Below are 121896 nucleotides of genomic sequence, written 5' to 3'. Positions count from 1 at the left end.
TCCTACCGAAGGATCTTCTCCCGCCGCTTTCTCTCTACAACGGGCCCGTACATACCTACGTATACACCTCTGAGGGATATCACCTGCGCGTTTTCTGATGTTTCGTACTTCGAGATCGTCGTGCCTGTGTGTATATATACGTGTGTGATTTTAACGCCGCTTCGTCGGCAATAAAATTAATCATTCGATTAGGACTAGCCTCTCTTTCACGGCCGTTTAACCGTGTAATGCGTGGCGCTGCGCGGGATAGGAAAAATCGGTAAGAAATAGCGATTTAACGACGCGCTCGTAGGACGCGAGAGCACGAACCACCGTATATATACAGCGAGCGGCGCAGTTAAACACGACGAAAAGAAGAAACAAACGACGATCGCTCGGCTCGCCGATCTTTCAATCATTACCTCATCGCGTATATAACCGTGTTTTTCTCGCACGCCCGTCATATACGTGTATGTATACACGGAATAATAAAAAATACGAGTAACGCACTCGTACGAGCACGGATCGAAAAGACACGGTCTTAGGGGCTGATGCAAGCCGCTATCGATCACCACTCGATCGGCTCTGCGGAATCGCACCAACACCTCCTTGAAAGGAAGAAACAAAAAAGAAAAAAAAAAAATATATGATGAAGAGAAAAAAAAAAAAAAACACATTTTCCTCGCTACGTGTATCCTCCCACTCCGCCACGCTCCTCGCAGCGAAATCTCGGGGCCGTGTATATATATTCTTCTTCGCACCCGAGGCGATCGATGGTACATATACATATAAGCGCAATGCAGGGAGAGCCAACGAGAAGAGAAGCGAACAAGCCAGGAGTCCTTGTACCACTGACATCGGACTGTGGCTGCTAAGCACCGAAACCGCCCGCAGCTATACGAGAGACGTAAGGCCTTTCACTTTCAGGCTCGTAGGCACCACTGCCTCCCAAGTACATACTTACACATACGCTGGTATACGCATCGGGATGCGAAATTACCGTCACCTGTGCGCGCTCCGTGTATACCCGTACTTGTAGGTATCGGGCGCGCGGCTTATAATTATATGCGTGTACCTGAATACTCTCTGGGATGAAGTAAGCTATAGGATGCTGCAGAGGGAGAGAGGAGTAAGCCGATGGCCATAGGCTTGTTAGTGAGTCTAATGAATAGTATAGGTACACTTTCGAGTTTGGCTCGTGTAATCCTTTTTTTTTTTTTTTTTTTTTTTTTTTTTTTTTTTTTTTTTTTTTTTTTTTTTTTTTTTTTTTTTTATGAAAGGTCAAAGATGTTTCAATCCGCAGTTTCCAGCCAAATTCTTTACTCCCCCGCAGTACCGAGTTCACGCGCAAAAAGGTACAAGTTGTTAATTTTACTCGTACACGCGACTCATTCGTGCGTTACACGCGCGCTTGAAATTCCGAAAATATGATTTATGGAATCAAAATGTAATACACACGTCGACTTGTAACGATAACAATATGACTACAATTACCGTACACATCAGGTTAATTCCTTTGGATTAATCAATTCATCAAAAACACACACATATTACCGAGCTCGCGTTTAATTAAAATTTATCGCGTTTATGGCACAAACACACACATAGCAGTTTTATCCCAATATCGCGGCTCAATTAAAATATCTCGTTGCGCAACATTAAAATCACTCGGCCCTAATGAACTTTTGTGCAACGAGGCCCATTATATTCCCCCCTCCCCACCCTTGCGCGTACATATATACATATATATACACATTATATAATTGACTGTTATTATTGCGCCCGCTTCTGCTGTCGTTGTCCGCGTGGTGAAACTTCTTACCACCACCCAACGAGGCACACATATCTCGCCGTAGGCATGTGTCTACGCGAGCCACCTCGAAAAATCAAAGCCCCCACCCCCAAGCTCTCGCACTTATGTATCGGCGTACAGAGCAAACAGAGCTTCGGGAAAAACTTTATACGTGAAAATACCAACGGGCTCAAAGTGGCTTTTTTTTTCAACTCGCGAAAAACCACGTGAGCATGGGAGCACACCGTACTTTCATCGAATTGAGCATCAGTGTCGGACGGGGCTACGAGCGTGACTCAAAACCCTTTTTTTTTTTTTTTTCTCGGAGAGACAAGATCTCGAGAAAAGCCTTCGATGCCTCCTCGATTGGACAAACGAAAAAAATTACCCGGCAGTGCACGCGATACCTAATTCCACCCGGACGGCATAATCGCAGGGCTTATCCGATAAGAGCTAAGACGCACGCATACCTGTCCATACCCCCCCCCCCTCCCCCCGGACGATTCCGCGGTATGTGGAGCGCCTCGCGTAGAATCGCCTATCAATCAATATCGGAAAAACGCGCGTGTACGTTAAAACCGAGGCCCATTACACGCACGAGCGTGTATAGAAGCTCGCGAGAGATCGCCCCCCATCCTCGGGGCTCGCGGAAATTGCGGATAATAGATCACAATTTCGATACATGAAAGCGCGACAGCAGCCACACGTGGGTATATTGTACTAGTGGAAAGCTCGAGGGGGTAGTCGATCGCGATATACTCGTCGTTCTTTTTACCGAAAGGATAATTGCACTGCGCAACCATACACATATATAAACATGGATGTTGTTCTTGGGTGCGTCCGAAGGTATTCTTGTGTATAAAATAACATTCTCGGCGACGGGACAACTTTAGGGTTCTATTCCTGGACAATGGAGAGAGAGAGAGAGAGAGAAAAGTACCCGGAGTGGACAAAAGACACCCCATCAGTGAATGAACCTGTCCGTCAATCGCTCGATTGGGATATAGCTCGTAACGAGTGTCTCCTCCTCCCCCCCATCGGTGTAGCATCGTACCGCCGACACCATCTGCAGTAGACGGATCATCGTTTGTCCACCAGCCAGCGGGTTAATTTTAGCTGGTCCGAGCTTACAGGGTGCTGGTCTACATTTATCCCTTTTCGTCCTTCCGGGTCGTTTGAATCGACGGTGGTGGTTACGGAGGCCTCCTCGCCGTCGCTAAGCGGTCTCATTAACGTGTACGTATATATATATAGTGCAAGCACCTGCGCAACCAAGCGTACCTATATACAATGTAACGCGTGAGAGAGAGAGAGAGAGGCAGAGGTGAGATTGAGCTCATATAAGCGCTGCCTATCTACATCTGATGATGCTGAAATCGATGGGCGTCACGTTGAGTGCGGGGAGGTGAGCTTCTTCGACTCGCAATCGATCGCTGCCGAGATTGCGGGAGAGTGTGAAATTGTAATTCTTTTTTTTTTTTTTTTCTCTCTTTTGTAATCGACTCGCTTGCTATCGGAGGAGGGCAGGTAATTAATTTTTCCGAGCGCGATGGAGAAATAGGTGATGCAGCGGGACGAGATAAACGAGGAGCCCTTTGGGTGGTTAGTCTCACGGGTCGAAAGAAGCAGAGAAACATGGTGACGATGGTGAAATTGATTTACATTTCGCTGAGGGTCCTTAAGAATCGAGAACCTGTACAACCACGTGAAAAAACACACAAACTCTTCGTATTTGTATATAAAATTTGGGATTTTTTAGCATCTCTCCGTTGACATTCCGTGCTTTGAATGATTTTATTCAATGATTAATGCATCAGTCGAATGTAGCGAAATTTGAAACATCTAATAGATCGAGGCTTACCTACTCCCAAAATCGATTCATTATTCAACGTGTGGATATACATGTAATAATGCACTTGAATTGAATTTTTTGTTATTTCTTCCCGTTGTACTGATGCATTCCACCCAGAAACGTATACCGAGGGTACAACTGTATATATATTCCATCCGCTGAGAGCCCAATGGAGAAGAAGAAAACGGCTTACCTATGCGTCCCACAGATGTATCGGCTCCTCGGCACCAAAGTAATGTAATTCAGCTAATTTCGAATTCAGTGACGCAAACCTCGTTTCGACGTACACCTCTGCACGACTTTTCTCACACCTGCAGAGAGAGAGAGAGAGAGCCACTCGAAGAGATGAGTAGGTATATACACCCAAACGAAAAGTCAGACGCCTTGTAGGACACCTGATGTTTTGCCGGCGCGCTCTTAAAATATGCCCATAGATACACGGACTAACAAAACAGACGGACACCGCGTGCACCGACACCGCAGCCTGTATGCCGTATCGTCTTTACTGACTGACACATCGCACGTGCTTTGTATGTGCACCTTTGGCACACATCATGTTGCAGCCACTCGATCGATTTTGACGAGCTGTTGCACGTGTTTTCTCCCCCCCCTGTCCTATACCTATGTATACCCAAGAGATTTTGAATGATTATCGTCCTAAATTTTCACAGTAGACAACTCCTCTCGATCGTCCCGTCGCAGCGAGAAAGCTGCCATCCGCGTGAGTCGTGTTTGTTTGTTTTTCATTTCCTTCCCCCCGAAGGATATGCCCGTGTCCTGCATACGTCACAATTTTCTTTTCCCATCGACGCGGCCGATACAAGCATTGGATTGTACGGGTGGTGGCGAGGAGCGTTGCTCCACCGTCCAATATACCATACATGTATATATACACTCGCTACGTATACAATAATTAAAAGTTAATTAACGCTGCCGAGCGAGCCTGTGTTTTAATTGAATACTTGCGAATTTTTACGCTTTGCGAGTATAATCGTAGGTATAACGTACACAATAATACACATACGCTATTAGGATTGTGTGGCCAATTAATGGAAAAAAAAAAACAAAAAAAAAAAAAAAGATCGTTACACGCGAGTGTCTATTATGTTCGCAGCCCATCGTTGCTTTGAAAAATTGATACGTGTTGTTTAACAATCGAATTTATAATCGAGAGAGAGAGAGTTACGACACACACGTATATGTATACATGCACATGGGATCGCACAATTAATAACCTTTTATACATCCAAATCCCGTTCATCGGCGAATAGAGGAGGGAGGGGGGATATATAAAAAAGAAAAAAAAAAAAAAAACAAGACGCGATGGAATATAATGAAATACACTATCCGTGTAATAAAACTGCTCATTTTCGATATTTACGAGCGACAAATAAGCCGCGCGCTCGCGCGTACACACACGGATACACATCCATACGGACGGACGGACGATCGGTTTCGTTTAAAATCTCCTGGGCATTAATGCGCATTGACTCTCTTAATTTATTACACCTCACGTGACTTGGACTCCTCTCTGGCCGCTGTTTATATGTATATATATATACACCCGTGCGCTAATGAAACCTGGAATATTCAACAACAACCATAATGTATGTGCCGTGGTGTGTGTGTATGTATGGGTATACACATCAGGATGACGAGAGGCTTTGCACTCCGCACCACCGCGAGGCCGGCAATTTTCGAATCATCGATAAATCCTCCGGGACTCCCTCGCAGCTACTAAATCAACGGGGGACAGATATACCTTGGAAAAGGAAAAAGAGAGACTCCGTTCGGTGATGTGTATACAGGCTTTACTTGGGAGAATATGCTGAGGTGTATGTACATCGAAAGAATATAATGTATAGGTTCGATTGACAAAAATAATTCACGTATCTCCCCTTGTAAGTATATATTTTAATCACTTTTTTTTTTTTATAAAAAAAAATGTTTTTAGATTTAGGGAGTACAGTTCCGTGATTGATCTCGCAACGCGGTGGTGGCAGCGGTGCTCGTACTTAGATAAAATCAGAACGCGTGTACGTACGTAAACACATATTATAAATATATATATATATTACATAATACATACGCACTCGTGTATACCTAAACGCCAGCGTAATAAAATTGTACCGCAAATTAATTTAAATATCAAAATATAAATCAAGTCGCTTTACCAACAACGTATGCGTGTGTATACCTATACACATAAACATATATATACAAACGTGTGTGACTACGCCGACCAAATTAAATCAAACTGTCGGTATGCATATCGATTTCGGACTTCACGGAGATTGCATACACAGATATAAGTATACATACGCGATTCGATGCGAGTACATATCTATTTTCATTCATTTCGATTTTTAATTACATTTGCTCACCCCCACCAACTATATTATTCTGATCTCGATATCTTTCGCTTGTACCCAATAGTGCAGGTATACGGTACTTTGATGATAACTCGCTGTCGATCGGATGAAACGATTACAATGTATAAACTCTCGTTGACACGAAAGAGCATATAAATTTCCTCGTTCCGTCTGTCATCCGGCATTCCCCCCTCTCTCTCGCCCTTTCGAGTCATTTTCCCCGGGTACATCGTCAGAAGCCCCGCAGCGGTGGAATGTAAATTTCACGGCTCTACCGTCGCGATGGCTGCTCCTTCAAATTCGCCACCTTCTACTTTGTTTTTTTTCGTGCTGTCGGTGCCATTATGTGACCAATTGTATCCACAGTTGAAACTCCAACGAAAAACGTAGCTAATAAAATACAGAGCGATTCTATGGGTACACCTTGAAGATTTCCAGGTGCATTGAAATATTTTCTTGTACACAGCACGCCATGACGCATCGAGAGGGCGCGATTCTTCATGTTACCTTGCCACTTTACTTTTTACCCGACTCCTTCGACTTTTATTCGCTCCTTCCCCCCCTCTCGGAGGAAAGATTACCGCCGTGTCCTCTTGTTACATTCCTCCCCTGCAATCGTTTGTTTTGGCCTATCCGCCCTGTAATTGGCAATTGCTCGTGTAAGACACGATAACGCGGCGGCGTCCCAGTAGATACGGAAGCGTCCGGTCGGACCTGTATATCCTCGCGCCGGCTACTGGTATACAAAACGGGACTAATTGGTGAGCGCCCCCCCCCCCCCCCGATAGCAAAACTCTCGTGTATACATTATTGTTATCCTCGGCGCTTGTTCGAGCCGTAAAAATTCTAAATATAAGAGCGTGAACCAACCCTTGGCGTCGCGAGCCGGTGATGAGCTTTGGCGATACACGCGTGGATATGATTGTATACCTACACACTTGTACGAAATATCTCCCTTGGATCTTCGATGCGCGCACTTCCCTGTATATTGCGTGCGCGTCTATAATTATTCTGTATACCGATGCATGTAATCGTCGTTGTACTTACCGCGCTCATTATTTTATAGATGGAAGAAGATGAAAAAAAAAAAAAAGGAAAGGGACACCGCGTGGTCGTCGTCGGGGGCACACCGTCCTTGTAAGGCCACTCGCGGGTCTCTCTCGGTATGCGCGGTACAGGTCATATATGTGTATATGTTATACCCTGCACAACGCAATAGCTGACTGCAGAGTGAGAGGAGCGGCACTCGATGCCAGCGAGGAATATATATATATATATAAAAGGTGGCATGGACAACGCCGCCCCGACCCTGCCTCCCCCTGTCGCTCGTAAATAAGTACAAGTATTGTGTATACGTAAGAGAGTGCGTGTATACACGCGTATTACGTACACGATGAAAGTATTGTATCTTTGTATAGGTATATACGAGAAAGCTTTTACTGTATATTATAACTGCCTTTTACATACATACATAATATATACATATATATATACATAGTAGTACAAGAATGTATGACATGTTAATATGCGGATGGAACAATTCTTTCCTGTATGGCGGGGGCTGATGGTGTAAGAATCGAACCGAAGACCTGCGCTTCCTGTTGAGCCGCCCAGTGATGGTCATACCGTCATACCGTGGCTTTTTATTCCTCGCGTCGGTGCACGCACTTTTGTGTCACTTTGACTATGGTGTATAAATATGTCATAGATTTCGTCGAGCCCCGGTGCGTGGAATAAAATACTTACACCGGGCATTAAAATGTAAATAAATTATACTGCACTGTTGTGTATACGTATATATACACGTGCGAGCGTAGCGCCGAGCGCTCGATTATAAAACAATAGGAGTCGTATAGGTAATTTTCGGCCTGGGCCAAAAATCCGGCGATCGACAACCGGAGCCGTGTCAACGGCCTCTCGCATCCGCAGAACAATAGCCGCCTACACCGACGCGCTATTATCATCCTCGTCTTTGCTGCAAATTTATTATTACTCGCTCCCTTTCCCCTCAAAGACACTTTCGCCCTCGCAAGTGTTCTGTTTTTTTTTTTTTTTTTCCTCTCTTTGTCACCTTAAGAGCTCGTTTAATCGTAGATCGAACGAATTCTTTCAATCACACGTACATCGAGATGGGAATAAGAGGGAAAAAGGTGTATCCGATAATGTGTGGGCGGATTTTTACCAACAATTTTTATCGCTGGTGCAGACGGTGACGACGACACTCCTACACCTCGGGGGGATATCGCATGGGATCGAAGAACCGAGGGGCATTGTGTCGCGCGCGCGCCCGTACAATGTACAATGCGGCGAGGGCGTTTCTTCTTTTGTCGGGCGGATGTATCACTGCGGCTCATATATGGGCGACGGCGACGATTTTCCTTTAGTTGTCTGTGTGTGTGTGTGTGTGTGTGTATACAAATCAAGCAAATTAGACGTGGCGAAACAATGCTGAGGCTAATTTTCGCTTTGCCCCGGGGGTGAGGGGGAAAACTTATAGCGATGCGTCTGCAATTGAATGGTAATCGGGTAATTGATGGTTCGTGCCTTTTTTTGTTCCCCCCCCCCACTCTGCAGATTTTCAATTCTGCGCTGCTGTAAAAATACACCTCGCAAAGAAAACAGTGATTTCATCAGTGCATAAAACCATTTCCGATTTGCAGTCGCGGTCCAAAGTGGCCAAATGATTTATCGTAACATTATCGACCGGCTGGGGTGATTTTTCGCCAATCCAACGAAGTAGTGAAATTAGAAACGCCAAAGGTGAAAGTGATATAATAATGTATACGTATTATGTAGGAAGGTATAATATTGTATCTTCCCCCTCTCGGAGGCTGCATGCCCCGAGCCAATGCGTCAAATGCTTGATTAATCAATGTTTATACCTAACGCCACTGCCACGCAGCCACAGTACGTGCGTGATGGGCTGGGGAAGAGAGAGTTCGAGCTCTCCTCTACAAGCTTTTTTCTTTATTTTTCTCCAGCCTCCTTTTTGTTACTTACGTGTCGTAAGCGCTTGCAATTTTATTAATACCAAAGAGCTTGATGGAATCTTGGTAACTTATCATTAGTATAACTATTGATACTGAATTCCGTCCAACGATTTGGAAACAAATTTCGTTCGTGTTTCGTTCAAACGAGTACACCCTACTCCCCGACGATCCAACTGAATCATTAAAAGCCGCAGTGACGCGAAAAAAAAGAGCAAACAAGCGAAATGTTAATCGGGGCACAGTTACGCACGCGACGCGTGGGCAAACAAAACCAAGCCGCAATAAGCCGAGAAATCAGTCAATTAAGCCGATCGCAATCGAGAATCGGTCGAACCGAGCAGCGCAAAGGCTACGTATATATACGCATGCGTATCCGAACCCTATAGGCGTTTCATTAATCCGTCCGTGTAGCACAGGCCTCCCGTATATATACACACACTCGCAACAACTAACAGCCGCGGCAAGTCCCCGATTAGTGCTACATACGCTGCGACACACACACGCGCGCTCTTCTTCTTCTTCCCAGCTCCCTTTAGCTGCTCCTCGCGGGAGAGAGGTGTATATCTACCGATTTTTTGCTCCTCCGGCATTATCATTCGCATCTCGCGCCCACTAAACGTGTAATTAGCCGGGGGAAATTCTAGGTGACGGCGAGAGTAGGCGCGCGAGTGAAAAAGAATAAGCGATCCATCCGTCTCTTTCTGTGCCTCCGCGGCCCGTTTTTACCTCCCTATGGGGAAGCCGGAGTTTCTTCTTTATCGTTAACGCGTAATGATCGGTTGCGCATCGGCACGAGGCCAGGGTGATGATACACGGCTCTCCGTTGGCTGCATTTATAAATGACCTATACGTCGCGTACGATTTGTTTTGGAATCGTATTGGGAAACACGGGGCTAAAAGATCGGTATGGGTATTATTAATTTATTCGGATGCCCTGTTCAAAAAAGCCGAGAAGCACTACACGATGAAAATTGTGTCCTACAGTGTATATAAAAGCTCGGATGCAACAGTGATACCATCCCAACCACCATCAGCTGCGTTTCCTCGCAGAGTCTGCTCTCTCTTGGCAGGGATCGTTTCTCAGAAGAACGGAACTGGAAAAGCCTTGGCATACGAGCAAGGCGCGGCTCATCAACAGCTCTATACATCAGTACCTATATATTGCATACCCGCTCACTGGCTACGTCCTTCCTTCCTATGCCCTTTTGTAAGCTGCACACACAGGTATATCTGTACTGGTATAGAGTAACCGCGATTCCACAGAAAAGCCGCGAGTTTTATCGTTCCAGTTCGGTATGTGTCTCTGTACGCCTGCAGGGCTCCTCGGCCGATCGATCGGTCCATTTTAGGTGACTCGATCCGCGGGCGATTAATTGAATCTTTCGCGTCACCGCCGCTCCAACCGAGCGCTTTTCCATTATACGATTATATACATCGCGTATATCCGACTCTAGGTTTCGGAGCTCGAGATTTTCATTATTCAGGGTATCGCCGATGAAGCTTTTCGGGGAAACGGGCCACAATTAATTAAGAGTGAACGTCGCGCTCGCGGTGCTATACGTTGTCACCGTACAACCGTGGGTGTATATTTTCGTCGGTCGGTGGGTCACTCGAGCGCCCACCGCAAATCAACTCTGACTACCCATATACGTATATATATTATACACGCACGAGAAATCGAGAACTTTGGGCTTTCGACGGAAAACGTGAATAGAATAGAATAGAATATTCAATTTATTAAAACCGTGTGGTAGAACCACGTACAGCTCTCACAAATTAATGTACAATTAAACAAATACTAGATTAGAATATAAATACAATATACATAAACAATTTCTCATGAGCTAAGTTTCAGCTTAATTACTACAATGTTCAAAAGATTACCAACAAATAAGTATTCAATATCACGTGATTAAAGAGCATAGGTATGATAAAATAAAATTTACAACAGGTACAAATTTATGTTAGATGAAATAAAATTAATGAGTTTATAATAACTACACGCTTAATTTGTACACTGTTATTAACGTTGAACGTCTTTGAGCGTCTTTCGTGAGAGAGGGACTTCCGAATAAACATGACTTTTTCGGCCGGCTCGCGTATACGTATCCCATTGTTCACGTGTACCCGCGATTATTCATCGGTCGAGTTTTTCCGGTGTTCCGCGCGTAAATGCAAATATATACCTACAGGGGGGGGTGAACAAAAAGAAAATAATACGGAGAACGACCAAGTCGAGCTGTATACCTAAAGGGAGATAAAGGACGGGACTACCTATATGAGGTGTATATATACGAGGCAGTGTGGCACGCGCCAACAGTGCCCGTGTGTAAGTGTATATATACACAGGTCGGATGCGGATGGATCAGGTTCTCGCGGTTTTTCCGCAGCCCCCTCGACTCTGCCGGGGAGGTTTGGTTTTTTTGCGCCCAGGGGGGCGGCGTGCGTTCGGGGGGCATTCTAAGTGGTTAATTAATTGGCGTACGGGGGAGACGCGGAGGTTGTTGAGCCCAGCGTGTATATTACAACCGGGGATTCGAGGAAGGATTTCCCGCAGCTTATATTGTAATGAGCTTTTTGCCCGCGTGTAAGTACAACCAATAGGGGGGGAGGGAGGACGAACAATGGATAGCTACGAAGATAATATACATTAGATCAGTGTCGATCTCGTCGATGATTGTTTAATCAATACGTGATATCCATGTGCTTCGGACTCATTGGTATACACGGTGCGCTATCGTATCGGTAGCTCTCGCGATCGCGAAATACAGTCCGGAGACTCTCGCGGTTTTCCGCATTGTTTTTTTTTTTTTTTGTCTCTTCAAATCCACACGTCGTCGTAGGCGGTCCGCGTGCGATGCAGCGAGAAACACACACATGCAAGTGCGTGTGCGAGGTCCGGTTTGTCGAGTCATTGTGTGCGTACGAGGTACACGTCGTATCGCGGCTGCACTTTAAAGTGGTTAATTAGATATTTTTTTAGTCGCGTGCTCTCGCGCTGGGCCCCTTACAAGGAGTTCTTGCGCGGACGCGAGCGCGATATTGGGATGTCGAGCGTGATAGGGCCAAGTGTACAGTTGAGGGACGTGTGTTTTGTTCGTTTGATCGGTATACTCCCGCAGCTGGTCAGCAAGATTTGGCGCAGCTTCATACTCATGAGGCAAAAATCAATTGCGCTTTGAGCGGCGGATCGCACGAGGTATATTCATGAAGCTGGAATCGATGGTATATGCAAAGGTATCCGATCGGATTACAAATCGCGGTATTTTCGCCGTTTCGTCAATCATGTGATTTGGACAGAGATCCAGCGAGGAAAAATCCCATACCCACTCGGATAGCGCCAACAATAGCTAGGGGCTAACGAACCCCCGATAATCCGCTACCACCACATCGCCTTAAATAATAAAAGCCATCGGAGTCGCAGACGCGTATATAGACTCCATGACGACCCAGATTTGCTCGCGATGTGACAAATTAATGAGCGACGTCCGGTGTCACGCGTATATAAATGTGTGTGTGTGTACACGTTACAACCGATCGTATGCATGGAATTACAGTTTCACGAGTGTCGTTTACACCGCACGTCTATTTATCCCCGGGTCGGTTGAGGTGACGTCTCCATCTCGTGGAAATATTGGATTTTGACGCTCGATGAGAATTTAATCACACACCCTCGGAGGAGATCCTTCGCTTTTTTCCCCCCCCGTTCCGAGATTCAACGTCATCTAAACAAGCGCGTGTGTACACAGTGCCAGCGGAAACAGTACCGTTGCGCGGTTTTAAAATAGCACACGTCACGGATATCGGGCCGCGCGAGAAGCACCTCTGAATATAATTCATTTAGCTCATCCCGATGCGACGCGAGCTCTATTATTCATATACGCCGGTGCAGGTTCGTTGGCAAGTGGGCGGAGACGCTTGACGACACGTAGCTCTTTGATTATCGAGTTAGCCGGCGTGTATTTCTGAACTCTATAGGTCGATGGACCGATTTCCTACTCGCTTGCGCTTTAATCGAGTCGGGAAACACCGAGCAAGCTGGAAAGGAAAAAAAAAAAAAAAAAAAAAAGAAAAAATCGAGCCACTTGCGCCGGACGCCCGCGCACTTGGATAAGAAGGACCGATGCAACGAGCGATTTTGCACCGAGCGTCAGCGCGACGTTATTATCAACATGTAGCGTATACCTACCGAGCCAAGGGCGAAGGAGTCGAGTTGTGTATTTATACACTCCCGGTGGCGTGGGCGAGCAGGACCAATTCGCGTCTCCCACACGTGCCTCGCTCGCTCGTGAGCGGCGTCCTTTGCTCTCCCGCCGAGACTCGACGACTCGTGTATCGCGGTCTGCTTTTTTTCCCTCGTGGGACGCGATAAGTGCGTCGAGGAATACTTTACGCCGGGAGATATACACACCGGATGGATGATCGGTCTTTGGTGCCGATTTTATTGCCCCGCGCCTCAATGTGTATACTTGTCATTGAACGTAGTGACGAATAGTACAGAGTTTTGGAGGTAGATAGCTGTACGCGGTAAAATTAAACACAAGAAAATATATCGAGCAAAGCCAAAAGGGAAGGGGGAATATAATAAGGTATACGTGTATGCGAACGACGCTCTCGGCTGATGTTAATTTTTACGGGAGGAGGAGAAAGGCCGCGAAACGAGCGTCTTCCTTTTTTTTTTTTTAAGGGGAGCGCGCTCGCATTTTCCGCATATTATACGGGGCCTGTAAAGCCGAAAAAAAAAAGAGTGAGCCCAATGGCGAGCTACCGCTTTTATTGTCCCTTTCATTTGACGCCGCGCACAGCCTCCGGTGCAGCTGTGTACGGCTCTCTCGTTATCGAGATCTCTCGCGTATGCGAAGCGCAGTCGTCGCACCGTGTGATTTCTTTTCTCTGTGGTGTTGTATTTTACACTTTCTGGGGGAACCGGAGGGATGGGTCTGGTGAATGTTTTAACTGAGGTGGGAAAAAAAAAAAAAAAGGTTTTTTTTTGTCGAATCAATAAGCTCGCCAATGACGTACACGAGAACTTAACGGGAACACAATACACGTCTTTTACTTTTCTAATAATGGCTTTTATGTAATGCACTTTTACGCTTGTACTTTGGGAGGTTTTTTTTCTTTCTATACGATCCCGGCAATTACAAGCGATTTTCAATTAATCTCTAATTGGATGTAACGAACAGCAGCAGCAGCAGAGATGCAAGATAGCGTTATATTGGATTTCCTCGTCTTTCGGAAGAAAATTTTACGCTCCCGATTTATCGACGCTTTTCTTCGTAATTGTTCCCATACGCTTGAGGTAATAATTAGAGTGCCCGGAGATCCGACGATAACTTTTGAGCTGTAAATAACAGCATAGCTATACACACACACATATATATATATATATATGCACATGTAATTCCCGTATACTGTGAATGGAAATTGAATTCGTAGGTGATTTTGCCGATTTGCAACTTTTATATCTGTACAAGGTATATTGTATATAAATGAAATGTAATCGTTAATGTGGAAGCCACGCCATGCATCTTCGTTGAAAATAATGATAATAAAACTCGAGGAGAAATGTTTTGGCGTCGACAACGAAACAACAACAGCCACGACTCCCGATGAAAAATAACAACCTGTTCGGCTTGTAAAAGTTCATACCCGCGTACATAATATACAACAACGACGACGACGACGACGGGCGTACGTGTATACGTATATATGCATGTTATATAGCCGGGAGCAACGTAACGAGCAACTTATTGCTACCACTTGGCTCGGCCGGCGCGTGTATATAGGTATATTGACCGCATGTTATAATATTGTATGCACCCACGCTTTGTATATACGACACTGGCCCGTGGTGGCGTACATTTAATCGCGCTATTACGGCCATTAGCCCTCGAGGCGACGATGATTATATTAATTGCCCCGCTCCCATACCCACGTATGTTATACGTGTATAATATGCGCGGCAATCGGTAGAGGCGATCGGCCTCTCCGTCGAGAGGGTGTGGGCGTATAAATATGCGCTCTCGGCCACAGCTATGCATATACACGAGCTCCCGCTTTTCTGAGAGCTTCTGTTCCGATAGTGCCATTTTTCCGGTCAAACGAGTAAGTCTCGTATGGGACTCTGACGCCTGATCGGTAATGGCTTTTCCTTGCCTGTTTGTTTGTTTGTTTGTTCGCTGACAGCGAGGGCGAGGTTTGACGCATTGCTTATTGTTTCGGATTTTTTCATCCAATTGCCAACCTATGTAAATTGACCATATACAAACGCAGATAATCGATCGGACGGAAACGCTTTTCAAAACTATATGTTTCACTGTAGCTCATCGTATATCTGCCGTGCACCAAAACAATTTTAAAGTGTAACTCTTTCCGTGTGTGTATATGTATACATCAGCCTCGGCGCGCGTGTACCTCAATAACCCATTCCCATGCGAAACATGTATATCTCGGCTCGTGAAAAGTTCATCCTCGACGGCTTCCAGAAATATATGTACACGCATCGAACCTAATTGCCGTCCAATGGGAGCAAAAACTAAATAGTATTTTGAAAATGAAAAAAAGATTCCTCATCGCGAAGGAACGCGGGGTATCAGGGATCGCGCGAAAAGTGCCCGAGATATGTATACACACGCGAGAGGCTCCCGATAAGTGCGGCGAATCATCTCGCGCGTCTCGTGCGTTATCTTGCATACCCATGCACTCTCCCTCGGAAGGGGCTCTCCAACTTTTTTTTTTTTTTTTTTTCCTCGAGAAAACGATGCGCTCGGGGAGTCCTTATCGACTGTTCGGGCAGTGAAGGTACGGGATATGTATACCCACTCGCGTAATGAGGCGCGCGTGTGTCACACGAGTATTGACTCGCCGGATTTTGCTGATTTATCGGAACGCGCCGATAGGGACACGGTGTTTTCGGGCCCGAGAGTGAATTTACGGCCTTTCGCGGTGTCGCGCGCCAAAACTTTCTCCTAAAACTGACCGTACGCGTGTATACACTTAGGAGGGGGGGAGAAAAAAAAATTGAAAAGTCACTGTGCCATTGATACAAGCGAAACCTGATCCCCCCTCCCCTCGCTGTTATTATAAACGTATACGTAATAATTAAGACGGTACGGTATGATATATATGTTTCCACCCATCGCGCGCTCGATCATCAGCAAAAAGGAACACAAACACGTCAGAAGAGAGCTCATCTCTTATATATATTTTCTCTCTACGTCTATACACGAGGTGCCTTCATAGCGGTATTATCTATGTACTCAACAGGTCGGTATATAATATTTGGTTTCCAGCTCGTGTGTACCATTGAAAAATGACAGTGGGGCCCATAGATTGCCCCCAATCGCGGGTATACACGGGTTGTAGGTACCTGCTCCTCCGGCTTTCTTGTTTTCTTCTCTCAACGCTCTCCAATAACCACACGTCTCGTATACAGTTACACACCTCGACTCGGGACTTATTATTTCCCGCGAAACAAGACAACAGAGGAAACAATCGTCGTATACGTTATTTTTGCTTTTCGCGTCACCTTAAATCACGTACATATACACATTTTTCTTTTTCTTTTTTTTTTTTTTTCAACCGCGTCATTGTAAAATATATACACGTATGGCAGGTACCCCGACGCGAGTTCATTCATCAGCCGAAACGTAATGAATTTTTCAACGAGCCTCCTTTGGTTGAAAAAAAAGGGGGTAGGGGAGGAAAAAGCGACTTCCTCGTCATTTTCAATCAATTATGAAAGGTATAGCGGCTACCTGGTGGGGAAAGGGGGAGGGGCGATGAAAAATGCATCCACAGTCGAGCAGGAATCTCGAGCAGAGTCGATGCATCCGCGGCCGGCGATGGAAAAGAAGGAGCCGCGCAGAAGAGAGGGAGGAGATGGACGAGGAAGGAAAAGGGCCGAGAGCTGGCTGCTCGTTAATGATTTGTTGCCTCCCGTACAGAAACATTTAAGAGCCCCCCCCCCCTCTTCTATGCGCACCGGCAAGAAAACCGTATATCTACGATCCCATCTCCGCCTACGATAAATATACCTCTTCCGCCGCGATGCTACCGGACCTTGTCAATGGAAATCGGCGTGCCTCGCCGGTCTCCTCTCGAATTTCAAATGACCGCCAGTGCTCGCCGTAATTAGCCCTTCCTTTTTATGAGCCATTCGCGGGGGCTTCCTCTCTCTCCGCAACTCCGTGGGACTCACTTGCACCGGCTCTGATGCGCGAAACTTGACGTATTACCGATATGAACTACGGTCCCACTGTACTTTTCAATTTAGAGCTACGGCTAACTTTTCTCGGAAACCAAAGCTCTTTCGCTCACTGGTGTACATCCCATTGTTTCCTTTTTTTTTTTTAACTTTTCAAAATGGAAAAAAAAAAACAATGGGATATCCAATAGCCCGAGGCATCCCTCAATCCTCTCGAGGATGAGGCACACGCCACCGTTGTCAGGTACATTATCTACGCTTCTCCCCCTACGTATACGAGTATATACTGTATAGTTTCCCGATACATATCGCCAAGTGCAAAACAGACAGTCCGCTGTAAGGACAACGCTGTGTAAATTTTCCCGGTCTCATTTCTCCGTTTGTATACGTTCACCCAGAACTGCCGGATGCGATGTGAAATTCGTCGCTGGAAAAGTGACTGTTCGAACTCTCTCTGATTGGGATCGGTGTAAGGTCTGCCCTTCCGGCAACTCATTTTGGATCATGGGTTTTCCAACGGAGGGATCCGAAAAATCTTGGAAAGTTCAGCTCTCCCATCCTCGTGCTAAAAAAGAGAGAAGAAGAAGAAAAAAATACACACAACTGGAAGAGGAAAACTTGGCGCTACTTCCTATAGCCATTGAATACACCAGCGTCCCTCTATTCTGCCATTCATTATATGTATATCACGCGAGTGGCCGGTATTACCTGCGAGGAGTAGTGCGTATATATAATGTACCTTCTGCTCGCCTCCGCTTGATTTATAATGGTCACGTGTATAGGTAGTAGCCGTCGAGTGTGCATATATACACACATGCACGTACGGTATACATACAGATCGCAGCCTCTCTCTTTCTCTCTTTACACACTTGCCGAGGAATGCTAATTTCTCATCGTGCCGATCGCTACTATATATAAATATATGCGCGTACATGCCCCGATCGATCCTCTTTACCCGCGCACGTGTGTACCTATATGGCTGATGCCTCGAAATGAAACACAGGATGCGGGATCGCCGCTGCCGATTATTATATGCGCCCGAGGTATTTCCGCGATTTAAAATTTCGCCCTTTTTTTCCTTCCGCAGGAGCTTGTCCCGATGGCAATGCCGATCCCCGACCTTTTTTTTCGTTTGCACCACGTGATTGCAAATCGAGTCGGAAGCTGCTGCAGGTACGTGGTACAGAAGAGGATATCGGTTTCGCGGATAAACCTGTTCGCGTTATTTCCACCATCTAAAATTACTCCCGATCGAATTAACGATACCTCGATCCGTGATTGATTGAAAAATCAAGGCTCTCGCGCCAAACTCTGAAATCGGTAGCTGTACTCTCTGCGGCAAGGGAGAAAAAAGGGCTCGGGATTCCGATCAGTCATAAATCTCATCCGAGGGGATCGTCCCCCGCACGCGCTCGTAAATCGATCGTTCTCGTACAACGAAGAATTTTGTTTTTCCTCCTCGCGGATCTAAGCGCACGCGCCACTCGATCTCCATTAGATCGGTAAGAAAAAAAGTGCACGGGGCGAGGCGCAAACAAAGAAAAATCCACACGGCACACGTACAAGTACACACAAGCAGATAGTGGTCGTCTTGCGATGGTAAATTTACACCGGAGCGCGATTCCGAATGAACCGGATCGCGCAAAAAACCGACAGCGCGGATATCGTAAAAACTAGCCCTCGAGGCTGACGCCGAGTCGGCGCGTGGGCGGTGCATGCCCTTCTCTTGGACGGATATTATACGCGGGGCCCGGCGAGGAGGAAGCTCGACGGGGGCTGGAGGGCCTTTTTTTTGTGAATTTCCGATGAGAAATTTTAATTGGATTGATAGAGAGATGATAAAGTTAATTAAAACCCCTCGTACCCTCTTCTATGGGCTCGTACTTGTTTCTATTTTCTCGTTTCTTCCTTCATTTGCTCCTTGGTGGTATTTACTTTCTGCCGTGTGGCACAGCGGAAGCGTACCTTAGTGAGTTCATCTAAAATACTTATCATTGAAAAAAAAAAAAGTTTTGCAACCTTTAGCTCCTACTGAATTACATGACGCATATATTTCTAGTTTTTACGCAATATTTTAGCCTCTGCACGACAAGTTACCAAAGACCCATCAACTCTATACGCACAACGAAGCCTATAAGTGTTGTGCGTATAGGTAAGCGTCACCCTAAAGCGAAGCTCGTAAATAAAGCTTGTTGCGCTTGTAAAAAAGCAGAAATAAGAGCAACGAGAGAAATCAGCGAGCCGGCACGCGGTGCGCATACTCATAGGCACCTACTGCACTCTTCGAGTCGAGCGAAAGAGGAGATCGAATGAAAAAAAAAAGGGGGGGGGGAATTTAAGAGAGCAAAAAAAAAAAAAAAAAGAAAGAAGGAGGCGGGGGAAACAAGGCTGGAGTCTCGTGTGTGCGACGACTTCTTTTCTTGTAAAACATAATAAAATGTAAAGAGCCGGCCTGGAAAAATTCACGCTGCGCGCGATTTGTCGCCCCAGGATTGAGTCGGCCGATACATAATAGGTATTAGCGAACGCCGAGGAATGCCATGTTTTCTCTCTCTCTCTCGTCCGCCGCGGTGCTCGCAAAAAGACAGAGAAAGGTTTAGTGCACAGCCGCCAACAACTGCGGTGGTACAGGTATCCGTGTATATACCGATACGGACGCTCATGTATTTTAGAAATGAATATTACATAAGCAGATTGATTTTGCTCCGATTTAAACCCGGCGGGCATCAGGATTTGTCTCTCTCTCTCTCTCTCTCTTTTTCTATACGTATGTCCCACTCTTGAGCTGATCTTCCCGATTCGGAGAGCAAGCATAAATTATGCTTTTTTTTTTGTCGCTCGGATGATTGTATTCCACCCGCGTGTCCGTATAGTGACTAATTACATTTTTAGCTTATTTACCTGACGATCTTTGACGTTAAGTGGGATCAACGAGGAGTTTTGTGAGTCATGATTTTTCTTTTTTTTTTCCCAACAAGCGCTAACTGATTGTTTCAACTTGTGTAAAAAAAAGTAAACTGATGGTAAACTGACTCGTTGCTTTTTCTTAGCGCCACATGGCTTACCGCAAATTGGAGATTTTAACTTCAAATTAATGAGATGGTCACACGTATCGTGAGGACCCAAACTGTAGTCAAACAAGATGTTACGTCTCTGGTTCAGATTTACCTCATCTATGAAGAATTTCGCTCTGTTGGTTAAAACTTAGCCCCTCCACTGGTTTATTCGTCACTGAAGGTATAATATTTATTAGGAAAGTTTCAATATTTTTCATCGATGAAAATTTCTTTTTCGCGACAGGTTTGTCGATATCGTGAAACTGTAATGTTTCAGAGTCCATTGTCGAGAGTCTGGTACATCGGAAATCCATGCATTTGGGACTAATTCGATACGTCAAAATGGTCGATTGACAATGGAAATCGCCAATTAATAAATATGATTCGTCTCATCCGAGTAAAAGAAAAGAAACTCGATCCTTACCATTTTCGAAAAATCAAGAATACAACCAAGTGCCATTATAATTCGTATGTATATACAGCGGCAGCGGAAACTGCATCGATCCCCCCTACTCTGAACTACGGGGACGGAGAAATCGAGCGAAAAGTGTGCTAATTCTGTAAGCGCTCGTTTCAAGGGGCTCCCTTTTCCCGAACGAAAATGTCCGTGTCTGATGCATCGGCTTTAAATCGAATTAAGGAAAAGAGCGGATGAATGAGCCGGGAACAAAGTTCATTCATTGGGTTACCTACTCAATGGAACACCTTGAGTCTCGTTTTTTTTTTGTATCCGTTTATTCAACATTTTTTTTCTTTTTTTAAATTATAGGTATTTGCTTCCGTTTCGGAATTACAGTGTAATATATTTATGCTTTTCTTTCTCTTTTTTGTTGGTTGTGTGGCGTATAGGACAGAACAGGTTGGACAATCGTCGGGGCCATTTACAGGGCTGGACGAGTTTTTTTAAAAATACACATCGTCATTGTTCGTTAATTCTTTTTTTATACATCTTTAGCGCGTTTCACGCGTTTACGCATAATTTACGTATATTAGAGTATGTTCTTTTCAAAAGTCTCAGTGAAGTGACTGCGGTAAAGTATATACGGTCAAAACCATCCATTTTGGCAATTTCGGTCAATATTGCAAGTTAAATGTGATCCATTTGGTTTTTTTTTCTTTGTAATTGAAGGAAAAATATTTAGAAAAAAAGCATACAATTTAGATGATACTACATTCGCTCTTTCGAAACAATAATTATGCGTCTTACGTTCGTTTGCAAACACAGAAAATCGGTAAGTTTATGCACTTGTAATTACCAGCATCGACGAAAAACGTCGTACACAGAATGTAAAAAAGAGAAAACTCGACAATATTGGTATATCCTTCGTTTCTCCTCTCTCGTGTTTTTGTTACAATACATTCCACTTATATGGCCATGCAGATACACAACGCCTGCAAACACCGTATACGTGCATGTATCTACGTATACTTGAATGTATGTAATGCATATAGATCTAGAAAATCTTGAGTGCCGACTTCTCTTTTAACTGTAATTTTTTTACTCCTGTTTTTTTTTTTCTTGCAAAAAACACCCTTGCCAGAGCCTTTTCGGTACGTTTAGCGCGGTGTACGTTATATAATTTAGTAAGCCGGCTACACATATAATTTCAAAGTGATTTGACGAGCATTTATGTTGTATACATACGTAAGCGCGATTTCTTTCCTTTTTTTCTTCTACTTACTTATTGTCGATGATCGGTGGCGTCGGAGTAAGTAGACTTTTTTTACGTGTTTGTCCGTATACAATACATAGACATAAATGCACGAGTATTTCACATGTACTTTTAGTTTATGCTTTCTTAACTCTTATAGTGCAGTGCAATGTGTTTAGGAGGGACTGCGTTGCAATTTTTTTTAAGGTAAACTTTTGGACTTTACAAAATATAGAAATCTATCTTTTTTTTTTCCTCAACAAACTTGCTCCATAGAAAAATTATTCACAGTCATCGAATATCCGCTGTATAATCACTCGAGCTGTCAAGTATTTGTTAAACTTTTTTTTCCATGCCCTCAGTGCGTTTTTTTTTTTTTTTTTTTTTACAGCGTAGTATGCTTATGTTGAACATTTTGAATTTAATTCAAGTACGTATACATAGTTACAACAAGCTCGAGTAGGTAGTAGTATATATATTTTACGTATTTTTTCAAGTTAGATATTATATATGTTTTCATAGACACGACATTCAAATATTGACTAGATTTTCATTGTTCTCCTTTACTTTTTTTTTAGTTTCCATTTCCAACTCTCATTGATATTTTTTTACACAGTTTAAAGTTACATGGTTTTTTTTCTCATCAACAAGTTGATATGTCCCACGCGACTTTTCAAATGCACCATTTATCGATATCATAATTCGTCAGTATTCAAGGCACGATGTTTCCATTCTTTCAGCTTTTCCTTTGTTTAAAAAGAAAAAAAAAATGAATAATGAAATTAAATATGAAAAAAAGCATCCTAGTGAATATAATATAAGCAGGGTGAATGGTTTCATGCAGGATTATATGATGACAAAATGAAAAATAAATCAAAATTTTCGTTTAAAAAAATTATATTTCTCAATTCTGGCACATGTTGCTGAACACAACATAATTTCTTCTGTTTCTGTTCGCTTTTTTCTTTTATAAATAAACTTAAAAATTATAGACAATATTGATCATTTACAAACGCTCGTCTCGCCGTTCTCGTGTCGAGATTCTCGCATATACATAGTTTTTTTTGTTGTTTTTTTTTGTTTTTTTTTTTTATTTTTTATTACTAGTCTCCTTTACCCAACAACCAAATCTACTTCTTCGATCATTATCTTTTCATTTTACATAGGCTCGCCCATGCAACAAAACATTATTTCTTGTACTTTTTTTACAAAGACTGAAGGGAGGAACTTAATATCATGACGAAAATTTACACAGGGTACATTTTTTTTTTTTTAAACTCTTTTATTGTTACCAAAAAAATCATTTCTGCTGCTGGCGAGTGTTGCTACGTCAAAGGAAAATAAACGACATGATTAAACAGTATACTTTTCTTTCAAGTTATCTCTGGATCAAGCATGGTTGGCGGTAAAGGATATACTATGTTTTTTTTTGAGGATCGATTTGCGATTTTCAAACGGGATAACAAAATAAATAATAGAAGCATTAAACATTGATTAATAACGTAACTAGATAATAATAATAATAATAATAATAATAATAAAAATGATGATGATAATGTTCGTAATGATAATAATTAATAATTAATGATAAAAATAGTAATAATGATAATATTACGTCACTAACGAGAGCGCAATGGCTAAATTACAAAAAAATAATAATATTATTAATAATAAGAATAATAATAATAATGAGAGAGCAGAAAAACAAGAAACAGATTGCCGTCTGGCACGCTAACCATCGCAAACTGTTGATATATAGTATTTTTCGCTCGCCCGTCGATTCACTTGCGTTTGCGAGTGATCACCAAAAACACACAACAGATGAGGAAAACATACTTTGCCCGTCTTAAATAAACGATATACACTCAAACATGACAAAAAAAAAAAAAAAAAAAAAAAAAAAGAAAATTAATAAATAAAAATAAAAAAAGTTCAAACAAGTATCGGTTCAAAGTATCCTCTCCGGCACTCGGCGCATTAATATACTTTTTACTCGCCAACAAAATCAAACTCAACGCAATTTATACACACAGCGCCTCGCTAACATAACTTTAATTTTTTCAACAACCCTCGTACAGCGGACTATATATCAAAGTACAAAGTATAGACACGGAGGGTGAGGTATGGGGGGGGGACAAGTAAAGTGGAAAGCTTGTTTTTTCTTACAAATAATATTTTACAAAGAAAAAGACAAAGCCGGAGGGAGAGCCAGCGTCAAGAAGTACATTACTCGGCAAGTGAAAACAAGCTCGCATCTCCCAGGCTTTTCCTTCTCGAGTTTTGTCCTTAAAAATCTATCACTCGGTAGTACACGCGCCTGTTAAGTGTATATTACGTAAATCTGTGTTTGTCCCTTAAACACTTTAAGTGATTTAAAAGAGGTACGGCAATAGAAAAACATGTCTGTACAAAAATATACAGAGAGAAATAGCGCCAAAAAAACGCGGGCGAGGGAGCTGGGAGATAACCAGTAACGCGCGTGGCCTCTCACAGTTCTCGTGCTTCTTCTCTCGCGGAGACTAAGTATATATAGTTACTTCGTTGAGCACAACTTTTTAGTTTATCCGTTTTTTTTTTTTTTTTTTTTTCCTTTTTAATTATTTCAGTTCAACTTCCGTTTAATTTTTTCTTTCCATTCGTTAACATGAAACATGCAATAGCCACGACGGGGAGGTGGGATACAGTTCGAGCTCACAGTTTTCAGACGTGTGGGCGGGAAAAAAAAAATTGAGTAATGTTTTTTTACATTTCTTTCAGAAATTTTTTCTGCTTTGCTTTTCTCGCAATGAGTATCTTTATCGTCCTATGGACGCTTTTTTTGAGTGTTTTTTTTTTTTTTTTTACTCTATTAGCTTTCTTCATCTGTTAACGCTCACATAATTATGGTCATGGCCCGCCTGACCATAAAAAACCTAACGAATGCATTATAATTTTTTTTTTTTTGTGAAATTTTTTTTGCAAATTATTTCTAATCATTTCGTCGTTTAATAAATAGGTAACCTTTGACGGCAAAAAATTTCACGCGTCCTCCGCGGCTCTTTAATATGTCAATAACAGAGCAACGATAGCCTAATTTACAACCATGCCATTACGAAAAAAAGTAACACTCGTTTATTTTTAACAAACGCTCGATCGATCGAAGACAATAATTTATTTTTTTTTTGTTTTTCCATCTAACTGCGCCGCATCGAAAATAACTTTACAATCAACACAAACATTTTGTTCTTTATACGCAGGTACATGTATATATTTTCTTTTTCATCTCGCAATAAATGTAGTTTCGTACAAAAATCAACTTTTTTTTTATATAAAGATTTTTGTTTGTTTTTTTGTGGTTTTTTTTTTTTTGTTTTTCACAATGAGAAAAAAAATATCACTTATACATTAATAATAAATATAGTTAACGAATCAACGATATTATCAAAGCTACCGTTCGATTTTTTTTTTTTTTTCAGTATTGGCATCATTTGTTTGCTCGACCAAATACTTGGGCAAACAAATAAATTTTTAATCTCTGATAGAGAGCAGCATTTACAAATCAGACCAATGGTTAGAGTAATTTCTTTTTTTTTCTTCCTTCAACGCTGACCTTGAAAATTTGGCACATCATACAAGTATACGTGGATATACTTTCGCGAGACACCCGCAGGGCTATCATCAGGTGGGACGACATCGCTATACATGGAAGGCAAACGACGCGGGGAAACATGTTTGTTTTTCTTTTCATTTTAAACAAAAAAATTTTTCCTTTTTTTTCAATAAAACGATCGCTCGAATTACAATTTTGTCGAATCAATTTCAAACACAACAATCGACACAAACTTGAACGGGAATGCCTTCACGCGTATACAGTTTGCTCAAATTTTTCGTTTGTTTGACAAAGAGCCCAACCCTCGTTGAAAAGAAAAAGGCTGAAAACAACCTCCGCTTCAACGATTACGTATATTTAGTAACACTTTCGAGTCGATTTTTCACCTCCAATGCACATCGTAAGCGTCGTACAAACGGTAAAAAAATTCAAAAAGAATCGACTAAAGGTGCCAAAAGTACGTCCACCAATAACGATAATCGGTAAGTAGTAGTATTCTGAAACAGCGCGACAGAGAGACACGCAAACGAGCACAGAGACACACACACGTACGTGTAATTGAAGTCTCATCTTTGTTTTTCCCGGTAAATTGTAACGACCGGAGGGGCAAAACCACCCGGGACACCCTTCCTCCCCCGCGATCGCAAGGACCCACACAAAGGGCGATCGCGCCGATGGAGACAGCATATATACGGTAATACTGATCAGCGCTCTGCGCTCGGCGGGCGTTTGTTCGGGTGTACAAGTGATACGCGCGCGAACGAGAAAACACAACGAGCCACGGCCGGTGGTCGGTATCAGCCCGCGGGTAAGCGTCATTCGGTCTTGATGGCCGGCGACAACTGCAGCCCGTTGGCCCCGAACTTTGGACTCTCGGGCATCAGCTCCGCGGACAGGTTGCTGCTGCTGCTGCTGCTCCCGGTGCTCCCAGTCCCACCCCCTTTCGTTTGCTCGTGCTTGGCGTTGTCGGGGTACCTAGAGTGGGTGCGCATGTGCCTGGTGATCATGTCCCTCCGGCAGGCGGCGTAAACGCACTGGGGACACTTGTACGGCTTTTCCCCGGTGTGGGTGCGCTGGTGGGTGCTCAAGTGGTCCGACCGGCTGAACACTTGGCCACAGACCCGGCACGTGTACGGCTTGACGCCCGTGTGTAGGCGCATGTGCCTCGTTAACATGTCCGACCTGGCGAAGCTGCGATTGCACACGTCGCACAGGTAAGCCTTGGCCGAGGAGTCCTGGGGCCCTTGGCGCCGGTGGCGCGAGGCCATGTGCTTGGCGAGCCGGTCGTGGAGGCTGAACATCTGACCGCACACGGGACAAACGAACGCCACGTCCGTGCCGGGCGGCATCTCCTCGACTACCGGCGACACCTCGAGGTTGTATCGCGAGGCGACGCTCTCCTTGGTCGTGGGCGAGGCCACGTCGCCCCTGACTACAGGCACGCTAACCGAGCCGCGGCTCATCAGGCCCGGTGGCAGCAGTTGGAGCGCCGGGGGCTTGAGGGAGGCAAGTAGGCCCTTCATGGACAAGTCGAGCGGCGAGTCCTGCTGGGGGCTGCCGCTGCTGCTCGTCGAGTTGTTGGACTCGAGGGAGCCGCTACGCGCCGCGAGGTGGTGGGCGGTGGTGGTGCGGTGGTGGTGGTGGTGCTTCGAGGTGGGCTCATCGGGCTCCGAGTGGCTGCGGCCTCGGTGGTGGTGAGCCAGACTGGGCAGGTACTTGGTGTGCAGGTAGTGCTCGAAGCTGAACGAGGAGGGCGACGCGGGGGCGAAGCTTAGGGGCGTGAGGGGCGAGGTAGGCGACGAGAGCATCATCGGCGAGCTCGAGCAGTGGACGCAACCACAGCCCGCGTACAGGGCCGGCGGTGGTCCGTGATGATGGCTTATACTACCGGTGGTGGTGGTGGTGGTGGTGTTTTGTTTGCCGTCTGGTTTTTCCTCGGCCGGCTCGCTGGGCGATTTGGACTTTCTCCTCGCCGAGGGAGGCCCGTTTTCCTTGGCCTTTTGGACAGGACTCTCGAGAATTTCCGACCTGGACGATGATCTCGGCGACTCGAAGACGTCCTCCTCCTCGCCCTCGGAGGGCAAACTCGTGGCCCCGAGGTCGTACCTCGAGCCACTGCTGCTCGAGTTGGGCCTCGCCCCGTTGTTGTTGGGGTACTTGGCGTTGGGCCCGTCGTTGCTGGGCGAGCCTCCTCGGTGCTGCAGGATGTCGAGGACCTGGGAGAGGCACTTGCGCTTGCGGGGCTGCAGGGCCGACGACGATGACGAGATGCTCCGGTGGTGGTGGTGATTGTTGTGCTGGTGATTGTGGTGGTTGTAGTGGTGCTGGTAATGGTGGTTGCGGTTGGCCGTGGCGGCGAGGGTGTTGTTGTTGGTGCACGAGGGCGGGGGTGGCTTCGCCGGGCCGGGCGGCGCTGCGGCGGCGTCCTCCACGGCGCTCTCGGCCATCGTCATCGAGGTAGCGCGGCACCCGCCGCTTGGGCCCCCTATGGCGCCGCCTGACGCGACTCTGTCCGCCTCGGCTACCACCGTACTGCCGCCGACTGCGTCCTCCTGGAATCACGGAAAACAGACAGGACGAATCCCTCGTTAATCACCTCATCGTACATACTCATTGGATTGTTTCATTCTATATTTATATATTTTCATTTCGTTGTTTATGTGTGTAATTTTGTTGTCTAGAGTATAAATATAACCTCAATCGGACCACTGCGGTATTATCGTCAAACTAAAATATACCACAACGTGAGAAATCGATAAAAGTCTTACGAGATTGATCGCATCGAGGAGGAGGTAAAACTTTGGAAACGCTTGCCGATTTGTCATTGAATGGTCGTCGTCGTCGTCGTCGCGCGGTCGAGCAAAAACTTTGTGGATAATCGAAATAAAAGAGGCGAGGCGAGCGCAGGGGGAGTTTCTGTCACGCGAGGTTCGACCCACCCACGGCGACTCGGGAAATAAAGGAAGATCGAGCATCGCGAGTACGTGATGATGTTTGTTTATTTATTTATTTATATACATACATATATATATTTTTTTTTTCTTCATCAAGTAGCAAATATGTTGTAATTAAGCAACATAAAAAAAAATGTACTATACCGTAATATCTACTATAAAGCAAATTATCAAAGAAGGGAAAAAAAGGGAAGGTGCACTAGACATTGACCATAAAAATCGATGCGACATCCTACTCTGAACTCGTTCGGTTTAACGATGAAGTAATGAGCCTTTTCATCCGAGAGCGAGAGAGAGAGAGGAGGGGAAAAAAGGTATACGATTGTAAATCCGGGCGCGCGCGAAAAAGCGCCATAATTCAGGCGAAGGGGCGCGCTCGGCAGGAGGCACCGGTCGATGACGAGAGGCGCATTTTGATGGATACGCGAGCGCGCGCTCGAGGAATTTTTTTCGCGCCGAGTGGGCGTTCGAAGATCGGCGCGAGGGCTTTTTTCGCCGAAGGAGTCGCAACCCGTGCAATATACCTCCTTCTCGTTTTGGACTTTTATGGGCACGGAGAGCAGAGTCGCGTGCTTTTAATGAATTAAATTACCCTCGCGTCTTCGTCCACGAACAACAGACACACGCGAGTTGTGAAAAAAAAAAAAAATAAGGCTGCGCGTTCGGGGAGCCCGGCCTTTGTTTCGCGAGAAAATCAATGTATTACCAACCACCGACACGCCGGTTGCCCGATTGGTATTTCTAGTTATTAATTTCAATGGTGCCTGTAATTGGTCCCGGTAAAGTGTGCACGCGCGTCATAGGTACAACCAACCCGACGACCGCCACGATAATAACAATATTCAACGCGGCGAGCGCGTTTTATTATACACACACGAAGCGGCATTGTTATAAATCACGGTTCGGTGTAATATGATTCCTAAATAATAATTAATCGATCCCGCGGCGGGGCGACACGTTATTTATAGGTGTCGTTTCGTTCGCACGCGCGTATATACATAATTAGCCGCCAACAAAACCTTTTAATAATTCATTTATTTTACAGGCGTTAGGAAAAAAAAAAAAAAAAAAAAAGAGGGACATTACGAGTATCCGCTTGTTTCTCCGTTGCACACGTTGGGCCCGCGCGCTGCGGTACGGGGAATTTGCAAACTCGAGAATTACCATCAAGATTAGATGGCGGACCACAGTCCTTTGCGACGTTTTTTTTTTCCCCCTTGCAGCGGGACGTCGATATATTATATCCCGTTTCCAGGGTGTTGGAGGGGGAGGGAGGCACACACTATCACAGGCACCGGCGTTGGGAAAGGAAACTGGTGCGCGCTTGGAAAAATGTACCACGGCTCCGGGAAAAATGCCATGTACCTTTCGTTTCCTGCGTGCATATCGGACACCCGTGTACCTATACCATTATAATGAGGTGTTTTCGTAATCGTTATCAATCAGTCACTTTGGGTGAAACTGATTTTTGAAGGGGAAAAAAAAAAAAAAGGTTTCACAGTTATCCCCGTGGCTCCGCCTCCTTCGGTGGTAAATAAATTTGTGATTTTTCACGCGCCCGACGACAAGTCCGATGAAATATATCCTCCCTGGGATCTCGTTCCTCTCGCATTATATTGTACGACGAAAACAATGGCCGGCCGGCGGTATGAGTAACGGGAGCGCGCAAAATCACGAAACCTGTCCGAAATCTCGGGCCGCGGAAAAATCCACCCGAACAATGAAAACCAGCACGCAAACCACCGGTTCATACGTATACATACCACACACCTGCCTACTTACGCGCTGTCCGCTCCCGTGCGCCGCGCGTGTCCAATAATTTATAATCCACGTACACTACGAGATATATATATACATCTACATTGTACACATATACGTACGTGGGAGTAGGCACGTGTCGGAGAGTTTACGTGCCCCCCGCTCGAGAAGAGGGAGATACATTGCAATTTCCTATATGTACCGGCTACTGGCTCGAGTAGCCCGCGCTGCACGTACAACAGGTATAGGTGGTTGGCATTACGAGATCATTGGAGCAGTTAATGACCCGCTCTCGAGAGCGGCTTATTAGATAGAGGGAGAAAACTCTACCCCTGCGGCAGCCGTGTAACGTACAGCCGAGGAAACGATGCTTTATGGGCGGAAATTGCGGTCTCTCCCCGTCCATGCGTGTATGCATATGTATGTACGTGTGCACAGTGCAAGCGCTACGTATAGCTGGATCGGATTTAAGGCGCGAGTTGAAGAAGAAAAAAAAAAAAAAAAAAACAAATCGGCACGCATTTCGCCGCGAAAGATTGAATTTCTCCCAATGCGCGCCCGCAGCATCGATCCATTTTCAACACCGCGGATATTACGCGTCGGTGGAACTTATCACACCGCGGCGCGAAACTCCAAACCCAGATGGGATAAATAGTTTGATATACATATAGGAGGGGGGGGGCTTTGTTTGGTTTTGTTTTTTTCACGCAAAATTATGAATATCTCGGGCTGGGTTACCGAGTGGTAAATACGCTCTCGCGGAAATGGCACAGTATACACACGCGCAATACAGCGATCGTTGTAATTTTCACGACGAGCGGGACAAGAGGAAAAAATTAATTTCGACGACAGGCCTCGATTTTTTCACACAAGCTATATGGATTCTCGATTGCACGTATAAGCGATTCACCAATAAAAATTCTCGGACGAGCAACAATCGTCGAGCCCTCGGTATAGGGGACAAAAAAAAAAAAAGAGACGCGAGCGGTATATCTCTGCCGGCGCATCTCCGTGCAGCCGTGAAAATTCATGCCATCGCTAGCCGTGGACTGCAGCGGCGGCTTTTCCTTGATCGATGCTGAAAAAGCGGAAAACACACGGGCGCGCGCGCGCACGGGATTCCTCCCCATAGCGATCGGCTATGAGGATATCTCTCGGTACATAGGAAGAAGGGGGGGAAAGATCGATGGATCGGCCCCGCGATTTATCGGCGGATTGAACGCCTATGGCCGCGCATGCATTGTGCAACGGAACTGTCTCTCCCTCTTGTATTCTTCGCGCGTGTGTCTGCAGTTTGCGCGGCGACGTGTGCGGTTCTTTTCTCCCCTTTCTTCTCTCAACAGCGGCAGCTCGTCAATTAGTATATACGTAAATTTTACGCCAAGTGGATCGCTCGCTCGCCTACTCAATTGCACTCGGCGGGTCGTTGGTCTCTCCGTTGGTGATTGCGTAACGTCATGTTATATCGAGCGATGAAAGTGCTGGTGCAGTAGGAGAAAAAAAAAAAAAAGAGGAAGCGCAATACAGAGAAAATCGAGCAAAAGTCCCGCTCGCGGTAGGAGTAGAAAAATAAGCAATTTAGCCAAACGAAAAGTTGAGTATCGATATAAAAGTAACGAGCCGCGGATGGACGTGTATATATATAGCTATACATACATATACGCATACACGCAGCAGTGGGTATACTCGTTAAAAAAGACATCGGCCTAATTAGTCGAGCGCTGGCGATGATGACCAAAAAAAGGAGATCGAAATGAATGAATAAGAAAAAAAAAAAAAAAAAAAAAAAAAAAAAAAAAAAAAACTGCGGACGCCGGCGCAGGTAGGCCGCTATTATATACACACACGGCGGTGTGCGTCCGATATGACGATGCAGGTAGGTATATATATATATATACATATATATACACGCGCGTACAAACATTCGCGATTCACGATCGGATCATTAGCGAGGGAGAGACTAAGGATGTGGCGGCGGTAGTGGTGCTGCGCGCCACGCGATCGGAAAAGGCGATCGATCGGCTCGGGCGACGTAATTGGTAAATGGAGCGCGAGGGACCGCGTCGGAGAAAACGCATCGACCGGCAGCTCCAAAACTCTATACTCTTAATTCTTCTCGGACGAATAAACACTATGTAACGCGGAGAAAGATGTTTTTCAAGAGGACACGCTTCAATGGGAGATCCAACACTTTCAATCTCCCATCTGATGTATATATGCTGTCATGGATATATTGCCGACAGTCATATATATACACCGGCGTGTCTCTACTTGCTCCCACGTTGCATGTTTTCTTTGCTCAAATCGAGTACGCGAGTCGTAATCCCGACCGACTCGCGCTAATTTTTTCATCTCCCAAACGCAACCTCGTCCCCCTGCGCCCACCAAAGACATAAAAAAAAACGATACTTTGGTTCTCCGGTGTCCGAGCGCACAACATATGCTGTAAGTGGCGGGCGATTATCGAAGACTGACCCAATTATCGATACTTTTCTCCTCGCGCGTACAACATACGCGTATATAGAGTTACCATAATTTTGCGGGGATATTAGGTATCCCCGCGGGAGAGCTGCCGTTGTTTGTCGAGGTACACCGTTACTTAAGGGCAGGGGAGGGAGGGGGGCTAATAATAAAATTTTTAAATAAACACGTGTTCGTCGATGGACACGTTGGGTGAAACATTTTTCAGCGCAAAAATCGCGAGCTCCTTGTACATGTGCCGACCAAGCGTTTAAAGCATAAAACGTTAAACGACAGGACGCGGGTGCAAGAGCGGCCGCGATGATGATATGCATAATAATGTATCCCCGGTTTTCAGCGCTTTCGATCGATTTCCCCCTCCGCCCCCCTTACCAACATACATATACACTTATAACTCTTGTTCTCTCCTCCTCCCCCTCCTCTGCTTAACGCAAGACCCTCGGATTTTGAGAAACACCGTGTGTACGGCTGTTCACTCGATAAGCGTCGTAAAAGTTAACAGGGCCTTGTAAAGCGAACACGAGCCACAGAGAAAAAGAGACCCGGGCCGTCGATGACGAGAGTACGTATATATACATTGTGCACGTATACGCGAGAGCGTGGGTGTCCGTACACCTGTATGTGCATGTATATATATATTAAGTACCCGCGCGTGGAATGCATAATTTAAGGAGTGAATTTTTAATAAACTGCACTCGAGCACAGCGCCTCCGTGCCCCTCGTACACCACGACTCGTTGTCAAATGTGGGTACGTATTGTGCGGTAATTTTTTTTTTTTTTTTTTTCAGTCCCAAAGCGTGCGACCGACATAAAAATTAAAGCGGTGTACTACTGTTCATTAAAAGCCGGCCTCTCCCTCTCCCTTCATTCCTGTATTATAGTACGTTGCGAAATTATTTATTGTTCGCTCGTCGCCCGCGCGCGACGCATACACGTATACACGACGTTTAGCTGCTAAAAAACACGACCACCGGTACCCAGGAATTCGCCGTTTTCCTTGATTTATCGCCGTAACCCTGATTTTCTTTTTTTTTTTTTTCCAACCGATTGTATCATTGTTTTGCAGGTACTTACGACTTGCATTTTAATTGTTACTACGTACAGTACACACGTATATAGGATTACATTAGGTGAAAAACGGAGGGGGTGGGAGGAGGAGTATAATTTATGTAAGACACCGTGAGTCAGCGTATATATGGTTTCCTCGTCGATGTAGGTGACGTGTATTGGGGTTATTGCAAACTCCCCGAGGCAGGGTAAACGAACGTTGTTCCACCCACAGGCACCTGATGCTGCGGGTACGTACACACGCGTGTGTCAAGAAGAGTATATACCTGAGAGAGAGGATAAGGAAAAAGGAAAGGAGAAGGCCAAATGAAAAAGAGAGACAGAGACGTAAGACCCCCGTTGCGAGAAATTTCGCGTCCCTCTCGCCCATATGTGTGTACGCACACGCACGGAGAGAGAGAGAGAAAGAGAAGAGGAAGAGAGGAATGTGTATCTCGGCACCTGCAGCAGCCACTAGGTATATACGTACGGAAGAAGCGGCGCGGAGGAGCCCAACAACGGAGAGAAGAGAACAGGTTGAGCTGGAGAGGGAAGGGGGGAAAAAAAGGGCTCCTTCGAAGGACGAAGGCGTGGGTGGGGCAGCTGCTGCTGATCTTTCGCTGCGAGGAGGTTGCACTGTAGACCCTCCCGTATGTAAGTACGTGTGCGTTGTGCGGATGAGCCGAGGGGAATCGAGAGAAACGATCAATGAACCGCGCATGCACGTGCGTTGTTGTTGTTTTAATTTATTCTTTTTCGATTGTACGTGTTATGGATCGTTGATAACGTTAAGAGCAAAATGTACTATTTTGCCAGACCCTGTGTTGATCGGGTAGCCTATAATAATCCTCTACATCTCAAAACAAAAAATTATTTCATTAAATCAATTGCGCAACCACCACTACTTTTTATAGTTCGTATTTGATTGACGTCGCCCTCTCGGACACTGTATCAGAACGTTCTTTCACTCGTGACTGGATGAGTACTTAAAGTTGTTGTGGAGAATTTAGTGGTGAGACTCGAACCCACTTTTGATTTTTTTTTATCTCAATTATACATCTCCTACCAACTAAGCCAAATGTCACTTGATATTAATAAATTTTAAACCAAATCGTTATGAATTAAAAAAAAAAAAATTCTTCTGACATTGCAAAGCGTCTCACATGATAAAATGATTAAAGTTACAATCAACGCACAAGTGAGCCCCAAAACGAGATAGCATCGGTCAGTAGGTATAAGAGCATCAAGTATATATACACACACACTGGCATATAATAGCAGTCAGTCGTGTTATCCTCTTCTCTATACCTCCCTCGTAAAGAAGACGAACCTCGTCAGAGTAACTCCGCCTCGGGGCAGCTGCCGACTTTACCGGAGAAATATCCCAGACGCCAGAGCTACCGCTGACCAGTCAAAAAAAAAAAAAAAAAAAAACGTCCGAGCTTCCGAAGCTGCCCACTTATACTGTATACCATAAAGCAATGAGACGGAGGGGAAGGAAGAGGATGGGCTCCAGCCCGAACAACGTTGCCGAGGAAAACTGGTTTGCCTGTAATATTGATATTTATTTTGTTGTTTAAAATTGTTACCGACAAAAGTGCGTGGATTCATCACACCCACCCCGTTTTTTTTTTTTTGTTTTTTTTCCAAACAGAGAAAATTTTTGTCGAAAAAAAAAAAAAAAAAAAAACGAAGAAAAGTAGTCATTCGCGGGGTGTGTTTCGAAACATATCGGGGCATGTATATTTGTATTGCGCGTTTACGATCGATACGCGTGGGAATGCGCGCGAAACAACAGCGACACGCGTACTGTTGTAAAAGTGAGAGGTGTTGGGTGCACATGACGCGCGGCGGCCCACGGAAGGAAACGCACCCGACATTATAATATATAACGTCCCCCGCGTTGCTCAACTCCTGCACGCCCCTTCTAACTCGACAAATTACACGGTAGCCCGCGACTGTTTGCTCAGCGTCTCTTTACTTTTCATTTCTCCCCTCCCCCCCCCCAGCCACTCGTTTTTAATTGCCCACTTGCGAAACAAGTCCATTTCCACAACTCACACGCGCGCGAGCCCTAAAATTAAAAAATCCGTCTCTCAGCTTCCGTTGGATGTCGCCGCGATTATACACGTGTCCCCCCCCCCCCCACCCCACCTGCCAACAGCTAAAACGCACGCGACTTCCATTCACGGACTCGGGAGTCCAGGCTGCGTGTGTATATCGTGTACACGTGCACGGGTGATTTTGCTCGTCGTCGCCGATCACTCGATCTGCGACCATCAAGACGACAGAGATCTTACGGAAGACACCGCCTCTCTCTGTATTTATACCAATGGTGTACGTATATACACTTGGGCAAGGAAGAAAAAGGCACTGTCAAAGAGAGCTTTCCGCGAAGGATGAGGCATTTTTCAGCAGCGCGACGACTGATTTCCGCTACGTGACGCGATGCGCCGCACTGTCGGGGATAATTGCCCTCCTCCCCCCGTCGCCAATACGGCTAATGTCGGGTTTTTCCTTTTTTTTTTTTTTTTTTTGTTTCTGATCGTCCGAGATAGCTTTTATGGAAATTCGCGAGTGTGATCCGTATGTATATAAATGCCATTGATCATTCGACGCGAGAGAAAGAACGTCGATCATAGGTTTTGTTCCACTCCTTCTCCCACCCCCCCTACGTTCGACGCGTGAGTTACGGTCGCCCAGAACAAGTTTTTTTTTTTTTTTTTCGGTTCCGCGCACTCCTCTTCGCCGCGTCGCGCGAGGAAATTCTCGCTGATTTTTTGCCCCTTCTCTCGATGATGCGCCTTGTACGCCCGCAGTGAGAATTTGCTTGTGGCTCGATAACACTTCTCACTGGACTTTTCCCGATGCCGTACACGCGTGTGTATATTTATAATTATCGGTCTCCGCGCTTACACGTATGCACCTGTAGTGTATAGCTTACACGTGCGAGGGGCTATAATAAACACACGGGTCGTACCTATATAAAGTGTCATTTAGAAATATCATTATACCTTTGCACAAGCGGGGTATTATACGGACGCTGGTGTGTACATGTATTTATTCGGTGGGTTGCGAAAAAAAAAAAAGGGAGACAAGAAGGGAAGGGGGAGGGGAGAGAACTATTTGCAATAATTGTTTTGCGAAAAGGCACGCTAGCGCGTCTCGTGTACGGCGGGCAGCGGCTAGTCGGCGATAATTAACGCGCAACTTCAAATAAGCGTCTCCCCCTATTTATAAAGTCATTTGAGCCCTAATTAATTAGGCCAGCCGAGAGTAGGCAGCGGCGGCGCGGCCGTCACCTCGCGTATTAGGTGTGCACGCGGATATATTCTAATTTTATTTTCTTTTCGGGCCACGCGTATATACATATATATCGAGGAGCAGGAGTTAAAACGCCATTTAGCCGTACGGCGATTTCTCAGAGTTAGCCGCGTAGTTGTAGCGCAAAGTAGCTCCATGAGAGACATGGAAATAGAAAATCTTCTTTGAGCGCGTATGCGCATGTACCTATACTATTCACCCGCACGCGTCTCTCGCCCACCTCTCGCGGGAGTTTCCAAGTGGGCGTGTTTTTCGGGGGGGGGAGGGGGTAAGCAAAGCAAGCGCCCGAGTCTTTGCTCGTTTGGCGTCAGAAAGAAGAAGCCACCACCGGATCAGCGTCGCGGGCGTGATAAGTGGCGCGGCCGAAAGTTTTATTGGTTGCGCGGGTCGCGCGCGCTTCATTCCAACGGGGAGGGAGAGACGGCCCGCGATTTATCCCCGCGGGAAAAATTAATTCGCCCCCCCCCCCGGTGGACGACGCGCAATGGCTCTTGGCACGGGGCGTTAATGGCACTAGCGCGTCGCCATAAATTTCATTGTACTTAGAGCGTGCGTGCAAGTGTATACCTGTGTGCAATGCCGTATACTATATAGCAAGTACAGCAAAGCGATTTATAATTATAATTTTCCTCGGTGTCGTTTCCCGAGAGTTTGGGGCATGGGTGGAGGAGAAGGGGATGCGGTACTGTTTTGCGTGACGAAAATTCGGGCGCGCGACGGATTTATCAAAGCCGGGCCGATACGACACTGCGGCGTCGCGGCGACCGGGTGGTGGGGGCAATTGTCGCGCGGGCTCTGATTATTCGTGGAGGACGAGTGAATTAATTACCCCGGGCTGTACGTGCTGTTATCGAAATAAACCCGAGTCGATGCTCGCTCTTTGTTACGAAGCGGGGAACATTGGGCAGTGGCGGCTGTAGACGTATAGGTGAATGGTTTTTTTATTCACGGTTATTTTTGTTTGCTAATTTATTTAGTAGCTCGGGGTATCGACTCCGCGACCAAAACAACAGTCTCACGACTGCCCGGAAGTAGAAAATATTTCCCAAACGAAACTTGGCGTGTAGAGCCAATTTTTCGACGGTACGCAAAGTTTCATGGACTGAAAAAAGAAAACAAAAGTACATCAGAAACTTAACAAAACTACACGAGATCCGCAGAGAGGATGATTATTTCCGTACTCCATACAATTGCTGGGGCTATACTGTCATGTGTTGTATATACGGTATTCTTGGTCTTGGGGTATATTTTAGTATTTGTACCCGATCCCCCTACGTATACGTGTCGATTGCAATTTTATGATTGATTCACAGTACCGATGCCTTTAAAATAATCGACCAGCCGATCGTCCCGTGTATCGTCGCTAATCGATCAAGAATTGCATGAAGACCCTGATGGTGCTTGCTCTCGAATCAATCGCAAATTCATCAAAGTGGAATCGCGTGGCAGGACAACGAGATGACGCTGGCGGCGGCGCGTCGCCGCGAGCTTCTGCGAATCGGCGAACCGATCGGCACCGGCTCCCCCCTTTCCTCTCCGATACAATAACACCCGAGTCATCGGCACGGCTACGCGCGCTTTTTATCCGAGTAATTGCCCCGCGTGGGCGGCCGCTTCAAAGCCCCTTTCCTTTTTTTTTTTTTTTTTTTTTTTTCCTCCGCGGTGCTCTAGATTGTACTGCTGTTGTCCCCTTTTTCTTCGATACGCACACAAGTATTAAACGCCGACGCATCATCACTTTGGCCGAGGCCCCGCTAAATTGTCGGAATTAATGCGCTTTGAAACACAATGTGTATAAACGACAATTCGAAATCACAGAACCCAGGACTGGCCAAAAGGTACACATACATATTGGAGCACTGCACAACCACCAAAGTATACGCGTGCATATATTGTATTATCGCCGAATCAATTTCGTACGTATACATGTATACAGTTGTCTATCGAATATATAAATATGTATAACTCCGTACTCGTGTATATACATATGTATATAAGCGCGCCTAATTGCCAGGCGGGCTTTATCTGCGCATAGTCCCGCGACTTTGTTGGGTATCTCGAGCCGCCCTCTCCCGACTAAAAGCCCGCGGTTGTACGCCGCACCAACTTGCCCCGCGCGACTACCGTATATATAATGCAAATGCGCGCCGCGAAAAGGCCTCCTTTCGAGCCAAAGAAACGAGAGCTCCATATGCATATATACCCTATATACGTGTATATACCCCACCACCCTCGCAAGTCTACATACACCTACTCCGTGCGTTTATCGGGCCCGAGTCATCTGCGTATTTGGGGCCGCCACGACAAACGGGGGCATGGGGAGGGGGAGAGATGCATTATACATGCGAGTGCGCCCTAAAAGGCCCCGCTAATGAAATTCCCCGCGATTTAATAGATGCATCTAATACGAGCACATTATTTCACGTACATGTATTATACCTATATGTAATGTATGGATTATACGGTAGTTTGATCCGATTTAATGTTTTAATTATGTAATTACGGCACTGCACAGTCCGCGCGGTAATAACAATCAACCTATACGACACAACGTATATATGCGTATAGACAGAGCGACGACAGATGGTTGTCGGCGTCGTTGTAATGGCGATAGTTTCAAAATTGTTTTCGCCGCGTAAATTATTTATGACCCATCATTGAGTGTATGTATGATTACGCGCACAAATGCATAGCTGTGGCCCGAGGAGACGCGCGGGTAAGAGCCGAGGAGAAAACCTCTCAGAAAAGCGTACACATAAACAACGATGTCACCGCGCACTTGTACATAAATGTACGAATTCATCGAGGCCATCGTAAAACCCAAGTTCCACACGTGCCGCGAGTGCACTTTTCCAGCGAACGGCACGCGGGGCGAATCAACCGTACGGGGGTGGGCTTATTGGACGCGCCGAGTCGTGACTTTTACGAGCTTGGCGAATCGCGGACCATCGCTTGGAACGTGTTCTCGTCAACTGCGACAAAAAGAGGAATCGATGACGTTACTTGTGTTAAACCTTCATCATACACGTGGCCGGTTGCGTGCAGGGGTGCATTGTATACACACATCGAAGGGCCCATTTTCCATTTCTGTTTTCCGTCCGCGAGAGGATCGAACAACCGGCACTTTGTCGCAATTGTACCTGCATATATAGGAGACGTCGTTTGCGAGGGTTGTTTTTGCTAATACAACGAAAAAAAAAGGGAACCACCCATCCGAATGAGTATATGCACCAAAGAAACCTCGTACACGCTGCATCGCATGCACGTCGTGTCAGCTTTGCACTCAAAGACGAAAATCTCGTGTGTGGAGGTATATTATAATGGGTGTGCACCTTCGCGTGATATCGTGCACGCGTATACGTCATATTGTACACACACGTCGGAGGAGAAGAATATATATATACTTTTAAACGCCGTAATCGCGTGTGTGGTATATATATGTACAGTATACACACTAGATGTTGTCGGGGTGGCAATAATAATAATCACGAGTGTGTGCATGTGCTAGCGAGAGGGAAGGAGGGAGATGCACTTTTTTTTGCCGTGTGTTTGCGCAAAGTAGCCTCGCGGCGGTGCTATTCGTGCTGTGTATACCTACGCCATGCGAGCTCTCTCTTTCTCCCGAGCCTCCGAAGCTCGGTACACTCGGGACGTATCGATGATTTTTATGTTTCACTTAAAACTTTTCGACCCCCTCCTGGTTCTCGAGCGGGTCCCGAGATGTGTCCCGCGATTGAGTAATATATCGATGAGAGAGGAGATCGAGACCGGAGTGGCGACGATAACGTGTGCAGCTCGTTACGAGCAATGACTAAGTGGAATTCTTGGCCGAAGAGCAACATATATTATGTCGACTACCGTGGGGTTAACCGATGTAACAACGGGTGTAATTATTGAGATAGGTGACGCGGGTTGAGTAAAACAAAAAAATAGCGCCTTACGGATTCTTTATAGGTCCAAGTGTTTGGTTGAATAAATAAAGTATAACAAAAACGCGATATGTATATGCAGTGCTCATTCATGCAGAGCTACGGTTCATTGACGCTAAAACTGTCCTCTCTCTCTCTTTCTTTCTCGCAGACACGTGTGTATTTATACATATATATAAACGGCTCCGTCTGCGGGACGCTGGTTTGCAATTCTAATGGAAAAATAAGCAAATGCGAGCAGTGGCTACATTGGTTCTTTGTTGTTCTCGTGCGTGTGCATAATAAATATAGACACATTGTGCGTTATGTCGGTGAGATAATTTTTTTTTCTTTTTTTTTTCCATACTCGACAAGTGACGTATAGGGTTAATTCGAGATCTTAGATTGGTTGATGAAAATTATTGATGTAACTCACTGTGGGCACGAGGTATCTATACGACTCGTGAAAGTAACCGTGTCTGTTTGTGTGATGCGTGTAGTAACGCCTTCGGTGCCTTACTCACCTGAAACACAAGAAAATAAAAAAAAACAATTAGTCATGTGTTACGTCACACGATAAACATGTATATCTATATATATTTAGAAAAATGGCAAATAGAGTGTGCCCATGTGTGATTTCAATTATAAGCTTTGGGTCAAACTCAGCCCCCCCGACTTACACACATGAGGTTGAGAAAAACTTTCTAAAAGCGCAATCGAGAGCGGGTCTTTGGGCCACCCTGACACGCGCGTATGGTAAAACTTCCCTCGGAGCGACAAGCCTTCTTTGATGTATGTAAGGGGTACGAGTAATAGAGAGCAAATCTTTTGACGCATTTAGTTTTGCGCAACGGGAACTTCATACTTTTCGGGAAACGCAAAGTCAAACAAACATTGACGAGGATAAATCAATATCATTGGTTTCGCCTCGGGTTTCGCAAAAGGGATTAAAAAAAAAAAAAAAAAAAAAAACAGCGGATCAGTTGCTGGTTTATACATAGAGATACATATTCATATATATCATATTGACATTATTTAAAATACAGGCGTTTGCGGGTGTAATTAACGCATTACGCTATTGTGATCGCAATACACGAGCTCCTTGGGCGATAAAAAGCGGGTATCATTTATTTATTATTATTGTTTTTTTTTTCTATTCATGATAACATAAAACAGCCGTGTAAGCGCGCGGTGCGTTGTTCATCATACCGTTAACGAGTCCTAAGATACGAAACGAGAACAAAAAGCAGCCCGTATATGCATTGGAGAGCGATCGAAGATCGGCCAAGTTTTCATTGTGCGACGAAAATTCTTCATTATCTCCGTGTCCGGATCACGGTCTATATATATTGTACATATATATATAGTAGCGGGACGACATAACGGCACAGGCACACAGTATAATATACAACAACGACGCAAGTAATTACACGGGACAACAACAACAATCGTATTAGCGATAGCTGCACACATTTAAGGGTACTATACAGAAGGGGGCGAAAAAGGCAAACGAGACAAGCTGCGCCCACGCGCCTTGTACTTATACTATTGTAACCGGGCACGAGTCGCGAGAGTAGGTGTATACAATATAGTGGCCTATCTCTTTTTTTCTTCCCTGCAGCGCGGAACCGAGCAAAAAGGGCCTCGCGGCGATATTCATGCAACGGAGTTACAATCAGTGGCAGTGCGGCCATAGTAAACATAATGTACAATCGAGATGAGGGATAGCATTGTGATACGCGATACCCATACACACACATATACATACATGTAAACAGGAGAGGGGGTGCGGCGCATTGTAGCGGAAGGAGTGCACACTGCTACCGGCTACGGGAAACGGACCATTTGTTTGTCTTGTGCCGTTGTGTCGTTGGTACTATATAGTTACACTCTAGGGAGCCCATGTAATAATATGTATAGGTACCTGTACCGGTTCGACGATATTTTTTCGTTTGCAAATAACAAAGTTCATCAACTGTTTTTTTGGAAAACAACTCCTTAGGAGCTACTGCGGAGTTTGGATATAATCAACTCGAAACTCTACGTGCACTGAGTATATGACGTGTTATAATTGTCCCGTGCCATATATGGTAACAAGTCGCAAGCCCCCGCACACGCAGGAGACCATAAAATCATTTTAATGTTGGAATTTCGAGAAAAACCACGCACCACAGCTATACTAGTGCGCGTTGAGTGGAAGAAAAATTTTTTCCTACCAAAAAAACAGAGTCCGTGCCGCGGCACCAAAGTCAAAGCTACTCGGGTGCAGCGGCAGGTATACCTAATTAAAAGTATCGAATCGCCCGGGAGCGAGAGGAAAAAAACTATACACTGTCCTTCTTTCCGTCCGCACTAAATGTCCTTTGAAACGAAAATCCAAACGCGATTGTTTGCTGCCAGTGCATGTACTTATTTGCTTTCTAATTGGAAAAACATCTCGCACGGGGCCGTTTGTCGTACAACGCAGGGAGGGAAGCTTATTACGTAAAAGCTGCACAGCAGCAGCGCGACAAGTGCATCCAAACGAGCATGAAAACGCGCTAAAGGTACAAGAGAGAATGTTCCGGTAAAACGATCCCTCCACGCTGATGCTGTACAGCAGCTCGCATCTCACATAGAGCGTGTGTTACCTTACGTACACGTGTGCCTTTGACACCCGATATACACACTATATAGCTACTGCTACACCGGCTCTACAATAGTATAATCATATAATATGTGTAGACAAGGAGACCGCGAACGCATACGTATACAGTGGAGAAATTCGCGGTGGCACAAGAGAGAGAGAGAGACAGATATATCGATTCTTGCGTCAGACAAGTAAATGATCCATGGCCCTCTCTTCCTCCGCTCGTCCTTTCGGCGATTTTCCCTTTCCCCCGCCAACTCGATACAACTCGACACACCTGATACAACACTGGCGGCTTCGTTTTGACACAGGTGCGGCTCGCGCATATAGTGCGTTGTATAAAGCGGGAAAGCAGTGGCTGCGGTAAACGATTATATTCAGTATACAATATGGTACAGATAGACACGCGTGTATATATCTCACTCCGGGTACACAACTTGCGAGAGGAAGTGTTTGGTTTACGTCCCGAAAGAACCGAGTTGATTTATTTGCCGGCCAGAGATCACTGCTGCTGCTGCTGGTGTTGTTGTTGTTGTAACAGGAAACGAGGAGTGCAAAAAGCAATAAGTTACGCGCTGATGTTTTGCCCCGTACGGTTGCTGAAACGAAAATTATAAATGAAATCAAGTGAATAATATAAGGTGTATATACAAGGAGGCCGTTGGTTTTTTTTTCCTTTTTGCTCTCGAAACAGATCAGCGGTACGTATGGTACAACGTTGCGTGTGTTTTGGACCCCTTTGGATTCCGGCAGGGAAGTATTGATAAAGAATCGGAGATAAGCTGGCCAAGCAACGTCCGTATGGGTGCTAATTCAACGATAAGCTGACGTCAGCGAAGCCGAGCTTTCGATTTTTCATCGGAGTATATTTTTAGTGGCGAACAACACATACACCAAACCTACATCCGGTCACTGCTTCCGTGCTGTGTTTTATGCGCAACAACATCGTCCTTATACAGAGCAGAGAGCGAGGGATGGGCTTTTCTTTTCATTTTTTTTTTTTTTTTTATTTTTTTTTTTTACTTTCAATCGGACGGACGAGCCGATTCTGGTCTGCTTTTAATTTCCGAGCTTGTAATTTTAATTGAGTGACAAATCCTCCAACGCATTCGACTCACGTGTCCTCTCGACATCCTTGCGTACACACGCGCCTGTGTTTTTCTCTCAAACCGCGCACATCGATCCCGAGAATCCAACTCTTGACGAAGTGGGTACACACAGGTAATACACCTATAAATCGGCCAAAGAGATCGAGCACGTGATTATGACAAAAAAAAAAAGTCACAATCATCGTCCTCCTCGTCTGGTCGTCATCAGCATGCACATACAAGGTTACAGCTCTCAAATGTACGGCTAATAATGACGCGAAAGAGGACACAGAGGGAGACTGATTGACCGGCTCCCGGTGCCGAGGATATATGGTTTTCTGCAAAACGGGAAAAAGGGGAGAGGCGAGAGAGGACCAAAGGGAGCAAAGAGTATACGGTGCGCGCAATCTATATAGCTAATGTACAATACACCGCGTATAGAAAGTCTCCCTAATGAGATCCAGTTTTAATTAGCTGAATATGGCTGCTGCGCACACTAGATATAGAGATACACTTTTGTCGCACGTGGTACGTGTATACATATATATACACGTACGCATGATCGATAAACAAACACACACACACACACACACATATATATATTTATATATATCCATGTGTACCGAAGCGAGTGCGCGGAGCGAGAGGTTTTATATTAGCGATCAGGAAACTTGGATCTCCCGATCTCTCCCTCTCTCGATCAGTAGAAGGAAGTCGCGTAAGCTGATTTGCGCAACCTGCGCGTGTATTTGTTATACGCACGAGCCAACACATTATGCCACCACTGGTGCTCGGTGCACAGTGTATTGTTAGGCGAGGTAAAATTGGAAATTTGGATCTACTCTATAAAAGTCCGTCATAGTATTCCACCAGAGTACAACGTGTCATTTCTCACTAATAGTTTCATTTTTGCGTGCAAATATTTTGAGCCAAATGTGCGCGCGTGGTCCCGTACATTAATTTGAATAATGCAAATGCACGTGTACGCACGTATGTCGTTACGTTTTCAGATTAACTCGAGCAGCAAATCATGTTTTTATTTGACCGTTAATTTTAATAAAAACTAATTTAGGTATCATGAGTTGTTACGATGTTTCAATCTAGAGAAATACATATACATATTAGTTTCTAATGATAATACAGAGAAACTTTTTCTACGCGTAATCCCACTTTTATTTTTCATTTCGCAACTATTTTTGGATTGCCCTGTAATCAGCGCCCATTCTGATTTCACGTTTTAACGTGTACTGTTCTCGACGATACCGATATCATTACCTAATAATTGAAACAAATTGTAAATGGCAAAAGTTTTTGTTGCACGCGGTATGTGAGAGTAACAACGCGCAGGAGAGAGAGAGAAAAATATTGAAATTACATTGAGCTATCGTGAAAAATCATCTCCAACGAAGATGAAGTACTTCTCGGTCAAGCGAAGAATTTCGAAACAAAAAACAAAGAAGACGAAGAGGAGGATGGAACGCGATAGATCTTCCCAAGGTGGATAAGAAAAACGGTAGACGAGAGAGAGAGAGAGAAAAGGGGAGTAGACTGACAGAGGCGCGTACAGGTACCCTCACAATCGACTCGACGATAGCGGGAGAGAAAGAGAAGGCCGAGGCAGAGAGAAAAGACTCCGGACGGGAGTGTATATGGACCCCCTCTCTCTCCTAAGGCAAGTTTTTATCGCGACCGACATCTGCCCGGCCGATCGTCATTACCGCGCTAAGTAATCCTCTGCCACCACCGCCCACCTCCTCCTCCCTCCCTCTTCATACACAGCCTCCCTCTCTCTCTCTCTCTGGGGAAGAGCCTCTCTGAATTCATCTCGTCCGCCGCTACTTCTGTGTATATGCGAAGCGGCTCACCTTTTTGTCTTGCTCCCCGAGAGTTGTTGTATCCATCGATATAATATATATATTATACACCGTATAGGTAATAATACTCGCTGTGGATAGACGCGAGGAGGTCCATTATGGATTTCCTGATTTTTGTATTCGAGAAAACTGGAATTTTCTCTCTCCTCTCCCTCTCTGATAGGCAATTAATAGAGACCTGCAGCCGCTCGCTCGGTGATTAACAGGATAATATAATGGGTTTTGTGCCCGGCTTTTTCATTGGGAAAACTCTCGGAGAGAGATATATACATATGTGTGATACGCTAGTTTTTTTTTGTTTTTTTTTTTTTTTTCAACGCTAAACTAATAGGCCCTACCCATCTACGGTTAAGTCAGCTGCTTCCCAATGAGATTATAATTATTATACGTATACATTACAATCCACGCACAAGTAAAGTACACTTGGAGGATTGTTAATAATTACCCTCATAAGTTTATACGTCGATACTATTGATAACATCTTTTTTTTTTTTTTTCCTGCAAAAAAAGGGGAGGGGAAGGACAAACCATTGATTCGCAAAATGATTAGCTCGCCGAGATCTCAATTACGTTTGCTGTTGAATCGCATCGACCAACAAATGGCCCCAATCAAGTCCTTGCACATATAGTTATTTTTCCTGGACCGATACAACGGGAGAAATGGAAATTCCACGCAATTATTTATTCACCGGTGGAAAAATCGCGCAAACGAATGAGGAGTGCCTATATAATGTAAATTGATTAAGGGATACGTGTACAATATGTGTAACAGAAGAGAGGAAGCACCACCGCGGTTCCGTCGTTACTTCCATATGAGCTGCATCGTATACGCCACGTGTCATTCACCCGCACCACACGCGCGTAATAAGCATCATCACACGGAAAATCCGCGATTACGGACGGGGCGCACAGGAAATGGCTCATATCGGCCCGTTCGCGCTTGAACGAGAAACTGATCATTTTCCAGGACCAGTTTCACCCAACATCGCGTTACGCACCCAATGGGAATTCAATATATATATACACGCTGAGGGGCGAACACGCATACATGTATTTTTAAGGGTTAAAATATTTACAAGTCGATGAAGATTAATCAGGCGCAATGGAAGCTATTTATACGAACTTTTCTCCCCACGTTTCCTCAAATTACGTTCCCACTTGTTATTGTTTCCATCTCTCCTTTCTTTTCTTCAAAGCTACATATATATATGTATATATATAAGCAATCGAGCCTAATCGATTGAGTTGTAAAGTGATTTCGCCTCGTTATTTTTTATCCGCGGAGATCGTATCTCTCGTACACCACACGCCCATTGATAAATATACACAAGTTGGCCAACTATACGAGTTCATATTATTATTTTTCTTTTCTATACACACACATATACTCTATATATAATATTGCGTTGGGGGGTGGGGGGGCCTAATTGAAAAACTCGGAGTGATTTGAAATAAAAGTTATGTACAAGGAGCGCGTGCTCGCGAGATACAGTATATATACATCCATACGTATATACCTTTGGCTTGATTAACTTGCCACGGACGTAAAGGTAGAACGGTTAGCTGTAGCAGCTCTCATAAATGTTATACATATACACGGACAAGGAGATTCTAAACGCGAGCTGGTACCGAGATATTATTGAATCGCGAAGAAAGAACGGTGGTGGTGGGAAGAAAATCATCTGGTTTTATCTCTATGTAATATTCAACATTAATGTCTACATAAATATATACTCGAGTCGGCAACCTGTTTGCCGGGTAGTAGCGCGTACATCGGTTCGAGAGATCCTAAACAAGCTCACCTCCCACGCCTTATATTTTTTTTATTTTTTATTGCAACAAATGAGTAGTAGGGGTGAATGATACAGGCAAATAAAATGCGAACTCACGCAGAGCCCCGTTTATATATAAGAACCACCACCGGTAGGAGGAGCAAAAGACTATAATATATAATACACTACACCTTGCTCACGACGAGGCGACGTAGTTGTTGTCGTCTCCGCGTTTGTTTTTTCATCGCTCGGTGATTACTCTCGGACATCTTTTTCATTACCCCCCGCTCGTCCCCTCCCACCGTCATATCTCGAAGGTGACTCCTCGGGAGAGCCGTGTCGTTTCGCGAGCCAACGAACCGGCCATCGAGTACATGTGGACCAACTTCTTCTCCCCCCTACCCTTCTCGTTAATTATCGGCGCATTTGATCGGCTCCGAGATCAGCTGCCGCGCTGACCAAGCGAAAATACACGCCACGCTGCGCCTCTGATGATTATTGTGTCCACGTCGTGTACGTGTAATATGTATATCACATACACAGAGGAGAGATGGAGCACCACCAAGTGTGCGTGTGTAGTGCAAACACGCATGACTCGTTATTGTATCGATGGACACTGGTGCGATGGGTATATTGTTACTCCCTTTCTCTCCGATTGATATTGGATTTTTCGTTGACGATGCCCCTTTTTTAATTCCCGCCCATACGTATTATACGTACTCGTAAAAACATTAATTATAATTTAGCTGAAAATTCTCTCGCGTTACGCGCGCTTTTGTCTTTTTTCCGTACCGTTTAACCATGCGCTGTCCAATTGATCGTTCGGTTGGAAGGAAAATAATGGACAAGTACAGCGATCTGCTTGGTGATTGGCGGGACAATTAACTCTCCCGTACAGATGCTCTTTGATGTCGTATTATATATTAGGGGAGCGCAGTGCGCTGCAGCGGGTGGAAAGAAGAAAAAAAAACAAGCAGAATTTCCGATGACGAAACTCGATCATTGTTTGCCGCGCGTTGTATTGTTACACGCTTTGATTTTCGCCTCCTATCAATTAGAAGTCCAATGGGGCCCATTGTGGGGAGCCCGACCCGTTCCTCTCCGTTGGACGGGGCAAAAGCTCGAAAAATTAAAGGCCAATTAATGAATAAAAAGTACGCTCATTAGCCCGTGCTTCTGTGGATTCTAAACCCAAGAATCTCCCGAGCGCCGATCTCTTGGGGCAATACCTCGCGCTCGCGTGCGCCATAAAAAAAAAAAAAAAGGAGGGCTAGGCTCCACGCGAATATATTTATGTATACGTCTCCGTCGTGAGTGTAAAGTGGAAAGCGCCGCGGCCAACAATGAGGCCTCTCGCACTTACGTTTTTCTCTATTATATTGCCGTGGGCGCGATACTCCGATATAGTACTTTCGCGCTGTCGACGTATACCATTGTCCCGCGCTCGGAGATGTTTATTAATCCTCTCGCAGCGCTCTCGGTGTCGGGGCTACGGTGCGCACGTGATGTAGTCGCGCACGTGCGATTGCGAATCGACGGAGACTCGTGTTAATAAATAAATCGGTATGGGCGTATATACATTTTGTTGTGCCGAGCGATATTTGTATCCCCTGGAATTGTCCGAAAAAGCAAAAATCGAAAAAACTTATACTTTGGCTGCCCATCGTCGGCACAAGCGTAAAATCGGTGGATTTTATTGCCCAGGGAAGATTCGCAAAAAGGAGAGCCGCCGATCGAAAGTATGCCTCTCTGCACTATAGCGGACGCGTTATTGTTGATCCGCTAAATGAAAATCGTTGGGTATAGATTTTACGGCGGAGAACGTATGATATGGCCGTTGCTGATGATGATGAGAAAATCGGTTGTACGAGTCCAACGGGGCGGAGCGCGGAAACAGCTGAGATTTTCTTATTACATCTGCAACTGAAAACTAGTAACGAATGCATGCGAATTCGCGTATACGTACGATTAGATTGTTCGTTACATATATATATTTTATACGCGTATAATATATACAAATATACAGTTGTGCGGGTAAACGGTACTTGCGCGAGGGGCGCGTTGGGTGTAATTTATAAACGAGTGTATTTATTCGTAATGGGGGGCAGGGCATCTTTTTTGAGGATGCATATTATACGCCTTTTCGTTTTTACGCGCGAAGGGAGGGCAGAAGAAGGAATGTTCGTAAATTCCCGCTGGGTTATCCGATCCGTAGTTGGAAAAAAAAAAAAAAAATGGGGGAGATAGGCGCGTAATCTCCCCGAGTAGTAGTGGTAATTAGGTTATCATCGCCTAATAAATTAAGAAAGACTCGGGAGCACGCAACATTTGTATGTTACATGCGCGCGAGTGCGAGCTCGAGAGAGTTTTTTTCAGAGATTATTTACTACAAATCACGTTTGTTCGGTACATAATGTGTGTATCAATGCACGCGCGGTACAAATTGCGAACATTAGTCGGGCAGGATCGGGAAAAAGAAAACAAACTGTGTAATTAATTAACCAAGTAGGTGTTCCGATCGCTCGGTGGCGCTTGAAAAAAAAAGCGGGACTAATCGGCGAAAAAAAAAAAAGCGACCGTATCGCATCCCAGTTCTATTAGACGAGGGGGGGGGGAGGCGACTCTTATCTAAAAGGCCAAGGATGGCAATAGAAATCGTTTCTCAGCACACCCATCGGAAAATTTTTCAATCCCCCTCTTAAAGTACAGAAAAAGAGAGCCGATTCCAATTTGTATCTTGTTCCGCGCTGAAATCGCGCGTGTGCAAGCATATATATACGCGTGGCGTTCCGCCGGGGCTATTTTTAAAGTGGCCTTCCTTCCTCCCCATGGATTCCGCGAGCGTCTCCCGAACAAAGAGCATTAGCACTCCCCCCCCTCTCACTCGTGCCTTTTGTCATTACTGCTCGTGTCGTCGTTTTCGTTTCATCGCCCCGCAAAGACTCCATTTCGACGGTTATTTTCATTTATCCCAGGCGTGTACATGCATGTGTATATATATATAGGTTTTCACATGTACATACGATTCCGTATAATTACCCGCGCCCCAAGCCGATCGGCATTTTCAATTATTCTTGCGCAAGAGCGTACACGCACCGATTACCCGATTGCTCCTCACTTACCGATCACCGATACCGATCCTATAGCTAATGGAAATGAAAAATTATGTATGTAAAAAAACAAAAGCAGATACAGATCGATCGGCTGCCGAAAAACTTTCTCCCAACCCGGTCCGGCTTATCGGCGACTGGTAACCTGATGTACACCGCGGAGTGAAAAAAAAAAAAAAAAAGGGAGGCATCAGCCGCGGCGAAAAGCAAGTATAGTCGAAACGAGCCGCGGTTTTCTTTGAGCACTCGGGGGCTGCGGAATCCGCGATAATCCGGCGTATGGTGAGAACGACCGAGCGCGCTCGTGGGAGTTGGCTCTCGCCGCGGAAGGTCCTTCGCTCTGCGCCCGGCGACGTTGTTCCCCTTTATATTTCGGCGCGCGAGCGGAAGATCAGAAGGCGCCGCCTCTCGCCGAGCGGAGCTTTACTTATCTCGGGATCGCGCGCTCGTTCGGCTGCTCTCTCTCGCCACACGTGCGTGCGTGTGTGTTCTCGCGCGTGGTGGTGGTGGACCGCCGGACGCTTTCTAAATCACGGAGGAGCCATCTTCTCCTCCTCTCTTTGGCTTCTTTCCCATTTGACTCTCGATCGTCGTCGTCTCCTCTTATTTTCTCTCTTCGGGTGTGCGTACATATATATACTTGGTGATAGAACAAGGGGGGGTGTATACATATATATACACACACGGAAGAAGACGAGATGGGTGTTGTTATGCAACGAGGGGGGAGCACGTCATTCTCTCCTTTTGGGGAATGCCTTTAATATGTTTCCCACTTAAAATTGTATAACATCCGCTTGGGCCTTTCGATGTAATTTTTAACGAGAGTACAAACTGCAAATCAAAAAACCCCTGGAGAGAGGGGGGGGAGGGAGGGGGAGAGAAAAAAAAAGACGCTTTTATCTGCGTTTCATCAAAGAAAGGTATATAATATTATAAGGTAATATCGTGAAAACCCGACGATCGAGTATCGGGAATCTCGTTCCCATAGCATGGGCCCAAAAGTCAGAGGTGCCTCGAAATCTCGGAAGATATAAAGATCGATCCGAGATAACGAGGTCCAACAGCAGCTACAGCCAGTTGGCTGTGTGTACATTGTAAAGGAAAACAACTTTCGAAAGAAAAGAAGGAGCGCGGACAAGGTCGGATAAAAGTTTAGGACGCAGGCGCCTCTGTATATTCCATTATCGAGTTGGTTTTACGAGCTAACTGTTCCCCCATTCACCCATTCTCGCCCTTTTCTCGTGTGTTTCGGGCGCGCGGGCGGCTTCCGTGGCCTTTGAGTGCAGGCGACACCTCGTTTTAAGTTATTACGATTTCTCCCTCCTCGCTTTATTGTCCATCTCCCCCCACTCGGGTTGACTCTTTTGGCTTGGCCCTTGTGTTGTACCCACCTGTTGGGCTGCCTTTTAGAAACCCATGTAACCGGCTACTCTCAACTCAACTCCATGTATAGCGTGTGTCTAATTTATTGGCTTTTAAGCTGCGGCCAGCTATACGTGGAGGCTCGTACTGTGAGAAAAACTCGACTGTTTTGTCTCCCGTAATGCGCGTGTGTATCATGCAGTGGCAATGATTTCGTAACGACCCCTGGCCCAATAAAACAATTAGCGGCCGCGAGGATCGATCATCCAATAATAGCTCTCGAATCGACAATTAGATCTTTTTCTCTATCTCCGATGGCCGCGAATGAAACTCACGATAAACTTTCGAAAGGACGCGATACGCGCGGTTTTAAAAGCGCTAAGTGATACTCGGACGATGAGCCGAAAAAAAGGGGCTTTTATTATGACGCACGCGCCAGCTCTGCCCAACGGTTGGGTAACCAAATGTCTAAGGTCATCGATGTATAGAGCCTAGACCCCCCCCGCTACATATATATAGGGGCACAAAAGTAATACGTCATACACACGCACGTAATGATGATGTATAGGCTATATCGGAATGCACGCGAGTGTGTTGTGTGGTGCGGCGAGACTTGGACGAAAAAAGGGGTCCCGGTGAGTAAGGAACGCAAGCTATACGCCCACTCGCGTGTATGTATACATGTATCGGCGTAATTAACAGGAGCCACCGTTTCGACTCCGGCTGCAGGTGATCTGGTCGAGCTGCCCAGTGCTTCTCAAACGTAAGCTTTGCTTTTTACTCTTTGGTTCGATTGACCAAAACTTTTGTGCAAAGTTAATGTTCAAAGGCGTACAATAAACTTCCTGATCTGGTCAGCCGCATCCTTTTTTCAACGTGGATTTTTTTTTTTTTTTATTGTGGGAGGACGTCGTGGTTACCATAGAAAAACTCCACCGAAATCAGAGAAACGTACAACTGTACAGCGGGAAATATATATATCCGAATGTACTTATATTTTGCCCTTTGCGTGGTTGTATGGAGTCAAAGTCTGCCATGAAGCAAAAAGGATATATATCCTAGCTCGCGAGGAATGCACGGACCCTCTAATGGACGGTTCCGGGTTTATACCTTTGTACTCGCGTTTCGTTACAAAACCCCGCACTTATATATACCCTCTTTAGAGTCGAGGAATCTACATAATAACACGCCAACTCGAGTCACATTCTCCGAGGAAGCCGAGTATGGTAGAAAACTGAGAACCGTCGAAAAACACAAGCTGACGACGGCCGTAAACTACACAGAAAAAAAAAAAAGAAAAAAAAAAGAGAGTAGTGGGCGGCGAGAAACCTTCTTCTTCCACGTTCCTCGGGACTCACCCTCGCGAGCGGCGGTTCCCTTTCACTATAGACTTTTATTTTATTTTACTCCTCCCAGGCAGGTACCAAACACCTACGTATACACACACACCACCGCCGACTCGACGAGTGACGTAACGCGCGTACACGGGGCGCAAAAAAATGCACGCATCCCGCGGACTGCAGATATATACGTGAGGGCACGAGATATTTCTCTCCGACGTGCTATTCGACTTGAAAAACGCGGCACTCCTGAATTATATACGTACACACAGCTTCCTCGTAGACAGTTCAAGTTCAAGATGATAATGGCGTATATAGGTAAGAGAGAAGAAAAATCAATTAACGTCCCGCGTATCCCGCTGCGGTGAAAATCTCCCTCTCCCACCGCTCGTCTAATCATGAATATTTAATCCACGAGGAAAAAAGAAAAAGCCCCGCCGACAGGGCGCTCATCGTCATATACTAGCATATACGCATGTATCAAACGGGCACTTATTATCGCTCAGCGGCAGCCGACTCCACCCAAATCGTTGTACACCCGCGTGAACATGAGCACACACGCGCGCGTAGAAAGATACAAATGTATACGATACGCGAGCTCTAGCACAAGTCAGATCTATATGAGAGAAGCTTTCCCGGATTCCTGAGAGCACCGGCTACAAGAGATCGGGAAGGATCTGACGCACATATATATATATATATACCCATGTGCGCGGTCTTGCGCAACTCTCGAAGCTGCGTTCACGCGCCGAACACCTGCATGTATACGACAAGTCGGACGGATCAAATAGCGTGTATCGGCACGCGATCCCCTTTTTTCTCCTCCTCCGCGGAGGGTAGCGAAGAAAACTCGCGGAGCGAGGGAATTTCGTGAAGGCGCGCGAGGTTCAATTCGTGCGCGAATGACGAGGGGAGGGGGGGGGGAGGGTGTTTTTCTGCCGATCGCGGGGAGAAAGAAAAGTCCGTCGAAAATTGCCGCGCTTCTGTAAATGGCGAGGAATGCGGGGCATGAAAGTTTGCACGGGCGATTGTTTTGCCAAGCATGTCGTCGGGGGTTTTTTCGTTATTTATTTTTGTTCACCGGTGTATGTGTGGGATATGTGTGTGTGTGTACCTATAAAAATGTATCGACGGTGAAGATCCAACTTTTCCACGTGTATAATGCGTCGAGGTACCCGCGGAGCATTAATTTATATTACACGAGGAAGGCCATCTCTGGCGTTTTTTTTTTTCTTTTCTTTTTTTTTCAAATTTATTACACGTAAGATACTCTCTCACGAGCGCGGCCGACGCGACATTAGCAATAAATGCGGATATATCTCTCGTGTTAACACCAAAAAGTAAAGGAGGAAAAAAAAAAAAAAAAAAATCACCATTTACATTTTCCTGTCTGTTGTTATGAGCGCCGTAACCCGTCGTTCGACAACTCCGCAGCGTCTCTTCCGCTGCATAATGTCCTCCTCCTCCCACCTGTAACACCAAAGTCGTACAAGGCGGCGTACAACCAATTTTCAACGCTTGAATGGGGGAACAAAAAAAAAAAAAAAAAAAAAAAACATATGCACTCGAGAGCCGAAAGAGAGTCCCATTCGTCAATTGCATCGGCTCGGATTAAATCTCAGACGAGAGGAAAAAAATTCCGGCTCTTGGTATGTATTATTATCATCCGAGTGAATATACGTTTATCCATATACATATAAGAGGGCCAAGGCGTGGGTGAACGGCACTTGTGTACACACGAGCAAGCGGGACAGCCAAAGAGAGGGACCTTGCGGTCTCAGCGTCCGTACCTATAAAAAAAAAGGGGGGGGGGAAGAGAAAGCGACGAGGAATACATATATATACATAGGGAAAAGGGACACCCGCCAACAGGTGTACAATACCGCCGCGTGAACCTCGGAGTGTGTGCTGTCGTTTGCGCTCCTCCTCGCCTCCTTTTCTTCTTCTATTAGCCCTGTCCCTTCGCTCGCGCGTGCATCGTGTTGCGCGCACACGTATATATATGTATAGGCAAAAGGCCGCGGCCATCCGATCGGGGGATCGATAAGCCCGACGGGGAGAGGCTTACAAGCCGCGAATACGCGCTAATGGCGCCGCCGATGCCTTTTTTCTTCCCTCCTCCATCGATTCTTTCCCTCCCTTCCCCCCCCCCACTCCCACACCATTTTTTGCTCCAAGCTCTGTGTACACGAAGCCCACTTTTTTTTTTACCCAAGTTCCGTCCTTTTTTTCCTACCTACCATTGTTGTTAAGATTCTTTTTTTTCTTTTTTTTTTTTTTTACCATACAACGGCGCGATTTCGACAAATCTTTACAAATTGCCCGGGGACTATCTACGGGATCTCACTTGAGACACCTTGTACTCGTATACACATATCTTTCGTTTGGATTGATTTTCATATATGCAGTACGATGTATTCATTAGGGATTAATCGTCGTTTCAACAGAGTATAGAAGCATAATGCTTATATGTAAAAAAACTGGCATCATCTCATAGTACAGAGATTACAACATTCGAGTGATGTATTCTCCTGCTTATAATATATTATACGCATAAATACATATATACACACGAGTGTACAGTCGAGAGATAAGCGTGACATCACAGAGGGAGCACATGGACGAAAGGAAAAGGAAAGATAAGCGTCGACAAGGGACGTGACGACGAGACATAATATTTTTTGCGCAAGAAGAACAACAGTATGTATTGTACATGCACACGCGATCTTTAGCTGTAGTTTCTACTTATCCGTGCCACACAAGACCGGATAAAATAAACGAGATAGCCGACAAAAGTTCACACAACTGAGAGAGATCGATCGAAAGAGAAAAATAAAAAATCCCCCCCCCTCCCCGTTCACTCAGTCTCGTCGTTTCGCAAGTGCATTTATATAAGTGTACAATGTGTTTTATTAATGGTAAACCAGGGCTGCAACGAAGTATAAAATCCCCTACACACCTCTCGTTCATTCATGCGCCGATTCTCCCCCCCCCCCCGAAGGGCATCCGATTTATTCCCGATCTCCGATCTCCGAGCGCAAAGTCTCGGGCGCGAAAACGAGTTCCATCTCCACGGACGGTTTATCTATCACAATATAAATGATTCTCGCGTCTCTCTCTTTGGTAGCGTGTTGCATTTCTGCGCCGATGATGATAATACGATCGGCAGCAGTTGGTGTAGGGGGTACGGAGGAGAGAGAAACCGATCGATTCCCCCCCCCCCCACGTGTGTGTGTGTGTATATGCAATGCAGGTAGCAGCTCTGCTTTTCATCCTCTCCGTGCATCGATCGGCTTGTGCAGGTCGTTAAGGCGCGCATTAAAGGTAGGTGTGTACGTGTAGGTATACACGCTGCTCGTGCATATTATAACATATATACCGTGCAATCGGAGAAGAAGGAGGAGCAAGTACCTAGTAGTCTCATCTTCTCCTCCGTCTTGTCTCTCCCGTGTGTTGTTAGCTCGCTACTGGCTCTTGCAGCAATATAATATCGTGTATGTACTACTATACTCTCTCTCTTGCGTAATCAATGCGATGCTCGTGTCTTTATGAATTTTTCATTTGCCGTGTTTGGTCCAGTCTCTTTTTTTTTTTTTTTTTTTTTTTTTTGCATTTTGGTTGTGAAAAATAAATTTCCTTCCGTTTGCTTTGTATTACACTCGGATCGGTAATAAAACCCAATCTATGTGCAAACGATCCCGGGGTGCAGCACAAACACAGTTCCTCGGAGGAAAACAATTCCACAATTCATCCAAGCTCGAGCAGCAAAAAGAAAAAAGAAAAAAAAACTCGAAAAAAAACTACAGCTGAAGCGAGCGGGTATACGTATATATAGTGCAGGGACGACCTCGAACTCTGAGGGGGCGAGTGTCGCGTCTCTTTCCCTCTCGGGTGTACACACACCAGCGCGAACTTGTCCAGCCTCGAACTTGGACCCGCGCACAGGGAGCATCAGGCTCGCCGATCGATATACAGGGGGGGGAAGGAGCTCCTGCCACGCGCGCATCCCCTGCGTGTCGTGGTGAACACACACACACACACACATGAGGGTTCGCCGGGAGCGTTAAAGGGGGTCACCGGTGCCGTGAGCTTTAAAGCTCAGCTTGCGTGTAAACTCTACCGTATCCAGCTTTAAAGCTGATGCGCACGTGCCTCTCACCCCTGACTTACACCTATGCGTTGTTGCTGGGGTATTTATCTACGTTTTCCCAAAGTATATATTATACAATGGACGCTATTCGTCGTGGCAAGAAGTTTTTTATTTTTTTTTTTCCAGCACGATCCTTGCGCTGTATGAGGTACTTGGTCGAATGAGAAGTAGATCGAGAAAGACACCCGTGAATGATAAATTTTTTTTTTTTTTTTTTCTGAACGATTCAAGTAATCACAAAACGTTGTTTTTTAATGCACATGGAAAAATTTTCTGAAACCTCAATACATGAAAAATCGCGATCAAATAACATGAATGTTGTATATTTGTGTTGTTGTTGTGATTTTTCGTTCCCCAACACTGATATTGTACTTAAATAATCATTTGTTTTTGCCGAAAAACGAAAACAACGGGAACAATGAATCTTATTTTCGTGTATACAGAATCATGTCGAAAATCCGTACGGCACATAGATGGGCTTAAATTAAATAGTTCTCGATTACCGCAATCATACATCAAGCACAGCCATCGTACTAAAACGGAATCAATTAACCACGCCCGAGTACAACCAACACGAGCGCGTATACCTAAGATCAATTTCACTAACCTCCCCCAACACGTACACGCGCAACCTTCAACTCGAGAGAGGGTTCAAAGAGAGAGGGAAAGTACAAGCGACATTGAGAGTGACGTGTGGTTAAAAACTCACCCCCGGCGAACAATATACAGTAGCAGCTCGTCTATAGCCTTCACCGGAGTCGTTGACAGCCACGGGCAAACACACACCACCGGCTCGCAAGTCAAAACGCGTGCACCGGTGACCGATACAAACCAAAGGGCAAAAGTAGTATATATATATACATACAACGATATACCCCGTACTCACAGCCGATCCTCCTCCACTAAATTATATACGTGCGCGTAATTATTGCACTACTTGAACGACTGTACCATATATCTACCCATCATCCATACATAGCGTTACATTACATCACGAGGGAGTAACACACAAGAGAGGTCCAGGGGAGCGGAGCGAGCGCGAGATGCTCGCCGCTCAAGGTCGGGCCATCCTTTGCAGGAGAGAGCAGAGCCTGCATGCGGTGCAGGGAGTGAGGCGCGTGCGGCGGCGGGCTTCGGCGGCTACGGTGGGTGGTGCCGATACCACTGTATGCACATACACGTATACTGCAACAGCTCAACCGGACTAAATCAGCTGGCCGATGGTTGTGTGTATTCATCCCCCGAAGAGAGAGGGCAATCGATTCCCTTCCCGTAGGGGGAGGCAGCATAGTCAGGATTCACGGTCAAGGTCGCCACCCGGCGAGAAGAGAGGGAGGATGCTGGGCGCGCGCGCGTCGGGGGTGTCGACTGCTCTGTATATCGTATGCATATTACGTGCACCAGTGGTATACATCCGTGTACGGGGCGCCTGGAAGCTTCTCGCTATGTATATGCGATACACGTACACCAAGAGGGAGAGGAAGAAATAACGCTTTGGGTGGGAAGGGGTTTGATAATTTCGTCAGGTATTGCAGTAGCCCGTACACGTATACTGTAACGATCGCCCTTTGGCTGCGCTGCCCATGCCCATCGAGTCGTTTATACGACGATGGGAAAAGTCGTTATTTATATACACGCGCTTCGGTTGCTCGTTAGCGGGCTGTGCTCTCCCTCCCTCTCTCTTTTTTTCTTCATTTTCCCAACTACTATTATACGTTTCGTTATTTGTTTTTTCTTCTTCGTATTTTATGCTTTTTTTCTTTTTTCCCGACCGGGTTATCAATTTTTTTATTTATTTTTTTTTTTTTATATCGAATAAAAGAAAAATGTATGTATAGGTATGCTAGCCCTATATCGTCTTTTGTAAATTCAAGAAAATGATGAGTTTTTTTTTTTTATTGTTGGTAAACAAGACATTTGGATTGGTTCAAACTTACGCAACCGAGAAGTTGTTAAAACTATATGTATATATACCAATAGTGACAGCCTCGTCGACTCTGTCTCTCTCGGACTCACCTGAAACAGAGGGAAGGAAAAAAGAAACAAATTATTTATTGCATTACAACTCGTTACAGCATCAACTTTCAAATTCAAATGAAAAAAAAAAAAAAAAAAAGAAAAAAAGAACCTGCGTTCAATACGCGTATATTATCATCGGCGAGAGATCGACCGGCATATACACCATCATCGACGTCAAGGCCGCCGCGAAAGCTTCCCCGGCATTCTAGGACACGGAGAAAAAAGATAGCGCACGCAGTATGTATACACGCGCTATGTCTGATGCGGCGATGGCTCGCTCGAGAAATAAAAAAAAAAAAAATAATAATAATAAAACATCAAAAGTCACGTCGTATGCGTACGTGTATAGATGCGACCCCCCCCCTCCTTATATACACGATACATAATGTGCACACGATTGTGTTGGAGTTAGGCGTAGATGCGAGAGGCAGTCGAGCGAGTCTTTGGCTGCAGTTTAGCCTCGAGTGAGAGCGTAGGCGGCTGCACGAGGGAGGGAGGGGGCGCGCACAGGTGTAACTCTGCGTATAATTAACAACCCAGCGGGACCGGCCGGTATATTTTATCCGAATCGTCGCGAGTATAACATCCGACGCGGGCTGTGAATTTTATCGATGACACAAGGACGGGCTATTGGTGTATGCGCTCCTCTTCCTTTTGGCCGAGAGCACCCACAGCGGGATACTTTTGCATACTGTAGGCCGCAGCTGAGGACAATCATTTACGTAAGGATTACCGCGTCGCGGGACAAATTTTTTGGAATTTCGCTGTAATAGCTTGATGAAAATCAACGGTACAAGGTACTTTTTCGTTTGCTCATCGGTCCACAAAAGCGTTTTTTTTTTTTTTATGGAAAGTAAAACTATATAGACCCGCACACACGCACGCCAGAGAGGAGACATTAGAGGGAGAAAGCGTGTATAATCTTCCTATTCCGCGTTCGGCGAGAAAGTATACGGCAGCTTCATTTTTTTTTTTTTTTTTTTTTTTTTTTTTGATCGTTACTCCTCGATGTTTATACATCTTAAATTCAAGGCTCAGCCTCCCGCGCGTAAAACAGTGCGCGCTGCTTTCCGCGGTAATGACTTTGGAGATTACGCTCCTTCTCCTCCCGTTATTATTATTATTGTTATTTATCACGGGAGCGTATATGTTTACAACATTTCGTACCACAGATAGATTATGATTGATCGTCGCCATTGGTATACATGTATATATACGTACATCAAAGGAGGAGAGGACCGCGCGCGCGGGTTTGTATTTCAAAACGCTCTCTTCGAGCGCGCGCTCGATAATTCACCTCAGCTTCCTCCCCGAGGTATATTCTTAATTGCGCGCACCCGCGTGTGCGCTCGAGGAGCTCCGTAACCCGTGAAATATTATGTAAATACGATTAACAGTGATGGATTTGTGGATACGGATTACAAACGCATTCCTTGTGTATATGACATATGAATTCTCAGTGCGCACGTTGGTAATCTTTTATTTTATGCGCGACACGTGTACGCACGTGTATAGGTATGATTATTGAATCGTCAATTAATATCTCTTTTGCTATAGCTGTGGTTATATTTATTCCTGTACCTGTAGTATCTCTATTGATTGTAAAAATAATCCTCTTCGCTTTCATCCGTGACGAATAAAAGGAAATCGTTATCGATAATCCATGGAAAAAAAATATATACCTGTCTAGAGTGTATTCTATAACTGGTTGGCACAACTTTACGCTTACTTTTATGGCAAGTCGTACCATTGACTCAGTTCAGGCACACAAGTGACGCAAAGGGATGCGAACGCATACGAACAATTAAAAAAAAGTTTCGATAAACGCCGTGTGTCTTTACCATCCGATCTGTTCGGTCGGACGTTTTGATGGCTCGTTTAAAAGATCATTTGGTGATTTATACCGAAAACCAACAGAAGAGAAGGCCGTGAAAAGCTGGAAACAAGGAGACGGTGAAAAGAGAAACAATAAAACTGGAAGTGGCCCCGCGCGGCTTGAATATACCTCTGTATATGTATATACACATGTACAAGGAGGCTCCTCTCACTCTTAAATATTCATTACCGTTACAGGTGTAGTAATAGGCCGTATCTAAAATAAAGTACCCGCGCGGCTGCTGCCTTTTTTTTCTCACGCCGATGTGTGTATTATATATACGCCTCCTCCTCCTCCTCCATCGGAATAAATTCGAAAGGCCCGTGCAGCAGCGGCGGAGGAGATCGCTGTCGTCAATCTCCGAGGCTGGACGCATGAAATAAATAAAAACAGAATACCCCGGCTCGGATTTTCTTTCCTCCCATCCGAAGAAAGCTGCGTTAATTGTTGTTTCTCGTTTCTTTTTTTCTTTCTTTTCTTTCTCAGTGTATGCCATTAGGACGCACCTGTGCGCGAGATTTGAAATTTTGATAAGTCAATAAATATCGGCGGGGATCGATAGATCGGCTCGTAAAGTCGGTGAGTGATCGTCGTCGATTCTCGTACAAGCCCGAAAAGTATACATATATAATACGCGCATACCCTACACACGGGTACGCATGTGAATGTATAAAACGATGCGCTAAATCGCCCGACGTGTCGGGATAATTTAGTGGAGAGGAGTTTTGATGAAACTCATATACGTTTGAATGGGCCTCGGGAGGACGGGTGTCATTTTTCAAGATTAAATCACGCAATGTTACAACAACCGAGGGGGAAAAAAGCCACCTCGCACCTCCTTCGCACGCGAGAACGAAAAAAAAAAACTCTCCCCATGCACCACTCGAACGTACAGGATAACACTGTCCGCGCACAAATGAAATGAGCCAAAAGATCGATTTTCAAAACCGAAAATAGTGTACTTGAAAGCCCGAGCGTATATATAGCAACGATAAGCGGTGAGTCGGCGAAGGGGGCGCCATTTGATTAAGCGCGGTAGCCACCGCAAGCAGCCGTACGGGGGAGCAACACACACTGCACTCATTCGCGCAATTACGTCAAATGGATTTCCTAATTGCGCCGCCGGCGTACGGTATACGCGTGTGTACAGTCCGGCCACCGAGAGATTGCCCACGTTCGATCATCAACGCGCGTGCTACGCTTTATATATCATACATTGGACGGTCTGGTGTGCATGATGTTATGTGTGGACGGCACGCGCGAATTGTTAAAAAATCTTTTTCCTCGACTCGTGTATGGGTGGGGTGCTCGGGTGGTATACCTACGCGGAGTAGCCGATCGATCTGTATACAGATGATTTTGTGTTTCTCCACTTGTGACAATTATATGATCGTTTTGTTCGAACATGTGCGTGTCTACCGTCGTTTCCCCGTAATGACGCTCCGCGGGCAGTTGTAACGTATATCACTTTTCCAAGTTCTCGGGATGATATTACGCGATACACACTTTTACGTGGAAATGTTTATCCGGCCTCCTCCTCCTTATTTTCTGGTACGCGTCTCGTCAGATCTACACTTGGGAGAAACAAAGAAAAAAAAAAAAAAAAAAAAAAAGAAAAGAAAGAAAGAAATTCGAGCTCCCACACGCAGAATAATCACCGATTAGCCCACTTGCGCGATGTTTCTGCAAAATTATTTCCACCGGCGACAAAAACTCTTTCTCTTTCTTAGCACCATCTCCGCGCGTTGCCAGTTTTCTAGCTCGTATACCGATTTGCCGTCACTTTCGCGTCACTGGAACACTGCCAGCAACGAGCATCGCTTCGCTGCCCCCCAGCGGCGGACGAGGGGGGAGGGACACCCCGTTTAAAGCTCAACGTGTGCCACTGCCCCTTAACTGTATCTTACGCGTAATCTCTTAATGCGAGATTTTCGAGTGTAATAACGAAATTTATATATTTTATTCGCGATACAACCCGAACTCCGTTGCGAGACGTGTCTCCTGGACAGACACGTTCCTAAAGTCATCCCGACGCTTATTTTATTCGTCACCGGAATATATTATTCTGAAAATCGCTAAATTATGACGCGCTCGGCGTTTTTATATACACGTATATCGGTTGGGGGGTGGGGGAGGAGTATCGGAGAGAGTAAAGATTCGATTTAATTGTATACCATCATAAAAAAAAAAATAATAATAAAAGGCCAATAGGATTCGGGCGAAATCTGGCGAGGAGGATCGCGTCGACCGCGAGTCTGGCGGAATCGATGTGCGAAACAAAATACGCCCGGAGAAAGGAAAAAAAAAAAGGCGCGTCTCCGATTACAGACAGCGCGGCAGACTCGGAGGCGCGGCGGCGGCCTACTTTGCTCCTTTTACGTTATCATCCAAAGTAAGGGAAAGAAAAAGAGAAGCCGTTGTTTTTCCCCTTCTCTTTTCCAAATCCATCATACATTCATGTGCACCTGTGATGAGGCTCGTCTTTTTCGTTGCCACTGTTGATTGAACTCTGGGATTACCACGAAGCAAGGAAAAATCATCAACGAGCCAATGCTGCTCCAGCAGTGATCGGTATAGCGAAACGAAAAAGACCGAGTCGCAAAAAGTGAGCACACAAGGCAGGAGGGGACAAAAGAAAAGGCGACCTTATCACGCGTCAATAAACTTGGCAAGCTCCTCTGCGTCTTGTCAAGCACAACCCGCGCTCTATGTACTTTGTATGCATATTTCAGCTCCTATAAGTATATATACACACGCGCGCATAGGAGCAATGATTGCTCAACCGAACAATGTGTGTGCGTATCGGTGGTTCATGGGAGCGATTATGACGAGGGGGAAAAAGAACGAGACAGAGCGGCCCCGTTTTTTTTTCCCTCCCTTTCTTTCTTTTAAGCTGCGCCACACCGCGTGTTTATATGGACGCACAATAATATTTTGCCGATAACTGTCGCGCGCTCTCGCTTTTATAAAATATACGTGTACAATAGAAAGGCGCCTGCCACCGCAGCCGGGAATAATAATGGTCAAGGGTAAAAATTACACACTTATTGTCGTTTCGCGGGAAATTGAGCGTCCGGTTTACTCGGATCGCGTAACGATCGCGCATTATATATTATGTATATTTTTAATCTCCGGAGAAAAAATTAGAATGTGTTGTTTACGAAACTTGAGTAATTGCTCGGATTGTACACATAAATAGCCAAAAGGGGGGGGGGGTTATATAACAATTTATAAGCTGAATTTTCTCGAGAGATACCCGGCATGAATGAAGGGGTAAGAGAGCGTCCGGCGCGATTGTGCACAAGATGCTATATTTACATCGTTTTACTTATATTATTACGCGCGCAGATGCAAGTGCAACGCTCGTGACGTGTTTTTCATTCACTCGCTAGTCAACCTGTATTTATATTATTCACAACGAGCCGATTGAGGTACGCATCGTTTCGAAATATCTTTTTCCTCTTTCTTTCACCTTTTCCGACGTTAGAGGAAGAAAAAAAAAAAAAAATACACGTAACGACGTATACATCGGAAAAATGTGCTCGGGAGGAGGGAGGGACAGTACAGTTTTTTTTCACACGGACGGGCAATAGCCGTCGGCTGACCTATCACCGCGGCACTGGTTCCCACAGGCTTAGATTCCTCGATCCCCCCTCTATACCACCTATTTAACCTCACCGACGCCCACGCGAGGTCGCGCGTTAATTACCATACATACCGGTTCTTCGTATGGCCGGTGCGAAGACGCAAGTCGATCGTGCAAAATAACTGCCTTATTATGGATGGATTTCACCGGCGTACAGCCAACACACACACACAGGAGGGGGGTCTCTCTTTTTTTTTTTTTTTTTTTTTTGCGCGTCTCTCCATATCTTTTATTTATATTTCGTCGAGGGCGAGGGGGGAGGGATACTCCTTGCGAGTGCGATACATCGTGAATAATTTCACCGGCCGTATGATTATTTATGAAACGCGCGGAATTTTTCGGCAACTTTCCAAGATTTCGCCTCTCCGTATCCTTTTTTTTTTTTTATTTCATTTTATTTTATTTTCGAAAAGGGAGCCTTGAGCGAAAATATACATAATAACCAGGGGGGAAATCTAGTTTTCGGCTCTGTGAAAAATCAATTCTCTGTCCGTCGACGCGAGCGAAAAGAAAGGGGGGGGGGCCTGCTGGCGCGTGCATCGTCTCGTGTGCGTATATAATACATATATAGGGATGAGTATACGTATATACACGCATCATAAGAAGGTATGCCTCGCACGCGTCGAGGTGCCGCGGAGCGTGAAGGAACGAGGGGGAGAGCGAGCCACCGACGCTGCAGCGCGTGCAAATAGTCAGGGGGAAGGACGTCGCAAGCCAGTTGGACGTGGGGGCGAGGAACGCGAAAGAATTAGACGATGCGCGAGAGATGCCCGGCTAATTTTGTAGCAAAGCGAGGGGGACGCGGGGCTCGTTGGACCGATCGGCCTGTCCGTAAGCCTTGACTGCGTGACGTGACGGCCGAGGCACATCGGATTTTTTTTTTTTCGTGATGTTTGATCAACCTTTTTTTTCCCTCTTCCATGGACGGGCATTTATTATTGATTTTTTTTTTTTTTTTTTTGTTCATCTTCCTTCACTCGATATCCAAACTCTTGGGAGACGGGTTTATTAATTACTCGCCCGCTGCGTCGTGTATTTATGTAACACGAAGAGAGCGACACTATCAGTGAATTTGCGTTCGAGGCGTACGTTGATATTTCATTTCCCCCTCGGTTCTTCGCAAGAGGGTAATCCATAAATCTCGAGCTCCGATAAAAGAGATATATCCCATAATCTCGTGGGCTACCAAAGTGCTGTTGTCTTAAAAAAATGCCCGTACGGATTACGGTAAAACCTCGGCAGCGAAATTCTCCCACGCACCTCTCGCTCGTAAGTACGTAGGGTAGGAGGAGTTTGCTCGACGAGGGGGTGAATAATATAATACCCAAGTACACGTAGACACTTGACGTATAAACGAAGGGGGAGCAGCTAGAGGCGCCTTTTATTAAGTCGCGCGCGCGTGTCCGCTCCACTTCCGACGCTTAGCGCCGCGACGCTCGGCTGAACACACCGGCACACGGGCTTTTGTGTACTTAATGCGTGTACACCACTTGTGTATAATATATATACCTGCATGAGTGCCCTCGTGCATACGGTAAGTGTATCCCCATTATGAAACAAACGCCCCCGCTTGCGATTTATACCTGCACGGTTAACTACACATCATATGCTACTTTTCAGCCTTGCTCCAGAAGCGCGCGCGAGCGTCATCGTTAACCCTCTACGGAGTACATTATGCATGATACCATTTTTTTTCTTTTTTTCTTTTTTTTTTTGTCATCGTTGTAAGCTGATTAGACGGAATTCGTTGCTGTTGTAGATTCTTTGTTGCCGATTGCACGTTTACGGGGCCCTTTTTTTTTATCTAAAGTGAAGATATTTAAATCATCGGTTGCACTAAAATCATACCATTTATCAATATTAAATCTTTTCCGTTCCGGAGTCTAACGTATAAAAGATTGTTCTTCATTATCCTCTTTTTTACGATTTCGTTTGAATTTTTCACTCCCCCAAACGACATGAAGCTTCCATGAATATTTTTCGAAAACTATTTTTACGTATTTTACAAATATAAAAAAAAAATTGTTGATGAAATTGCAATATAGTCAAATACTCATTCACAATCAATGAGCAAAGTTCAATGATAGTCTGTGTTTAATCCGGGGGTCAAACGATATAATAGTCTTTGAGTGCTTTTAATCTTCAACGAACCTAATATTGAAAATTTCCTGCCAAACGGTGTAATTAAAAACTAACAAGTAATTTGGCGGCGATGCTGCATCTCCTTGAAAGCAATCGGTATAAACATAAAAGCTTCGGTCGCATGATTCCTCCAATAATCACCAAGCAAAAAATTAGATCACGATTTTGACGCAAATGCAAGAGCCTACTTTGATTCGCTCGTGTGTGCGCGCATATTAAAACAGAGAGAGAAGACGCCGGTCGCCGGGGTCGCTCGGACGAGTTTTAGCGCTCGAAAAGATTTAATCGAGCTTATTGAACATAGCGAGAGAGCGAGCGCCGAGGAGATAATTTCCAATGACGTAAGTTTGCTCGTCGCAAGCTCCCCGTGCACGCTTGTTCCCCCCAATAAAAATAAACGGATTATTATTAGATGTCAAGCGAACTCGCACATTTTTACTGGCGCGCTTGTTGCATCGTGCAAACACCGTAATAACGGTTTTTTTTATACAATTTGAAAATTACTTCTTCAAGATTTGTAGACGCAATATTACACGATCGGTAATGCTACCCAAACGATCTCACGTGTACAATGCGCTACTAGTTTTGTTTTTAACTTGTATGAATTTGCTGCGTACAAAAGAGACATACGTTTAGTCACATAAAATTTTAACCGAAACGCAAATTTATAAAAAAAACGTAAAACCATCCCAAGACGCGATAGCTCAACAGGTACACACGAAAAACCTCAAAAGCCTCCAGAGTTCCAATGACCTCCGCGTATACACTTACCGCGAACTTGCCACCCGCGCCGGCGCACACCACCGTTACAGAAAAAGAGTCGCGCGCGCTTTTCCCGTCGGCCGCTGCTCTCTCATCGCAACGCGCGGCGAATTCACACTCCGGATTCCCACAAACGACGACGACGACAACAACAACAACGGCGACGAAACCGCAGTAAAGTATTATCATCGTGCAAAGGCTTACCCAATAACGCTCCTCAAGGTCTCCGGCGCAGAAGCCGCATCCAGCCGGCGCTCGAGGCTCGAATAATCCTTCCACAGCGAGACCCAGCGTAGCTTGTCTTATCGGCTGCACGTGAGCCGCCAACGCACGCAGACAGAACGTCGGTATACGCAAGAACTTTGCTTAACCTTTTCCTCCTCACGGGCGCGCGAGCTTTTTACCCTCGTCGTTAATTCGTGTATACATATATATACTTATTGTACTCGACTCATTCAAGTTTCTGGAACTAGCGTTGTCGAGATTGCGTATTGAAATAATGTGTACACAACTGCGGGTATCGAGTGACTTTTCGATTTCTTTCATAAATATGCCAAGTACAGCATCGGTTTATCACTAGCCGGCAGAGAGTCACACGCGCACGTCTTATCGATCATCGTATTCTCGGCTCCTTGGCACTTAATTTTTTTATTTTTCGCACATGCGAAAGACACTATTTTTACATCATTACTACTTATCCGTTCGAGTGGCGTGCGTTTTTTTGTTTAGATCTTCTTCGCAGCTTCTTCTTCTTCTTCTCTCCTCGGGCTTTTCGGCGTCACACTCTGATAAGTATTTAATCACAAAAAAGAGAGCCAACACTTATCGAACGTCATTAACATATACAAACAGTCCCTCGACTGACTTTGCGATAAGTACAACAGACTCGGATTTGTACGAAAAAAAAAGAAAAAAAGAAATTGGAGCACACAAACGCGCGCACTCGAGTGTAATTGTGGAAAAACGTTGAAAGCGCTGATACTAGTTGGTCAAAAACAACCAGTAGAAAATAATTTACAGAGAGAGCAAAAAAACGCACTGAAATTGTATTTGATAAACAACGAGGAAAAAAAAAAAAGTAACGTGTATACGATGTCACGTATGCAACATGAATCCCATCGAGATTGACGGTAGCGCGGTCTCGCGCCGACTGCCAGAAGAGCCAGAGCCAAAGTTGTGTGTCGTCGTCGTGCGATCCGCCTCTCTTTCTCTTTCTCTCTCGTCGTGTAGCAGTTCGCCGATCGTAGTTGGTGGCGGCGGTGGCGGCGGCGGCGGCTAGCGGGCGGGCTATGCAGCCACCGCGGGTTTGTTCCTACCTTTCTCCCTCTCGCGCTCCCCACACACGCGTGCTGCTGTTGCACGTACCTTTTACACCCCACCCCTGCCCAGTCACACACACGTACTCTCTTCACTCGATCTACTCTCGGCGATATATGAGAGCAGGAGTCTAAAAAGAGGGAGAGAAAAAAAAAAAAAACGCTTGGCTCTTCCCCCTTCCGTACTATTCGCTGGTGAGCGTGAAAATTGCAGCCAGCACTTTTTGGCAACAACACCCACCACCTTATTTTTTGTGATAAAAGACAATGTTTATTGAGATGCGAGTTATTTATGGTGACAAAAAAAAGAAAAAAGATTGTTTCATCAGATTAATCCAGTGTACCCAAGATGTGATGTTACATCCATTCTATGAATGTTTTGCCATGTGAATGTAAAAAGATGATTATGAATTAACAAATTATTTTACTCTTTGTACGTTTAAACTGGTGCTCTGGTATAAATACACAATAAACAAACTTAATAATTCCGAGAGGTTTTTTTTATATCCAGTAATGATATGTCAAAGTTCACAGAAATTTGCAACTTCGTTGCGAGACCTGGTAAAACGTTTTTTTTTTTTTTAATTGATAAAGAGCTTTTGACTTTTCAAACGTATTTCGCTACTTAAAAAAGTATGAGTTTGTTGGTTCCATGAGATGTTCATTGAAATTAGTTTGAGTATCTTTGTTCATAAATAAAATATTTTTCATGATACCATATCGTGTATTGCATGATCAAGTATCGCAAGGTGACATAAATTATAAAAATTTGTTAGTAAAAAGCAAACATTTATTTCCGATTAACTTTACTACTAATTATTTTCGGTATTTTGCGCATCAAACAAATATTCATTACAAACAACAAATTCGATCAAGAATCCATCTCAGGACTACCTCGACCGATTCGCAGTTATCGAGTCTTGACAAAAAGAGCTTGCGTCCCTGTAATAAAAGTGGACAATTCATGCTGATTTTTCAGTTACATCGTGTACAGACCATTGATTTATATGAATTTGGAAACCTGTAATGCTTACACTTATTGTTATAAATCCGACTGTCATGAAGCAGTTGAATTCGTACCAAATTTTGTTATTGTGCCCTTAGGGGTTCAATAACCCGTAAATTGTAACTTTGTGTAGGTGTATATGTTATGTGTACGTATATTTAAATTCGTTTCAACCTGTGACGAGTGTACACCTATCGCTCCAAAAGGTGTTTTCTAAATTACGAATTTTATGTTAATATATAATACTACATCTGTATTTTACACGTTAATTTTTGTTAAAATTTATTAAATCCTGGTATAAGTTACTTTTTTATTTGTTTAAAGTTTCCTATGACGTGATGAAAAAAAAAAAAAAAAAAAACAAGCCACTTATTCAACAAATGAATTGCACGTTATCTTACAGGACGCAACTCGATCCCAGTCGACCGATTATCGTAAGTTTTGGGCCTGATTGCTTTATTGTTTGATACCCAGCTTCATACTCATTAAAGCTAAAAAAATTTTTTTTTGTCAATTAGTTTTTTCTTTTTCTTTATTTCGATTTTATCAATTTCGAGAAATTAATTTTAAAAAATTAAAAAACTCAGAATCATGCCAATAAATTGAACCAATTAATTTAAATGATGCTCAAACGAGTAAAGCAGCAACAAGTGTTTTGTAGAAATTTCACATCAAAATTAAGGATATATAAGTAAAAAAAATATATCAAAATTACCGTGATGTATACAGAAGTAACCATATAATTACCTCATAGTTGCTCTTATGCCGCCCAAATTATATTTTAAGGTAAGATGATTTCATGGTTCTGAATATACTTACAACCTACTCGCTATGACAAAATATACATTGCTCGGTACGGTAGCATTTGTCGGACATTGTAATAACTAAGACGAAAAACTCGAGAAAAACTGTACGGTTAGCTGCTTCGTTACCCCCCCTCCTCCTTAGCTCATAGTAAGAGAGAGGAGGGGATCAAATTTGTTTTCTTCTTATCTAATGTATAGTTTGCTTGTTTACATTTTATGTAGTACAAATGAAAAGGATTACAAATAATCGTTTATTTTCGCAAGCTTTTATCGAGCTTTCGTTCGTGCGTGCCAAAGTATAAAGTATACACAAGTGGCGCTGTAGTTACGGTAAGCAATTATAAGCTCACATGAATTGTGTATATGCGGGTGTGCGGTGGGTCTGTTGTTTTCCCTGTTTCAGTCGGCTCAGTCATTAGCTTAGGTATATACCACTTGGGCTGTTCGAACTAGCTACAAGCGAAATGCCGTCTACCTCTACCACGCTGATGCTCTACAAGTGGCGCAAGCACATAGCTATCTCGTTGGCGATCTTAATAATGGTACTTGTTGTTGTTGCCGTGCTTCTGGGATTAAGAAAGATTTGATGTAAGTATATATTATACCAACGTCAAAGGGTGACAAGTAAAGGAGACTACGTGCATCGACGACACAGTTATTTTTTCAAGTTATTGCGTGCCACAAACAATGAAGATTTACTTGTCAGCATAGTTACTCTACGGGCAGTTACAGGGCTTTTTATGGGTAAGTGGTCATCAATCATTTACATTGAAAATGTATTTTTATCAAGTTTCTGTGCTTACATATATAGCAATCTACCATGACGCGGGAATTTTTCGTGCCATGAGAATACACGACCCTGTACTTACCCGATATGTACGTAAATCACCGAGTGTATTATTGGAAAAATCCTGCATGTAAACATGTGCCACGTTGTCTTCAACTATATCTGATGTAACTCATAACCCTATTTCGCTCTTTCGCAGATTTTTAAACAAAAAAAAACTGTCGGACTGGATGGTTTTCAAATTCCGTGCTGCCCATTTTTAACGAATAAAGCCATACACGCAGAAAATACGATGATTCGGTCATTAATGCCAATCGGTACAGTAGAACTCCTGTATACCATGGAGTCACTCAAGGAAACAAATCGATTTTAATTTTCGTTTCAGATATAAGGTTTTAGTTTTATAATTAAAATCAATCGAACAATACACACGACTCTACCTAAAGTGTATTATATAGTATTTATTTTAGTGGTGGTCCCAAATAAAAATTTTCGGGGTAAAATCACTAGTACCGTCAGATATATTACACAATCTTCGTACACTGTATTTGTACCTATATCATCAAATGCACACCATATGGGTCTGTATACCATAATTCAAAAAAAAAAATTGTTCCTAGCGAATTGTATTCACGTTAAAGTAAAAACACAAACAGATAAACTGACCGTGTACTTATTTTCCAATGCGTATAATGGTCTTCCTTTATTGAATACCTACAGGTATATATACTTATTCTCGCACCTAGATATTTTTGTCGCATGGATCGACCCATATAGATAACGAGCGGCAACATAATTATAAAGTTGCACTTATCGTGCGTACTCCTGTCCTTTTCTCTCTTGGTCAATGAATAAATAAATAAAATAAAAAAACTACTCCTATCTGTCCGTCTGTATTGATTTCCCTTGCGCGATGTAATGACTGCAACGTATGTAGTGGAAGTATAGGCATATGTGGATGCCCCCCCCTCCTCCTCCCGCCCACCTAACAGCCAACACAGATGAAAGAGATAAGAAAAAAGCGCTTATGGCTCTTCCCTTCCTCTTCAGGCCCCTCGACGCTCGTAAAACCATATTTTCTATATGTAGAGCATGTAGCTGTGTACGTTTGCATATATGTGTATAGTCACGCGCGTGAAAACATCGGCGGCGACAGCTAGCGCTCGAGTGGCGCTTTTCGGCAACGCCGTAGATACGAGCTCACCTGAGCCCTGCGTGAATATAACAAAAGCCAGTCCCGTGTTTTCGTTGTGTTCATGCGGGAGGGCATTTCCGAGTGGTTTACGCGCCTTTTCCTGTGGCCTTGACCAGCCTTGACTCGTCAATTGTTGCTCGGAACTTTCAATATCGTTAAGACCTGTGTCGACACCACTTAGATAAAAATACTGTGACATTGCAACATGTGCTCGATCAAGTGCATTCTTTCGTCTATTTTCACAATCTTGCTTCTGCTGGCTATCGCAGTACTGGTAGTCATGCTAGCCTGCAATAAACCTGAAAAATGCGTGGACCCCATCTTCGAATGGCGGAAGAAGATTTTGGATTTCTTGCACATAAGCGAATAACAGCCGCAGCTCGGTCTTTACTATACGTCATCGTCATCATACCTACTGATATCAAACAGGTGAGAGAATATAATTTTACATTCCTAAGTATTCCCATGTGCTCGCAAGCCTACTTGTACTTTTTCGAGTTCTCGTTGTAAGGCGCGTTTACATGTTTTTTTCCATTCCACGTGAATAATTGGAATCTGCAGATATTCTAGTAAATAACGTCACTTTGTTCTGGCAAGTGATACATTTTGCTTTTTGTAAAGGTACTACCGACTACATCCATGCACATTATTCGCAATACATTTTCACTTATTTTATTACTGCGATGACTTCAGAGGTGGAAATACACGTATCTCCTTCACTAGAATTTCGTCAGCTTTTGCGATAAGGTGTGCCTTGGGTGTGATAAGGATTGCTACAGCTGTAATTGTTTCGTGTACAGTTGACATTCTTTGGAAATACCACGCGCACACTCATTCATGTGCACGCACACACACACCACCTTGTTATGACGCATCTCTCGCACCTGATTTTGTTCTTCGCGTCGCAAGTGTGTTTGTGACTGCACGTCAAGTGTTGTGTATCTCTTTCTCATGGACACTCCCACGTGCACATTTGACAGTATTGTACGTACAAATGTTTACCAACTTATTTCAGTTGATTTCAAGTGCTTTGCCAATGTTTGATAGCATATCAATGTCCATTGTGTTAGTTATATAACCAACAATAAAATTGAAATTCAGGGGACGGACATTTACTCAATACTATAATCTATTACGAAAATAAAATTTCAATTAAATATAACTTAAATCTAATCTTTACATCAATGTTGTTTTCAACTAAACGACAATTTAAATAAAATTTTCTAGTCAAACACATTAAAAGTCAACTTACTTGTTTTATAATCTTAAAGTTACTAAAACTAAGCTGGCTGTTGAGTGGAATAATTAAAAAATAATTACTCGACTGTAAACTTGGAATATTAAATTTATCATATCGCGTAGGGCGATAAGCATCGTCATGAGCGTCAGGAAAACGGGTATTTGAAGTTGGACTAAAAAAAAAAAAATTAAATTAAGAAAAGAAAAATAAAAATATAGTCAAGGTGTCGCGATAAGCCATACGCACGCATGCAAAGAGAAAGAGACCGACACACCACCACTTCGCGGCTCTCATCTTTCCGAGAAGCTTGAGCTGTCATGCATGAACTGCCATGTGTATACACGAGTGATTCTACGAAAACGCCACAACGTATTTTGCGCCAATTATTTTTAAAAACATCTTTCAAATTTCGGGACAATATAAAATTTCAAAATATCATGGTTCGTTCTAAATATAAATTGTGCTTAATTTTTTTTTCTGTTAATCGCATTATTTCTAACATCCTGCATCCATTTAGACGTGAAAAACATTTAAAAAATCACTCTATCCCAAGATGAAAATGTTTTTCCTCACATTAGAGCCAAATTCGCGAAAAAATTTCACTTAAAATTGTTTCACTGCTGCAAATTAAGAATTTTTTTTATATTTCTGGAGATAATGTAAGGGAAGATGAAAATTTATTGTAGTTGCCCAAAAAATGTGTCTTTCAACTGGCGTCAGGAATACAACAAACAGTCACACAGTAAACCCAAAGAGTGGGATCCTCTATATTTATTTTCGTTTGTTTTCGTGAAATTGGCCATGTGGAAGTAGTTGGTCGTCCCCGCAGCTGCTGCCCACGCGCCACGCGAAGGGGATAAAAGCTCGTCCCTTTCCATTTGCGCAGAGACGCGTACACACGCGAGACGGGAAGAAGAGGTAGAGCCGGTTTACAGGCGTTTTCCAGGGACGGCCGCGACGCGAGAGAGGAATTACGCGGGCAGAGCCTACTTAGGTATAGAAAAACGCCAAAGTGCCCACCACCATCGATCGGCCGCGAGGTGCGGTGTACTCTCGCGCGGACGTGACGGTAAACGAGTTTTCGTCGCGGATCGGGAGAAAAATACGCCAACGCGGATTAAGAGCGGATAGGTGTAAGTGGTTAATGAGAGGCAGCGTTCGTTGACAAAATAGTTTGATGCTCGCGAGGAAGAGGGTAGTGCTTGGAGGGGTGACGGCTGGTCGAGGAATCGCATATTATCTACTTATTTTTCACGTGTACATATTTATATATATCCTCGCGGGTGACTACGTCGGCGAATGTTTATCTTAAGCCGTCGACTTAAGAGTAATTATTAGATCGATGAGTCAAAGCGGAGCGCGTGTATCATACATATATATACTTACGCAATTTTTCACTATGCGTGATATTGCGTTTTATAATAAAAACAATTTATATGAAACGTCACGCGTTCGAGGAATAAAAGTAAATTGGATTGCGAGAAAGTGAGTGACACGCATCTACAACCTGATGCCTGCTGTGTACACGTAAAGACGGGCTATCTTTTCCTATATGTGTATACGATAACTTCCACGAAAAATTTTTGAATTAATAAAATTGAGGTACGTTATTGGGTCATTGACTCTTATCTGCCACCTGTCTCCGGAAGTTTGAAACAATTAATCTACTATAAAACACGCCTTTCCACCACCTTATCTACTTCTTAGCAGCTTTAGCAAAACTTCACCTCACTTTTTTCGAATTAATTTTTTTTCATCACCCAAACTATAGTAGTAATTTTCTCGTAACCCCCCAGTTATTGAAAGAAATTCTTGCAAAGTCTTGAAATATATATATCATTTTTTGAAACTTGACTAGAAACAAAATACCGCGTGACTCAAAAATTATTTTTTTTGAAGTAAAGTTATTTTATGAATCACTCGTGTACGCACATGTCGGCAAATCAGTGTCTCTGGTAGGCCATTTATGTACATGTATTACATAGCGGCTCAACGAGACAAATGTCAATCTGCATGGAGAAATTTACGATCCTCAATTCCCAAGAGTAAGTATACGGCGTCTTCCTCTTTGCTCCTCTGCATTCGTCACCGAAACAAATTGTAACAGTTGGCACGCGAAAGAGCAAGAGAGAGCGAGTGCGTATCGATTATTCCGTATAGGCTCGTTCGCCTGTACTTACCCGCGCGGCATATCTTTCAACTTTGGTCGATCTTCTTTTTCTCTCTCTCTCCCGTGTAGGTTTCACGACCGACTTGTTTTATTGCACTCCTATTACGCTAATCTTCAACGTCCATCCCGACGCTCTTTCAGTTGGAATTTTTTTTTTCTTTTTTTTTTTTTTTTTTTTTTTTTTTTTACCTCAACGAGTAAACCATTGTTATTGATTTTTTTTCTAAAAGCTTTATCATCGTGTTATTATTTTTTCCGTGTCTTTCAATGACATTGTTTTGACTTTAACTGGCATGTACTCGCAACATGTGCAATTAGACTACTGCGTAATGGACAGAGTGAAAATCAGATCTATATAAACACTCACCTATATCGATCAGAAGTCGAGCCTCCATGTGTACCCAACAACAACGATAAATAGAGACGTATTCACTCAATCACGTCCAATTATCGTTGCACACGGCGTCCATTTGACACAATGTTTGTGCGCGAAAAAAAAAAAAAAAAAAAATCGTCAATACTCTATTATCAAAGCAACGCGACACAATGGGCGTCACGGGACTCGTGTAAACATGCATACCCCCGATTTTTCGTCCCCTTCTCCTTCGCTAATCAGCCATTACGTGCGCTTGTTGCATGTACATACGTGTATACATTTACAATATGCGGAGACACAAAAAACGTGTGTACACCCAACACACACGTGTACGTATACATACACATATGCGTTAACCTAGTAGTTCTCGGAACCTTTCACGAATGCAAGTATATGCGGTGCAATAAGTATTTCGTGTGCGGCCTACACCTACCTGGTAGTGCACATACTCGTAAATGCGCATAATATGCGCGCATTGTAACATAGGCGAGGCGACAAATAGCGTTTTGAATGATATGGAAGAACAGAGGACAAGTGTGTGCTGGAAGGCAGAGGCGCCGCTTTTTCGCGGGTATTTCCCGGTCGATTCGGATTACGCGCGATCTCCGTCATTCACATAACGATTTTCATAATTTTTCAGATGGCACACGATTTCATGTCTACCAACGAACAAAATTTTTTTTCATTTACTTTCTATAAGCCGGATATTATTGGCGCACGGGTTTATTATCCACTTGAGACGCGCAGACGCACGAGCGGTCGAGGAGCGTTTGCTAAGTGGATGCATGACCATTTGAATGCTCAAGGAGCATCGCTCTTGTTTGCTCAGCTATTCCTCTCTTTCTTCCTCGTATTTTCTCTTTCTAACCCTCGGTTCTTCCACGTTTGCCTTCGTTCCTCTTATTTATTTTTTTCCATCTACTTCCCCGCCTCTCCTTGAATTTGTAAAGCTTATGTTAAAAAAAAAAAAAAAAAAAGATATATCTAAAGGCCGATATTTCACGCACACCCATCGTTACGCGTGAAAATTTTCCTTCTCCATTCGATGCGATACATCGTACACAGCCCCTTCCACCGATAAGAAACCGAGCTCGCGTCTATACACCCGATAATTATCGTTGAATATCATCGCGCCTATCGCCCCTCATTTCCTCTCCCCCCCCTCACTCTCGGACCGTCTACTCGAGCACACGCTCCGTCTTTCGAGCGAACGAGCTTAAAGTGCCAATTTGTAATTCGCGTAATGAATAAGCGTATAATGCACATATGCGATTAGTTGACGCGTCCCGGGGTTTTAAGCGCGCCCGGCGAAATTGCACGGCTCGGGACGGGGGGAAAACTTTTCGGCGCGCGGCTGGTGCCTTTGATCGCTGCTTTTTCACGCAATACCAGCGATGCGTCCGCGATTTCCCCGTAAATTGGAAATCTCGTTGGCTCCTATGTACCCGCAATGGGCGCCTCTCTCATTGAAGACTTAATTACACACGCCTCTACGTGCGTCGTTATGTTGCTAAAAAAATAAGAGGCTTATAGGTTACACTGTAACCCAATTATTCAAGAAACCCCCCCCCCCACTACGCGGGTAACGCCATCGAAAAAAAAAAGCCAAGAGGTCAAAACGCAAGTCTCGTTATACGGGAGAGGGAAATAATAATCAGCCGGGCGTTGCAATGTGCAAAACGGAGCTGGTTAATCTTTTTAGCCGCAGGTCGCATACGTATGCACATATATACATACGTTACATCGTATACAATGCACGTTATGCCATTGCGTTTAGAGAAAAAAGAGAGAGAGACGTGACAACTCTGTGCGCGTGACAGACGTATAATTTTCGAGAGGGTATATATATATACATATGTGTGGCGGGGCGGACAATGGGGGTCCCTGCGCTCGAAGGAGAAAAAGAGAGGGCCCCCCCCCCCCCTGTAATTATAACAAATTGATACGTTGGCTTATACATGTGTGATTCATGTGTGTGTGAATATTAATATATGCGAGAACGCGAGCGCTTGTTGGAATATAATTGCGCGATCCGCGTCATTAGCCTTAATGAGCCCATAGACGTGAAGTGTTGTGTTTTACCAGTCTGTGCGTATACTTGGGTGGAGCCTAAGGTGTACACGGGGGTACTCCCTAATTATTATATTTTGCTTTTCAACGGAGAGCCCTACTGTTTTTCGGACATTCCGAGATTTTATTTAACTTTTATCCGTTAAAAGCTTGTCCTTTGTTGTTTAATCGCCATACTAATATGTACTTTTGTCGATATTTTTGTTTCAGATGCTTCAATCACCCACTCGACTAACTTGGAGAGATCATCGCTGGTGCCTTGTACCGACTAATGAATTTTTCTATCGACTTTTTTTTTATTTTTTATTAATTTGTCATTAAAAATGTAGGCAATACATTGTTGTATTTTTTTTTCCTGTCGGTGTAATTACAGTACTGTACCTGCAAAATTAAAAATAAAATTTGATGGGTTTGAAACAACACCCCTTACTTTCATGAATTGTTTGAATAATTTTTTTTCTTTGAAAACAAAACAAAATTTCATGTTTTTTTTTTTTTCTATTCAAAGTGAAAGTATAAAAAAAAAGCTCGGCTAATATGGATGAAAGTGCAAAGGATGTGATTAAACTGTTGTCATCATATAATAACCGAGCCGTATAATCGTCTCCTCACGCGTGTCCATAGACAAAAGCGTTTTAAAACGTCAATCATTGTTCGCAGCAGAAGCACGTCTCTCAACCTCGCGGAGCCTATATTTAGCCTCAAAATGTAAATGTCCATTGCGAGAGTATTTAGAAATCGCCACGTAGAAATAAATACACCGAATCAAAGAGCAAACGACTACGTATGGCGGACGAGTACACTTTTCTCACGTAAGATTTATCGTACGGTCTTTTTTTTTTTTGTTTTTTTTTTGTTTAGAAGCAAAACATTGCGTAACTTTGGTCCACCGCAAGCGAGCGGTAACGTCACGACAGTCCGTAATAACGTCGAGCGATAACGAGAGTCTCTCGATAGCTCCTCTGACAGGTACAGATAATTAAAAAACTCGTTAAAAAATATTATACGGCCGTTAAACGCGTGTGTCAATATCTTACGGACTCGCAGCTGTCCCATGAATTTGCGTTGAAAATAAATTTTTCATACTTCGAATTCTTGAAAATTTTCATCCTCGCGCAAGTAACAATCGACCCAACCATTTGCTCTTGAACCACTTAATTTGCAGCCCAACACAACGCGCTTTCTCTTCCTGTAACAAAAAAAAATGAAACCCAATCCCCATTGCCGTTACGGGCATTTAAATAATGCACACGCGAACCCTTTAAAAATCCGGCGTATAGTCATTTAAATGCACCTACACAAAACACAGCCATCAGCAGATCCGAAGTATATATGTGTAAATTTGCATCATCCTGGGCGCATCTTTTAATAAAAGAAGTAAGTATATAGATACGGTAAGCCCGAAAAAAAGGCATCGGCCCAGCCTCCAATTTCAGCCCCCGTGCATATAGGCTCTCTTTCTATTACACTTTGCTCGTCCCCCCTTCCTTGCTCGATTCGGCGCACCTAGAGAAAAGAGAGAGATCCCCTCCTCCCTCGGTGTAAGGCAAGGAGTCGAGGGGCACCTGGAGGGTCCGTCTTTTACCCGAAAGACGGGGAGCATATATAATAATTCTTGCTTTGGTGTAAGCGAAAGAAGAAAGACAGACGGGGAGAGGATCAGGGTAGTCGCGCGCGGGGCACGCGCCTGCAGCCTCTCTCTCTCACTTTCCATCTCTGTCTCCGTATATATGTGTATAGTATCCCTTGCTCCGCATCTCCTCTCGTCCTTGCGATGATATTGCAGGCGATCGTGTGTACGTTACATACGTGTATATGCATATATAGTGTACATTGGCTCTTCCCTTTTATACGGGCATCCGTCGCGGCCTAAAGGGCCGACCGAGGAAGGCGCGCGAGTAGTTTTTCCCTACGCGGCATCTGCCCCCTCGATCCTTCTTCTTCTTCTTGTGTATACCCAACTTTAGCGGAGCAAAGGCTCCTCGTCGTCGACGGCGGGGATTAGAGGTTGGCGCGCGCGCGTGTATACGCTTCTTGTGCCGCGTGCAGCGTTTTTTTCTTTCTGTGTATGTACGAGTATCTGTCGTACAGTTTTTTTTTTTTTTTTTTTTTTTTTCAAGGGAGATCGATCGGCCTTCCTTGGCATGATGGGTGATGGTTGCCCGCAAGATTTCATCGATGGCTGCGCGTGGGGATCAAAGTCTCGGTATGTGTACGTATCAGAGAGGGAGAGAGGGATCACGTGTATGTCCCGATGGTAGTTGCTGTTGGGATGCGTTGGTGACTTTTTTTCCTTTGTACCTTGTGTGTTGTGCGCGCGTATCGTTACAGGGAGCGCCTTTTTTTTTTTTTTTCAACTTTTTGCACCAAAAAAGAAAAAGAAAAATTTTCTTCTTTTTTACAACCGATATGATAATGTTCGAAGCTGAAAATGTTTTTCTTTTTCATTTGTTATAAGAATTTTTTCCAAGCGAGATAATGTAATCTTATTTTAAATGATTGTTACATCCTAACTATAGTAAATATTTTCTTGATTCTAAGACAATTTTTTTCTGCGTGTACTAAGAAACTACAGATTAACTCATGTCCTTTAAAAAAAAAAAAAAAAAAAAAAAACTTGCCTATCACGTTTCTACGAACTAGGGTTTAGGATTCACTGTATCGGTAGATCGACAAAAACGCGAAGAAAATAAACTTAAATTTAATGAAGTAACAAAAGAAACAACTTAATGTATATAAAATTGCCACTGCAAGATCTCATTTCTCTGAAATGTTGCCGATGGATCGCATTTAGGGTAGTGAAAATAAATTTTCCCGTACAGCAACACGGTGTAAAATCGCTCGATGCATAAACTAATATTATACATCCCCGCACACTCGCGCACCTTGAGACTTTCAGCAAATATATAAAATATATATAAATACATAACACGCACGTAAATCTCGTGCTCCTGGATTCTGCAGCCCACGCATTATACTATATTATTTATTATACTATATTTTATATTATGGTCGCTGCAACTCCTGTCAAACATCGTACAAAAGAGCCTCATCGCGTATACACGCGCACGCGGCAGATGCGTCCCGATGTGTGTACAGAGAGAGAGAGAGAGAGAGGGACAACACACACACACACACACCTCACCTTGAGAAGGTCTTTTCTCGAACCGGGATCGTCAACCTCCACACGCGACGAACCTTCGCCGACCTTCGCCAAGGTACATCCATACACTCGTCTCTCGTTATTAACGTATATATACCTACAAGAGCGCGCACTTACGACAGATAAATATAAATATATGCCCTCGTGTCCCGGCTACCTCTTGGCACAACGTACATATATATATATATGACTTCACTTGGAGCACGTTCGAGGGAGATCTCGGACTTGCCCAGCAATGTACATACACTTACCTGCAAAGAGAGTCCCGAGCGATACAATTGTGTATCCCTTCGGTCTGTCCGCGTATCATCTTTTGCGCCGACACACCACGACCGATTCCGGTGTCTCATCCGTACAAAGTGCCGTAAGGTTGACGATCGTCGTAAATTAATCAGCTCGACTCGTGACGTTAAAGACTCTTAAACGCGAGATCGGCAACATCAGCTGCCAGCGTTAGAGGGTGGAGTATAAGCCGCGGAAACGAAGTGTATAGGTGAGAGGGCGAATTTACGATCTCGAGCACGATCGGTAGCCACAAAGGCGCGTAAAATTCCCGAAGCGCGAAAAGTGTGCAGACAGCGATGCTCTTATACACTCGAGCACTATATTAATCCAGAGGATACATTACGTGGACGTGGATGAAATAATATTTTACTTTGAAAGGCGACTAGCACATCTTGATTCCTCGGCACGTGTATACGCGTATGCTCCTTATTTCTCTCCCCTAAAGTATACGCATAGCGTTCCAGTAACGCGCATTGTGATCGTAGACCGACAATGGACGTGTCATCCTCGAAAACCGAGCGAGAGGAAGTAACCGAGAGAACGTAAGTATAACGTGCATGGCTCCTTTGACCGATAAATCGGTAATTGACAACGGTCAGCTGCACGTATATATTGATGTGTTGTATTATTATTAATATGTACCTATATATACATATGGATCTTATTGAACAATACGAGCTCGAGAAGAACACAATCCGTTGACTCGCGGGGACCCTCACGCGTGATGTGCATCAGGTTAAGAGTACAATAGCGCAGCTCTCCAACAACGTATAGGCACGCCCTCCCGTTGATTATAGAGCTTACCGATTATTACGTCGCTACACGATTGTGAACGCGGAGAGTTGGTTTAGTGCGTAAGTTATACGTGGGAATGTACAATTATATAACGAAAGTTATCGCCGATCGGGGGATTTTGGGAGCTTTTCGAACATCGTGTACGTCACGCGCGCACAATTTGTTTTTTCCACGCAACAATGTAAACGTCGCTTGTAACATAATCGTGTGTATACAATATACCCGTCGCGTATAGGTACTTGCATCTCATCTCTCATGATTAATCGTCGCTCGCGCGCCAACGTTTATTTTCAATCGGCGTTTTTTTTTTTTTGTTTCTTCTCTTTCCCCCGTATTGTCTTCGCTTTAATGAGGTACAAAATGAATGATTCCCTCGATGTACCTGTACACGGGCGAGTCGAAAAGTCGGGAGAACATGGCTTTCTAAGCAGTACAAGATGTGAAAAATCAATCGTGCATCATCGGCCAAAGCGAATGTACAAGCGTACGGTTGAATATCCCTCTTGTACCAGCCGCGCGTGCATAACTATATATACCCATCGAAAGTGACATGCGTGTATATAAGTACGCTTGGAAAGAAAGAAAAATTAGGGATACGCAGCCACGCGCTACAACCGATACGCATAAACTGGCGTACATCTCATTAGGGACGTATTGACATACGAGAAGCGTTTTGTTACAGTCAATTTGCGCGGATTATCAGCGCCGACCGATCGCCGTCTCTCGAGAAACTCTCTCGTCGCCGCCGCGAGTAGTCGCGCGTACCTACACACACCATAATATATATTCTAATATGGATAGCGCACCGTAATGACCCCCGTGCGCGCAAATCTCGCCAATATATCTCACGCTGGAAGGGTATGGGCCTAATACACTGTGCGAGCATACATATACGTATACGGCACTAGAGGCGTATCTTCCGCAATCGGCTGGCTGCGGAGCCTCAAGTACGAGCTAGAGGTCGATGCCTATCTCGCGAGAGAGAGAGAAAACTCACCGCGGTACTTATACTTGCGTTACATCGCATAACACACGCGCCCGACTGACTGACTGACTGACTTTTACTGCTTGCCGGTGTATCATATTCGTGGATGCAACGTGTATATATTATGTGTGTGTCTATGGACGACGTTCACATAGTATATGAAAAATTATCGGACCACTATAGGAGTATTGCTTTTATTTTGTTTCTCATATGTATGGTATACGTGTGTAAGGGGCAGGGGGGGGGGGTTTAATAATTCGCGAAAGGCGTAATGGAATCGCCGAGCCATTGTTTCGCATCGGTGGATTCGAGGATACCTACGTCGTGTGTGCGATTGAAAGTAATGTATTTATAAATTAGTTGCAACGAATAACAATAATAATAATAATGACGATGATAGTAACAAATGGAGGCGCGAGTCGGTAAGAGATATATTCCTCGCAATTTTCGTTTCTTATTTCAAATTGCTCGTACTACGATGATAACAATAATATACCTTAAATAGTAATGAAAAAATTAAAAAAAAAAAAGTTCATTTTTTATTATTTTTAATTTTAACTCGCGGTAAAAATAAGCATCCAACTCTCTCTATTAGCTGAACCCGGCGCATTATACGATGTTCAATCGAATCACGTGCGAGAAGCTAATACGTGCGCCAGTAATTACGGCGCGAAAAAATTTTCAGCAGGTGTGAGTATACGTATACGTACCATAGAGGCACTTAGCTTAGCGTCGCCTATATATGTGAGCTAAACGCGCGCCGTGTGCACATATATATGTACATACGAGAGTCGTCAATTTGCGCCTTCGTCGTGTGTGCATATAATGGACGTAGCAAAGGTACGTACCATATACGCTATTCTTATGAGCTTGCACCTCTCCTTTCTCGTTCTGCGTGACTCTGGAAAAGCCATTTCGTCCTGTTTGACAAAAGCGTTCCTATACGTATATACATATATAGACACAAGTTCTTTGTTTATCTTCAATTACGATACGTATATTCCTTGGACGATTCGAGCATCGACCCTCGCTCGATTTCTCCTCATATACCCATATTCGGACCTATATGGTCCAAATTGATCTTCGCCACCGGCGTGTTTATAATGGCCCATCACCAAACACCCCTCGGGGCTAAAACAGAAGCCAAAGGATGCTGCGTGCCACCTCGAATTTGCCGGACTAAAAACCATCGGTAGCCGATGGTCTCGTTTGAAAAAAAAAAAAAAAGAAAGGAAAACAAAAATCAGGAGAGAAAAGGCCAATCCAAGTGACCGGGGCCACCGTATACGCGGGCGCCTGCTTAGCATAATCGTCCCTCGCGCGTGCAGCGTCAAGCTCGCCTCTAAATTACCGCACATCGCTCGGAGGTAGCTGTATATACCTACAATATAAGTGGATGCTCGAGCGCGCGCGCGCTTTCGCGTTTCACGTGTTTAAATGTTTAACGCGCGCGTGCGAGTAACAAGTGTGTGTGTGTGTGTGTGTGTATGGACACGGGGATACAAACGAGAGATTATTAAAGCGTATAATATATAAGGGGTTTAGCCTCGCGGGTATATACGCGGTTTTGCATACCCGTGCGTGCGTGTGCTTTTTTTTTTTTTTTTTTTCTATACGCGCGCGCGTGTGTGTTTGGTTGTTGCCCGTGGGTCCTTTTAACAATGCAAGCGCGTGCAACGCTGCTCCTCAACACCTATCGTGAATTTATGTACCTGCTTGCGTGCGTGTGTGTAACTTGTAACTGTTTTTTGGGTTGACGCGAACAGCAATTTTTTTTTTTTTTTTTTTTTTTTTTTCACCGTTGATGGCGTCTATTATTGTATCGGTTGCGTGCGATATTTTTTCCCTTTAGTTTTAATCGTTTGGGCACAGACGCTCGAGTTTATCAAACGAATACCACCAGTTTCGTGCTGAGAAAGACGGAACCGGTTGTTTGTGCCTATTTAAATGAGCTGGCCACCTCATTGACGAAACTGCGTATTGTCGTACACGCAAATGCGTCATTTTTTTTTTTTTTTTTCTTAATCAAGCCACTTATAGGATGCACAACTATTGTCATGTATTCAACGTCCAACGCGGCAAATATAAGTGTGCCGGTATAACAAAATGCAAATTTTACGCATGAAAAAAAAAAAAAAAATTGCTCCATAATCAATTTGCGTGGAATAAAAGAGAAAAAACGTATCCGAGCTTCGTAAAATAAACAAAAAAAGAGGAACAAATCGACGTACACGCAGGCACGTATATAACTTGGAAGCTCGAACAAAGGGGGCCAAAAATCTCTTTAGTCTACACAGGGGGAGTTTTCCCATTGTCCCGACCCAACATTCGTCCTGTGATTGATAAGGCCCAAAATTTACACCCGTAAAAAGTTGGAGGGTAGCAAGGCGCGATCGGGGAAAAGTGCCACATAAGAAAGTACACCCAAAGAGAGGGGCATTACCGTCAAGCCCCCGGTGTAAGGGACGCGTAGGTATAGGAGTCGAAGGAAAAGTGTACACGTACGTACGAGAGCTCGCGAGAAGGGGGGGGGGGAAGTATTAACCGCAGTCACCCTCCTGGGCGTACATATAACATTACGCTTACGGGCATCAGGGGTCCCCCTCCCCCCGACTCGGGATGAAAAGGAAGGAGCCCCAAGGTATAAGATCTTACGCGGTGATCGGTTGCTACCGTGCGCGCACCCAAAGTATATATATAATGGGCCCTTGGGCCTCTCGCACCCCAATATACCCAACAACGCACACCCCGTAGCTGCAACGAGTCACCAAGTCCCTTCGTTTCTTTTTTCGCTCGCCGACGCGCCGACTTGGACTACGACCGTTATGACGAGGCAGTTCCTTTATACTTGTATACTGTTGTTATTGTGAGGTATTATTATTTTTTTTTCTTTTTTCCACGCGCGCGCGTATGATTTTTTATTTTTCTCCTTTTGATTGTTTCCCTTCCTTCGGGGTTTTCTTTGGTTATCAAAGAGTGGGTAGCAACTGTACTATATCTTTGTTCAATCGACGCGACACGTTCATCAGCATACGATATCGCTTCCAATAAAACAAGGCGAATATGGAGGGGCAGACCAAAAATTAAAATCTTCTTTCCAATTACGCGTCTTGCCCCCTTCTTTTCTCCCTCGGCATCGGCCAACGAGATCGAGAAGCGTAATTGTTATACTTGCCACGCAGCGGGTCTTCGAGCTGCATGTCCATACACATGTATAATATAACGTACGCAGAGATTACACAGCAGCTCCGGAGCCCGTCACTATGTATACCTCGTATGACCATGCAGGTACTACCTATATACATCGTATAGACGGTGGATGGAAACTCGTAATTTAAGGACTCTCCGATCGCTGTACATTGTAATTGCCACTGCGCGCGAATGTTTGCGGGTGTACACGTATAATGTGTAGGTACACGTGTGGACACGCGCGTCAGCTACTGTTCCCTTTGATACTGTGCACTGCTGATCAGTACACACTTGGTAGGGAGCGTAAATCATACGTGGAAAAATGAGGCGCGACAGTGATACGCAGGCATCTCCGCGACATATTGGCTCCTCTCATTTTCAAAGCCATCAGAGTTTTGTCGTTTGGTTCCCAAAACCAATGGCTCGTTTTCCAAATCGCCGTTTCATCATCTTTGGAGGGAAAATAAGATTGGAAGAAAAAAAAAAACAAGCCCACGCTCCAATGCGGGTCCATTCGAGAGTCAGGCTGCATACATAATCCCAAAGGCGCGAGAAAAAGATTCCATCGGCGAAGGAAGAACGGAAGTATACAAAGTTAGGCAACAAGTAATCGCGCAGCAGCGGATTCGTCGTATCCGGCGTGGATCCCGCCCCGTGAAAAATACTCACCGATGGGGTGGCAAAAGCTCGCCCCGTCGTTTGTTCGAGCCGGCGCGCCAACCCCGCCTTCTTTATCCCCCCTATTCCCTTAAACCAGTGCTCCCTCGAGAACACGGAGAGCCACCCCTCTGATTGCACCACCGCCGTTGCGTATATATACACGTACAACGCCGCAAGCGCAAAATCGCGCGCACCGCGTTGTACATTCCCATGGGGAGGGAGAGTGTGGGTTTAACGCACCGCGGTCCAGGTGTGTGATTCGGGATTATATATATATTTACTTTTTCTCACGCTCCGCTTGGACTGTATCTCTATGTAGGTGTCCTTCCGATGCACGTACAATGACCTGCCGAGTTTCGTTCCGATGGACGGAATCGGTTTATCGGTGATTTATACGAGGGATCGTGACCCGTAGGAGAGGACCGGGCCGCGTTGATGCTTCTGTCCCCAAGTGGGGCTATGAGGTTTTGTGAGCGCGTGAGAGTTGAAGCAATAGGTACTTTCTTAATTTGGTAATGGAAAACAATCTTTTGATGTGGGATCGGTTTCGAGAGTGTAGCTTCACGCAAAAATTTAGAAGAAAAAAAAAAGGTAATAGTTGCCGTGGCCCACAGTGGATCCCTGAGGTATTGGGTGGCAAAGAGTACGTGGTGGAAACAGCATATAGCGCAGCGAGTCGATCGGCCACGACGTAAGAAACCATATTGTGCCCGAACACATCACGAGAATAAAACACGCGGTTGTACACGTGTATAAAATGTCCCATGCTCGGGGGGCGACAATGGCAATTAGGGCTCATAATGGTCCCGAAAAGTATCGGTGCAACGAAATCCATTTCTCGGAGGGAAGAAAGGAGGAAGAAGAAGAAACGAGGGCGTACGTCTGTGAGGCTGCTCGTCCGCGCGAAAATTTATGGCCTCGTCTCCTCCTTTTCTCGGGCGCGTGCGCAGGCGTGCGCGTGTCGTCGCTCCGCCTAACATCACCCCGAAAACAACGTCGACGGGTGGTCCGTCTTGAAGGAACACCGGGGAGTAAGTATATATGTGTTGTACCTATACGATGCGGCATACATACGGGGCACGCGCCGTTTACCCGAGACTTCCGACTTTTCTTCCCTCCTCCACCGCTCTTTGCTATACGAGTAAGTATATAGTGGGCCCGTGCACATGTGTGCTCTTGTATGCCGGGGCGTACGGGTACACGACACCTTGGGCCCTCGTACGTTGCTGCTCGTTATTGTCATTGTTGGGAACGCATTGTAGTTTTTCTTGTATTCGAGACGATACCTATACACATGTAGCGGGAGGGGCAAGTTTTTTTTTTTTTCTTCACGCGATTGACTTATACGTAATAATTTTCACGGTACAATTACTCTCGTTTCATCCTTGTTTCACGATGCTTATTATTGCTAAATTAATGGTACGTAAGAAAAGGTTTGCTGCACGTCATCGTCATCAATTCTCTTGGACGAACCTTTTTAGGAACAACGAAAGAAAAATCGTACTTCCACGGACGACATCCCCTTCTTCCCCGATCCAGCACAGCTGATCGATAAATCTATCGTCCGATTTGCGAAAATTACACACCTCGTGGGCACAAAATGATTTTTTCCGGGGAGGGGGGGAAGGCAAGGGGAAGAAGTCCTTTCTCCCTGGTTGGAGGCGTTTCTTTTTCCTTTTCCACAGCGGAGAAGTCGCTTTCCCGCCTCCTTGGTATAGTTCCCCTAACACCATACACACGTTACATGGGTGCACGTAAAGGCACCCGCGTACATGTACAAAGGGAGAGAAGAAAAGAAACATCTTTGCACGTGGGCGGGTGTCTTTGTCGTACATCTGTGCCCCGCTGACAAATTGCCTCGTCGATCCTGCGACTTTTCACTCGAGACGTGTATCGTCCATCGCGATTCCCCGTTTTTATCTTCAATTAGCCCTTGTTTCGACGAAATAGCCGTCGCTTAGGTACACCCCGCGTGACACCCGACACCCCTACCGAGAGCCCTCGTTTACGCGGACGTGCAAAGTCGAGGGCGATCGGTTTGGGAAACAAAAGCCCACGCCGGGCTCATTATTTCCATCGGCCGCTGAAAAAGGCCATTCATCCGAGCCTTTTTACGTATGATGCTTGCACGTGTGGGCTCACGGAGACGGAGCAAAACGGACCGCGTTGTATGGTTACACGGCGCGTCCCACCGAGGGGGATTAAATCATCCTCCGGCTTCTCTTTTCTTTCGCTCTCGAGTAGACGTATATACGCTGCCGGTGGGGCGATCATGTGTGTATACGAGAAAAATAAAAGAAGAGAAAAAGAGGAGCTAAAGGACTGTCTTTCAATTCAGACTTTCCGTGCAGGCGCTCGCAATACATGCGTCGGGGGGTATAAAACGAGGGTGGGCCCCGCAGATGAATCCGGGCCACGTGCCGTTGCTTATTCTTATTCTCCTTCTCCTTCACTGGTATAATGTTTCTCTCCGTGATCCGATCCCGTCTAGGACCGAGTAGGCCAACTACGCCGCATATATACATCGGACCTCTTCCGACTTCTCCGGCAGTTGGCTCGCTCTCCGTTCTTCCTTTCTGTCTTTTGTTCGCCCCCCCCCCCCCTCGCTCCCTTCAGTTCCAATGGGATGAGCTCGATTAGGGGCCTAATTTACGATTAATTAGCCCTCGCTTGTGTACCTTTCGGGGGTCACTTTTTCTATCCACCCCCCCACCCTCTGTAAATATAATATCTGGTTCCAACGGACCAATTGAACCAGCAAAATACGTACATCCGATATACTTGAACATTATTTATTATATAGAGTCATACTTTTGAAAAACAACGCGCAATAATATAACGTGCGAGTGACGATGGAGAGAGGTAACTATAGAGAAGACGACCAGATTGTCGTTTACGTGGTCGGGGGGTGTATATATATGTATACTAGTACCTCGTCCGAAAGAATAAGTCGCGAGGAGCAGCTGCCAGTCGAGGAGGAGGAATTTGCAATTCATTCGTGCGGTCGTCTCTCTTTTCTCGCTCCTCGGCTCGTTACGCGGGTATACGTATATATATGTACGTGTGTTGTTTGTTGCACGGCGAGCTTCCGATGCTTACGCTCGATGACTGAGCGCCGCACAACCGAGAGCTTTCGGATAGGAAATGTGCGTTTTACAGCTCGAGATGGGATTTTACTTTGTGTACGAGTGCTAGTTGGATTTTTTTTTTTCTTTTTATTTTTTTTCTACTGTGCAGTAATTTGATAAAAATGACTCAATTCGCAACTTTCAAATAGCTTCCGGTTACAACTTTACAAAATCCCAGATTACACGGCCGATAAATACACGCGCATGTATTCATCATCCAACTTATCATTAGACCGTGTGTTTGCTGATTAAACCATAAAATTAAAGCATTTATACATGTATGTATAGAGAAGCTTATAATATACTCACTTGTTCATTATGCGAATCTTTTTTTTTTTTTTTTTTTTCTTATTTCCTCTGTTTTTTCGAGCCATATGTATATACATGGGACGCAAAACCAGTTCGGTGCGTACAGTACGTTTATATACTAGAGCAATTTGTATACATTTATGCGTCGCGGAATGAAAAAAAAAAAAAAAAAAAAAAAAAAAAAGAGAGAAGGGGACAAGCGATAAATGCGACGCACGTGAAGTACCGCGAATAATTTTTGTTCGCAAATAACATGTTGCCCGCAAAAAAGGGAACCACCGCCCCCCCCTCGTTTTTACATTGCCGCGAATCGTTGCGAATTCTCTTGTGTTTACTTTCCAACGTCGCGCGATACGCACGGAACAAATATAATATACGTGTACTTATTTTGATACGGTCACCGGGAGAAAGTTACGAGATGCTCGATGATTTGGGTGTTGATTGCCGTCAACCAAAGGGTCTTTGGAGTGACAAATAACATTCCCCCTTTTATTGGGGAGGGATCGGCTCGTTGCGTAATTATTATTTGTAATTCGGTTCAACGCGATTTTCGTTTGTTTCCTACCTACGCATGTATATATTTTTAAAATACCCACATCAATCGAAATATACCTATTGTAGTCGCAAAGTATTTGAACGAGCGTTACCTTGATTAAAGACGGCAGCGTGAACAGTTTGAGGAACCAGAGGAGATCAATGTTGGGCGATCATCGGCTCCTTGGGCGCTGGTACCGAGTGATTCAGGCCGCACTGCGTACATAAACACAATATCCAAGGCAACTGCAGCGATCGACGAGCACCAAAAAATAATCACCAATGCAGCTCCACCAAACTGTTTCTCGTTGCACCGGGTTACAGTCTCCCAACTCCTTCGACGCGATACGGTATATCATTAATCACACCCGCGCAAGCTCCCAACACATACCGATTAGTCGAACCAATGAAAATCGGCAATTCTTACTCCACCGCACAACTGTTACCGTGTAACGTGTACTGCCACGCACAGCCTGTAACTCTTACAGTGGATGCATATAATAAACTGGCGCGTTGTATACGGAAGCGATGCGGGACGTGACTGCGAAAACGCGTTGCGAAACTAGCTGGCGCGCGCACGGGCAACAGGTGAGGAGGTGTCCTCGCCTCCTCCTAGTATAGTCGACGGTATGTTACACATTTGCTGTCTCCCTCTCTCGCGGACGTAAGTACATATACTCGTGAATCTCCGTAGGTATACGTGTTGGTAATGACGCCGGTGGGTACAGAGAGCGGCGGCGGCAGCCCCCAACCCCCACACTCCCGGGGGCGTCCTTCTCCTTTTGTCCGTCTCTCTCGCTCGCCTATGGGCATACCCATGGCCTCGCTGCGTGTACTTACACACGGTAGGTGGAGTGGGAGGTGGGACACGCGACTCGCGGGCCTATACCATACGGGTGGGGAACCATACCATACCTACCTACAATATCATCATTATCCTTGTATGTGTAATAATACCCGTGTAGGGGCTGTGATTCGGTACAGGGAGCGGGGAGGGTGGGGTCGGGCAAAACTCACCCCACGACCCCGGTGTGCGCCGTTGTTGGCCCTCGCATCAGGATTCCCGCGCTCTCCCTCCCTCTCTTTGTGCCGTGCGTGTATATATATATATACGCGACTGGGCGCAAGGGCTGCTTTTCGGAGGGGATGGAAAAAAAAAAAAATCATCCCCGTACGAGGCTCTTACGCGCACCCTGCCGTTGATTTTCCGTTTCCAGTGTCTATGGACTATGGTGCGCATCTGTATCTTGTACGTATACATCCTACCTGTTGCGTGTGTACCGTATACTACAGCAACAAGCTGATACACAGGGATTGTCGTCTTTTTGCTACTTGGTTCCCCTTTGGTTTTGCAGGTACACGTATGCATGTGGTACCTTGTACACACTCGAATCAGCGAGGGCTAGCTCGGTTTTGTAAAAAAGAGTTGCCGGTAACTGTAATATCGGTTTGTGTGGAAAAATGACTGTCGAGCTGACGTCGGTCGGGGCGGGTATAGACGTCGGGCGCATTATGCAAATTGCCGAGCGATTTGGCAAATAATTGCACGTCTCACCGCACGTGTATACGTGTGCATCACGCAGAGCCTCGGTGCCAAGTGCGTGCTCTCTCTCTCTCTCTTTGCTCCAGATCGCGGCTCGCAAAAAGCTGAATGGACAACGCCGCGGTTGCAGGCCGCTCGTTTCCCTCCTTTCGTCCGCTTTCAACTCGGGCTAATTTTTCCCTTTTTTTTTTTTTTAGTCTTGGCATAAACATCGCCTTTGCCTCCAACGCGATGCTGGACCAGTTCCCTTCCTCTCCCCATTTTCTTGTGCTCTCCATCCTCGTTTTGTCGGGTGGACAGGCAACGCCCTAGATCGCCCCTACCGGTATCCTGGGATAATCTCGGGTCGACTGACACCCCTTCACCTTCGATGTTTGGCACTTGTATAATATATTACACTATAGATCCAATCCCCACGTGATAATTGCCAGCTTTGACACTTTGTTTTGCCAATGGCCCCCACCGTCGTACCCAATCATACATATATTTAATTTGAATATTTTCTCGGCCTCGGGGTGCTCTCGTTCTCCTTATACACGCGCGCGCCCTCGAAAAGTACATCCACCACTTGGTGCTCCTTTCGATCAATGTGCCCCGGGTTTTAATAATGCCCTTCGTTCATTAGCCACCGCGCCGCCAGATTGAATTAATAACTTGTCATCTCGCGAGCCCGTAAACATACGCACGATGGCTATTATCGAGGCATGATGTTCGGGGTAATAAATAATGATTCCCGGGTAAGGTGGGGGGGGGGGCTCTTTGGTTGTTAAAAGTTTACGAGCGCGGCGTATTGGTTTATTTGAATATAGATTGCGTCCGATCGGGGGATCGGCGATCGATGGGCATGGGAAAGTCCGCGCTCGAGTATACATATGTACAAGAGAGAGGACAATGCAGCCCGTAAAATTTAAACGGCTTGCAGTGATGGCTTTTTTTTTCTCTCTCTCTAGCGCCCTTTGTCCAACGTTTAATGCTTACAAAAACCAAAAAGGGGACCATGCCCATCTTACGTAATACGTATGTATACACGACCATCGGAAATAGAGAATAGTGCGGATCCTTTCCCACGCAGAAGGATGCGCAGTTCCGCGATACCCCCGTGATGTGTACGTATGTAGGTATGCGTAATCTTAACGTGTCTCCTCCCCGATGGCATTTTCTCATCTCTACCCTACTTTGATGCACGATGCCACCCCTCGAGGGTACACAGGGGTGTCGCAATGTTGCGTGTGTGACAAAAAAAGGGGGAGAAGATTAGGGGATACCGGAGGTGTTTTCCCAGCCGGGCCGCCAGGTGTTGGAAACTTCGTACCTGCGAGCTCGATCTTTGGCCGGTGGTGCCAATCAACGAAAATCACGGCCGAGGAGCGTTTGGGGTCGCCGATGCTTTTCGGAGAAGTTGCCGATGACTCCGGGCGAGTGGTTTTTCGTGGATCCCTCGGCGATGGTGGGAAAAACCGAGCCTCGGAAGTGTGATCTCGTACGCGGTTTGAAATGATTAATTGGATGGGTTGGCCATCGATCTGGTTTAATGTTGTACGTTTTTGGGTCGTCCATGGAATATTATCAGCCAAGGCATCGATGCAACTTTTATTTTCAATGTTTATTCATTTTACATTGAGTACAATTGAAATGATAATAATGGGGGATTTGAGGATTTTAAACGGATTCCAGGGGGCATTAAAATGATATTTCTTTTGTTATTTGTTTATTTATTCGTTGTCGAGTGTTGGTGACATTTCTCATTTACACATAAAAGTTAATAAAAGACTTAATTTAAAACATAGTGTGTCCCAATAAAGGCAAGTTGTCGAAAAAGTGTACATAGATTTTCATGTTGAATTTCATCAATTTAAAAATCTCATGATTGATTCTTTTTCGCAGGTGACGAAAATAAATAATATAATTGAGATGTCAGGAATTAATTTTGCATTTTTTATACCGGAGTGGTCTGTTTTCTCCCCTTTGACGATTACCCTGTTAAGTTTGCCCTCACACTTACCACTACTATTACTTGTACTTATACTGCAGCATCACATATGAACGAGATTTATGTGTAACCATGATATATTGCCGATTGAGCTCATTTAGTGTACGTAATGGTTTAACGAGAAAATGGGTGTCGATGAAAAAAAAAAAAAAAAGACCACAGTTATAAACCGATGGTTATATCGATGCAAAACATTACGTAAATTTTTTTACAATTGCCAACGAAAATAATTAAAAACAAAAAAACAATGTCAACTATTAATAGTAAATAGTAGGCAATGAAAAAAAAAAAAAAAAAATTATTGAAAAAAGATAACAAAGTTTCATTTTTTCATCATGAGTAATCAGAGTTCGTCAATTGTTGAAAAAAACAGTTTTGAAGACGGAAAATGACCATCGTTGTTGCAATCGGCAAAAAATCGTCGAGACGTGGGCACGTGTTGCTTCTCCTTAAAAAAGCTGGTAAAGGTCCATGTTTGCCGGTAAAGTCCATAATTTTGTAATATCTAAAAAAGAAAGACGAAGTATCAATTAAAACTAAATCACTTTTATTTCGATATACCTGTTAGATAAGAACTCTATTGCACATTTTAACGCGCATGTGTATATATATAAATGTGACGGCGAAACGTAAGCGGCTTTGTTGTATATATATCAATGAATAAGTGATAGTCGTAGATAAGCACGCGTCAAGCGATGAACTCACACACATTGAAGACATCTGTGATATACTTGGTTTGCTACGTTATATCCTAAATTACGCCCTACATTTCTTGCTCGGAGACTTATTGAAGCGTCCCACCAATAATTTTCTCGTTTGGTAAGCGATATCCCTCGTACTTACGTAAATTTATGAGTAACGAGTGATCCACAAAATAACGACTATATGTATACCACAACACCGACACAAAGAAAAAAGAAAGCCTTAATTACTTCCGGTAGATAAAGACAGCAAATTGTATCTATACGTGGTGACTCGATAGACTAGCAAAATAATTTCTTACCATTTTAAAGCCTCAAATCTGGATAGATGACGAAGAGTTGTACGCAATGACTAGGCAGTGACATTGTACTTGACATGAAAGAAATCCAGAGTCTTGTGTCGAAAGTTGTGAAATTCGGCATTTCCTCCACACGATTGGTTCGTGTTGCACGCAAACATCAATGCCAGAAAAATAATCAACAGAATAAGTATGATAATTAAGAAAGTGGCCCAAAAACAACGACACGAACACATGGTGATGGCACAACAAACAAAAGTGTTGATTGAACTCGAAATAAACGGTAGCACTGATGTCGATAATACCTCGGACGAGCAGAGCAAAGCGTGATGTGTTACTTACTCGGCTTTGACACAAACACTGAAGCAGTAGCTTTTAAGTGGCTCTTATATACACTATCGGCACAACTAATGTGCCAAAGAAAATGACTGACTAATTTTCAAATTGGAAGTGACTCAGTTTCGCTGCTTGGTGTTAGCATAAGGAGGGGAATGAGAGAGATCCAACTTTAACAACTTTCATTGGTTTGTGGGCGTATCTCCTTTTCTTTACCATTGGAAGTTTAATCAAACTTGGAAACACTTTTCGTGATAACATTTTCATAACAACCGAATTGGTTTGTGCTTGACGATTGTATTTCCAAATGTCTACTTCATCGTTGACTCCATTGTCACCGAAAAGTCATTGTCATTTCGACCTTGGTTTTTAATGGAAAATCTTCATTTGGACTATTTTTTGCTGGAGCTTGCGTTGCAATAAAAAAATTCAATCAAATAGATTCAGAGACCTGAAAACCTTTGCTTATGAACTCTGATTCAACTAAATTCAAATTCAAGTTTTCATGACAAACTTGAGAAACATTTTAGTCGCTCTGTATCTACATTACACATAAAAACAAGTATCACTTGTATATTTAGTCATTATTATCGTCAATTCTCTCAGTACTTATTTACGTAGACTGTATAAAAAAAAGTGGGTAAATGAGTATCGTTAAAACATCACGTAAAATACTTACCACGAAATGCCCAAAATCAAAGACGGTATGGATTTTTTAAAATTGTTCAAAAACTTATTTCCTTTGTACATTCAATTTAATGATCTTTACCATCACTCCCCAATCCAGTGTGCTTATTAAGCTATTGTTTTCCCTCACAAAATTAAATTTCGTAAACCTCAAGGGATGCTCTCAAGAATCCCATAAACGTCGCTTGTACTGCAAACATTGTAATCGAGTACGTATATATATTTATATGCGAGGGGCTTTGAAATTTCACGCAGCAGTGAGTCCGAAAGGCCAAACGCGAGGTGACACAGCGCATGATACACATCTAGATCCCCGAGTGTCAAGAAAAAAAAAAAAAAAAAAAAAAAAAGCCCTTTACATACACTGAGAAAAACCGAAGCGCACACAAAGTAAAAAAAAAAAAACGGGGAAGCGGGCGAGGACCGAGAGGATCGGCGAAAGAGAGGCGTCGATAATGCGCTGTGGGGGAGCGAGGGATGAGAAGTCAAGACGAGGGGGGAAAAAAAAAAACGAGGGCCGAGCAAGAAATCACATTTCGGTCGATCAATTCTGGGCGTGAGCTCGCTGTCAGCCCCACAACTGGCCCACGATGTTTTAATTAATGTATCGATACTCGATCCATCGAACCGCCAAGGCGACGAGGTTGCTCGTCTATACATCGGTGGATGCGCTCATAATTATATATATATAGAGAGAGCGACTTTGACGAGGCTCCGCCACGGAAGCGGGACTCCTTGATGGGTAAATTGAGGATTATCATCTCCGCGTGTATATGCCGAGTATGCGGGGGACGCATAAATAATATAGACGAGTCGTAGTAAATAGATCCGGTCGTCCCGGACCAACGGGACACAAGTGTATATTCTACGGGGAAAAAAAGGCTGGTCCCCGTCTAATCAAGCATTGATATTGGGAATGTATATAATTAAATCACGCGCTCATGGCTTATCGAGAAAATGCGAAGTAAAAGAAGAAATTACGTATTTACATTTAAGGTAAAGAAGAAAAAAGTAATTAAACGACGGACCGATAAGTGGAGAGTTGAGTAAAAAAAAAAAACTATTTTCCTCCTCGCAAGTGTGGAGTCGATAGAAGCCGGTATTGAGGAGTGAATTTTATCGCTTCGCGCATGTGGGCGTCTTACGAGCGTCGTTTGATCGATCGCCCGATCCGTATGCGTGTGTGTGCGATTTTGTTTCGCTGCCGATGCACTTCACTGCGGCGACTGAGATAATACCGTCTCGGCCTTGAACTCCTAATAGCTGTATGGTTGCGATCTCGAACGTTACGCTCGTTCATCATGTTTATTGCAAACTGTACGCGATGATCGGCTCTTCTCGCTGTCTTTTGAAATAACCACCCACGGCTGTACAGCTAGTACTATTTTTTTTTTTTTTTTTTTTTTAGTCGATGGTACTTAGTTCTCGATACATTTCAAAACGCAGAGTGAGTGCGTTAGTCCATGTCCAATGTTGAGAGAGGATCAAAAAGTTGAAAATTAATTTTTTTTACACAAGATTTTTTTACTGTAAACTGTAAAACTAACTTAAATGATGCTCGAGAATTTTTGATTTTGGGGACAGGGGAGACCGAAAGATTGACAGTGCAATTAAATTTCGCAGTAAAACCATAAAAATGTTTACTCCAGTAACTTTTACTCAACGGTGTAGCTCATTGCAACGATTGTTATTTTGGTTTTGAAAATTGATACGTCAGATACGATTTGTACAAACTTATATCGTACATATAAATAATAGATAATGTATGAATAAACTATTGTTGAACTTTTAAGTTGATACATTTGTAGTAATGATTAATATTTTTCGTCAATTTTCGGCTGATAAGATTTCATACAAATATCATTATATTGGTCAAGGAGACGAGTCATCGAGACGTATACCTTTACGCAGTCGCAATGGAGCGTTTATTTACAGGAGCTGTAATTTTTCCGTAAAAATAACTGGACCGAAAAGAGGAAGAGCTGCTCTCGCTACTGTTCAGTTACAAGATTGTTTCATCGTCTCTATCCATTATCTCGCGTGGGTGCAACGAAAGCTGCTGTAGATAACAGCCCGATCCCACGCAAGACTCGACCTTTGTATACTGAAATCACTATAATACACTCGAGCGTGTGCCATTAGAGTCTTTATTCCACGGACATTAATTGTTTTTTTTTAAGAAATACATTTTTTTACCTAGAGATGCAGGCACATATTATGCATGTCCTCTCTTTATCCACTTTTTGGGATTATGCGATTCATCCAAATTGATATAATAATATCCATAGTATGCATAACTTGATTGGCTGACACATTTTTCAACACTTGTGACAGTTCACTTTTTATAGCGCCAAGAGCAAACAACATTTAGCGCTGCGTGGAGCAAATAATGCCGATTTCAATTGACCTTTTGAAAACGAACGAGTAATGATTTTTGAGCACTCGGGAGATTTATTTATTTATTTTTTTTTTTTGCGTCTAATTGTTCGAAAACGTAAATGTATGAAAATTCTTTCCCCCCCCCCCAACAACAACTACACTTGCCTTGAGCATCGCGGTGGAGATTGCACGGGATGCATGCAGTATGCACCACATAGCCCTCCCGAAGAAGATCAAGAGTGAGACTCCGCCTCGGTGTATAATTGGTCCCCGAAAAACGAGCACAAATCAGCCCACGAGCGACGCGTCCGTATATTATATATATACATATGTTACCAAATCGGGGTACGGATCTATCTCCGAGAGCCAAAAAATATAAAAGCAAAAGTGGAGAGAGAAACGCGCGTGGGCCCTTCGGATTTGATAATAATCGTGATCAGTGCCGAAAATAACATGGAATCTAACGATACCTACCTGTGTATAATATTATACACGCGAGGACCGCGTAATTGCTAGTCTGATCTCATAGGAGCACCTCGCGCATCTGCGCCCCCATTTTTCCTCCCCCGGGGTCTTGAATCAGGAAAAAAATAAAAAATTGTCTACACTGAAAATCCAGCAAAAATGGCACTCATGTTGCAGGCGCGGGGCTTTGTAATTTTTTTTTCTCGCGATTTACACAGTCCCAGCACTTTGCGACGATCAACCGGACGGGAGGGTGGCGCAAAGTCCTCTACAATCAGCGACTCGCGCTCAAAATCGTTAAAGAGCCCATAAAAACGCGCGCGCTACGCCTGTGTGCAGCATGACCCGTAACTCAGTTGGGCGCGAGTCTTGGGTATACATTGCCTTACAAGCGTGGATAATAATATACCCTTTTATTGAATTATTGTTCAAGTTAATGTCAACGTGAATCACGTCGCGGGGGCCATTTCCCTTACGTACACGGAGCACTTGCGCGTAAAATTCTTGTACAGTGTATAAACTTTTGAAGCTACGCTCATTTTTTAGCATACCTTTTGTACTTGTATTACCTACTACTATCACACTACTTGCTCAGCTGCGCTCCTCGTGTAAAATCTACTGTACCAAATAACGCTACGTTATTTTTCACTGCAAGTTTTCCCTCATTGCGACTCTTTTCATTTACTGTTGCATTGGCTAGTGGACATGATGATCTATTCAGTAGGATTTTTCATCGCACGTTTATGTACGCCCAAGAGGGGACTTTAGCTCAAGAGACACCATGGCATATATATTTATATGTACTGCCTATCTCCTATCGTTTGACGACTCTATAAAGCTCCAGGAAATATGATATTGGGTACGAAGCACCGCAGATAGCTGTCGCTAAGTCGTCGGTGTGTTTGATTTTTATGTTTCGATCCGCGCGTTGTCCATTAATTTTTCATTCCCGTTGTCGCGCGCAAAGTGTAAATTCAATTTTTACTTTCGGGGTCGCGGTCGATCGTGGCCACATTGGTCAGAAAAAGCACAACGCGCAGGAATATCTTTGGACGATTCTACACTCGATTTTCATCGATAAGATATTCCACGTCTAAAAAAAAGGCGCAATACGTCACGTGTATGTATACACGCAAGATGCGAGGCTTCCGAGGGCACTTTGTCTTCTTTTCCCTCACGCGCCGGCATCACCGTAAAGCACACGCATCGCGCGGACCGCATCAACCTTACACGCTACTTTGCGATGCTCCTGGAATATTAATTTTCCCACCGCGTCCCTTTCTCTCGTCCTTTTGACTGCTCGCGTCTGTTCATATTTCGCCCCCTTCTTCTTTCCTCCTTTTTTTTTTTTTTTTTTTTTTTTTTCCCTCAACTTCGGACCGGCCCGTTACTTTCGGGCTCTTACTTTCAATGTCCCCGTGGCCCCGTCGTCGTCGTCGTTCTGGTTTTCTTTCAACAAACTGGTTCGTCTCGTGTCCGCGCAATCCTCCCAAGTCCCAAAATTTCGCATTGTGCCAATAAACGAGAAAAAAAAAAAAAAAATCGTACATCAACAAATGACCCACATGTTATTTAGATAAGCATCCGCGGGATTTTGCCCCTCGATCATGGCGCGCACGTGGTGAATACGAGAACGATGTCAACTAATAAAATAAACATCAAAAGTTGCAATCGCGATCCTGGTGATCTCGAAAAGCAGACGAATCGCCAGACCCAACGTCGAATCGTAAATCAGAAACAGCCGGAAAGACTCGATTTTGCTTGCAGATCAGTGTACAGTACTTACAGTGCCTTGTTTCCTCGTAGAGACAAAAAAAAAAAAAAACAAAAAAAAAAAAACAAAAAAACTAACGAAATCAATAAAATTTCCAGGTCAGACTTTTGCTTGCACCGAAAGCCTTTGCCTCGAATCTTCATTAGGAAGGATTGTGTGGACCCTCCTGTATGCGTACACCCCAAAGTGATTGCCAAATCCGTCGCAACAACAAAAGCAGCCGTTACGTGATCGTGTTTTTGATTTCCTTGCAATTCGTCAGAGAAGAGGAGTCATCATTAATAAGCGCTTTTTTCCGATGAAAAATTAACAACACGACGGGGGAGAAGGAGGAGGAGCTTATCGGCATCTCGTCCTTAATTTAATTGCTATCATCGCACGCACGCGACCCTCTCTGAGGTTGTTTTGTGTTTTTGGCCTCTTTTTTGTTGTACTGTTTTTTGAACTACCGCATTTTTGCATTCATGCGTATACTTTACGGCAAGTAGGTGTAGTGATTTTTCGCTGCCCCTTGGATTATTATCTGTCTTTTGCCTCTGTTTGCCACTGCTTTTTTTCTAAAGTCTAATTTATTTGGTTTGGAGTTTTCGAGCACAAGATCTATGTTTTAATAGTGTAACTATATGTGAATATTTGATGTTACTTTTAAAATTATGCCCGTAGGTTATAGTGTGCTTTTTGTCACTCAAAGATGATGAGATTTTCAACTTCAAGTGACACGTATCAAATGCGCAAATCGTTTTTCTTAGAATAAAAAAAGTTTTTTATCTATTCTATTAAACTATTCTGGTAAACGTCTTCAAAAATCTAGGAACATTTTTTTTTTCAGTGCACTTTGTTAGAATCAAACACTTTTCACTCTGTGCAGGTACACGAAAAAAAGACTGTGTAATAAAAAATGAAAATATATATTTTCCTACATCTTTTTTATGAGATTTGCTCTTGTTTATTGGATTTTCCCCAAGATTTAAGCGTCAATTTGTTTTAATTTGTTACGCCCGATATTATAGCGCATAACGGGGCAGTTAAAAGTATCCCCAGCACATACCCCGCAAACGAGATAATTGGAGATCTTACTTTTACGATCCTGTAACTGAATTACTTTTAAATGAAAAAAAAAAAAAAAAAAAAAATGGCAAAGATGAAATTTCACTGACAATGAGTTTAATTATAATTGGCTCGGCGTTCGCGAGCTTTAGAGGGTCATTTACATGTGTAAACGAATAATTCAGCCGGTTGGATTTCGCGATAACGTCGATTGGCCCCCGGGACGAAAGGAGAAAAATGTCTCCTTTACAGCTGTCCCTCGAGGAGTTAGGGGGGGGGGAGAGAAATATATATTTTAACGATAGTATAATTTACGAATTAAAAACCAATAAAGTCGCCCTTGTTTATTCGACGCCTTTAATTCCCGCTTGCGCCGAAAAATCTTTGCTCGCCCAGCTCGGCTTTCATTGCCCCATCCTCATTCGCCGGAGATCAAACTAAACCTTAATTTAAACCCCAGCTCGCCCATACCGCTAAATTTCAAGACAAAAGTGCAAATTTCAAGTATCAAGTCTCGTTTTGCAACATACAACAGCCGCAAGAATTTCGGCGTCGCCCCCTGACGTCACGCGAGCGTTTAAAAATAAACGCGCGCTCCGCAAGTTTGAAAATCGAGGAAAATTATCTTGATTACGTTATTCTCGGACGAGCTTCTCTCTTCTCGGGCGAGCGATTATATTTCATAAGCTCGCGCTTATCTCCCGATCCGCGCCCGTACGCGAACGAGAGCTAAAATTATTCCCAATTTTTTGCTCAACCGAATTCAGCTCGAGAGAGACGAAGAAAAAAAAAAAAATCGCAAAAGCCGTCCTCGAAAACTAGGACTTCCCGAGTGCCGAAACAAGTACACATGTGTGGAACTAGACGAGCAGGAGATGGAGGGGAGGGCAAGTCGTAAAAGACGGAAGCGCGAATCGGCATTCATGTATGCGACGTGCCGGGTTGACTTTTCGCGTGTGCGCTCTCGGGAGATGCAAATTTGCCATTCCGCTCGTTGCTGCGGCACTTTGCTCTACTGCCTATACATGTATACCGCACCTACTCGCTGGCTTTGCGAATATTTGCGCGGCCTCGAAAAAAAAACCCATTGCCACACGGGACACTGTATACATATTATAGGTGACACAAAAAAAAAGTGTGTATTCCTCGTTCGGCGGTGTATTGGATATATCGGCTTCGCTTGATCGGCAGAACAACGCACGTCACACCAGGTAATATCAACACTTTGTATTTAGCAAAACGGGACGAAGCAAGAGCGGGAAAGAGGCACGAGATAGGCGAGTCTCGCAGCAACAGACGCAGAGTCTTTGGATGCATCGGTAGAGTATCGGGATCCTCGAGCGACCGGTGTACGTACATGCAGAGAGGCCTTATCGAGTCGTGCCGATCTACGGACGATTTGCCGGAACCTCGAGCCACTGGGACGGATATGTGTCTGGGGGGCCGTGGAGGATTGGATTTGATCGAATTTGCTAATATATGTGCGCTAACGGGTGTTTTTTTTTTTTTTTTTTTTTTTTTTTTTCATCCCACTGGTGCTATTTGTCGTTGATGTATATCATTTATGAAATCTATTTTCCCTTGATTTGATAAAAACTCTAATTGGAAACTAAACTGATTCCTGTCGCATGGTACAACCGCAATCACGACCATTTTTTATTATACACATAAAAATTGAAAGTATCCAAAAATTAAATTGGAAGTCATTGCCTTATGGCATATTATCCAGAATTGCATAAAAGAACGAAAAAAAAAAAAGAAAATAACTGCACAAATTGTGTAGCAAGTGAACCGATTGACACGTACCTTTTGGGATGACTTGAGAAACATTGACCCTCTGGATGAAAGCATCAATCGCCGTGGAGACAAATGCCCAAATCAGACGGATTAATCCAGCCGAGCTATCGACAAATTCGACCGCACAGCCCGTATGGTATATACACAATAACCCAAGCGCCACGGGCGTTTACAGTTTCATCGAACAACGCGGGATCTATCGGAAATCAGAAAGCAGTCTGTACTCCAACACACGCAATTCGCAAACCTCCCCCCCGTACATTCCGTAGGCAGCGAAGGAGGGACACGGACGACTCGTACCGGAGATAATATGCAGGGCCATGAATTATGCAGACGCGGGGATCTTTAAAATGCAGCCCCTGCTGACCTACAATCCTAGCCCGCTACGCTAGTCTTTAGCTATATATATACGTGTGCACACCGGGCCCACTGGCGTGTGTATGGAAGGTCGGTGGTCAAACACGCAAAAATCCCGCAAAAACTTTCCTCGGGATTTCTCTTTCGCTCGGCACAAGCGCGCGCGCGTGTTTTTTTTTTTTTTTTCTTTTCCTTTTTTCTCTCTCTCTCGTTGTGCACTCTCCACGACTCCGTTATCAAGATTCTCCCTCCCTCTGGTATGAATTCGCCGATTTAACGATCAAGCGGTTCTGTACGCGTCTGCTTCTCCTGTTTCTCCTCCCGCGGTTTTTTGACGCGCTGCTTTTTTTCCAGCTAAACTGCTCGATCTGCGTGTTTTGGGCAAATACGGCCTTGTCGAGTTTTAACATCCGAGCGGGTATACATTTACCTCGTAGTTTCGGGTGTACGTATACGCGTGTCTCGGCGGTTTACGGGACTCCGTGTAGGCTCTTTTGGCGATACTTATCGAATCAATGACTGTTTTCACTTGCAATGTTCCGTAAGAAACAAATGGGGAGCCAATCCAAAAGCCCTCGAGTGCGCACAATGAGCGCATATTTATGTACAAACCCAAAACAGCATACACTTAGCGCGTATTATCACGGCGCACATTCTCGCAAGCGATCAATCGGGCCTCGAGTGCAAATTTAATAATGATTATTCGGGGCGGTACGATAAAGCGACAATGTGTACACAAACAAATCCACGAAGAAAACAAAAAAACAAAAAAAAGTTTCGGTCGCCCAAGTGCATGTATATATATATGCATATTATTATTAACGCTCCGGGGCCTCCTTGGCTCGGTAATAATAATTACGTTGGGCGCCTCCCCCCGTATGCGTCGTGGGTAGCAAATTCCCCGGGAGAGTCGGTTCCGATACGGCCCGACAATGGCCACTGGCTGTATAAGGAGCACCTAAGTTAAATCCCCAACCCCCCCCCCTCCCAACCCTCCTCCTCCGTTTGCTCCACGGAATCAAGTTCAGGGGTGGCTTTTGGACGCGTGAGAAAATCTGCGACCGGCAGCTGTGTGTAATTCCCTCCCTCTTTGAAGAAAGAGTCGGCAAACTCTCCTCGCCTGTGCAAATGTACGCGTTTGCGCAAGTGTGCAGTTCGTACCTATATGTATATGTCGGCACGTGAAGGTTAATGGCGTGTCCTTTACGGGAGTAGCGTCCGGTAAATGGTCGAGCGGTGGTCGGGGGGAGAGTGGGAAGAAATTTTTGCGAGTGAGAGGAGGACGAGGGTACGGGAGGAAAAGATCGTTAGTTGGTTTGTGCGGATGGATGAAGAGTTCGAGTGGAGCAGGGAAAGAGAGAGTATACGTAGTGGGACAAAAGAGTTCCGTAGTTTTGTGAAACAAACGAGAGCACAACACGCTTTTTGTAAAATAGGGGGGGGGGCAATGGATAAATTGTGTGTAAGTGAGAGCGGCCGAGAGAAGCCAGACAACAACACAACTCATCCCTTTTGACTTACTAACCCAACTCTCGATACACCGCGTGAAAATTTATCGAAAAATCAACAAAATAAACTCCCCTTTGGCTCCCCGTGAAATTCCATCACGGTCCAAAGCTATATATACAAACCTTACGAGTGGCCCCCACGCTGCGAGAGCATCCACATGTTGCTCGGGTATTCCACCCCTTGGCCCAAGTTCTCTCTTGACGCGCCGTTCTTTCACAGCATCATCATCGTCATCCCCACCCCCCCCCACCCCTCTGCTCGAAAAAGTGCACCCCTCGAGCACCAGCAACGGGGCTGAAACTCACCCCTCGCTTATCGGTGCACTTCCGTTAACCTGTTTGGCTCTCTCTCTCTCTGTCTCTCGGTGTAGGTATATGCATATACACGCACATAATGCACAGGCGAAGCTAGGAAGGAAGGAAGGAAGGAAGGACCAAGGGGAGCTTACGAAAGAAGAGAAAGACGAGAGGGAGAGAGCGTAGCGTATATAGGGGTGGTACAGGCGTGCAGCTCCCACGATTGCGCAAGCATCGGCATGAAGGGGGAGAGGGGGATACCAGGTGCCTTCCTTTCCCCCCTTGGAGCGGAGCTTATACGCGTGCCCGGACTCACTTCTTCGCCACGTCTCCCTTCCTTTTTTCTTATACTCGCCTCCCTCGAGAGAGAATACGTATTGTACCGCGTCATTAGCAAAGGGTGTGTGCGCCCCCCCGACCGTGTGTACGCGTATAGGTACTCGATGGGAACTCGACGTTCATATATTATACGTAGGCGCATGGCCATCGCGTTCCCGCCAAAAAGCCTGGACTCTGTGTGCCACCACGTCATATATATATATATATCCGAGGGCCTTACTACCTGTTTGCCTGTACGTGCGTGCTTCGAGAATTCGCGGATGAACTTCATCCCTCTTGCGTTTGGCTGCGTAACATTGGGGCTGGTATATATATATATATATATATATGTATAAATATCTTCCGATGCGTAAGCCTGTACGTAAAATACCGTCAGGGGGATAAAGACGCGAGAGAGAGATAACTCGAGGGAGGGCTTTTGTTCATCGTATACGGAGGTATATATATAGAGTGTATAAATTATTGGCATGTTTTTTTTGTCCTTCGGATTTTCTCTTCCGTACTTGCGACCCGAGAGACTTCGAAGGTGACGATCCGCAGCTGTGCGGTAACATTGAAAATTGCTTCCTCCTGTGTGTGTAGGTTATATACCTACCCCTCGCAGCAGGTTTGTACATCGTTGAAGATGAAATTACCTTTTTTTTTTTTTTTTTTTTTTTTTCATTTCACCGAGAGGATGTACTTCGCGAGGCCAGGTGACTCTGTATACATAACCGACGGGCATCTGCATTCCGTTCTTTGTTGTAGCTTCAATAGGCAAGAGGATATAAGGGGGGTCGATGACATTGGGCGCACAACCGTGCCCGTACGTGTGAATACGAAATTTCCTCGTAGATCTCGCCGCTCGTTAAACTGGCGCAACCGCAATGGCACATATATAGGCACGTATGTGTGTGACTTTTGTCCCGTGCTCGTGTGTAACTCTGTTGACCGCAAAGATATCGAGCTCTGGCGTTTGTCTTGTTAATCGGAGCGTTTGGCCTTTTTTTTTTTTTTTTTTTTAGTTACTTGGTAAAAAAGAGTTAGTTATGTGGACAAGTTTGAATGACATCAAGAGATAATGCCTTTGAAAGAAAATTTATCGGGTTAACAACATGTTTTTCAACTAATGGTGCAGCCGAGAAAATCGCCGAGGTCTAAGATTCACGATGAACCGCAGAAGATTTTCTCTCTCTCGCGGCCCATCCGTATACACCTATACGAGCGTGTAAGTGCATCATAAATGCCGGAATGAAAGAAAGGAAGAAAGAACGCGGGACCACACGTGTGATGGTTTACGCGTCTGGAAAAATGCCCTGCCCACTTATATACCTATACTTGTTCCGCACGATTTTGTACGCGTGAAGTCGTGCTTCACGATTTCTGTGCTGCGGTTTGTGTATGAATGTTTATCGACACTATAAATATTAGTCTGATACGAGGAAACGAGGATCGGAACATATTTTTTGTTTTTTGTTTTGTTGAACAGGTACACTTGTACAAATGTAACACTTGCACTGAACTTGGTAAAACTTCAAACTTTTTAAACATTTTGACGCAAAAGTATTTTATTAAATTTTACGGTCTCCAGTTGGTTTAATGGTTAATTTTTATTTTATATTTCATTTCAAACTCTTCGTGTGCCCTTCAGTGTGGAGAAGAAAAAGAAAAAAAGAAAACGGACGTTCCTCTCGCGCCCTGCGGATTATAGATATCGAGCTCGCCCACGCGTACATACAAACAAGACCGGCCAGCCGACCGATTTAATCCGGAGCGATACGGTGAGTGAGGCTTTTCGCGAGGGTTCGGATTTTTGTGTACGCTCGTGGGTGTGGGAGAAGGAGGCCGTTTGCGCGCCAAATATCTTGGGAGGTCTGAGACTCGTGTGTGGTGGGCAGTCTTGAGTGGAAAAAAAAACAAAAAAACAAATAAGCCCTTGCTGGTCTGGACGATAGTGTGTGGAACGCTTACGGGTCCATCTGTGACGATGAGGACAAAGATGTGTCGGGAAATATAATGTAATTTTGGGTGTTTTTAAAAATATAGCAGTCTAAGATGCGCAATGATTTTTTAAATATTAAAATATTGTTGTGAAAGATTTTTTTTTTTTTTTTTTTTTACAACTATCATAGTGTAAATATTATTTGTATACTACTACATGATCAGCGATTGAAAAATCCGTACGCCAACTCTATATTTTGTGGGTCAAGAAAGCCCGAGTAACTGTACATCTGTGAATCCACATTTATTTACCAAAGCAAAGTCTTGTTTGAAACGATATAAATAAGAAACATTGAGAACTTTACTCTGAAATTGTGTCTTTGTTACGGCTCGATGAGCCCTTTGTTTTGGGTAAATTTTTAATAGATAACCATATCCTAACTTGTGTCTCGATTGATGAAACAGCGATAACTTGGGCGACCAATCAGTCGCGTGTATTTTATATTCGAAAAATAAGGTTTTCGTACGAGATTAAAAAAAGAAAAATAATAATAAAAAAAAAAGCCGCCCAATCACAGTGGAAAGCGTTCCCAGCGGCGTAAACACCACGCCCTCAGTTTCCACTACATCTCAATGTACGCGCGGCTCACGTAATAATAAACACGTATGTTAGCCCGAGAGACGTGTAGTAGGTATATTATATATACACACGTACATAATACACTGGACGTAATTCTCTTTTGTACAACAAGCCGTTAGCAGTAAGACAAGCGTGTGTGACACAAGCGCCTGTACCCACGACACAAGTATAGGTATAGTATACAACCCAATGGACGAGAAGAGGAAAGCAGCAGATAGACGGATAGATGTAGACGAGGCAGAGGTGGTGTCATATTTCCACCGTAATTTATGTGCGCCGCGCAAGTTTAATGGGCGTGAAAGTGGAGACAATGAGGGATTAATTGAGGAGGGAGCACGAGAAACGCGCTCCGATGACGGGATGGAGGAGGAAAAACAAAAGCACACACGGGAGGACGGAACGAAGCAGAGAGAGAGAGAGAGAGAGAGGACAAACGCGTGCGCGGGCGTTTTACGACCCCTGGGGAGTTGGGATAGTCGTGTTTTTTTTTCTTTGTCGGGGACTTTCGCAATGTGTGTTTTAGTAGTTTGACACGGCGTTTCCGAGACCCCACGTATAAATTACAGTACAGCGCGCCGATTGACACACGCAACAGGTATACATGACCAACGAATAACTTGTTAATATTGAACAAATGCCCCCTCGTTAGCGCTCGTTCGCGTGGAAAACAGAGGCGAGCTCTTAAAAGTCGCCCACGCAAATAGAAGGAAGACTCGAGGATTTCTCGCTCTCGGAGTATATATATATATACATCACCTCTTATCTTTATTTTTCCTCCTCCCGCGCCGCGCAACTCGTGGTAATATACCGGCACCCTCGCACCGGCCATTTGTCACCATCGAATTCCCGCACGCCGTTCATCATTTCGACCCTCTTTTTTTCTTTTTTTTTTTTTTTTTAAATACACCCAGTCGCAGCCTGTATTTCCTTTTTTTGTCCGCGTTATTTATTTTTATTCATACTCGCACTATACCGCTTCGTACATTTCGATCGGCAAAGGAAAGAATCGGTGCCATTTCGGTCTCGCGCGGTCACTCGTGCAATAATAACGACACAACCCCTTCGAGCGGCTCTATACATCACGCTGGTCCCACGCGAGTTGCACGCACATATTGCCCGACATCCGGTCTTGTGTACATGACATTAGGGGCTCCCTTTCGCTCCTTTGATTTCTCCAAAAGAGTTAAAAAGCAAAGGTAGAGCGCCAGGAAGGAAAAAAAACAAAAAACAAAAAAAAAAAAAACCAAAGAGCCCGGGGAGAGTGAAAGTTAAGTGCAAGGACGCGGGTGTGTCGAGTACTGCATGCGCGTACCTATACGAGACGGAACAAAGTGGCTCCCTTTGACAAAGTGTCGGAGGCTGGCTTTCGAGGGGTCCGCGCGTGGGAGCGAGAACGGACTCAAACTAACTCCGTCCCGACGCAATGAACCCTCAATTTGCATGTACACGCGTCGCGGTAAACTGCCACCGAGACGTGAAATATCGCTCTGGACGTTGCCGGAAATCCAGATGCGATGGACTGGAGGAAGACCAACACTATGTAACAATTTTTCCCGGATCTTCTCATCATCCCCCCCCCCTGGCTATAATTTATCCATTTAATTTTCCATCGGGCGCGCGCGGGTTATCCGTCTGGGGAGGTATCTCACATACGAGCTAAAGCGAAAGAAAGGGAGTATACGTACAAAGTGCCCTTAGTGTAGGTACATTGGGTCCCCGCTGCCTCTGCTGCCGGGAACAATAGCTCCTTGCAACGGGAGGGGCTTTGACTCCCCATGAGTTTGTTTATAAATAAGGAAAGGGACGCACCTGGCCCTCCACCGAGTTCTGACGTCACACCGTTACTTACGGGGCCCCGTTGTACGTGAGTGCAAAGGATTTCTCTCTAGAGGTGAACGTCGCGTCACGTACACGTCCCGCACGATCGGCTCAGAGAAATAAGGGGGGGAGGGGGAGGTTGAAAATTATCGCCTCGGCCGTGATGATCGGCGATTGTGACGCTCCCGCCTGGGAAAAGTTCAAAAGTGGCTCCGAGGGAGTTGGAATGTGCGAGGTTATATACGTATATAGAATAACTCTGTCTCTCTCTCTCTCTCTCGAGGATCGGTAAATGGAGTGACCATTCACGTGCACTGCAGGTCCCGGAAGAATAACGGAGTAGGGGGACAGAGAGAGAGAAATTGGATCTTGTCGTATACCGTAATGACGCATCCCTCTATTGTTTATGACATACACACATTTGAGATCTACAACGATGCTTCTGTATGACATGATATAAGGTGTATCTATAGCCGAAACATCCCTTCTTTGGATCGCACCGCGTTCTCTTGGCGCGCTACACGATGCTTTCCTGCGCCGCGATGAGCCATGACCGTTATTTCCATCCCTTCGTACCTGTATATATATATGTTCGGGTGATGGTACAGGCAGTTGAGGTAATAGCGCGCACATTATATTCTCTCCCTCCCTTGGAGAGGCGAGGGGTGGTACTTACCATCATCCCTCCGTTGCGATGCCGGGGTAACCAGACCCAACGAGAAACCAGTACCTACGCGGAGAGGGGGGGAGGAGGAGGATGAAGAGGGTGGTGGCCTATCTGCACGTAAATGTAGGTATATATTGTTCATGTGAACGATCGAGGCACGATACCTGTATGTGCTTGTTGTTCAAAATTGTTTGTGCATCCGCAGAGTCGCAAAATCCTGGTCCACTTTCCCAGGGGCCGACAAGTGTATAGCCGCGTTACACCGAAGACAAAGAGAAACCCCATCGGCACACAGCACCGACCGACCTCGGCCGTGAAACCTCGTAAAAGAAACAAACCCGATTACCCCCACTACCGTTCCCCTTCCAACCAGTTCCAACCCCCTTCCTGTGGGAACGGTACTCGACAGCTGAGCGAGACGTTAACGAAAAATCTGCCCGCCAAACGAAAAAAGAGGCAAAAACACCTCGCTCTATACGCGCAACCCCCTCCCCCCCATCTTTTTTCAACGCATACACACACCGCTCCCCGATGCAGGTGCGTTGCTTGAATTATTAAAAAAAAAAAAAAAATACTTCTGATGCCTTGGCTCCCTTTTGCCGGGTCATTGATATTTAAATTCACCCGCCAAAGTTCGCCGCTAGGAATCTCCGTACCCATACAGGGAACACGGGGGGAGGAAGGATGAACGGCAGCCGATAAGCGAGTTTCGAGTGGCTTTTGTGTATATCATTCCCCCCCGATCTTGGCTCGAAAATGGACTCTCCATAGTCGTGAAATCTTTCCTCAATCGGTGCAACGCGAGGCGAAAATAATAAAACGGACGACACCCATATGGAGTCCATCACGCGCTAAACAACGAGCGAAGTGTACTTATACCTATACGACATTGTTGATTTACGAGCCGCGCTCTTGATGGGCCTCCTCGCGACGTATACCCACACGCCGGCTTTTGATCCCGCGTGCATCAGCTACCGAAACGAGCGCTATCAAAATCATACCGTCATCCTCGTCCCCTTTACGGTCCAGCAAAGTGTGTAATTCTCTACACTACCTACCTGTGAAATGTCATTACTTAGGGGGGGGGGGGTTTAAATCTTTAGTTTCACGGCGAATTAGCAGCCGCGTGTGAAACAGCGGCCAGAGCCGCTATCCCGGCGGTAAAACTGTAATCTTCGCCCATTTTTCCGTGGGGGACGCGCATGATATAGGCTCGTTTTGTGTGTACCAGCCGAAATATATATACGCAAGCGAGGAAGAAGAAAAAACAAAAAAAGCAGTGTCGGCTCTTTTGCAGGGGGGAAGGGAGACGTTTCTGCCGAATCGAGTAAAAAATTCGTGGTGCAGTTACGGTCCGCGTATGGAAGCGTCCACAGGTGGCACGCCTCTGCGCGCGCGGATGAATGAAAACGTAAAATTCGCACGGCACGCGCGCCAACACACACCTCTCCCGCGGCTGTTGCTGCGAGAAAAGAGAGACGGACCGAGGAGAGCAAACACAGAAGGCAGAAGAGCGGCTCATTAGTGTCCGACAGCTAATGAGACATCCTCGTTCTCGCGGATGCAAATCGCTCCGCCGACGCAAGTGTTTGGCGGAATTTTCTCGTTTGAACTCACACACGCCTCTCCACCATATCTTGTGCAACGAAAATCCACACTCACGCGCATCCGATTAACCATACCGGTGATGGACCATTCTGAAACTGATTGAATATACAACGTACACGTGTATGTATCGATCGCTTAATTTATCAGGTCCCAATTACAGGCTCGATATTTCACGGGATACATCTCATTCTATTTCACCCCGTCTCCCTCTGTAGAGGGAGAAAATTATTTCGAGCCTCCCCAAAGCAAATAAAGGACGATGCGTTTTTATCTATACGGGAAAGAGGGAACGGCATAAAAATTGCGGCTCGCAATCGATGCATATGTATATATATACGGACAACACACACCGGTGAGTGTTGGTTTACGAGACTCGGTGAGCTCGGTACAAATGTATATGTGTGTGATCCCGATGCAATTTAGATAACCGAGAGCTATTCGGCACAGTATTCTCGTTTCGATGCGCAAGAAAAAAAAAAAAAAGAAAAAAGAAAAAAAGAAAAGCGAGAATAAAATATGAGACCAAGAAGAGGGCACCGTATACATTATGTTGTGCGCGGTGATCTAAGCACGGGCGCGTGCGTGTATGCCCAACGCGGTGTACACGAAAACTTAATGAAACTCGGGCTCTTGCTTGGTTGGGTATATGCACGTGTATAAATATACATATACATTTTGCTGTTATATATTATGTACTTGCCTCCCTGGTCTTGTAGACACTTAATGACTCGGTAGGTATGTATGAGTATGTACGTATGTATAAGAGACTTTTTGCAGCCGACGAGTGTATGGGTATACGTGGAGTATACGGCCGGTGCTGCTGTTTGTTGCTTATATACTACTGGTGTTGTGTCTGGGGACAAGATGGGAGGAGACGACTGGCACCGGCCGTTTGATTTCCGATGAGATTTTCCTTCGAGTCTAATGACAGGAGAATTGCTCTATAATTGAGAAACGGGCCCTGTATATGGTAGACCGGAGCCCAGGGCAACAGGTTGAGTTATTATGTGATGCGTCCGAGGGCAACTCGCTGGATCTGTTTTCTTTTATTTATTTTTTTTTTTTTTCTTTCCTTGTCCATCGTCGTCGAAACGAAAGTTTGCAGGTGAAAAAAGTCTTGATTTCTCTGCGGCTGTAGAGGCTGGTTAAAGTTGCATCGGTCAAGTACACGACCATTGGTTCGATGTCGACAATTTGTTATTCGCCTTTGCCTCGAACTCGGGTGTCATCGTATCTATAAAGGGTACATTGATTCTATTTAATTTTAATTCGAGTGTGTGTAAAAATTAATTGATCGCCGTGCGTGGAGGATGAGGGCTTTGCTTTTCGCACAGTCCAACCACTGGGTGGATTCATCCTGAGAAAATTGAATGCGTTTCTCGATTGAATACATTTTTCATCGCGTCTGGAGTGAAAATCCGCAGTTTTTTCTTTTAATTTACTTCAGTCTGATCGCCGATTGCGTTTCGCGTAATCGGTAAAGATTGTAAAAAAATTTCAATCTGCCAACAGAAGAATATCTAGACGAGACTTGGAGGTTGAAAGATGCGCTGGAATAAAAGGACTGAAATCCTGAGCCAATGTTGTGGCAAAAAAAATGCATTGAATATACCTCTAGCTTTTATGTTTCAAAATGTCGTAAAATTTTAAGTTTTAAAGCATTGCAATTCAAGGGTCATAGGGTATTTTTATGTTGCTCCTTAACGTGTAACCTCTAATTTTTTTATCTAACTTCAAATTAGAAAAAAAAGTGAGTACCTTTTTGAACAAAAATTAAAAAATGACACACAATTCATTTTTTTATGAATAGAATCATTTTTTTTCGTGTGGTAACTTACACCGATATTAGGTACAGTATATATTTCACATAATTTTTCGAAATATTGACCTTTCGTAAGTTGGTCATTCATAAAAAATCGTACTCGTTAACAAAATGATAAAATTAACCGAAGACTTTGGTATTGAAAAAAATTTAGAATACTTCAGTTAAAAATTTCACGAAAAAGAAATTATCTTGTTCCAACTAGCATACATTATATAAGATACATTTCACCAATCATCGCCGTTTCATCATTTTGACCGATTGGAAATTAATAATTATGATAAATTGTACTTGGAAAAAAATGATTTTCAAAATCGTTAATTAAAAAGCCGAAATTTTTATTTTTCTTCAAAAAAACTCTCACCCTAAAATAAGCTCACACTTCAGTCGCGTTCAATGAAACAGTATAGATGTAAAAAAAAAAAAATCTCCTGCTCCATCCGGTCCATCACCATTATCTTTTTCCAAATCCTCGACAATAACAAATTTTCGTACACCTCGTAGACGACCGTATTATATACTTTAAGCGGTTGCGACGAGCGACCGGAGAGAGCAAATTCACATTTCGCGTTTATTCAAATCCAAATGCGTCGATTTGCATGAGCAAACAGAGGCGTATCCTAGAAAATTACAAATTACAATAAGCCCCGCGTGCCCGCAACAAAAGGAGACGCACTTTGACGCCCACTCGCGCCACACGAGCTCCGTACGAGCTGCCGCGCGAGTGTCAATGGCTTTTCAGAAACGCCACACAGGCGACGACTACACGGCGATGAAAGTTCATTTCGAAGCGAACAAATTCTAGACGACCCGTCGCACGGACATTATTATTATTACTGTACCCACAGTCGTACTGTGACTGCACATGTACTGCTTTGAGTAAACTCGTAAAAAAAAAAAAAAAAAAAAAGAAAAAGAAGAAAAAAAAAAAAACGTAACGACGTGACTTTAGCGCCCGCGGAATAATCGTCACGTATAGTTGTCCCCCTATACATAATATGCGCGTGTGCATTGCATATTCATAACGATGCTCCACTTTGGAGTTTCTTCTACACGATAACTTTCTTGGGAGAAAAAGAGGTGTAGGAGGATTTGACCTTTTCGAGGAAGCGGCTCTACAGAAAAGGCACTTTGTCACGCGGTACTGTGTATAGTGCCGTTTTGAAAGTTACCGTTAAGCAACGTATGTGTATAAATATGTGCACGCGTACACCATCGCTTGTCCCCCTCATCTGTATATGTACAATTGTCTGTTTTTAAGGAATTTGAATTTGCAAAGGTGCGAAACGATACGGTGCGATAGAAAAATGCAAAAAAAGGATGATTTTTCAATATTTCTGTACGAAATTACAGCATAGTAATATCTACGGCAAAATTTATACTCCCTTTGGCAGTACGTTCTCTCGAAACTTTGGTAGGAGAAAAAAAGAGCAAAATCACGCAGCAGAACGCGTGACGCAAAAAAATCTCTGTAGCATATCACCGATGTTTATCAAAGTCAAAAAATCTGTTTATACGTTTTTCCTCATCCATTTGTACGGTAAATATGATCGAAAACAGAAGGTTTCCAGCAACAGATATCCCATGCTCATTATGCATAATGTAAATCATGGCTAATAAGTTCAGTCATCGACCATGAAAAATATACTCAAACGATCGAGTTACCTAATCTTGAAAAATTCGCCGGGATGATCTCGGAAACCTGTATCTATATTTCCTGATGCGATATTCCAACAGCTTTGAGTGAGTTTTAAATTATTGGCGCAGATGCGATGGTATATATATATGTATTTTTTTTCTTCATAATTTCCACATGTATTTCCTTCGGGTCATTGTAACCCAAGAGCACTTGCGCGTATCGTCCAACGAACGATAACCGCCATCCTCGTTAAGTCAAGCAGGTGTTGGGATAAAAGGCACGGGCCCGAATATTGAAACCCGGGGTCTTGTTTCCTCTGAAGCTCCCGAGCCGATCGATACGCCGATCATTAGTCAACACTCCGCGAGATTAATTCCCGACAAAACTTTCATTATCTGATATTGATGATGCGCGACTCGGCAATTATAAAAAAAAAAAAAAAAAACCCCTCCTCCGAGCAACGCGCACACCGCAAGCGGCGAATATCCCGCCGAAAATAAAGTCGTCCCGATCGGTTTATTGATTTACGTGCTGCCGGGCATCGCGAGCGGTGCGAAGGAGAGGGTGAACAAAAAAAAAGGTCCGCCTCTCGCAGCGTGCGAACAAGTAGCGTTTGGCTCGCGTTAATTAAAGGACACGAGGGAGAGAGGAGCTCGATGATTCATTTGGGAGCTTGGAAGATACACGCTATCCAACTTGGCTCTTCTTGTTTGTTTTGTGCGTTATCCGTATACATGAGACGTTGAGGCATATGTTTCGATCGGTTGCACCAAGTGGGAGGGTACAGGGTGCGGCCAGGGTCTATTTCTTCATGGTGCCAAATTTTTTTTTTTTTTCTTTCACGTTTTATTGAAAAATTTGTTTTACGATGGATGTGTGTACAATCATTAGGGCAGCATCGAATACGCAAACAACCTTTTAGTAAGGAAAAACTTTGTGTTTACACAATTGTGCGTCCGAGTGGGACAGATAGTATAATATATACTTACTTAAGAACAGGTACAAAAACTTGGGTGACTGCACCTATAGTACTAATCTTTACTAATTTCAATGTCCAATCAGAGAACACCAAATCATGTACTGTCGCAAAAAAATGACTCTCCCATCTAAAGCGAGGCAGTATAATATTTGATAATGTTTTTATAACCTTCATAGCTTGGTCATCGTAAGGTCTCACGTTGACGTTGACTGAATAATTCGGAAAATAGTAATTTGTTATCTTTGCCTTTGTTATTGTTGCGCCTATGTGTATGGTCTCAAGAGAAATTTTGGAGAGCGCCCTCGTCATGGAAAAAATTTAAACTAGTTCATCTAGGTGCAACTATAAGAAAATCCACAAAAAATATCCAGTTTTTTCCTCTCAATTTAATAAAAATAATTTTTTAAGACGGTGTGCATTACGAGTAACATGAGCCCGGTTTCAATGGTGTGCCTTGAAAAATTATTTTTATTAAATTGAGGGAAAAAAACCGGATATTTTTTGTGCATTTTCTCATATATATTATATACACTAATATGTAGAAATACCGAGATTACAATATGCTCGTGTCATAATAGGTATGCACTCGATTAGACCAAAGGTTCTCAAATTTGACGATGGGGGCGCTCCTCCGAAACTACGCACGTGCCAGTCATTTGGAGAAACCAGAGCAATTAAGTCGTTGATGAAGACTTTCATAATTTGAGTGCGAGTAGAATGTATGTATAAATAAGTGGGAGCCAGCTACGTTTCAGTACAGTCCCACACCTCGAACATACTTAATATCTTTGCTGGACATTTTAAAGTAATTTCAACTTTATTAGATCCATCTTCGTGTGCACCACTACCATGTGTTCGTGTCGCTGTTTCTGGGAGACCTTCTTGAGTATCCTGACTATTCTGTTAATTACTGTCCTTTTGCTGCTGCTGTTTTGCAACAAAGACGACACATGCGGGGCAAACAAAGGCTTCCACGAACTGCGCCACAAGATATTGGCGTTCCTCCACATTCACGATTACGAAAGAACAGTCGTCGGTGCAATCGTTAGTAACTTGAAGAATCTGATAGAGTAGCTTTTTAGAGCTACTGTTTGGTCGGTGTGTCGAGTTCATCATCATCGCAATTACAAGACCCGAAAAGGTAAGAAAATTCATTTTATTTCTAGACAAGATCATGTCCATATGATACGCACTACGTAAAACCATTTTCTCGTGGTCGTCACTGTATCGTTACCTCAGCCACGTAATCACAGTATACGCGTAGCTTATATTTGGTGTGCTTCGTGCCTACAACCGTTTATCATTTACTAGTCGTAGTTTAACGTATAAAATATCACGTACCAACATGTACATATAATTGTTGGCATTTAATAAAAGATTGAAGAATTTAGTGAGTCCCGTTTTATTAATACCTCGTATATATGGTGGCTCTGTATAGTTGTATCGCTGTCGTGCAACGTACGAAATGGTTATATTGTATGTGCATTTAATAATTTTATTTATTAATATTCAATCACTTTTTGTTTTTTTACAGAAATGATGAAATCATCAAGAGGACGATTAGAGTGAATTACAAGTGCAATTCCGATTGTTCGATGATTTCACCGAGTGTGGCACTTCGAATGCCGTACCAAACACTAAATGCCTCTTGAAGAATAGTTTTACATTCTATTTTATATTCTATTTTATTTTTATCAGTCAATACTTTTTGAATATTTCGCTCTTTAATTTAAAAACTACTTAAAATCTGATTGAGTACAGGAGCGGGTACAGTTTTTGCTACATGAATAATGGATAAATTATAGTCTCCCAACTTTGCTGCAGAAAAGAGATATGTTCTGTACATGAAATCAAACAAAATTTTTTCTCTAATGTTTACGGAGATATCAGTATCACTGGATTTAACAATATGATTGAGAGATACGTTTTGAAAATGACCTCGAAAAATGTAAAGATGTGCTTTGTTTGCTTTTCACTTTTTAGATCGGTATACTGATACAAAAAAATTTTCAATAAAAAAACTTATATTAAATCAAAAAAGCCATATTTCATTTGTTTAGAGTATAACATGTTTTTGTCATCATAGAATTCGTAAATTGTCATTAACAACGATGTTTTACCCTCTTTCTTTGCTTACTCATATCCTCAGAATAAGCTAGTTTTGATCTTTTAAAATACATATTACTTGCCTCATGTCAGTCAACAATTTCGTACGAGATTTTTTACCATTACAGTGTTTGCTTGTAGTATATTTTATTTTTTTCTTAAATAAAAGTTCAAGAAAGAGTTAATTGTAAATCACTGCAGACCAACATCTTTTTAGGCCACCAACTTATTCTTCAGTTTGCCGAATTTTTCCACTTTTACCACCAGACTCGATGCGCTATAGGTGGCGTTTAAGAAACCCAAAGATAAATAAATGTAAGTATACTCGTAGACTGTGACAAGGAAATAAAAAAAATTGAGGTACTACTTAATTAATAAGTCAATTCAGATGTGAGTACAGCATACGAAGGTTTTTCAATCAGTTTCTGTA

The 121896-nt window shown here is 44.2% G+C and overlaps 1 protein-coding gene and 1 long non-coding RNA gene across 4 annotated transcripts; one reads left to right on the top strand and one right to left on the bottom strand.

Moving 5' to 3' along the window:
• Positions 1–24469: 24469 nt before the first annotated feature.
• On the bottom strand, positions 24470–69151 carry klu (zinc finger protein klumpfuss). 3 transcript variants are annotated; one of them, XM_089598553.1, is made up of 2 exons: positions 68939–69151; positions 24470–28043 (listed from the first exon to the last, which is right to left on the bottom strand). In XM_089598553.1, exon 2 carries the CDS (start codon positions 27942–27944, stop codon positions 26307–26309), a length of 1638 nt encoding a protein of 545 aa, XP_089454679.1. In that variant the 5' UTR covers positions 27945–28043; positions 68939–69151; the 3' UTR covers positions 24470–26306. The 3 variants fall into 3 exon arrangements, with proteins under 3 accessions (XP_089454679.1, XP_089454680.1, XP_014219009.2); XM_089598554.1 differs by lacking the exon at positions 68939–69151 and adding an exon at positions 58999–59313; XM_014363523.2 differs by lacking the exon at positions 68939–69151 and adding an exon at positions 28260–28414 and having other exon boundaries at positions 24470–28040.
• Positions 69152–73809: 4658 nt separating this feature from the next.
• On the top strand, positions 73810–80139 carry LOC149375617 (uncharacterized). The gene is made up of 2 exons (XR_016293695.1): positions 73810–74273; positions 79911–80139. It is a non-coding gene; the product is annotated as an uncharacterized LOC149375617 (long non-coding RNA).
• Positions 80140–121896: the final 41757 nt, after the last annotated feature.

The sequence above is a fragment of the Copidosoma floridanum genome, unplaced genomic scaffold (genome assembly GCF_036245765.1).
Source record: "Copidosoma floridanum isolate Cflo_tuat_1 unplaced genomic scaffold, Cflo_Japanese_pri ptg000006l, whole genome shotgun sequence".
In the NCBI taxonomy this organism is placed as follows: Eukaryota; Metazoa; Arthropoda; class Insecta; order Hymenoptera; family Encyrtidae; genus Copidosoma; species Copidosoma floridanum.
This window is presented reverse-complemented; position numbering and strand designations above follow the sequence as displayed.

What these genes read in the sequence shown, in the direction of transcription:
- klu (XM_014363523.2), bottom strand. Translation starts at nt 28,316, where the DNA reads ATGACAAATCGGCAAGCGTTTCCAAAGTTTTACCTCCTCCTCGATGCG. An exon ending in TCCTCGATGCGATCAATCTC is followed by an intron (nt 28,041 to 28,259) that starts GTAAGACTTTTA and finishes TGATTCCAGGAG; the next exon opens with GACGCAGTCGGCGGCAGTAC.